This window comes from Vigna angularis, chromosome 1 (genome assembly GCF_016808095.1).
Source record: "Vigna angularis cultivar LongXiaoDou No.4 chromosome 1, ASM1680809v1, whole genome shotgun sequence".
In the NCBI taxonomy this organism is placed as follows: Eukaryota; Viridiplantae; Streptophyta; class Magnoliopsida; order Fabales; family Fabaceae; genus Vigna; species Vigna angularis.
In genome coordinates, this window is record NC_068970.1 from 23,155,202 (window position 1) to 23,299,380 (window position 144,179).

General features: G+C 32.1%; 12 protein-coding genes across 20 annotated transcripts; 3 read left to right on the forward strand and 9 right to left on the reverse strand.

Moving 5' to 3' along the window:
* Window positions 1-1,560: 1,560 nt before the first annotated feature.
* On the reverse strand, window positions 1,561-4,100 carry LOC108324289 (pentatricopeptide repeat-containing protein At3g29230). The gene has a single exon (XM_017557202.2). It carries the CDS (start codon window positions 3,853-3,855, stop codon window positions 1,999-2,001), a length of 1,857 nt encoding a protein of 618 aa, XP_017412691.1. The 5' UTR covers window positions 3,856-4,100; the 3' UTR covers window positions 1,561-1,998.
* A 3,803-nt stretch (window positions 4,101-7,903) lies between these two features.
* On the reverse strand, window positions 7,904-16,070 carry LOC108322563 (diacylglycerol O-acyltransferase 2D-like). Its single transcript, XM_052878970.1, has 9 exons — window positions 15,725-16,070; window positions 15,574-15,648; window positions 15,322-15,407; window positions 10,839-10,945; window positions 10,601-10,756; window positions 9,352-9,438; window positions 9,052-9,149; window positions 8,428-8,515; window positions 7,904-8,152 (listed from the first exon to the last, which is right to left on the reverse strand). The coding sequence occupies exons 1-9, from the start codon at window positions 15,943-15,945 to the stop codon at window positions 8,051-8,053; spliced, it is 1,020 nt and encodes a 339-aa protein (XP_052734930.1). The 5' UTR covers window positions 15,946-16,070; the 3' UTR covers window positions 7,904-8,050.
* A 5,214-nt stretch (window positions 16,071-21,284) lies between these two features.
* On the reverse strand, window positions 21,285-28,377 carry LOC108324395 (diacylglycerol O-acyltransferase 2D). Of its 2 annotated transcripts, XM_017557345.2 has the most exons (10): window positions 27,914-27,967; window positions 27,745-27,830; window positions 26,212-26,331; window positions 23,830-23,881; window positions 22,440-22,546; window positions 22,205-22,360; window positions 22,031-22,117; window positions 21,861-21,955; window positions 21,693-21,780; window positions 21,285-21,504 (listed from the first exon to the last, which is right to left on the reverse strand). In XM_017557345.2, exons 2-10 carry the CDS (start codon window positions 27,745-27,747, stop codon window positions 21,403-21,405), a joined length of 810 nt encoding a protein of 269 aa, XP_017412834.1. In that variant the 5' UTR covers window positions 27,748-27,830; window positions 27,914-27,967; the 3' UTR covers window positions 21,285-21,402. The 2 variants fall into 2 exon arrangements, with proteins under 2 accessions (XP_017412834.1, XP_017412839.1); XM_017557350.2 differs by lacking the exons at window positions 23,830-23,881; window positions 26,212-26,331 and adding an exon at window positions 28,065-28,377 and having other exon boundaries at window positions 27,914-27,988.
* Window positions 28,378-33,515: 5,138 nt separating this feature from the next.
* On the reverse strand, window positions 33,516-34,038 carry LOC108341764 (egg cell-secreted protein 1.1). The gene has a single exon (XM_017579415.2). The coding sequence runs from the start codon at window positions 34,016-34,018 to the stop codon at window positions 33,614-33,616; it is 405 nt and encodes a 134-aa protein (XP_017434904.1). The 5' UTR covers window positions 34,019-34,038; the 3' UTR covers window positions 33,516-33,613.
* A 936-nt stretch (window positions 34,039-34,974) lies between these two features.
* LOC108334564 (uncharacterized) lies at window positions 34,975-39,745 on the reverse strand. Of its 2 annotated transcripts, none has more exons than XM_017570417.2 (3): window positions 39,425-39,745; window positions 38,369-38,819; window positions 34,975-35,662 (listed from the first exon to the last, which is right to left on the reverse strand). In XM_017570417.2, exons 2-3 carry the CDS (start codon window positions 38,713-38,715, stop codon window positions 35,176-35,178), a joined length of 834 nt encoding a protein of 277 aa, XP_017425906.1. In that variant the 5' UTR covers window positions 38,716-38,819; window positions 39,425-39,745; the 3' UTR covers window positions 34,975-35,175. The 2 variants fall into 2 exon arrangements, with proteins under 2 accessions (XP_017425906.1, XP_052727999.1); XM_052872039.1 differs by lacking the exon at window positions 39,425-39,745 and adding an exon at window positions 39,217-39,380.
* Window positions 39,746-41,374: 1,629 nt separating this feature from the next.
* Window positions 41,375-43,385, forward strand: LOC108331686 (isoflavone reductase homolog). The gene is made up of 4 exons (XM_017566559.2): window positions 41,375-41,847; window positions 42,480-42,720; window positions 42,844-43,047; window positions 43,125-43,385. The coding sequence occupies exons 1-4, from the start codon at window positions 41,518-41,520 to the stop codon at window positions 43,286-43,288; spliced, it is 939 nt and encodes a 312-aa protein (XP_017422048.1). The 5' UTR covers window positions 41,375-41,517; the 3' UTR covers window positions 43,289-43,385.
* A 1,364-nt stretch (window positions 43,386-44,749) lies between these two features.
* LOC108332398 (uncharacterized) lies at window positions 44,750-49,869 on the reverse strand. Its single transcript, XM_017567652.2, has 10 exons — window positions 49,509-49,869; window positions 49,236-49,301; window positions 48,669-48,849; window positions 47,963-48,159; window positions 47,776-47,826; window positions 46,974-47,065; window positions 46,691-46,755; window positions 45,422-45,519; window positions 45,158-45,262; window positions 44,750-45,059 (listed from the first exon to the last, which is right to left on the reverse strand). Exons 1-10 carry the CDS (start codon window positions 49,785-49,787, stop codon window positions 44,922-44,924), a joined length of 1,272 nt encoding a protein of 423 aa, XP_017423141.1. The 5' UTR covers window positions 49,788-49,869; the 3' UTR covers window positions 44,750-44,921.
* Window positions 49,870-51,744: 1,875 nt separating this feature from the next.
* Window positions 51,745-66,224, reverse strand: LOC108346212 (DNA (cytosine-5)-methyltransferase CMT2). 5 transcript variants are annotated; one of them, XR_001833787.2, is made up of 24 exons: window positions 65,845-66,224; window positions 64,261-64,295; window positions 63,613-64,165; window positions 63,348-63,382; window positions 63,137-63,239; window positions 61,882-61,986; window positions 61,691-61,810; window positions 61,484-61,577; window positions 60,525-60,667; window positions 60,352-60,417; window positions 60,041-60,274; window positions 58,908-58,966; window positions 58,758-58,824; window positions 58,341-58,670; window positions 54,526-54,594; window positions 54,363-54,449; window positions 54,066-54,153; window positions 53,657-53,775; window positions 53,478-53,579; window positions 52,906-52,949; window positions 52,758-52,827; window positions 52,583-52,686; window positions 51,976-52,255; window positions 51,745-51,873 (listed from the first exon to the last, which is right to left on the reverse strand). XR_001833787.2 is itself a non-coding variant. In XM_017585228.1 (23 exons), the coding sequence occupies exons 1-23, from the start codon at window positions 66,172-66,174 to the stop codon at window positions 52,063-52,065; spliced, it is 3,150 nt and encodes a 1,049-aa protein (XP_017440717.1). In that variant the 5' UTR covers window positions 66,175-66,224; the 3' UTR covers window positions 51,880-52,062. The 5 variants fall into 5 exon arrangements, 2 of the variants coding, with proteins under 2 accessions (XP_017440717.1, XP_052728000.1); XR_008246613.1 differs by lacking the exon at window positions 64,261-64,295 and having other exon boundaries at window positions 65,845-65,980; XM_017585228.1 differs by lacking the exon at window positions 51,745-51,873 and having other exon boundaries at window positions 51,880-52,255.
* A 5,327-nt stretch (window positions 66,225-71,551) lies between these two features.
* LOC108338154 (uncharacterized) lies at window positions 71,552-75,514 on the reverse strand. Its single transcript, XM_017574890.2, has 2 exons — window positions 74,906-75,514; window positions 71,552-72,949 (listed from the first exon to the last, which is right to left on the reverse strand). Exons 1-2 carry the CDS (start codon window positions 75,217-75,219, stop codon window positions 71,716-71,718), a joined length of 1,548 nt encoding a protein of 515 aa, XP_017430379.1. The 5' UTR covers window positions 75,220-75,514; the 3' UTR covers window positions 71,552-71,715.
* A 9,397-nt stretch (window positions 75,515-84,911) lies between these two features.
* LOC108330121 (ubiquitin-conjugating enzyme E2 28) lies at window positions 84,912-87,378 on the forward strand. The gene is made up of 5 exons (XM_017564661.2): window positions 84,912-85,072; window positions 85,308-85,387; window positions 86,304-86,431; window positions 86,875-86,979; window positions 87,057-87,378. Exons 2-5 carry the CDS (start codon window positions 85,318-85,320, stop codon window positions 87,198-87,200), a joined length of 447 nt encoding a protein of 148 aa, XP_017420150.1. The 5' UTR covers window positions 84,912-85,072; window positions 85,308-85,317; the 3' UTR covers window positions 87,201-87,378.
* Window positions 87,379-105,495: 18,117 nt separating this feature from the next.
* Window positions 105,496-109,902, forward strand: LOC108331422 (phosphatidylinositol/phosphatidylcholine transfer protein SFH13). 2 transcript variants are annotated; one of them, XM_052872041.1, is made up of 14 exons: window positions 105,496-105,756; window positions 105,858-106,128; window positions 106,212-106,311; window positions 107,134-107,400; window positions 107,579-107,656; window positions 107,739-107,843; window positions 107,929-107,978; window positions 108,058-108,157; window positions 108,240-108,335; window positions 108,445-108,558; window positions 108,643-108,802; window positions 108,955-109,340; window positions 109,418-109,507; window positions 109,599-109,902. In XM_052872041.1, exons 1-14 carry the CDS (start codon window positions 105,750-105,752, stop codon window positions 109,620-109,622), a joined length of 1,848 nt encoding a protein of 615 aa, XP_052728001.1. In that variant the 5' UTR covers window positions 105,496-105,749; the 3' UTR covers window positions 109,623-109,902. The 2 variants fall into 2 exon arrangements, with proteins under 2 accessions (XP_052728001.1, XP_052728002.1); XM_052872042.1 differs by having other exon boundaries at window positions 109,418-109,492.
* A 4,607-nt stretch (window positions 109,903-114,509) lies between these two features.
* LOC108343512 (SUPPRESSOR OF ABI3-5) lies at window positions 114,510-124,031 on the reverse strand. Of its 2 annotated transcripts, XM_017581868.2 has the most exons (17): window positions 123,867-124,031; window positions 123,474-123,586; window positions 123,221-123,261; window positions 122,136-122,976; window positions 121,977-122,048; window positions 121,776-121,868; window positions 121,614-121,693; window positions 121,360-121,498; window positions 121,089-121,176; window positions 120,918-121,009; window positions 120,728-120,796; window positions 119,745-119,924; window positions 118,874-119,045; window positions 117,409-118,338; window positions 116,655-116,833; window positions 116,138-116,324; window positions 114,510-114,708 (listed from the first exon to the last, which is right to left on the reverse strand). In XM_017581868.2, exons 2-16 carry the CDS (start codon window positions 123,519-123,521, stop codon window positions 116,139-116,141), a joined length of 3,210 nt encoding a protein of 1,069 aa, XP_017437357.1. In that variant the 5' UTR covers window positions 123,522-123,586; window positions 123,867-124,031; the 3' UTR covers window positions 114,510-114,708; window position 116,138. The 2 variants fall into 2 exon arrangements, with proteins under 2 accessions (XP_017437357.1, XP_017437330.1); XM_017581841.2 differs by lacking the exon at window positions 114,510-114,708 and having other exon boundaries at window positions 116,000-116,324.
* Between the last annotated feature and the right edge of the window lie 20,148 nt (window positions 124,032-144,179).

The window sequence follows — 144,179 nt, forward strand, 5'->3', positions numbered from 1 at the left end:
CATTTCAAGCTTTCGCATTTAGATGCATTATCTTCATGGAAACAATTTTAACTTTTATGGAATGAGTTTTCATCGTTTGACACCAAAGCTTCTTCCTTCATATATGCTTCGAATTCCAATAAAAACAATTTTCATTATAAGAATAATAAGACATAATATGAAAACCATCATAAAGTATAATAACATCGTTATCCAACATATTTTGAATAAAAATAATAAAAATTGGTTTACATTAACTGTAAAAATTGAAACTGTAAAAAGTCAATTAAAAAAAAGTAATTTTAAGTACTCCAAAATAATTTAATAAAAACTTAATTGAAAGTTATCAAAACTTAAAACTTAATTATAAATATTTCAAATTATTGATTTGTATGAGAAAACTTACTAGGTGTCTTGGTATAGATCATCATTAGTATGTAGATGAAAAGGAAGTCACATCTAAAAACATGATTGTTACATATAAAATAAAATAAAAAAGCATAAAAATAATTAAAAAAATAATATTTTATTAATATATAGTTGTATATTACAGTAAAACAAATAATTAAAATAAAATTATAAAATTGGTCATTTTTTAAATTTAATCTGTTTTAAATTAAAATAACTATTTATAATAAAATTTACTTAGAAAATAAACAAAATTATCTACAATTGTAAAATTTATTTATATTTATTTTTACAACTATAATAATAATACGAATAATAATAATAATATTGATTTTATTATTATAAAAAAATACAAACACATGTATTTTCAGTAATATTAATATAAAATAAATCATCAAATCAATCAAAAATCTCACTTTGATTTTCCACCATTTTTATTTTCTTTTCTCCTCTCCAGTTTCTCAACCCTCGAATCCAAAGCTTCAAACCCATATTGATGATAATTCTTTCTGTCAAATTTTCCTGGAGTTGAATGTAAGGGGTCGCAGCCCTTACCACTCACAATGCTTTCAGCTTGTGATTTTGTTTTCTCTAGTTACTCAAATCCAAACTCAGGACAATCCAACTTTATTTTTGAAGCATAACAACGTCATAAAATAAGAAAAATATGTTGTATTAATGTTCTAACTTAGTGTAAATAAAGGACAGACTGTGGTGTTGATTGATTAATTATTGCGGAAGAAATTGATTTAGTACAAAGAACCTATTCTTAAAAGATAATTCACTGAAAATGGAATGTATAGTCGCGGAGCACTTAGTTAAGCACGGCTATAATCTATCAATTCACACCCTCATAACCTTTTCTGAACCAAATCGTATATGTAGTCTTCTATGAAAATTTGATAATTGGAAGTAAATTATTTCAACTCAAAAACAAATAACAAATTGTATGAAGTATTTTTTTTAATTAGATTACCAATCTACTAATATTTTCAATTTAAATATATTAAACGTAACATTAAATTGAAAAAAAATATGCAAATCCATAACATGAATTGAATTTGCTAAAAACATATTTAAGACTATTTTTAAAAATAATATTTGATTTTTAAAGTGCAAAATAAGTTAAATTTTGTTCATGATTTTCAAAGAAGTTATTGTCATAATCTCAATTCAACTTTTATAATTCAATTTTTATATCTTACACCGAATTTTATACTACATAATTGAAATATGATCCTCACCCATACAACACAGTGAACTTTTTTCTTTTCAATAATATTTTACTACCTAAACAATGTAGACTCTTCCAAAAATAGCAAGGTCTTCGCTTGTCAAGGTTCGGGTGAAGCCAGATGGAGGTTGTCACCACATACAGAAGTGACCATTGCCAAATTGCTCATAAATACCAAGAATTTGATAGTAACTGAGTTTAACAACAAGCAGCAGCAGGATGAAAGATTATGTGATTTTTCCACGTGACTCTTCCACTGTTTCAAAACAGACCCAAAATTTGAAGAATTGATGTTGGTCTGTAGAACTGATTGGGTCTTTCAGATGTTGAGCCAGTTCATGAAGATTTGGGTATCAGCAAGATACCTCCCTACTCGTTCAGTTTCCATGAGCAACATCCACAAGATTTGGGACGTATCCATTCAATCTTAACAGAGTCGTCAATCCCTTCAATGTCCGATATATACTCTCTGTCTCTGGATGTCTCTCATCCAAGGAATAGAATTCCACCACACTATCATTGCACCCAATAACACTACATCCCGGTAATTTCTTGAACCCGGTATCTCTCATTGCAATCTTCAACCGGGCAACATCCTCCCATCTTCCAAGATCCTTGTATATGTTCGAAAGCATGACAAAGTTTGCAGGGTTGTTGGGTTCAAGTTCAATGAGTTGCTCAAGTGCCACTTCTGCTATTTCCACATTCTTGTACATCCGACAAGCCCCAAGCAGTGCTGCCCATATAACCGCATCCGGTTTCATTGGCATCTTCCTCACGAAATCCATAGCCTGATCCATAAGACCAGCTCTTCCCAACAAATCCACCATACAACCATAATGCTCAATCTGAGGCACAATTGAGTAATTATCAACCATCGATTGGAAATGCAGAAACCCATCTCTCACTAACCCCATATGCGTACATGCAGACAAAATCCCAACAAACGTAACACCATCTGGCTTCTCTCCCGCGCTCTTCATCTGCTCAAACAAACTTAAAGCATCAGCTGCATGACCGTGGATGGCAAGGCCATTAATTATGGTGTTCCAAGTTATTATATCCTTCACATCCAACCAATTAAACACATCAAGTGCTTTCTCTATAACCCCACATTTTGCATACATGTCAATCAAAGCATTTCCAACAAACAAGTTGCCCTTATACCCAATACTTTCTGCATAAACATGAACCCACTTACCCATCTCAAGGCCTCCCAATCTGGAACATGCGGACAGCACTGCCACAACTGTGTAATCATTGGGAATGACCACAACATCACCACCTTCCCCTTCTTGTTTTGGTAACATCAACATCCGTTTAAAAGACTCCAAAGCTTCGTTAAAGAGCCCATTCCGAACGTACCCTCCAATTAACCCGTTCCAAGAATAAACATTCCTCTCAGGCATTTCATCAAACAGCTTCTCAAACGATTTCACCTCACCGTTACAGGCGTAACCGTTCAAGATGGTGTTCCACGACATCACATCGCGGTTCGGCATTTTATCAAACAGCGCTCTCGCAGCTACCATGTCCCCCGATTCGATGTACCCAGAAACGACGACGTTCCACAGCACCACGTCGCGCTCCGGCGCCAGGTCAAAAAGACGCCTTGCGGAAGCCATGTCACGGCACGCCACATGAGCAGCGATGATCGCAGTCCAAGCGAAGACATTCTTCTCGCGCATTTCGCCAAACACCTTGTAAGCATCCCCGATGGACACCTCCCCTCTCGCGGAGTACATGTGAATCAACGCGGTTCCCACAAAAGCGTTCGACTTAAGACCGCGTTTCACCACCACGCAGTGAACCTGCTCTCCTTCTCTAACCGCGTTCGCCTGAGCACACGACTTCATCACCATTGGGAAAGTGAAGCAGTTCGGCGAAGCTCCGGTGCGATGCATTTGCGCGAACAAAACGACGACTTCAAAGGGACACTCCCATAGGGCAAAACTTCGGAACATGGCGTTCCACGTGGCGCCGTTTGGTTGCACCGTTGTGTTGAACACTCTTCCGGCGTGACCCATTCTACCGAGACGCGCGCACGCCGTGATGAAACTAGGGGTGACGTAATCATTGCCCTGGAGTCCATGGGTGACTATTTGAGCTTGAATCTGGTGCAGCTGCGTGCACCTTTCGCATGACCTTAACAGGGATATCAGCTTCTCCTCCACAACTCTTTGTAGTCTCTTCGGAGAATCGTTCATCACTAACTTCCCTATTTTTCTTTGCATTTATAGCCGTGGATTGAAAACACATATCAACGGCTTGTGTATGATGTTGGTATGGGTAGAACCCGAACAGTGTTTCACTTGGATCCACCCGACCCGAAAGTCCGATATCTGAATGTCGTGTCAGAAGAGTACCATTTTACGGAGCACGAAACGTTTGTATCTTGAGGGACAAACTAATACTGTTTTCTGCAACATGAATGGATTAGAGATCAAAGCTATGGTTGCGTGATCAAATTTGTGTCTGTCCCTTTTTTTCTTGCATTATTATTGTCGGTAACGAATGTACCTGTCTAAGTACTCTTTAACAAAGAATAGGTTTAATACATCATTTGGTCCCTATTTTTGGGGGTTTTGTTCAAAATGGTCCCGTCTTTTGAAAAAGTTCAGTAAGGTCCTATATTTTGATTTAAAATGTTCAATTCGGTCCTTTTCGTGGACGGCGTTAGAAACTTAACAGTAGTGGTGCCACTGTGGCGAAATTTGAGTGAGCTGTTATGTTTTGATGGTTACGTGGCACTATAAATTGGGGAAATATCCTAAATTGGGGACCCTAAAGTGGAAATTAGAATCAGAAGCCCTAAATTGGGGAAAAATCCCCAATATTCTCCTGCTTCTTCTTCATTTCTACTCCCTGCAACCTCATCCAGACTAGACACACCTTCTTCACATTCCGAATCAACACTACAGCAACTACGGTAAACACTCTTCTTCTACTTCTTTTTCTCCTTTGCTAGACGATTGATTTCAGCTTTTGCTTGGTTCAGCAGCCACTCCACGGTATTGCTAGCTTTGTCAAAGCCCAACATATCTTGCAAACCAAAAAACCTCCTTGCAACATTAAGAGAAAGTCTCATTCTCCTATCCCTTAGTCCCTTGCGGTGCTGTTGGAGGGAAATATGAGAAAGACTAACCGGTTGAGGGTCGGGGTTTTGATATTGGGGATTTTTCCCTAATTTAGGGTTTCTGATTCTAATTTAGGGTTTAGGGTTATTAAAACTTTAGGGTTTTCTCCAATTTAGGATATTTCCCCAATTTACAGTGCCACGTAACCATCAAAACATGACAGCTCACTCAAATTTTGCCACAGTAGCACCACCACTGTTAAGTTTCTAACGTCGTCCACGAAAAGGACCGAATTGAACATTTTAAACCAAAATATGGGACTTTACTGAATTTTTTCAAAAGGTGGGACCATTTTGAACAAAACCACCAAAAATAGGGACCAAATGATGTATTAAACCCAAATAATACTATAAACATGTGATGATTTTCGACAGTCATATTCAAAGAACTCTAGTGCATTGGTATCCTCTATTTAATAGTTAATATTTATAAGGATAAGTCTAGATTAATCTTATAACATCTATAATAAAATATATTTAATTAGTTTAGGTGATGTAGGCCCCGCTCCCACACAAAACATTTCTCTTTTTAAGAAATTTGTCTATGTTATTTTTTTAATTATTCTTTTCTATATTTTACCATTTCAAAATCTGATCATTCATTGTTATAGCTAAGGACTTAAATAACAATTCTAACTAATCAATTTTTTAATCAGAATAAGTTTTTATTTATTTTTAAAAAAAGTGTTCTCTTTTTTTTCATGAACTTTTATCATCCACTTATTATTATAAAAAAAGTATAACTTTAATTTAGTGAGTATAGTGAATAGACTATATATAGGTAGACTTTATATATTCTATCTATAGAATTGGGAAGTTTTAGGCATAAGTTAATCCAAATTCATAACTGAAATGACTAGATTTCATGGTGTATCCCTCCAACATAGACAAGGATCTTTGTTCACTTTTAGTTTTGGCAGACACTTCTAGTAATCTTGCATCCATCTTGGGATCAGTTATGCATAACATTTACTAGTTAAAAGAAGATCAAAGAGAATTACGAACTTAAATTTTGTGAGAATTAGTGTAGGATGATTGATGTGATAGATTAAGAAAAATTTAATTACAAATCCATTTTCACTTATCTCTAAATCTACTCAAATAAACAACAAAAAGTTTACCTTCAAATCCTCTCAAATTCATTCAATCACTCTCCCTTAAATCCATTTAAGTGAACAAAATGTTAAAGAATTTATCCAGGACTTATATATTGAATCATTTAGATAGTTAAGATGAAACTCCACCTTTGATAGAATTCATCTATAATAAAATGTTGCCAAATTGGTTTTAGGATAATGAAAATGTTGATTAGACTTGAGTTAATACAACATACAATGATTAAAAAAATTAAAAACATTTAAATAGGTCGAAATCTTATACAAACCAAAAAAATAAAATAAAAGCATTTAAATAAACTGAAATCTTAGCTCCAAAGTTCATAAGACCTTATCACAACCTTAGAAGAATATGTTTGTTACATATAAATTTGTCTTACCTCCTTCTTTAATCAACAATTACAATATCTTTTAAAATCATTAACCACTCAATAAAATTCAAAACAAATGAAGGTGACATGGTTGTTAATTTTTTTTTATTTCTATGGAGGGATTGTGATAAGTTGAAAACATGTTTGAATGTTTGAACTTGAATAAAGTTTATTTAAATAGAGTTTTGAATATATAAATCTATATAACTTTTTAAGAATAGTTATGAATTTGATAGGAGAAAAACATGTATATGCGTTAAAGGAATAATAAGGTTGAAAGAAATTTGAAAGAAAAAATAGAATTTAAAACTAAGAAATTGATGAACTTATAAATATTAACGTTTGATTTTCTTTTTAATAATTCGATTTATTAGATCTTTTATTGTTTATAATTGTTATTGATCATTAATAAATAATACTTTTTTAATGCTTAATATTTGTTAAGAAAGATTTTTTTTCAACTATTTTTCCAATGACTTTGTCTTCCAATTACATCGCACTTAAATGAGTTGTGGTAGGAAAATTATTTACTTTTTGTGATAACAGTTCTTAAAAATTATATTTGAGTTGGATCTTAAGATGTTGAAACTACAATTATTCAAATTAAATCCATTGTCTTTTAAATATTCAATGAAAATTTATTTTAGTTTTTATAACGGTTTTATTATGTCAATTTATTCGCCAGAATTCCTATTACGTATATAGAAATGGTAGTGTGCAATAAATTTATTACTTTTCGTAATATTTTTAAAAAATAATAACAATAACTCTGATTTATTTGTCATGAACAAAATTTTTACACCGAGATATTATAAAAAGGCTTTATACATGCTTTACATGACTTGCAATATATTTTAAAAAATAAACAACATATGTAAAGACTTTTCACAACGACATTCATTAAAACTTGTGGTAAATTTGTGCAAACATAAGAAGAAGAGGATTGAAAATAAAAAATATTGAAAAGTTTAATATAGTCTTACTAATAAAATGAAAATGGAAAATACAACAAAAAGAAAATAAAAATTGTGAAAAAAAGTATTAGAATTAAAATATGAATTTTGATACAGAATATTTGAGAGAATAAATGAATAAATGAAATATTACAGTATCATCTTATCATTGATATAATGATGATTGAGTTTTGCAATAAAGTAGTATAAGGTGATGTATAATCTATTTTTCAAAAATAATTTAAATACAATAACAAAAAATATAATTATATTATTTAATGGTTGATTATTCTTCGCTACTGAGTTAATTGTTTGAGATACTTGTAGTGATTAGAGAATTAGAAATGATTCCTTAAAAATAAGACTTCTTGAAGTAATTCCCTTCATAATTGGGGGTTAGGATATGCCATAGGTATTGCATAAATTGCAACCTCAAATGATGTCATGTAATTGCAACTACTGATATAGTTAACTAGAATAATATTCAAGCGAGATGCAAGCATCTCCATTCTACAAGAGGATTTTGTAAAATTAAATCAAATTTATTTCCAAAGGTTTTAAATTAATCTTTTATTATAAATATATCTGATATAAATTTTATTATAAATATATCTGATATAAATTGTTCTGACTTATAATTGGGAATTAAATTTATGATTTACAATATGACTTGTAACCACTGACTTTGAAACAGCAGAGACAACCGCTTCTAAAAAACAAGAGTATTTTTTTTACCTCATTCCATTAATTATGAACCTCTCACCCCACTCCATCTTCAAAACTCCCAAATACAGGCTATCCTAAGAGATAAGTGTAATTACCCCATGAAAATAGAGGTCCAAATTACAACCTTATCAAACAATTCTCAACTCAAGGTCTGGATATCCAGCTCGAGCTTTGTGTCGTTCAAATAGACCTTGAAGTGCTTCAACAAACTGGCTATGTATTTTGGCAACCTAAAACAAAGTGAAAGCAATATAAGAGACCAAAAGTTTAGTTATGGGTAACTTTAAATTTCTAAATATCTTGCATAACCCATTGTTTACTAGAGCCTTTTTTAAAAATAGTTTATCCATATCACGCAAATCTCGGGGATTGCAACCTTTCAAAGTTAAAACCAGATGGACTTTTATTATTCCAATATTACTTTACTGTATTGGACGCTTATTAGCAAGATCAAAACGCAGACTTGTATAACAAGAAATAGAAGCTACTGGATGCCAGAATATACCTCCTCAGGAGTTGGCTCGGGATTTTTCTCGAGTTCAATTGGTCTACCCACCACCACATGCAGTGGATGTTTAAAGGGTATCGGAGATCTGAAGATGAGAAAATATAACCCGTGTAAAACATTAGTGCCAAATATCAACTTCTCCGATGTAATTTAAGCTTCATACTGGTAGACCAGTCAAATGATTGCTGTCCAAAAGACAATGATGCCATTCTACATAAAAAGTGCTAAAAGCTAACTGTAAAATGCATGCATCCTGCGATCGAGTCCACCTTTTTCCAGTCACATTCTCAGAAAATATTTTAAGCTGAACCAGACAAAACTGACCTTCCATACCAAACTGATTCTCAAATTGGTTTGACATTTTAGAAACGGTTCTTTTCTATTGTTCCATCTTGTCGAATTTAATTCATTGAACAACCTCAAGCTTGAATTAAGAAAATTAGCTTCATTCATCATGCAAAACCCCCCTTGACTAGTGAAACTGTTTGAACAACTTCAAGTTTGAATTAAGAAAATTAGTTTTATTCATCATGCAAAATCCCTTTCACTAGTGAAACTGAAAAATAGATGTAAAGGAGATCACTTCCAGGTGGCAAGTTGACATTTAAACGAAAAACATACCCGAAAATTCCCCAAAAATATATTGGGGTGAACTTGACAGCCCTCGAAAAATTCAGAAATAGCTTCCCACCTGGTTTCCACCACTTATAGGCATTTGACTATAGCAAAATTACACCAAAAGGGAAGGGATAGTTTATTTGAATGAACAGAAAAATCAGAAACATAAAGTAGCAACATTAGCAGACAAGGAAATAATACACAGCGACATTTTAGTTTTAACAGTTTTGTGCAGTTAATGTGAGAGTCAGCAAAAGCTGAAAGATTTTTCCTTGAGAATAGACATGGGCAAGAAATAAATACCTGCCCAAAGCAGAAAACTGGAACCAGGGGTTTGCCCTTCTCCATTGCTATGCGCACAAATCCTCTCCTTGCTTTAAGAAAGACAATCTAGAAAGCAAATGATTCTTAGTATTGTTAACTTGCTTGAATACAAATTATATAAAGGAGTTTCATATTGCAAACCCATTTTATTTGAAACCTTTCTCGGACTATCTTTATAACTAGTAGAAACATCCTTTATTTAAAAAACAATCAGACAATATATAGCACCAAATTATTAAACAAATATGATCTGCTGAGTATATTCTTTGCATATATTTTTAGGCATTTTGTGATTGTACAATGATTCAATTACAAAAGCAACCATACAAAATGACAAGGTGTTTAATTGGTAGATTGGAATCAGAGGGCCCATTGCTATAATCAAATTGAAATGACTTCACAGCCAATGTCAGAATTCAAACAAACAGGACTATGATTGCACCAGTTTCATGAGGCATATTAAATAAAAGATTTATTTATTTTACATTCTTTATTACGACCATCGCAGTGTGCAAACGGGTATGACTTTGCTGCTACTGATAACAGTATCTTGGCTCATTATTGTACATTTATAAAATAGCCTAATGGCATTGTGCTCAATAATTCTAACTACTATTTTTTTGTTGGTCATTGTATTTCTATACAAGTCTAGTGCTTCACATGAAAAGCTTTATCAACCTTGTTCCTTAGCGTAGGGAGAATATGCATAATCCACAATTATATAATCTCTCATATTTTACATTACTCAAATCTCAAGAATCAGGTACACCTTAAGAGTGTTATTGGCAAATCATATTGCCATAGCTGAAACATTTCAGGTTAGTGATCTCAAAATTAGATCTATAACATATATAAAATGAATCAAGAGAATGTAATTTTCCCACCTCTCCATCAAAATTAGACATGAAATATCAGACGGGGAAGAAACTAAAGTGCTAGTTAAGACTATCAAACATGCACCATTCAAATCGCAATGCAGCCCAAGTGCTTGCATAGCAAGAGAAAATGCCTGTACCAACATACTACTCCAATTTGACGTCAGTTATAATATTATAACTAAAAGAATAAACATTTTCATTTACCAAAAAAGGATAAAAATATAAAATATATATATATATATATATATATATATATATATATATATATATATATATATATATATATATATATATATATATATATATATATATATATATACACTAAAGAGGAAGAGAGAAAAACAATGTACCTCAGAACCATGCTCCATGAGAAATGTTTCTTGAACTCCACCAGGTATTAAGATACAACTGTAGCCAGCATCCAACAGAGCGGCAAACCTTTTCCTTGTCGCTGGAGCCAGACCCAACCAAGTCCATATGTGTCTCAAGAAAGGTGTGTAAAAAACCTATTTATCAAGTGTGATAAGAAAATTTTTAAATTATATCCTCAATAACCTTCTTACAAAACAGGGTCTACAAAAATCTTACCGCATTGCTAGCAAGAACTTTTATCTTGGGAAGAGGCATAAAACCTGTGTTGTCAGCTAATGCAACAACTCCAATTGGAAAAACTGAATGTGGTTCATAGCCAAAAACTGCATGAAGAGGCATGTTGTTGTAAATATTGATGAACTACTAATAATAAAACACAGATAAACTAGAAATCATCACCATAGAGAGATATGCTAGGTTAAAACTTGCAATCAAGTTTCAGATCTAGATAAATCGGTTCATTCAGGACACTTCGTCTTATTTATGCAACGTTCATTCTCTAAATGAATAATTATTTCATTTAGAAATGAATACTTGCATAAATCTGTTTAGAACAATAACAGCAATATCACGTGGCCTATACACACCTCAAACTAGCTAGTTCATTTTCTTGGTACAAAGGGAAAGAAAAAAGACAAAGAACAGAAAGCAACAAAGCTAGCTATAAGAAGCTTGATCCCCTAAGCAAGAATCAAAAGCTTTCAGGTGGTGGAATAAAAAACTCAGCCATCTTCTGATGAGCTCTCATACCAGCAAGGGTATCGGCGACACTGAAAGTAGATACTTCTAATTGCAATTTCTAAATTAAAACATATTATTTATGTCAAACCTTAATTAATCATATTCATATTTGTCTACACATTGAGTTTGCAAATTAGGATACTCAAACACTAACACGATAACTAGTTGTGAAGATAACATTGATTGAGTATATGCAACTATAAAGTTTTAATTGAAAAAACAAATATTAGAGTCCCAAAAGTAAAAAATACAAAACACTTCAATACATGTTGTTTTGAGCAATTAGAAACGTTTAGTAAGATGTATTGAGTATCAATAATAAGTTTTTATTTAATTTAACACTGCGTAACAGCCTGTTGCCAGAACCCTTCAAGAAATTAAAACGCAAAAACAGTTAGCGAGCACTTAAGACTTCCAATACTACCACCCTATCTAGAACGGTCTCCTACAACCATTTTAGGTTATAAGTTACCCTTTTCCGGCAATGGTCGCCTACCATTATGAATGAAGCAACCAAGCAAAGGGTAAGCCAATCTCCTGTCTCAACGTTCCTAAATCAATCCTTCACTTTTCCAATCACCCTTTTTCATTGTATAAAAACCACAGAACAAACTTACCCAAAAAAAAGAATCTGTTTCAAATATCTAACCAATTTTAGACAAAAAAAAAAAGAAGCTATACATAAATATGTGTGTGTCTGCATATATAAGTCAAAAGGTTGTTCCCTGTTGGAGTACAAAGTCCCACATTGAGTGAAATAAGGACTGGTCAAGGGTTTATATACACATAGATATCTCCAATGATAAGAGGCCTTTTGGAGTGGTACCAAAAGCAAATCCGTGAGGGCTTGGCCCAAAGCGGACAATATCTTATCATATGTGGAGTTCTATGTGTGTGTCGAACCTCCCCCCAACAGTGGTATCAGAGCCCATGGTTCGGGTCTGGTGACCGGGCTCAGACGAGTACGCCCCCCATGATCAGGTGATCCTGTGGTCTTTCCTCCCCCGCTGCGGAAGTCTTTTTTCATCCTTGAGTACACCATGGTCAACACGGAGCATTTCTCTTTTGCCCTCTTTCAAGATCCATGGTCACAACATGAGCATTTCTCTTGCTCTCCCCGCCTCTCAAGATTCATCCGGTGATCCGTCACTGGCCTCCTGCCTGGCTCACCTGATCATGGGGGGGCGTACTCGTCTGAGCCCGGTCACCAGACCCGAACCATGGGCTCTGATACCACTGTTAGGGGGAGGTTCGACACACACATAGAACTCCACACATGATAAGATATTGTCCGCTTTGGGCCAAGCCCTCACGGATTTGCTTTTGGTACCACTCCAAAAGGCCTCTTATCATTGGAGATATCTATGTGTATATAAACCCTTGACCAGTCCTTATTTCACTCAATGTGGGACTTTGTTTGCACTCCAACATCCTCCCTCAAACAAAGGACTGTGGTCTTTCCTCCCCCGCTGCGGAAGTCTTTTTTCATCCTTGAGTACACCATGGTCAAGGTCAACACAGAGCATTGTAAAACACAAAGGTGAAATTGCAGGCATTGAGAAGACAGTTTGAGATTTTAGTCATGGATGAGAGTGAAACTGTGGCTGACTATTTTGATAAGGTACAAGAATTGGTGAACAAGATGAGGGCCTGTAAAGATGGGATTTCAGATGAATACATAGTTGACAAAATCTTGAGGACTCTATCATCCAGATTTGACAATGTAGTAGTTGCAATTGAAGAGACTCAAAGGAAAGAAACTATGGAAATAGAAGAGCTATTGAACTCATTAGAGGCACATGAATTTCGCATCAATGAGCGAAAACAGTGTTATGAACAAGCATTACAAGCCAGATCACAGTTGAAAGGCTGGAAAGGGCTCAAGAAAGGAGGAAAAGGGTTCAAGAAAGGGAAAGACTCACAAGACCAGCAAGGAGTAGAGTCTAGTGGGTCAGGAAAAATGAAAAACTCAAAGAATTCTGATGCTGAGTGGAAATTTGACAAGAAGAAGGTAAAATGTTACAATTGTCAGAAGCTGGGTCACTATGCTAAAGAATGCTGGAAAGGAGAAGGGGCGAAAAATAAACCCAAGAAACTGGCAAACTTGGCACAAGAGGAAGATTCAGATTCTGAACCAGTGATATTAATGGCTCAAGAAGATGAAAAACAACCAGAAAATACTGTATGGTACTTAGACTCTGGATGCTCCACTCATATGACCGGAAGAAGGGACTGGTTTGTGAAAATGAAGGGGGTAGAACATGGAAAAATCAGATTTGCTGATAACAGCAGTTTGGAGGCTGAGGGGTCTGGCAGAGTTGTGCTCAGAGGTGAAGATGGCAGAGAAGTTATCATAGAAGAGGTACTGTTTGTACCAGGTTTGAAGACCAATCTGTTAAGTCTGGGACAACTTTTACAGAAAGGTTACATGATGAAAATGGAGGATAATTGCCTTAGTATTTTCAATCAGAATGGGAGAGTGGTTGTGCAGGCTAAACTGTCGCAGAATAGGACGTTTAAGGTTGTAATGGAAGCAGTAGATCACAACTGTTTTACTGCTACAGAGAGTAAGGATGAATGGATGTGGCACCTCAGATTTGGACATTTGAATTTCCAAGATCTGTTTCAGCTAAGCCAAAAGAAGATGGTGATGGGTTTACCTAAGATTGATATACCAGAAACAGTTTGCAAAGAATGTGTACAATGCAAACAGACAAGGGGAAGTTTTAAAAGCATCTTACCCCAGAAATCAGCAGAAAAACTTGGGGTAGTGTACTCAAATGTATGTGGGCCTATGCAAATAGAAACACCTGGGGGCAGCAGGTATTTTCTATTATTCATAGATGACTGGACCAGGAAGTGTTGGGTTTACCTATTGAAAAGAAAAGGTGAAGTACTGCAACAGTTTCAAAAATTTAAGAGTATGGCTGAAAGGCAAAGTGAAAAGAAGTTAAAAATTCTGAGAACAGATGGAGGAGGAGAGTATACCTCCACTGAATTCAGAAACTACTGTGAAAGAGAGGGAATAGTTCATGAAGTGACTCCTCCTTACACACCTCAACACAATGGGGCTGCAGAGAGGAAGAACAGAACTATTTTAAACATGGTGAGATGCATGTTGAAGAGCAAGGAGTTGCCTAATTTTCTATGGGGTGAGGCAATAATGACAGCCACCTATATCCTGAATTTATCTCCAACAAAGAGATTAAATGAGGTTATACCAGAGGAGGCCTGGACAGGAGTTAAACCAGATGTAAAGCATCTGAAAATTTTTGGTTCCCTATGTTATAAACATGTGCCAGAACAACTGAGAAAGAAACTGGATGATAGAGGAGTTCCCTTGATACTGGTGGGATATCATGTTACAGGAGGATATAAGCTGTATAACCCTACAACAGGGACAGGTTCTATCAGCAGAGATGTGGTAATTGATGAGACTGGTACATGGCAGTGGGAGTCAAAAGAAGATGGAGGAAAGACCACAGTCCTTTGTTTGAGGGAGGATGTTGGAGTGCAAACAAAGTCCCACATTGAGTGAAATAAGGACTGGTCAAGGGTTTATATACACATAGATATCTCCAATGATAAGAGGCCTTTTGGAGTGGTACCAAAAGCAAATCCGTGAGGGCTTGGCCCAAAGCGGACAATATCTTATCATGTGTGGAGTTCTATGTGTGTGTCGAACCTCCCCCACCAGTGGTATCTGAGCCCATTCCCCACTTATAATAGAACACTATGAGTGATATGATTACAGAACTAGGACGTAACTCAATCTCAAAAGTTGGCTCGTGAGGTGAAGTTTGTCCACTACATATACTATTTTGGTAGTGTCAGTATCACTGTCACTGGTAAACAATCTTCATTAGAAGGCAACAAAATTGCAAGTGAGAACAAAGATGCACTTTCATCTAAGAAAAATATTCAGAAGTCAAACTTGAGAGAAGAGTAAGGGGCAAACCATAAGCACGATTGGGATGAAAGGCCTTCATATCTTCCACATGAAGAATGACGGGAAAGTAACTGCAAACGTGCTTGCATATGTACCTGAAACGCACCCAATTTTTTTTCTAAAAAAAGATACATTTTATTCGACCAGAAAAGCAAGGGATCAAACCCAGTGTCACAAGAAGAAAAGAAAATACAAAAGTTTATACTAAATTAATCACCGCTTTTGATATCAAATTTTCATGCTATAAACAGAAACAAGCACCTGGATAATTTTCGACCGAATTTGCTATTTTCATCAATGGGAATCAGCATCAACACGAGAAGCAAACCTATAAGCCTGAGATAGCATAACATGAGAGGGACCTCTTTCTTAACCTCATTCAAGGGAAGAGTAATAGGGGAGAGAAACGAACAAGAGTGCTTGGCTGAGAGAGAGGACGAGAAGCGTGAGGAGAATCAACCCTGCGTTGAGATGAAAGGTTCCGAGCCACAGCGCCAGGGCAAAAATCGTCTTCAAATAGTTCGATGAGGCGTAACTGAACTCCTCATCCCCCCTGAAGACCTTCTCTCCATCCGCCGCCGCTGGGCCGGAGCTCCGCCGTGGTTGGTCATTGACCGCCGTCGCGCGCTGCATGGTCTGATAGGCAATGAGGGAAGGAGGAAGCGCATTCTTATGAAGGGAGGGAGGGACTTGGTGTAAATTGGGGAAAGTGTAAGGGGTAAAAATGTCATGTGGGTTGGTCTCGGAGTTTCCATCGACTTCTTGTCTCGTTCGTGCATAATTTGTTGTTATTTTAGTTTTTCAGTTTCGTGAGATAAAGCTGTAGAAAACATACGCTCATTGATGGTACATGGAAAGGGGTTTCTTGTTCTTCTTTTTTTTCTTTATTTTATTATTATTATGTTTATCTGTGATTGGACAAAGCCATTTTTGTGTGAAACTGACTTTTCTTATGGCACGAAGATTAATACTGAAAATACACTTCAGTTGTTTTTTTTTTTAAAAGAAATTATTCAAGATAGAAGAGAACAAAAACACAACGACAGAATATAATTAAAATATAAATGGATCTAAATTTGAAATTCAATCTACCTATAAGATTTGGATAGGATTTTTAAAAACTGAATCTACTTGAAAATATTATTTCTGCAACAGTGGTAGATAGAAACAAAACAACAACTGCAGAACAATCATGTTAAGCCTATTTATCTTAGCAAGACATGTACCTGAAAGTTTAATTATTAATTATAATAAAAGTAATTCGATATCAAATGTAATAATATTTTTAATTTATATAATTTATGGATATTAATGCACCAATTAAAGATTTAAAAAATATCTACAGAATTTAATTAAAAAATATACATAGGTTTTTTATTCCGTAGATACTAGGAATATTTTCTTTACTAGTTTCAATTAATATGAAAAGGTAATTAGAAAATATTTAATATTTCTCTTAATTATTCCACTGTTTTAATTATTTGCTTGTTAATTTTGTATTTATTTTTGTGTAATTCAAATTAAAAGAAAATGGTTAACATTAAATAATATTTAATTACATGATATTACGTAAAAATAGAAAATAATAAAAATAGTAAATGCATTAAAAAAATTATATATTTGCTGTACTTTTTATCATTAAATACAAATCTTATTGTCTCAACCAAACAAAAGTAAGAAAAAAACGTAAGGCTTAAAAAGTAGTTAGAAAAAGTGATAACTTTTCTTTATTTTATTTTTTCTTTCCCCTTTTTATCATCTTTCATTCCAATAAAACAAGAAGTAAAGCAATTAGAAATTAGAAATCAAAATGCATACAAGTTTAATATTAATATATTATTTCATGGTGTCAAAGGATATATGTGGGTTAACAGCTTCTGTAATTTTTTCAAAGTTCTAAAAAAATAATTGCACTTTATTAATTAATTATTAAGAGTCTATAACTGTCACGGAAGTATGATATTCATGGGGGCCATGGTTGTAACGTGCTCGATTCAGCATGTGACATGCATCCATATCAATTAAGTCCACTTTTCCTTCTAAAGTAATTTATTTATACCTACTTTCTTTGTTTCAATTGCTGCTTCACATCAACTATATCACTCATACCGATTTAGGGTTACATTGATTGTATAATTTCAATATTTTTATTTTTATTTTTTTAACCTTTTAAAGTTAATTATCATAATTTTCTTGATAAAATAGAATTAATAATTCTTTTTCATTGGTCAAGAAAATTTTCATCTTCTTTCAATTTTTTATTCTCATTTTCTTATTTTGGTTGTTGACGGAAGTTTTTCTTCCTCCATGTAAGATCAAAGCAAAAAATAATTAATCTTTATTTAATTAGGTATAAGTAATGTGTTTGTTTTGTGAATTAAGAATTATTTTATGTTTCTTAAGTAATTCCTTATAATAAAAAAAGTAATATAAAGTTGTATTTAATTTTTACTTTAAGTATAGATATCACTTTAATATAATAAGTAACTGCTTTTAGGTCTTAATAATAATTACTTTTACATCTAACTGTTTTCGAAAGAGTAATAATATTATGAATTTTCAACATTTTCATAAGACATATTTTTCACGGAATCCAAATCCTAAAGTCAGGAAAGAAAAAAATCAAAGGTCCATCTTTTTACCATTGACAACAACTACCTGAACTAAAGAACCACTTTTTTATCAAGAGGCACACCAAAGATAACACAAATAAACATGTCAGTTGGGACATGAACGTCGATACGAATGAGACCAGAGCAAATAATTGAATCCCATTGATGTTGGAGTACGACAATGTTTGAAATCAGTATGAGCGGGTTATGGAGTGCGATGTGGATATTGCCATTAAAGAGAAAAAATGAAGCACAATGTAAAAAGAAGAAAGAAAGAAGGGGTGATGGTTGAGTGATCTCGTAGAGAGAAAATGAAACTCAATTTGGGAATAAAAAAACATAAGGTTTAATGCTCACGTTTAATGTTGAGGTAGATCCCTATTTTCATTCAAAATCTCAAATAGATTTCTTTCTTTTTTGGCGTTTTAATTTGGTCTTTTGTTTTTGTAAGATTGAAGTAATTAGAAGTTAGGTAGATCCCTATTTTCATTGAGAATCTCAAATAGGTTTCTTTCTTTTTCAACGTCTCAATTGGATACTTACTTTATTTTTGTAAGATTGAAGTAATTAGAAGTTTGCCTTCAAAAACAACTGTTTAAGTTTGGGTTACATGACATTGATTAATCAGACATGACATTAAAAATGAGTTTGAATTGATTTTTTTACTAAAAAATGGATTGCACAAAAGTTAAATTAGATGTACTCAAGGGCTAGGCAAAATAAAAAAATTTAAGTGCAGCAGTTGAGAAATCCAAATCAGATTGAGGAAAAAAAAATTGGAGCTCCGAATTAGGGTTCGTGGGAGAGAAAGATTGGAGCTCCAAAGCAGAAGAATTCCAACTCAAGTTTTGAATTTAGAAGAACCAAGGATTTCCCACATTAGTTTGAAACGAAAACTCTATCGAAATAGAACCCAACTCGAAAGTCGGAAGAAAAGGAGGAGAAGAAAGCTTCCTCCTTACGTTGCAAATCAAAACGGAGAGAAGGAACCTCCGCTGCTGTCACCCGCACCACACTGCGAGAAGGGCATTCGCACCTCATCTGCACAAATCCCCCATCATAATCGTGAAGGAGAAGAGGAAAAGAAAACGCTCCTGAATGAGAAAAGAGGGAAAGGAGAAAGAAGAAGAACGTCCAACGCGCCGCCACAAACCACCACGAACGCCACTTGGTCGCGCCATCTCCACACCGTCGTCGCGCCATCACCGCCGGAGTTGTCTCTCGTTCCTGCCATACCCGGTCATACCCCGAAGAAAGAGAAAGGAAGAAATCTCTCCATGTTGCGGCTAAAGCAAAGGAATAGAAAAAGAAAGTGCTTCCAACACTGAAATTCTTGATTCAAGCAAAAGAAACAAACATTTCATACCCTTGTTTAGGATTCTCGGGAGAAAAAGCCCACCGTTTATAATTTAAAATCAGAATAAGAGAAAATAATTTACTTAAACTTCGAGAAGTCTGATATGATAAGAATGTCGAAGAAGAACAAGAATGTGAATTATGCATTCCATTATCCATCACGCTTCCAATCGAAGAAGACACTTTTGTTTTCTCCTAGGAACCCTAAAACTCACCTTCTCCCAAATTTGATTTCGATTTCACAATTACAGACGAGAATAGGGCTTTCAGCACTTAATTTAATTTGATTTCCCAACTTTGCCCTTACTTAAATTATATTTCTACTCTGTACACTTAATTTCTTAATTCAAAAATTAAAAAAATACAATTGACACACGTTTTTAATCCCACGTAAATTAAAACTACATTATAAGCATGCCACGTAACACGGTGTTTCATCAATTTGACGATAAACTTTTATTTAATTCAATTTTACAAAAATAAAGACCTAATTGACACGCCGAATAAGTCGGAGTTCTATTTAAGATTTTTGACAAAAATAAGAACATAAAGAAACATTAAACCAAAACATAACTATTATATTAGTTTTTTATATGGAATCTAATAAGGATTCTTAATTTTGTTTTTAAATTAAGATATTAGATTGACTAATTATATGATCGATATAATCAATCTAATATGCAGATATTAAATCTGATTCTTCTATAACTAATATAATATTTTTTTCAATATTTACGTTTTTAGTAACATCGTTTTTTATATAAATAATCTTATTGTAATATCCTTGTTTTGAACTAATAATTATAATGTGTTCAATGTATTTTCTAAATTCGAAAAAAGATATTAGAATTTACCTACCAAATCTAAACTATGATAGTACTTAGAATACTTTCCTAATTAAATTCACTCAACGAATTGCCTCTGTTTCATAATATTATATTTAATTAAGATGTATGTATTAAATTTCTTATTTTTATGATTAATTATATTCACAAACGTGTGATTTGAATAATTATGAATTGTATTAAATGAATATAATAATTTTATATTAAATCAATCCAAGTTAAGTATTTGAAATAAAATGCTGACAAACTTGTGATTTGTATGTATTAAGTAATTAAACATTACCTTTATGATGATTATAATATTAAGGGTGTTAAAAAATCCCATTAATTGTAGATTGTTGTGAGCAACAATTTAACTTATTTAAATTAGACTGTTTAATTTAATAATTTAACTTATCTAAACTCATTATTAAGTACCAAATTTAATAATTGGGCTAATTTTGCGTTTTCTTGATAAACCAGCCCAATGACACATGAGGTAAAACAAAATGGAGACGACTACTTCTTGTACTCTTTTTTTCTTGCATCCTTAACTTTTTAAATTTCCATTATACCCTTTTGAGTTAATAATATAGGTTGACTTCATTCTCTTACCCTTCTTTCCTAATTTGAAATTCCTATTTCCATCAATAGTGTTGGGAATTTGCCTTTGGTTTGTACAATACATAATAGGATTAGGACTATTGAAAAGCATTTCAATTCAACTAGGCCGATTCTTTCAACGCTGTAGAAATTGTAATTATTATATTTTGAAAACATTACACTAAATTGTTATATTAATTTAATTTTTAAAACTGAATTGCTCCTAAATAATTTTTTAACTAAACTATATTATAATTTATGACTTTGGAAAATATATGTCCACTGGTAATAGTTAAAATGATTTATATAATTCAAATAATTTAGAATTAATCTAGTTTACTCCAACTAAAATGCAATTTTCAATTTATTTAAATTATCATATGATTCAGTATTTTTACATCACTTCTAAAATTTAATTCAACTTTATAATATTTCAATTTATAATAATTTAATTTAATTCATACATTTTGGTGGCCTCTAAACATTGATATACTCGGTGTCCATGCCATGCATTAGAACAAATATCAACAAAATTTACTATACTAGTTTTTTCATTAGAAATTAATGATGTCTCTATGCTAAATAAATTTAATGTTTTACTTCTAAGGTTGTAGTTTACATATATAAATCAATCCGAATGATTAGAAGATTCAAATGAGAAACATAGTCACTTAGGCCAAAAGAGGTTGGTCTAGTCATAGAATTTTCAATTGAAGATCTGTATATCTAGCTTTAGCTTTATGTCGTGCAAAGAGATCTTTAAGTGCTTCCACGAATTGACTGTGTACTCTGTCAACCTAAAACCAAACATAAATGATGTCAAAGTTCATGTTTGAGTTGTCATTCAAAAGTGTTGCAAACATAATTTTGAAAATGTCTACTGAAACATAGCAAAAAAAATTGCTCATAATCGGTAGTGTTAACTTTGGAAAACAAGGTCAGACAATGTTAATGAATGAATGAAGTGTGTTAATTAATGTTTTACCTGCTCCATTGTCGGTTCTGGATTTTTCTCTATCTCAATCGGTCTACCCACCACGATGTACAATGGATTTTTGAATGGTATGGGAGATCTGAGAAGACAAGAGTGATGAATGTAATAACTAGTTTAAAAATCAGTATTCAATATGAAAAGAGAGAGAGAGAGACGCACCCATAAATTCCCCAATAAAATAATGGCATAATCTTGATAAACCTAGCAAGTTTTTGAATTAACCCTGGAACTTTCCACCACTTGTAGGAGTTTGTCTGCATAGATTGCACCAGAGATTTCAGCATCTGAATAAATAGCTTGGATTCAAAATTGATGTAGTTATGAAATACCTGACCAAAGCAGAAAACTGGAACAAGGGGTACTCCCATTTCCATTGCTACCCGAACAAATCCTCTTCTCTCCTTTAGAAACACGATCTACAAATATAACTAACCAACCTTGAGATTCATCAGACAAATAATGAAAAGAGTAGTATAGGGTGGAGAAAAGAAAGACAAGTGTACCTCAGAATGGGGCTCCAAAAAAAGTGCTTCTCGAATTCCACCAGGCACTAAAATGCAACTGTAGCCAGCTTCCAAGGAGGAAATGAAATTTTTCTTTGTGACTGCAGTTAATCCCATCCATGTCCATACGTGTCTCAAAAATGGCATATAGAAAACCTGTTCATAGAAGAAGTTAGCATTGATTCTTGTTAACTTTTTTCACTCGAGAGTCTTAAAAGTAGAAAGAAACCCTTACGGCGCTGCTAGCTAGAAATGTTGTTTTTGCAAGGGGCATGAGACCTGCGTTTTCAGCAAGTGCAACCATGCCAAGTGGAAAAGCTGAGTGTGGTTCATAACCAAACACTGCACACATCAGGCCATGCTGTTGTTAGCAATTACTATCAATCGTTTCATCACAAAAAGAAGTTTTTCTAAGTCACTATACTTAATTAAATTACGTCAATCACAATTTATTCCAAAAACAGAACTAAGCCAAATCAATGTTTTGTCATCAATCTTAGGAATTTCGATAATTAATGTAGGAAAATGAATTGTTGTTGTAAGTTGAAGTGCACACATTCATCATTGTATGCTTTTATGGATTTATAGAAAGCAAATTAAATGTCCATGAAGAATAGCGTATGGAGTGCATTAACTTTCTGACGTGCGTTTCAAAATCAAGTTAAAAATTTGAAAACAAAAATATTCAATCTGAATTGAAACTATGTCTCATACGTTGAAAATAAATATTGTGAAATATTCTAATATGCTAAATAAATAAACATTAACAAATACTTTTAACATTAGTTTTCTTGTAATATAAACTTGTCACATCCTATGTAATGACGTTTTTCTTGTGCAAGTTGCACTATTTTATTTATTGTTTTTATTTTGATATTTCAGTAATTAAAAAATACTTTATTAATAATGTAATAGTATTTATTTGCAAGTAACTAAGAAAATTGTATAATATATTACACTTATAATCCATTATTTGAAATATTCTTCTTAATTTAATACTAAAATAATATGTACTACATAAATTAAAAAGGTTATCTTAGTAAATGAGATAAATCATTATTGTTAATTTTCAATATAATGTCAAAGAAGCTGTTTTAATTTTAGTTATGATATAATAAATTATCAAGATCACTAGTGGAAAAATGACATTTTATAACGTACAAAAATGACTTTTTATAACGTAGTTTCTGGGGACATAGTTCTGGGCGATATAGTAAGTTTACGCATTTTATGACGTAAATTTTTTGTACGTTATAATATGTGATCTATTATTACATATATATTTTTATACGTTATAATATGTGATCAACATATCGTAATGTAAATTATTTAGTACGTTATAATATATGTTTTTTTTTAAAAAAAATTGATTATTACATTTGACATCCAATGAAATTATAATAATATTCTTATATTATTATCTCATCCCATCAATTTATAATTAATATAACTTTAAATAAATTTAATGAAACTAACAAAATAAAATTCATTTCAAACTTTAAATAGTCTAATAATATTTCGTTTATACATGAAACTATATATTAAATCCAAATATTACATTAATGTACATACACTATTGAATTGTAGTCAAGTTTCTACTAACACTTAAAATAAAAGAAACTCACTTCTAATGTCTTCAATGTCTGCAGCTTTTATGGGAGATGAATCGTTAAAGATCTACAAATAAAATAATAGAGTTAAAACAATATTGTAATGAATAATTGGATAAGTATTTAGTTATAGTATTTTAATATTTTATTCCATGATTCAGTAATGTTTGTACAAATAATGGTATGATGTGTTTCATTACATAATACCCACTGCCCAATTGACGTCAACACTGCAAATTAAATACAAATAAGACTTATTCAAACCAAGGATACAAAATATCATATTATACTCTAGCTAGCCTTTGCACCATGTAGCTTTGTATATTTTGCTAAACGAAATTTCACAAAACCAACAAGACGGCCAATTCCTTACAAAAATAGAAATCACAAAAACACGTGTATTTTTCTAATGTTTTTAACCACTTCATTTGTATTTATAAGATAATCTCATTACCATTTTAGAGAAAAGTATAGTTATACATATTTAATGGTTTATACTAATGAGTAATTAACTGTTGCAAATATCTTATCTATATAATTTTTGTATAATTTAAAGGGAAAAGACATATCACATCATGCTTTAAAAGCAGCATGCAGATTGCTTTACAAAGGTACATTTGTCATAATTAAAATCTGAGATTCATAGGTAAAGTCCAACTAATTAAGGATATGTGCTAATAATTTTATAACAATCAATTTAACATCAATTTAAGGAGAATGAAATAAAAATGATTTAGTTAACGTCTAAGTCTATAATTCTCAAAAGTAACTAATTATCAATATGTATTGATAAATTGGTCTCAAGAAGCTGCAGCAAAAAACAAAAGCTTGACCATGAGCATGAACGCCTGGGTCAAGAAGGAAAAAAACTAAATAGAGGTTAAACAGGTTCCGAAAAACATATTAGGACAGTTGAAAATTGTTTTGGCCTACTAGAGAACGAGAGGATTTCCCAGAAAATGCATCAATTTCAAGAGAGGGATAGTGGAAAGGAACAGAGCAGCAAAATACACTCTTCAAAGGAGAGAGACATGGGGAGACATGGATAAGTACTCTGCCATGGATCAACAAAACCATTGGGCTCCATCAACGACCAATATTTTCTCCATCCCACCTCTACCTAATTTAATAACACTGTAATCTATCTGCCAGAATTCTTTATTTGACACTAAAGATAAATATATGAACACAAACTCAAAAGGAATCACAGTCAGACTTAGAAGGTCAATCAAAATATAATAAAAATTAAGATTCCTTCAGATAAACAGATTAACAACTTCCTCTTGTTAAGGATTTGATATTTTCAATGAGTGTATATACGTAACATTAACAAAAGATTATTTCTCCAAAAAACAAAATATTTCTAGATAATAAATTGCCTGATGAAATATGTCCAAAACAAGCCAGCGACTTTTTTTAAAAAAGTAAAAACTTCATACCAGTTATGTGGTCTTTTATATCAGGTCCAAACTAATTTAATGTGTTTAAATGGAAAAAATATAGCAATAAGAACAACAAAATCCTCAAAACCAACATAATATGAGTGTAACCGTAAATTGAAACGAAAGGGAAAGAAGTGCTTTGACTAACTGACTGAAACAATGGAGTGAAGAATTTATTCAAGTAACAGGTATGATCCATGTCGCATTAAGAGGTGAAGTGCAGCTAACTGGGTGAAAAGTAGACAACTAAAATTTCAGAAAAGAAAGTAGCCGAACAGGGACGTGTTGGTCATGCTCAGCATATTGGACAATAGTAAGGAAGAGAAATTCCAACAACCTAGGCACAGAGTTTACTATAAATGAAAGTAAAGTTATGTGATAATCAGGATTAAGATTTATTAAAAAGAAGCATTTGAACTTCGAAATTATATCCAGGCCATTTTACATTTTATGTTAGAAAGAAACAACTAACCAAGTAACATGACATTATAGTAGAATGCTAAATATAATAGAATGCCAGAAAAGCAAGCCGTCTGATCAGCAAGAGCCATGGGACAAAAAAACACAACACCACGCAAGCAGCATTTTCTCACTTCATAAATAATTCAACTTCACAGAAATAAGACTTCAAAACCCTAGTTCTTATAAGAAAATAGGACGAAACAATAAAAGCATAAACAAGAGCAAATCCAGAGCTAGAAACAACACCAACAGAGCCATCCAAAACATCCAACAGTACCAATCAAATTAACACAATTAGAGGGAAGAGTTACCGTTCCGACGAACAGCAACTTCTCAAATTCGCTGGGAAAATCCGACGAATAACAATTTCACCACCAATCCAAACACAATCCCCACCAATCTAGGAGAAATTAGTGAAATTAATAGAAGAAAAACATAACAAATTTTGGAAAAAACAAAGAGTAGAATGTGAACTATGAATCATAAAACCTACTTGGTCACACTTTGGAGATTTCGACGAAGAGGCAGTGGAGGCAGTCTCAGAAGCAGCGGAGGGAGGAGTGTCTGACGAGTCGAGAAAACCACAAGCGCGGAGGAGTGTTATCGGAGTGTTCTTGGAGGAGTGCCGAAAAATGTAAGGGTTTAGAGAAGCGGAAGAGAAGAACGAGAGTGAGAGGGAACATTATGAAATTAGGATGCGAGAGAGAAATGTGAAAAATTAAAGAGAAAAGAAATATTATAACTCATTTCTAAAACTCATTAAGAACAAGAGATATTATAATTGATTTTTAAAATTTCGTTATAATATATTTTTGAACTTATTTACAATTTTGCCACCGCAATTCATATTATAACTAATATACAAAACTACGTTATAATATGTCTTAAACTTATTTACAGGTTTGTCACCGCGTTTCATATTATAACTGATTTACAAAAGTACGTTATAATATATTTTACTTTTATTACAACTTTGTCACCAATCAACCTATTATGATGGATAATTTTAATACGTCATAATATAAGTAGTTATAAAAAAACATTTTTCCACTAGTGGATATTATAGATAGGTTACTTTTTTTTTCTTTAATCACATAAGAAATTTAAACCGGTATTAACATCTCATCTAAGAAACTAAATTATTATCAAAAGAAAAAAAATCAAATAATATATAAAATATAATTATTTGACAGGATGATATTACAATTATGATTGGATAATATTACAAGTATTTCCTGTACATTCATCTTTAAATTTTATATTATATAAGGCGACAAGTTGCTCCAAATTAATTTTAAAATAGTTAGATTTCTCTCTTTTAAGTTTCCTTCATAAATAGACAGTGACGCATCCCCAACCAAACATCTTTATGGGAAAAAAATTATTTATCACCTAACAAATAAAAAAGCACCATAGCACCTACCTAAAAGAAAGAAGAAAGAATATAATTTGTTTATGATCTAAAAAAGAGTACATTGAATGAATGAAATATTTAGTAGTGTTTTTGGTGTAAGTGTTGGAAATCTCACGTTAACTAGATATAAAGCCAAATTATAATATATAAGTGAGGTGCAAACCTCATCTTACAAGCCGGTTTTGTAGAGTTGAATTAGGTTTAAATCCACTTTCTAATTTTGTGAAATTGAATTAGGCTTAAAAACGTACTTTGAAATGGTAAGTGTGTGTAAGGATCCTTTATAAATGTTTGAAAAAAATTAATTCTTCTATAAATTAAATTTAAATTATCTTATGTATAAATTAATAAGTAAATATTCTTTCATAACTTCTTCAGATTCTTATTTTCAATTTATAAATAAATTAATTTCATTTATAAAAAATATCGTAATCTTTTTTAAATGTTTATAAAAAAATTAGTTTAAAACGTGGATTCTTATTTAACTCAAACCCTAATGATGAAGGTACTTTTATGAAGTTGACAAGGATTAAGTATTGTAAGTTAGAATGACAACAGAGTAGGTAAAACATAAAAAAATGTGAAAAATTTAGTGGATGGATAGATACAAACCATGAGCACGATTATGACGAAAGGCCTTTGGATCTTCTAGGTGAAGCTTTACGGGAAAATAGGAGCAAATGTGCTTGCAAATGTATCTGAAATTTAGCCAAAAGAAAAGTTCCCAGATTAGTTTTAAAGTAAAACTGAAAAAAGAAAGAGAGAAAGACAAAGATTATACTTTGACAATTTTCGACCAAACATGCTGTTTTTGTCGACAGGAATCACGACGAACAGGAAGAGGAAACCGAACACCCTATTATGAAAATTGTGAAAGGCATTATGTAAGATGATGAAGAAATTGAAGGCAAATAAGAAAATAGAAGACTAACAAGAGTGCTTTTGAAAGAGAAAGGAAGAAGGTGGCGAAGAGGATGAAGATGAAGTTGAAGTGAATGAATCCAAGGTACAGCGCCAGTGCTGGAACAGTCTTCAACATGTCGCATGATTCAGAGGACTTTTCGATTCCATTCCACACTTTCTCCATGCTTTGTTCTTTCCGCTGTTGTAAATGATGAGCATTACACAACACTATAATATGAATATAAACAACCACACTCAAAAGGATAATGGGAAATGACTTTCATGCCCCTTTTCCTCTCTCTCTTTCACCCACAATCTTTCGTGTATCGTTTTCTCATCTGACCTCAAAGTACAAATTGAGCAAAGTGTGAAACTTAGGTAATGATGTCGTCTTTCTTTCTCCGTTTTAAACTAAATCAAACTGTTTATCAAGACAATTTATATATATCTACCTGCGACAGTTTTATAATCAATTATAAGATTTTGGATTTGAATTATAAGATGAGATGACATGCCAGTATTGGATTTGAATTTTGGTTTTAGAACGAGCCAAATAAAAAAATGAAATATTTAACCATCGTATACAATATGTCATTAATCATATAGTATGTCGTTAATCATTTAGTATATAGTATGCCATTAATTATTTAGACGATGTAACATCCGGATTATATAGAAGTATATAATATATTAAGTTCACATTTTAATATAAGAGAACATTGAGAAGTAGATTGTAAGTAAAGTATTAAAATTACAGTCATCACAAAATAAATCCTAATTTAAAACTTAAACATAATAGAGTATTTCAAAATGATAAGGAACCACTAAGAGTCCTAACTAGACTAAACTGCAACATTGTCTCCCTCCAAAGCCTGCTCCAGAGGCACCTTATCTATCTCTGCTCACATCCAAGTGGATGATCATTGCAAAAGAAAAGCATACCCAAGCAAAACACAAACACAGAAGCAAAGGTGAGCTAGATATACAAAAATCATGTTATAACAGTCATAGACAACATGCAAGTAAGGACAAATATACTACACTACACAAACATGACTTGTTGCACTTTAAACTTGACTTGTCCGGACTTAGAATGTTTGCCGAGCTATGGCGGGTCATGCACTTGTGGTGACCTCTACTGTTTTGCAAAGCCATTGTCAATGGGTTTTACCCTACCACACTCATGAGGTTAGTCCGTTATCACTCACCTTGGGCCATACTAGAAGCACCCAAGACTAGGACCTCCTACTACTACTCACGACATGATTCAATCTTCTCTACATGAGAATGATTTACCATTGTAGTTTCAGGATAATCCCCAAGACTAAGCTACCATGCAAATCATTTTAAACACTAAGGGCACCACCACGAATTTTCTCCTTGAAGATAATGGAATTACGTCCAATAATATAGGGCACCACCATGTAACCTCCCTTTGAGATCCATGGAATTACGTCCAATAACATAAGGCACCACCATGTAACCTCTTTTGAGGTCCATGAAATTACGTCCATCAACCATACTTTTAAAACCACATACTTTCAATTACCAAACATGTTTCATACACTCACATACTTTTAATATAATCACATTACCACCATCATATTATGCATTCCAAACATTCTACACACTTAATTCAACCAAAAAGAGAACAAAAGAGAAGACTGGACTCAAAGGATTCGCACAACGCACCCTCACTCGCAAGACGAATTAACTCGCTGAGGTGTTGTACCTCATGTCCCACGCACAACGCACCCACTTAATTCGCTATGCGAATTAACTTGCTGAGGCTACAAGCCTCTGATCTCTCGCATAGCGCACCAAGATCGCTATGCGAAAGCTCAGATAGAGAGCACACCCCCAAACCCTCTCGCTTTGCGCCCATCTTGTTCTTCGAATTAAAAGGGTAGTGGTTCCAAACCACCATCAGTCGCATAGCAACATGATTTGCTTGGTGAATCCACAAACAGAGAGAAGCACCCTCTGGTAATTTGCACAGCGCAACTCGCACAACGAATGACCCAGACAGTGAGCACTCTCTACAGGGACTCGCTATGCGAGACAGCTCGCATAGCGACTCTTCATCATATGCAGAACGCAAATTCTGCAGAATCATACACTCACACCAGCCCTTACCATTTCTAGGCCTCTTATCCAATTTCTAACACCCCTAATTCCTGTATTACACCTAATTAAACTTGTATAGATGATTATAAACATTCCTACTACCATTCTAAAGTGATTAAGACTCAATTCCTACTCTAGAACACCAAAATCAACAACTTAGAGACCCAAATCCAAATTTATCACTTTTCACTCGTTTTAGACCATTTTGAGGTTCCTAACAAGTCAGAATTGACCTATCTGAGCTACCCAAACAACACAAGAACACACAAGACCTCCAATGTCCAAAATCACTACCTCTCAAATGACCTAAAATCCTAATAGTTCACTCAACACAATGTATACTCCCTTACCTTCCCTCTGAATCCTCATTTAGCAGAACCCATACCTTAAACATATCAAATTTCAAACATCACCTCAGCCCAACCAAATCCACAGTCACAAATTTCCAGCATATAGTTCAGTTCATACAGAAAATCTCAAAAATATAATTTCAACCCAAACAGCATGGTCACACAAAGATCAACACATTTACACATTTCATAACAATAATTTTTAAGAAAACCTAACTCCCCTTACCTTAGAGTAACTTGACTGAACAACTCACAAGAACCCTTCAACCGAACCTTGAGTTGTGAGAACTCAACAAAACACCACATTGGTGACAGAAACAACTCTTAGAGCTAGAATGGAGTGGAAAAATTGAAGAAGATGAAAGCACAAGACACATGCAACTAACAGAGATTTCATGTGCTAGTTCAAGGACAAAGAAGAGGTTGCATGGAGAGACTTACCAGCTTAAAACCCGAAATGAATCAATTAGTTGTGAAGCCCTTTACGTCGCGGACGTTTGAGCGACACCTAATCAGGAATCCACTGGCTCAGTGAAAAGAGATTGAAGAGAAAAGGTAGAGATGTGGTAGAGAGAAGGTAGAGAAAAAAAAACTGAGTTTTTAGAGAGAGACAAAATGCTTAAGCTAATGGGCCATAACTTTTTAAAGTTTGATCCTATTAACTTAAGACACCTTTTTTGCTCTATTTTTAACTCTATTTTTCAGGTCTCAGACAATATAATGAAAAAAAAAATTAAATTAAATATTATGAAACTAAAATCAACGTTTTTCAAAATAAAAACTATTTTGAATCAAGCTAATGATATATAAAACAAAAGAGTATTTAAACTTTAATAAAATATTAATAAAAGTGAGAATCTTATAAGATTTATAGAAATTCTAAGGTAACAATGTCATAATAATGATAAAATATTCTTCGAAACAAATATTTTTCCCACCGTTAAATAAAATATTAACAAAAATTGAGAACTCGTAAAACTTTTGTATTAAAATAAAAATTGTGAAAAGAAAATACACACATAGGATTTATATAGAATGTCTTTGGTCATTAAAAATATTTAAATATTTTTATAAAAGAAGTCAAAGTGACGATGGTGATCCGCATAGAGAATAGTTTTTAATTTTATTCTAAAACAGTGTAATTGCCCATAAAGTACAAAGTAAAGGTAATTTGTATTTAATGAAACAACAAACAAAAGGAGTTTGGTGACGAATTCCCTCATTCTGTCTATTATACAAAATATTTGAAACACATGTAGCATTCTTCAATTCTTTTTAAACAATTCAAAAAAATATTATTTAAACCATAATAACATTTTTATCCTCTACATTAAAATTTAAAATAATATTAATATTTTCTTAACATAAATTAAGATTTTCTTTATAAGTAACATTCAATTTAGAATAGTTTTTTTCAATTAGGAATTATGTATTTTTAATTTTTGGAGTCAAAATTAAAATTTTGAAATTAAATTTCAATATCAATTACACGTCTTGTATGCTTTACACTTTTGTATATTTATTTAGTTTGTAATTTATCTTTATATTTAAATTCTTACTTAGTTTTGTGAGTATATTTTGTATTCAGTTTACCTTGATGTATTATTTATATATAGGCTCAAATACTCTTCAAATGTTTAATGTGGTTTTTATTTTAATAAATAATGTTCAATTTGATTTTTTTATAATGTCATTTAAAGTGTTCATGGAAGATGTAAAATTCGTGTCATGTGTGAATTTGTGAATTTTAACTTTTATATTTTTTATTAAATTTTTTAAAATTAGAAAAAAAATTCTTCACTATTTTTAAAATTAGAAGAAAAATTCTTATTTTTTCTAAAATTAGAAGAAAAATTCTTCATTAAAAAATTATTTTTAAAATTAAAAGGAAATTTTTTTAAAAAAATATATAAGAAAAATTCTTTATTATTTTTAAAATTAAAAGAAAAATTCTTCATTTTTTTTAAATTAGAAGGAAACTTCTTTAATATTTTTAAAATTTTAAGAAAAACTCTTCATTATTTCTAAAATTAGAAGAAAAATTCTAATTTATTTATAAAATGTGAAGAAAAATTATAATTTATTTTTAAAATTAGAAGGAAATGTCTATATTATTTTTAAAATTAGAAAAGAAAATACATCTTTAGTTTTATGGCAATTCTAACCCTATCTTTTATATGTAGAAGAAATCAAATATAAATATAATAATTATATTCTAATAATATAGATAGTGTTGATTTAAAAATAATTAAAGAAAAGTTTAATAAAATATAAATTTTTATAAAAATTAAATTTAGTCTCAATTTAGAAAAAATAAAATTGGAACTGAATTAAAAAAATTAACAAAAAATATCACTAATAATAATTAACATTAAAAATATTAAGTTTAAGAACACAAATATAAATTAACATTAAATTTTATTTTTAATCGTGTTTAATAGAAAATATCACTAATAATAATTTATACAAAAAATAATAAAATTTAAAATAAAGGAAATTTTAATTTTGCATTTAAATAATTAAGTAATTTAAAAAACTAATATTGGAGAAATAAAGTTTAATTTATTGAAAAGTTTTTTAATTTATTTATATAACATAGTGAGTACTATATATAGTTGTAATTAATTCCCATATATTAATTTAACTTAATAATTATTTTTAAAATTTAGTTTGAATAAAAACTGTTGTTAACAGCAATTCACTTAAAAGTTAATATAAGATAATCTTTTTAAATAATAAAAAAAATTCAAAATATTAAATTTTAATTTACTGTATTATAAAACAAACATAGAACTCTCCAATCGTGCTGCACCGAGAGGGGGCCGGAGAGTCGGTAACCTGAGATCGGCTAAGATCGAATTGAACTTATAAATGAAGATTGATAATATAATTAACCTGCTACTTATCTTATTGCAGTTAACCTTTTCAGTATGAAAAACACAACCTGTATGTAATATTATATATATCATTGACTGAATTCAGAAAACATAACATGTAATCGTGATTTCCACCCAGTACAAGGATGCGTGGCAACATAAAGCTGAAAATGAAACAAAACAAAGCTCTTATTTGTTATTCATGGTAAGTCACAAACTCCAAAGTTAATTCCTTTGTGGAAGAAGCATAGATTTTGGTGGTGGTGGAGGTGAACGAAGAACAGCCTCCTCACAGTAACCCTCCAATACATCAGTCTCTTCATCGGTGAACCCCAGAGAGGCAACAATGTTTGGCCAGCAATCATGTCCAATCACCTTTATTGCTTCGCAGCAACCATGTCCGAGGTAGGTCTCACCATTCAGAAAAAATGTGACAATTTCGCCACTGCATGCTTGGAGTTGCCACAGTGAGTCCCAGCAGTTGGAAGGTTCACCCTCAAGCTTCAACCGAACCAAAAGGCTTGAAGAGGGGTTGGACATTGATCTTGACTCAACCATTGATGCTGAGAAGACCAATGCAGCTACTGTCACAGAAGAGAAAAGGACAAAGAGGGTGTGAGTGGAAGCCATTTTAGTCTAAGCAGATGATGAAAATGTGTTGGAGAGGATGATTCTTAACAAACCTTGGTTGGGATTTATATACAACATGGATTTAGTAACAACTGCTGTGAGGATATGAAGAGTGTCAAAATAATTAACTTATTTCATAGTGGTTACATAAGGGATAATTTGTTCAATAACTTTCTTTATGATTTTTTATGGACATTTCTTTATGATTAACCAATTCGTAATTAGTCCTTTGAGTTCTTTGGTCATTAAGATGGCATAAGCAAGGGAATTATAAATACACTTGAAAACCAAGAGTCTGCAAATTTACACATTTGTTAGACAATAAAATCCACTATAATTGGAATATGTTATTTTTTAAATTTGATTTTCGTTTAATCTATTGTTATAATTTTATTAAAATTTCATTTTCCTTACTTATATCTTAGTTAACTCTTTACTATTTTTTTTATTGCAAAATTACTATGCATATTTTTCCTTAAGTGTCAGTAATATAAAAAAAGAAGATTAAGCTTTACTTGCTGTTCACCACAAAAAGGAAAATGTAAGAAAATGTTTGTATAATTTTAAATAAACTAAAAAAGTAATCTTTTATTCCCTTTTCAAAATGTGAATATTGTATTAGACAATGATACTTTGACAACATTTTTTTGATATTTTAACATCATCTACGTGTCATTCTGTGATTAGTTCAAAATTATTATACAATCAATAATAATAATCATAAATACCAACATGGACAAATCATAAAATGACACGTAAATGGTATTAAAATATTGTAAAAAAAATGTTGTCATGGAGTACAAACACGGAAACTCACTCCATAAATTTACACAGTAAGTTTCCATATAAAAAAGACATTTTTCCTGTTTATTTTACATTTGATTCCAAAAATTTCATTTCCTTCACTCTTTTACTTCAATATGCACACTTTTTACAAGAAACAACGCTGTCAATATACTGCAAAACCAACTGCATTCCTCATCTTCTTCTTTTCTTTTACTAAGATATTCCCAGCACAGAGTCAATCACTATGAAAGTAATGAGATTTGTTTAAGAGATTGATACTTTTCAACTTATATTAACTTGAGGAACAAATCTCTGACAACAAATTTAAAGAAAAAAATCATGTGTCAACCATGCTGCATTGAGTTGGTACTTCATTCCTTGTCTAACTCAACTTGAATTGCTTGCAAGTTTTTCACAGTTGGCATATATCTTGAAGCTGCAAAGCCATAGGATGCTACAGTTCCTACAAGAACAGTGAGGACTGCAACAAAGAGTTGAACATTAGCAAGCAGTTCAGCCCGAACCTCACTCTCTTTTGCATGGCATGTGATATGACTATCCTTGAGCCTACAACCAGAGGGTAGCATGGGACCATAAAGAACAAATGCAGTCTGATAGAACCAGATTCCTTGCAGCGTTATGGCAATGCCATTACATAAATCTACTGGGAAGCTGGTAGACAGAAGGGCCCCTGCAATTGAAGATATAATGCAAAGGCCAATGAGGAAAGCAAGGAGGACATGGTAATATCCCTCAAGGCCTTTGTGTGTTGTTGAGTGAAAGTAGAATAGAAGATACTCTGCACAGAATGCTGTGGCAGCAATCAAACAAAGAGCACTCACCGGCAAGGGAAGATATCTACACAAGAGAATCAAGAAAATGAGAATGGAAAAGAGCCAATAGGTTATAAAGCAGCAGTTAACAAATAAATTAAGATTTAGGCAAACATAGACATTTGGAAATTGAACAAACTGGCAAGTATCAGACTTTCCAGAACCAATTTCCAAAATGCACTCCTCAAGCACATACATGCACACACGGGCAACATGTAGATAATACTTCTTATACATATTTCAATTCAGGGATTAACATATTGAAAGAATTAACATTTCCTAGATGAATTTAAGTAACACAAATTCTGCCAAATAGCATCACAAATATCTTTGTGATCTCCTTCCAACAGCATATGTACAATTGTACTAGTTATAGGTTTAATTAAGAACAATTGAGTGAAGAAGATATGGCAGTTAGCACTAAACTATAGGAGAGAAAACAGTCATGCAATAAAAGTCCGATGATATCCAGACTCGTTACTAAGAAAGTGAACTAATTGTCCGTTAGAATCTTCAGAAGCATACAACAAAGTTATCTGAAGTCAGTTCAAAACACTACATGAATAAAATAACCAGTAGCTCTCAAGCAGGCAGGAAACTGTTTTTCAGTTTTGTTTAAAGGCAACATATTTTATCACAAGAATGAAAGGGTGCATCGTTAGGGACTGATTAACAGAAGCATAAACTTTCGTGCTATAACGCAGCAGATAACTCTAGGTGGCCAAGAACTAATTATATAATAGAAAATCAGAAGAAAGAGAACCGGTACGTTCCTAAAAATTCTAAGGGACATTTTCACCTTCAGAGTTAAATAGCTCATACTGTGGATTTAGTGAAGCTTTTACCATGGGACATTTGGGTTTTCACTCTCAATTTATTTACCTATTCAATCAGAATGACTTTTCTAAAATGAAATCGGATACTATCATTTCCATTTGTCAGTGCATGGTGAATAAAAAATGTTACCATCATGAGGTTCAGAAAAATGTTGGATGAATTGGTACCTTCATGTCTACTAAAATGTGTTTGAGAAGTTAAGAATTGGATAATACAGAAAGAATTACACTACACAGAAGAAAAAACATCCTAGTGTGTCATGCCATCCTATCACTCATTCACCATCAACATCTTCAGGTCCTATAATAATTGACGAGGACATGGATAGGAACGAAACATCTCAAAGAGGGAAACTACAAGGGCCGTGGTTAAGGCTAAGGAGAGGGAATCAAGAATCGAACAAATTGAAGAAGCTTCTAGAGGAAGATTAACCAGAAGTACAGTTAGGGAGCTTGAGGAGGAGCTCGTACAGGGTGGCCAACTTTTAAGAAAGATGAAAATAGTATTTTTAGTAAAAATCTTAGTTTGTACTCTTCTTTTATGTTTTGTGGGATTAGCCCCCTTGTTTGGACAATAGAATAACCTTTAGGATGTTTGACTATGCCTTTAGTAGCTGTGTTTGGACACAAGTGTAGAGAACGGGGTTTGTTTGGCCACATCCCACACGCCAAGCCCTATAAGCTCAAGTGTATTTTGAACATACCTTGGATGAATGATTTGAGAGCATTTTTCTAAGAGATTGAAAGAATGAGAGGTATGAACTTCTATCTTATGTAGGTTCTTATCTGAGTTCTAGGAATCAAGTGGTGAACACCCTCCTTATCTTGTTTGTAAGAGGTGCAAGTTCTCTGCTTCCTTCTTTTCCTCAAGTTACTCTTCTCCTTTAACTCTTTCCTTTCTTTGAGTTTTCATCTCTTTCTTTCTTTGGTTCACTTTCTTTGCCTAACCTTTGTCATCCAAACAAACACCATCAAAAACCTCCTTCTCCAAACTCACCACACCCTTGTGACAAAACACCAGCAAAGATTTTATCAAAACATCATTTAACCAAAAGTTCTTGGATCGAACTTGACAAGCAAGCTTTGATTCCAAAGACCGGCACCTTATCCTCAAGAAACTGAAAGAACTTGATCCAAACCAATCAAACAATCCAAAAACCATCCAAAATCCTAGCCAAACTCAATTCCAATCGAATTAATAGCATTAGAGTGATGCGCAAGCAAAACCATCCAAGAAACTTGAGTTTCCAAGGTAGAAGTTGGAAGTGGACTGCTCTCTCTTCAAAGCAACACAGAGAATGATATCAACACCCTGCTTTATCTTCTGTTTAGTTTCCAAAGTAAATCAGATGGAATAAATTATTAGAACCTTTTTAACCGTGACTAGAGACACATTCAAGCAGAGCTGCAGCATTCATTGTTTTTTAGATTAGAATAACTTATTCTTAACTGATGGCTACCAACAATTTAACATTCCATTAGCAACATATTCGTTTTCTTATCAGGCTCTAGAGATTGTTAACCCATTTTGCAAAAGAAAATGCCAGAAACATAATAAGAAGAAGAGAAACAACTTAGCTAACTTATCCCTTCCGATAGCAGAGTAACAGTATTATAGATTAAAAACATTAGAATCAACCGGCATTCAATTTTTCAGACCAGAAAAAAAGGAAGAAAAACAGAAAAAGAAAGATTTGTATCGAATAAGGCATTGATCTGCCTTGACTAAAAGATATGGGAAATATCTATTCTTAACCAATGGATACCAATACTTTAAAATTGAATTATACAACATAGGTGTTCAATATTACATGTATTGAAGAATGGATATTGGTAATGAATTTTAACAAGAAATGACCCACACAATAACAATAAGAACAAGAGCAAAAACTAACCGTGTCTTTTCCGAGAAGAGGGCAACAACACCATAGATAAGAAACATTAGAAGCATTCCAGAGTGCTCAAAGTTGTTGAAGTAAGTGGTGTTCAAGGATCCATCTACAAAAAACCTAAGGTGGGTTGCTAACAAAAGCTCCACACACAAGTCAATGAAAGCACCAATTGAAATGACATAGAGCTCCAAGTGCTTGAGTCTCCCATTAAACCCTGGTACTGGATTCCAAACATGGACTCTGAATGTCTTAGGATTTGATACATACCTCACCACAGATCCCCATATATGCCATACCCCAACTAGAAGAAACAAGGTCCCTGGTAATATATGACCTATGAAAGATCCCATCTTCCTAGTTCTCACTCAACTGGATCTTTGAATGATTCTTTAGCAGTTCAAAGCAAATCGTTGACCACTATAAAATCTCCTCCTTCCACACCCACCAACCAATCCTGTTATGGATAAAAACACAGTCATAATTCCAAATTTCCAATTGCAACTCCTTGGATCAAAGATTCAGTATAATGTTTATCAGTCATAATAGCTAGAAGTTTGCTAATCAAGCAACCCTAACCCAATTCTTCTGCTAAGATTCCCTTGTAGAAAGACTGATATCAAGTGTCAACTTCAATTGTTCATTTTCAGGGAAAACACAATTCAAGTTCCACGGAGTAAACTAGCTAAGCTAAAAGTAATCTATAACAATTAATGGTCAGAAAATACACTAAACAAAAGAAAACCTGCCACCAAACCCAAAAGCCAAAAACTGTATACTGGGAGAAAGAAGATAAGAAGATCCATCTATAAGCCAGAAAATTTGTCATATTCAGAAACCCAAATAAATCTAACCAATTATCTTGTGCTCCTGAGTAAATCTAAAGTAGATTTCTTTCGCTTCTCTTGCATAACAGAGACAAATTGTGTATTTGTGCAAGCAAGTGAAATTTTAATTATAAACTAAACCCAATTGTATAAATAATTAGGTACTCTACATGGAGCTTAAGAAGTCCTAAAGGAAGAGAATAATGATGAAGAAAAAAGGGTTTGCTATACTTACTGTAATGATATGGCATATCATAAGCAAAGATTGATTGGCTTGGATGAAAAAAAAAAAGAGAAGAGAGAGCCCAATGATTAAGCGATTATAAATTATTATGGCTCTCCAATATACAACACTAATATCAATGATTTCATTGATTTCAATGAGCAGCAGCAGAGAGTGAAAAGAGGGTGGTGATAGGTGTGAAAATTAGAAGGTAGAAAGGATGTTATGATGAGTAAGGTGGAGATGTGACATCAGTGATAATAAAAGTCTGTGTCTTGGTGTCAGGGTCTGAGAGAGAACACCAACGAGGCCAATAGCAGAGGTTTCTTTTAGCGAAATACTATAAAAGGAAGAAAACGTGGAGAGATACACATTATTTGAATCAAACTACCATGTGTTCTTTCGATAAATCTATGACTGAATGTTATCATAATTATACAATCAGTTTATGTTAATTTTGTTTAACTCAAATCAAACCCATTCAATTATGATTTTTTACAAACAATTTAATTATAAACAAGCTTGTTTAAGTTCGACCAATCAGAGTTAAATATTTAAACTTATTCAAATTTAGATTAGTCAAACACAGTGAAATCACTTTAGAACTTCTTATTTTGATGATGATGTGATCTTTTCATCCTCTAAAATGTTTTATATCTTATATTTAACAAAATGAAGGATTATTTTTCAATTGTTATTTTAATTTGGTATATATATATATATATATATGTATACCTCCATGGATCCGGAGTGAGATCGACTGTCCGAAAAAAGTATGACGACCGTTCCATCATACGAATCTAAAGTATAATTATTAATGAAGATTAAACTTATAGGTAAGTATTACTTATTAAACATTGGATTGTGATTACAATGTCACTGGACATAAATCCATTTCAAAACTTATAATATATGGTAAAAAGGTAATTGACTACACGGTGAATTTAAGATCAATCGACTAAAATATTAACTTGAGTATTAAAGTTAATTTGAAGATCAAAGTGTATTTTGGCGTTTAGATATCAATGACATAAGATACTCAATATAATTTTAAGTGACTAAAATTCAGCTTTAAATGGATTGAATTGATTAAAATTAAATTTGTAACTATCTCATTGTCATGAATATACCTTCCTTTAAAATCAAGTTCTCACTTTCATTTTTTCCCACGTTTAAATGTTGGGTTTTCTAGATTGTACATCTTCTTATTAGGAAATTCTTTTGAGAGAAAAGGTATTCGTTTTTTTTATCAACCACTTTCAAAGCTTTTAGAATATTCACAGATCTTACCTATATCTATTTATTTGCCTTTCATGTTTTTACTGTCACCAACGAGGACAAAGTTTTCTAGGAATGGTTTTTTAACTATTAATTAAATATGTAACTCAGAGTAAAAACTATTATTACAGTAGTATTACAGTGTAAACACAAGAAAATATTTTCACAAGCTGAATCAATAAACTCTGTAAAAGAAATAAAACCAAAAAAAAAATATATTTTGAGTTAAATATGATTTTAATATAAGAATTTAAAGTGAAATTAGAATTTATTTCTATTTTAAACTTTGATATATTTTAATTTTAAATTTTAAAAATAAAATAATATAATTATTTTTAACTAAAAATTATTAATTTTTGTTTATTTATTAAATAGTGTTTTAACTTAACATTTAAATTAAAATTTGTTAAAATAGTGCAAACAACTCAAAACAATTCTAAAAATACTATGAGATGTTAAAATAATTTAATATAATTAGTTTACAAGATTATATTAATTACTTTTAAATTATATAAAAATTTGAGATAAAAATGAATTTTGTGTGAAATAAAGCATATTAATCCTAAACGAAACATTTCTTAATATTAATTAAATAAGTATCATGATTATCTGTACATTCCAACAAGAAACTCACTAAACTATGTCAAAAAGGTCCCCTTTTTTTGTTCAAAATTGGCTAGCTCATTCAGTAAACAGAGTCAACCTGAGATGGATGTCCACCTACCCAGCTACCCACCTCCCTCATTTCTTATATATATTGTTAGCAGTAGCAGGAGCAGAGCAAAGGGAATAATCAATTATTGAAAAGCACTTTTTGAAGTGAAGGAATGGGGAAAAGCAAGGTTCTTGTGGTGGGAGGAACAGGCTACATAGGGAGAAGGATAGTGAGGGCATGTTTGGCTGAAGGGCATGAAACCTATGTTGTTCAACGCCCTGAGTTGGGTCTTCAAATTGAAAAGCTGCAGATGCTGCTCTCCTTCAAGAAACAGGGTGCTCATCTTGTTCAAGCCTCTTTTTCTGATCACAAAAGCCTTGTGGATGCGGTCAAGAAGGTCGATGTTGTCATCAGTGCCATCTCTGGTGTTCACTTCAGGACCCACTGCATCACTTTGCAGTCCAAACTCGTCGATGCCATCAAAGAAGCTGGGAATGTTAAGGTCAACCCTTCTTTTTCTTTTTTTCTTTTAAAACCTTTTTTTATTAAAACCTTCAATTTATCAGTTTCAAATGTTTTCTTATCTCATCTTGTACTGCCTTTCATATCATTTTAAGAGTTTGACAGTAATGTTATATTTGTTTATTACCTCAGATTTTGGTTTAATTGAGCATTTGCATGTGGAATGATTCCCTTACCTACTGCACAAGGCAAATACACTTGATACAGTAACATTTTTCACTCTTCATCATGCATAAAATAATAGAGAAATTAGATACTTTTGTTAAAGCACTGTTTTTTTAGCATGATCGTCATTCATATGATATAATGTTGTGTCCCACTTGTACTAGCTGTATTTACCCTTCGTAAAAGGGTTATTTATTTTACTTTGTTATGATGAAAATCAGAACAATTAGTTCAACTATGCTGGATTAAGTACATAGCTTTACACTTTTAAACATGTACTGTTTCTTTATTATCTCTTGTTTATTACACCATTTGCATTACTGGAATCACATTCTTAGTAGCTCCATTAGTAATATCTGTTTCCACTCTCTGGTAATGATACATGTACATGGACACTACACTGATACTAAACAATATCATAATACATTGTTTGTGTTTTCCTTGCAGCGTTTCTTGCCTTCAGAATTTGGATTAGACCCAGCAAGGATGGGAGATGCATTAGAACCAGGAAGAGTAACATTTGTAGATAAAATGTCTGTGAGGAAAGCAATAGAGGAAGCCAACATCCCTTTCACTTACATATCTGCAAACCTTTTTGCTGGATACTTTGCTGGCAGCCTCTCTCAGATGGGGTCTTTTGTTCCTCCAAGGGACAAGGTGCATCTCTTTGGGGATGGCACTCTCAAAGGTCAATACCAAAGTTTCAACAAATGATTTTGTTTGAGTCACACCACATTAAGGTTTTTGAGTATCTCTAACATCACAGTAAAATGGTTTGTCATTAATTGTGACATTTCTATGATGACTGCAGCTGTTTTTCTGGATGAAGATGATGTTGCAACATACACAGTCAAGGCAATAGATGATCCACGAACCCTTAATAAAACATTGTACCTAAGGCCACCAGAAAATATTCTCTCCCAAGCAGAGCTTATTGGAATTTGGGAGAAACTCATCGGAAAGGAACTGGAGAAGACATACATACCTCCAGAAGGCTTTCTTACAACACTGAAAGGTAACACATTTGGAAAGTAACTTTATTTTCTTAGACCATTCGTTTTGATTTCTAATTTATGTGAATTTGATTTGCAGGGTTGGATTATAAACTTCAAGTAGGGATTGGACACTTTTATCATATATTCTATGAGGGTTGCTTAACAAATTTTGAAATTGGAGAAGAGGGTGCAGAAGCTTCCAAGCTTTACCCTGAAGTGAACTACACACGCATGGATGAGTACCTAAAAGTTTATGTGTAAAATGAACTCGTTCTGTCTGAGTTCTGTGATTCAAACATGAACAAAGCTTTTAGCTAAAATAACCTTAATTTAAGGTGATGTTTTTGTGATGGGGAAAGTGGCTTTTTCTGATCTTGAAATGTCAACCAGTTTAATTGCTCTATCATTAAATAAGCTCTATTCTTTTTGAAAGGTCACAAAGTTACTTAGAATTTGAATCAAAATCTACAAAGTATGTAACCTTCACTTGAGAAAAAAGAAAATTTCTCCAAATATTTCATTCTGGTTTATGCATTCAGACAAATCTCTAGAGGTCAAACTTTTATACCTACGAAGTGAAACAAAACACATCAAAACTATTGAATTGGAACAACATTCAAGTTTTGGAACTCTTTGCTAACTGATAAGGTCGAAAACATTAAAACAAACCCAAAAGAACATGATGTAAGATTTCTTGTACAGTTCAGTACAAGAATTCAGTAACCAATTTTTGTTACAAGTACGGTTAGATTTTTTGTAATTCTTGGGATATGTTAATTGAGAAGAACATTTCAATATTTAGATCCTTTTGCTTTCATTATAAAGTTATATGAATGTTACAAAGTATACTGTTTTGTTTGTGTCATGATATTTATCCATTTCTCCAAAAAAAAAAAAATAGATACTTCTGACATATTTTTAACTGAATCTTTTTTCCTTCTCTAATAGGACCTAACCCTTACTTGACCAAAGTATATTTACAATGATTGACTTATTTATTTCAACTATAATGTCTTCCCTACCATTACAAAAGAAAAATTATGGTAAAATATACACTTTGGTTGTTACAAAATATTTACAAAATTTGTCGATTGCGATTTTTTTGTTTAAAAACTTAAGTCTAACACCACTCTCACCAACAACTAATTGATTAATATTTATTATGTATGTATTTTCTTATCATGCTATGAATAAAAAATAAGAAAAACATACAAATTGATCATTATAGAAAAATCAAATATTGACCAAAGAAATATTTAGTTATTAAAAAATTAAGAAACACTTGTATCTTATACTATTATAAGATAAGAATAGATAATAGTTAGAAATAATATTTTTTTATCAAAACCTCGTAAATTGAACAAAAACAACTCAATTGATCAATTTAGTTCACATCAGGTAAAAATACATTAAAAGAATAATCTTAAATATTAAAAAAGTTCCATAATTTATTAAATTATCATATACTTTAAAAGAATAATCTTAAATATTCATATATATAATTGTATAACATGCAACACTACTCAATCCATCTCTCATTGAACAATAGCTAATAGTTATGACCGCCTGTTAAACTATTTAATTGATCTTTTTATCTTCAGTAAAAATTGTTTTGTTTTAAACGATAATAGATGAATAATTATGATAATAAAAAACTAAATTAACTCTTAAACGAGATTATTAAAACCTATGTTTTTCAGCAAGTCATGTTACTCTTCTTACTTTTTATACTTGTAAAAATTTGTTCGTTTTGATAATACATTAAAATCAACTTTGACCCCGAGTGAGCAATGCTATGATATAATTATTCATACTACAAAATGAGTCTGTAAATCCATCCAGATTCCAAAATCAAGGCTGCTGCTGCTTCAGAACCTGAAATAATTTTGTAATGCTATACTATACAACCTCTAAAGCCTTTTCTAAGGGCGGTTTCATCCAAATTCCTTCCAATGAAAACGAGCTTGTTTGTCCTCTTCTCGTTAGGTTCCCATGTTTTTCCTGGACAGCCATCCAACATGGAATGCACCCCCTGATAGTATTAGGGAAAATGGTGTAAGGGGACCTATGCACATGGGAATGTTTTGGTAATTGAGTTTTGAATTGAGTATTGATAGCATGTGAGAGAACCTGAAACACATATCTCTGATCAGAACCATCCACTGACAAGACACCTTTCATTCTGTAGAGGTCCTCTCCTTTTTCTTCAATCACTCTCTCAAGCCAATCGTCAACCTAGACCGTCATATGAAAGGAAAGTGAGGATAAGATCAACCATTAACAAAAGCACCGAAGATGTAAAGGTTGAAGCATAAAATGCCAAATGCACACGAAGCAATTCAGTGATTTTAGACTATTTTGTGAAGGGTTAAAAACAAAAGGAGCAACAATTACCTCATCAAGATCCAGAGTTCCCTCTGCAACTATGCTGACACTGGAGACAGCAGAATCATGCACATGGTCATGATGGTGATGGTGATGCCCTTCGTGTTCTGTGGATATATTGGAAAGATCAAGTCATGCAGCATCGCAACAGAACAAATGCTTAAAAATACTCTGGAAACCTATTTTATCAATCAAGTTGTGCAGCCTTTGTTGTTGTTGTTCTTGTCATATTGTATGAATTACACCTAGGATTGGACAGGGCGTAGGGGAGTCTAGTGTCAACATAAGCATAACATATCCTTGGTTTGAGTAGTAATTAATAAATTTAGGGATGCGGTGCATTTTTAGCTCAGCGTCTATATTATGCTAAACAGGTGTCTTTACTTTCAACCTCCTCTTATTCAAACAGTAGCATACTAGAGCTCTAAGTCCTTTTCCAACATATTTTAGCTAATTCAAGGACCAGTGCATATTAATTTGATTTGCCTGGTGATATGATGACTATCAGTCTTGTTTTCAATGGAAACTAGGACCTTTTCAAAAGAATAGTTAAGTCTTCATTATTACCCACCCTCTACAGGCTTCACGTCTTCTGAATGACTATACAAGACCTAGAAGATTATTTTCATTTGCTGGACATTTTCCCCAGTATATATTTCAGTCATTTTGAATCTCCAGAAAGCCCTTCAGAGGGAACAATGTTGATTGTGTTACCACTTCTGTTATTTAGGGCTTTTAATTTCATAAATAGGGTTTACAATTTTGGTTTATTTATTGCTATGTTTTTTAAGGGTTTTAATTTATTTTGGACTAACTTATTTCATGTTGGAACAGGCAATTAGGAATAACTTACAACGGTATTTGGCTATGTTGGCTTTATGGTCCTTTGTTAGAGATGCTTTGATAATTATATGATCGATATTTCCTTCGTTCAGATGATTACATGATTGATATGAAGGGACACTCTATCATAGAGAAGTTCTCTGGGTTGCTGTTTTCCTAAATAAAATGCGCCGAAGATAAATGCTTGACTTTCTAATTGGAAAACATCCACTTCACTATTCAGTAATTCTATATTAGTATTTCGGAAAGAGAAGGATCCAGCAGAAGTGCAATTGTAGTGTTAGTACCTTGGTAAATGGTATTCAATAAATTCAACATGGTCCAGCAACACCCTCTGTTTTCCATTTAGATATTACTGACCTTTTTTACAGCTTGCGCTAACAACATAGTTGAAAACATAACGAAAAAAGTGGCAAAAGAGTTTAGAAAAATTACCATGTCCATAATCATCCCGATGGCTTGAAGCAGATGGACATTCTCCATGTACCTCAGATTCAATTCTGCAGTGACAACACATTCGATTGAAAAATAGATAATTTCATAGAAAATACACCACATATATAAACATGCATCGTGATTTATCATACTCAGCCATATTAATTAGGAATGAAAAGGAGAGCATGGCAAGAAGGGATGCATCAAGTACTATAGTGGGACCTAAAATATAAAACAAAGGTAGCAATATGTTAGAAGATACAACAAGTTGAACACCTATTACCTCTCAAGATCATATCCTCCCACACCAAGAACAAAGTCCATGTCAACAGATCCAAATTTAGCTTGCATAATTTGTGCCATCCCATTGATGTGCTAGCAACAATTCACAAAAATGAACTACTTCCATAAGCACTTTTGCTTGGGGAGCCATGAAAACACAATGCAATAGAAGCTGATGCAAAAACATATGAACAAAAATCAAAGAACAACAATCTGATTCATTTATCCAAAACAATTTGATCTATCAAAAAAATATAAAAGAAAATCAACAGGCATCAATCTGATCCTTTTTATGAAAAATAATTGAATTTCTCTCCTAATGTCTTTCTCAAACAAATACACAGTCATAGTTATAACATAATAGCATTTATATATATATAGTAAAAGGTATCACATATGACAGTTTCCCTAGAACAAGGATTCAGTTTAACACAAAATGACAGATCCATTCCATCCATATTGGAAAATCAACACAACGGAAGAACTAGTATCAAATATCAATCAACACAAAAAAATGGTTTAGGTACAACCCCTATAGCACATTCTATATTTAATCCAATCTAACTACCAATCCTCATCATACGCCACTTAAAAATAGAAATATAATCATAAAATATGTCGTCACCAAGGGCAAGTTGTGCTCTGTATGAAATTTGTATAAGTCATGTAGATAAATTCATTTCATGATCCTAGTTTAACGCAAATACACATCACCTTTCTTACTTGCTAAAAAGAACTCAGCTACCATCCTAGTTCCATTAAGGAATAAAATGTGTAGAGGATCCACAAGTAACACAACGCACCTTAATTTTCTTAGTCAATAAATTTAACTCGGACTCAGTAACCAAATCTATCTGCAAAAGCAATTAAAGATAATCAGAAACTAGAAACATGGCAACAAATATCTTAGAAGTCAATATTGGAACAAAAGGAAGTAGAAAAAGAACAAAAAAAAAATACTACCATAGAATCTTAAAGGCAGAAGCTTACCTTATTCAAAATAATACGATCAGCATATGCAACTTGTTCTACTGCCTCGTTAACCACAAATCTTGGTTTCACTTCATTTAAATGTTTCATGGCATGCTTGCAGTCAACCAAAGTCACAACTCCATCCAGTTTCACATGCTGTGAGACCAGTTCATCACTGCAAAATGTTTCAATAACAGGAGCAGGCTTTGCAAGACCTGAAAAAAAGTTTAAACTTTAAGCACTAAAAACTTTCTATTGAAATTTTTCATAGACCAAACGGATAAGCTAACAACAGAACATACATTTTATCACCACACCCTTGAGCTTCCAAACAAATTTTGAGAACTATGAAGGAAATTCCATAAAAGAATTCTAAGTTCCAGATGACCACAAGTAAAATTGCTGCAATAGGATAAGGAAATAATGAGAACTCATTATGGTTCCCCAAAATTGAAGCATTAAGATAAGAGAAGAACTCATTGGGGTTCTACAAACTGTTCTTTATAATATCCCTTTCATTAAAATACAAATATATTTTCAGTTTCTCTTCACATAAGATCCAAAAATCCCAAAACAACGTGAACTTCATACTGCCACAAGGAGAATGCTACTTGACAATTAGGACATTTTAGTTTCAACTTGCAAGCAAAGCCAACCTCCAACACCTCAATTCCACTGCATAAATTCCTTTAATTTAATTACATGAGCAGAGCAATTTACAAACCTGTTGTTTCAATAACAATATGATCAAACTTGTCTCGTTTTTTCCTAACCAATTCCAACAGCATTTTGACAAGATCTCCTCGTACAGTGCAGCAGAGGCAACCATTGTTAACCATGATAATCTCTTCACTCGCAGAAGAATGACTAGCAACCAGTGATCCATCAATATCAACCTCCCCAAACTGCATTTACGCCAACGAGTCAAATTCATAAATAACAGTAAGCTCAAAACATTACAAGGGCAAATCCTCTAAAACACTCCAAGCACTCAGATTCTTCGCTTACTTCACAATTGCTCCAACTCCAAATAAATAAGACGCCAAATAATCTTTTCAACAAGCCAACTGCTAGTGACTAATTTAGCTCTAGTCATTATCATTACAAAAAAGCTACCTAGGCGATGCCATGACTTATAAATGGTCCAAAACATCTATCATAGTTAGCAAAAAGACTACTAATTTAAAATAAGTGGAATTACAGAAATCAAGTATTTTCAATTAAACTTGACGAGGCCATCATCAAATTACACAGAAGTTGGTACAAAGATAGGTAAGGTAGAATTCAATACCTCATTTTCAATTACCGCTATCCGTTTACCATGTCGAGATGTGAGAATATGATTAAGGAGAGTAGTCTGCATTACCCAAAACTCAGTTATTAACTGTTCATTTGGTTAAAACCCAAAATGAAAAAAAAAAAAAAAACAGAACACATAGCAGTGCATTATATGTGGTGATTAAATGAAGTCCTCTGAAGCTATTTTTGTTAATTTTATGGTTTTCTCTTTGCAAACCGTTATCTTTGTTCTACAGAGGAATATAATATGAGGGGAAAGCGACACCTTTCCAGAGCCAAGAAAACCAGTTATGACGGTAGCCGGTACGCGATTATCGAGGGCGAGCGAAGGAGCTTCGGGAAGATTAGGGTTTGGAGCGGAGACCATGCCTCGGAAGGTTCCAGAATAAGGGTTAGAAAATTTAGTAGTGTTAAAGTGCCGGGCAACGAGGGAATGGAGGGTTCTGATTAACGGAAATGCAGCGAGAGAATGTTGAAGAGGAGACTGATGGTGTTGGAAAAGGGTTCTTCCGGAGGTTCTGAGAATGGCGTACCTTGCCGCCATTTTTGCCGTGATGTGCTTAAACCCTAACCAGGGTTTGGGTCTTCGTAATTCTGCTTCTCAAATAAAAGTGAAAGCAAATGTGTCTATGCCACTTATTAATCTATTCTATATGATACATAAATTCTTTCACTAAATTCAAATAAAATTACTTTTTATCATAATTCTCTTTTTTTTTTCACTCTTCCATTTTTTATCACTTAGACCTTGTTCTTTTGAGTGGATTTGAGGGGATTTGAAGATAATTTTTTTTTTCGTTTATTTGACTGAATTTAAAAGTAAATGAGAGTGAATTTGAAAATAAAATTTGTGAGAATTACTATAGAATTGTATTGACGTGACAAATTAAAAAAATTTATTTCCAAATTCACTTTCATTTACCTCCAAATTCACTCAAATAAACGACAAAAAAATTTATGTTCAAATCCCCTCAAATCCTCTCAAATCCCCTCAAATCCACTAAAAAGAACAAGACCTTAATTGAGACAAAGGATTAGAATAAACGATATAGTATCTTGCATGTGAATGAAGTCAAACAAGCTTGTTACCATATTAATTCTTATCAACAAATGTAATACGAAGACTTATTTGTTCTCTTTTAAATCCATTTGATGTTTCATCAACAATTTAATTACCAATCTTTTATATGTTTTCATTTTACATCTTACAAGAAAATTCCTCAAATTTTATTTTGAATAGATGGTGAAGAGTATTTTACGTTTTGAGAAGCATTTCCCCTACAAAATTATACCTCTTCATTATAAGACGCCAAAAACTTTATTGTTCAAGAAAATTTCTTCAATTTTTAGATTTCAAACATTCATATAGGACATTTTAAACACGCAAGTTTAAAATGTCTAAAATGTAGGACATTTTTCCACAAGATAAAAATGCATAATTTTTTCATTATTTACTTTTCCTTTTGGTTTCTAAATCCATTTTAAAGTAAAAGGAGATTGACATTTAGAAAATAAATAACAAGTAACGAAAAAATATCTTTCATATATTACTCTAACAAAGGGAAATTGTTAAGCTATTGACACTCGTGATTATTTAGGTTTATTAACATCTTTGTGATTCCTCGTCGTGAGTGTGTGAAAGAAAGGTGTAACAGAGAAGGAAGTTAGAAGTTCAACCTAAAGAATTCTATGACCAAAGATAAACGTGATAAATTTGGTGAATATTTTATACTATCAGGAATATTCTACACTCTCTCAATCTAGATTGGTTTTTCACTTGCGAAGTGACAATGTTAGTAAACACAACACATACATGATTTTATGAAGTGCTTATTATAACTCTTTAATCCCTTGCAAAACATTATAACTTTTGTCACCACCAAAACTTATGTCCTCTCTTAAGCCTTTATAGTGATTCTTTTCTCATTATAATGTTGATTAAGAAGTTCATGTTTAAAAACTAGTTTCAAACACTTACTTTTAACAAGAAAAATACACTTATCCTTTGACCGAATGATGGAAAGTGAGAAAATGAAAATGAAAAAGAAAAAAATGATTTACACTAAAAATAAAAGAATAGGAATGAGTGAAAAGTAAAATATTTTTATTTATCATTATTTTAATATTATTATTTTATAATAATAAGAAATATAAATATCGATGATGTAGTCCATTATATCTTTAACATAGATATACATATATAATAAAATATTTATGATATAATTAATTGTGTCGTAAATATTAATGACAATCACTATCTTGAAATGCAGTGAGTTGTAAATTTTATTATATTTAAGCATAAACACTATTATTTTCCATAATTTGTGTTTCATTAAATTTGTTATTACTCTTTTTTCATGTTTTCCTTTTATAACGAACAAGGCGTTACGTACATATATACCTATATAAACACGCTCTGTAGTGTACCTTCCCTTACCAACACATCCATGCGAAAAAGACAATTAAGAGTTCACTTACTTGACTAGACAGAAAAATGAAAATGATGTTAAATCTCACACCACCTTGTCTACACGAAAGATATCAAGTACTTGAATAGTTTGTGTTAAAATACTCGTGAAACTTTAAACCAAACATGCTCCAACGAATGAGAGAAGTTTTCAAGATGATCTCTGAAATTAAATGTTGAACATAATTTATTGTTAGCTAAAGCTAAAGAGAAATACAAATAGAAGAAATTGTGAATTCAAGTGGAGTAGTTGAGGAGTGTTTACAGGGTATTCGAAGGAGAGTTCCTCAGCAACAACTTCAACTAAAAACGCTGGCTATGATGAAATGAAAGGGAAATAATAGGATGAATGCTAGTCAGTGTTGTCAGTGTCGTCAGTGTTGCCTGGCTGATTGTTAGATAACTGAAGATAATGAGAGTGAGAAAACTTAGGAGGGAGAGCTACAAGTGGCTCATTTCCACTGAGCTTTCTGCAAGCTAGTCCTAAGGTGTAACCTAAAGCCCGTGAAACAGGGATGGCAACTGCATTTCCAATTTGACGGTACCTACAAATTAGAGTATCATAAGAAAATAATACACACAATTAAGTCAAACTACAGACATACCATTGCTTCATGCAAATAAAGTAACCGATTCTAAAATGCATCCTTCGGTACGTTTCTAAATATGCTAAATGCTTTTTAAAAACACCACTACTATCATAAACTACTTTTCATGTGAAAACCTATGATAATCCTCGCTTTTAAAAGAAAAATCAGGGATACAAACCAAAATCCAATTTTTGGAGGGATTAAAATGAAACCTTTTGTATATTTTTAGGCATTATAACATTTAAATTTATTTTAATTTTTCACTGAACAATGGTTTTGTACCTCCCTTTCACAGTCCCATGGAATCTATAATAATCAGGAAATCCTTGTAGTCTGGCATATTCTCGTATAGTGAGCACTCGATCCTGCTCCGGGTGTAGTACAACCTACAGGATTTCAGATATATAAGAAATCGATTTGCGTGATTTCTTTAGCAAATCAAAGACCGGTGTAAGACCTGGTTATGACAGCTTGGGAAGGTTAGTGCAGTTGGAAGATTCTCATCCCACCATAACCGTGCATATGGCCTGCATATATGTGAAAATACAGATTAGAAGTCATTCAAATGTAGCAAAGCAAGATTACTACTTTATTGAAAAAATCACCTCTTAGACTTCCCTCCCTCAAAAGTGAAGCAAAAATCTGGGATCTGAGACCACACAGAATAGCCAGGTAAGATTAATTTGACATCACGCTATTCTAGGTATGAATTAAGAAAGCTAAACAGATAACGTGCCATTCAAAACCCCGTTTAACTTCAACTGCTTGAAGAAACCAGAACCATCCAACAATATTCTTTTTCTTAACAAATGTTCATACAGATTGGCATGATATCACGAAATCTTGGATGCTATAAATCTCTTCATACATTCTCTCAAACTTCCTTACAAAAGCCTTAAATTTAAAACGGGTATAGCGAATATTGAAGTTCAAATACAGTTATGCACTCTCTCTGGTCCTTCTCACAAGAACCACAATAGAGATTTGCCTGATCGTTTACATAAGAATCAATCTTGAATATCTCACGTTCTTATTATTATTGTTACTTTTTACAAAATTCCCTTAATCATGAGTTGCTCTCGAAGTTCAATCAATGATCACAGAGCAACAGATACATGCATAAAAATAAATGAAAATGGATATAAACCTCTTTCCAGTGACAAACATAAAGACTCACCAATGGTTTTCCAGATGCCAGCATCGGATTATCTGTCGGATGTCGTCTTACCACATTGTCAGCTCCTACAACAACACCAGGCAGATCACGGAAATTTGCACCCTACAGTAGTATTAAATGTAAGGGTGAACAAGGAATGGATCAAAGGTGTAACACATGAACTTAATCTAGACAACAACCTTGCGTTTTGGAATTTGGCAAACACGTTCGTAGCTATCTTCAGACAAAGTGTGGGGACGGTGATCATACAGCAAGGGCCTTTCCTTTGTTGTTTCATTTGATTTTGACCCAGTCATCTCTACTCAATGAACAAGAAGGAAACAAGAAGGAAACAGAAGAAAAGCTGATGTTTGGTCCAAAGATCTAATGCCAAAATACATAAGAGAAGAATTCAAAAGGAAAAAAATATACAATGACAACAAATAAATGATAGTAATCTAGTGCTTGTGATGAACTCAAATCAACTAACTTAATAACTTGAATCTCGAAGAAATAAAATTCAAACTATTTTTTATATTTTAATATTATAGATGAATAAAGAGTAAAAATAAAAAAAGAAACGTAGCGGTTAAAGGAAAGCGCTATTACCATATTTAGTTGACCGTATATATCTTTGAAATTCCGTTTCTGGAGGACTCTGATATGGCATTTGTTCACGAGTTTCCGAGTTCATGACCTATCACATTGAACTATTTTAGTCACGCGGAACACTAGTAAACATAAAGAAATGCTAATCTAAAGTGTTAAAGTGAGAAAAGGGTGTATCCTCCTTGCAATCTTAGTGAGTTAACATCACCAAACACTTAAAATAAATGAAGGGTACTCTTTATTTTTACAGTTAAGAAACAAAAATAAAAAGAGAAGCAAATAAATGAAGAACAGTACAGCTGGAAGATCAGAGATGGCATCTTGGATAACGGTAGCTTTCTCTAATTCACGAGGTTGGTTTTCATCATAAGCAACAACATTGCGCTGCATGTAAATCCAAAACTAGTGAAAAATATACAAGACAATATAGAATTATACAATTACGCATGAGGATCAATACCTCAAACTCTGGCGGAGGCCAGTATCTAACGATGACATCATGCGTTGGCAGTGGAAATTGGGGTAAAACCTGCAAAAGATTAACAATTAACAAATCATAAAATAATATGACATTTTCTCCATTTTGTTGTAAGCTATAAAATTCCTTCAAACCTCTTAAACATGAGAACTATACTTTTCGTACAAAATTTGAATAGTTTTTTGAGCACCTAGTGGTTTGGTCTATAGTGGACCGATTATTTAACTGGTTAGTTACACACGATGACTACCGATTCATTTTATTGGGAAATTACAGTCTCATCTTTCCATTCCTCCTCCGATCTTTCTGCAGCTTTCTTTCTTCTCTGTCACCGCTCTACATCGTTTGAGTTGTCAATTTCCTACGGCATTACCATCCTTCTTTATTTTTGTCTTTTCCACTTTTCTCCATAACCAATGATCTACCAGTTACACTATCATTTCCATCCTCTAAGAATGATTCACCAATCCCACCGTTAGAAACAACGCCACACTCAACTCTCCACCAAACTTGACCTACTCCACAACAACGACTTCAATGAATCCCCATACAAACCAATGCTAGTGGTATTATCGAAATGTAAAAGTCCCCCTTTCTTCGTTTCCAAGGAGAAAGAAAACGTGGTTCTATTTATAAATGTGTGCATTTTTTATCTTTCAGGCATGGATTGAATGTTCAAATGTCATTAAGATAAAGACGAAGCTACAGATGATGCAGCAGATTGATAAGGTGTAAAGAAGGGGTGGAAAGGAAGAGACAAAGAGCGAATGAGAAGCAGACGTTGCGGATGCGCCATGACAGCCACAACTGGAGAAGGCTAGTGAGAGAAGTATAAACATGAACAGAAAAGGAAGGGTGGTCATGCTCAAGTAGGAGCTCAGACAAGAGACTAAACAAAGAGGCAGAGGGAGGATAAGAGACAGAACAATGTTATAAGGGGAAAAACAAGCAACAGGTAAACCAATCTTAATTGTTGAAAATTAATAAAGAAAGGTTGCAAGTAATTCATATACATTCGATACTTTATTAATAATTCTACAGCACAAAGTTATTTCTCCATCATAAACCACATGACTTACTAGACCACATTAGTCGTCATTCAGGATTTGATGATGAATTTAAGGGATCATATTATATCTTACGGAATATAGTAATTTTGTTATTAAAAAGTTTCCTTAATTGAATTCATTCCTAACTGGCTTTAGTGGTGGCCTCTTTGTGAACTGCCTTAAATGTAGCTTGAAGAGAGTGATTTTGTCTCCCATCAATTAGAGATATGGCTTAAAGAAAAGATTTAAAGTTAATGTAGTCCTCATATAACAAGTCAATTTTTCAGGATGAAGTACGAGTGGAAATGTTGGAAAGTTGCTTTTGTTGTAGACATCCCTAACCTGTCAGTCACACACTCATTGGGAATTACCTTAATTGTAGCTTCAATGGAAGTGGTTTAGTCTCAATTCAACTAGAAATATGATGAACTTATAAAGCTTAGGCAATCCTCTCCTTACAATGTAGTTTTATGTAGTTGTGTTGTATGTCCAAATTCAAAGGAGAACCCATCCAAATTTCATGTTTGGGCTTCAGTTTAATCACATGGTTGGTTTATTGCTACATGTCTTTATTTGCAATCCAGTCACTCTGAGATAGCATACTCTTTGGGTAGTATTATTTTTTCTGCACTCCTACTCCCTAATGAATAATTATGTTGCACCATAGTTGAGTTCATCTTCATGATCTTTTTTCCTATATGTTAGAGCTCTGACTAATGTACATTGTTGCATAGCCAGTCCTGAGCCTATATTAAAGTGTATAGTTTGTGCTAGGTAATCGACAACCAACATATAACATTGTTGAATCTGTATGAAAAGGTAAATAGTGTGGATGTTTAATGGAGAGGTTGCTGCTGATCAAAAAATAAAATAAAACTGAGAGGTTGCTACGCATAAGTGTGCCCTAATGCATGTCTTGAATGTTGTTAGATATTTAGGAATATTTTATCTTGGGCATTTTCTCGTAGGTTTATTCTAGGATCTAAAAATTAAAATAATCAAGTAATTCATTAGCTAAAAAATAAGGCCAGAATACTCCCACCACATGAGCAGTCCTCCTCCTTTGGACAAGCTTTTAGAAGCTAATTAACCCCAATGTGTTTCGATTATCATATCAAAGTCTATACAGCTTGTTGTTGGGCAACAATATCTAGTTTGACAAACTCACTCCATATCTTGTCCAAGGGAAAAAGGTATGATTAGAATACTTTAGCCATTGTATAACATGGGTAATCCTCATTTCTTGAGCTAGCGTCAGTCCATCTCCATTAAGGATTAAGAAAAGACTCACCTAACTTTTAGATAACCAATATGATTTTACACTAGGCAGGTCAACCAAGGAGGGAAATCTAAATTTTGAGGTTTATGCAAAGGTATTGGAGGAAACAAACAAAGATCGTAGTATGTTTTTCATTGACCTCGACAATACATGTGATGGATTGAGAAGATTTAAATTTGATCCTAGGGCTTAACTCAACCCCCACAATACCAACTAATGAGATTAGGGTTATCCCACTTACATACAACTTTATTTTAGCTATATATGTAGTTGATGAGACTTGGGTTTTCCCAATTCACTCCATCACGTCACGCTGAACATTATGGGGTTGTATGCATGGATAATAGGTGGTTCAATAATGGATGTAGGGCAAGTTTTGATATCATTTTAAATAACTCAATCGAACAAAAACAGTATGTAAGATGAAGATTGTCCAAACTTTATAAACTCTATTTAGGTCAACATCTCTATAGTCAATGTGTGACTAAATCAACACCCTAAAAGTTATAGTTATGGAAAGTCCCAAAGAAGTCGCAACTAAAGCATGCTAGGGATAACAACAATAAAATGACTTTATAACATTCAACTGCATCACTAGAGCTAATCGCTTTGAGTGTGGCATGTTGGCCCAACAAAGGATCTAAGGATAGACTTAGATGCCCTTTTGGATTGTGGGTTTAAGTTTAACTCATCCTAATAAATCTAACTTATAAGGTGAGATCTGCATAAACTTTCTAAGTTTTAATTAAGTCATATCTCTAGTTGATAAAGCACCAAACCACAACCTTTGAGGCTGTAATTAAGAAAACAGTCAAGGAGACTACAGCGCAGGCAAGCTAATGATAACCACAATTTCCAACAAGTAATGTGGAATGTGCTAGAGAAAGGAATTTACAATGCTAACATTCAGGTTACTAAGCCCAATAATAGAGAGAGGAAGACCAAAACAACGTCGATGTGGGACTTCCAACACATCCCCTCACGCCGAGGTATATATATCTCGAGTGTGAGACTAGACATTAATGGATGGTTCGATAACAGGCTCTAACCAGACTCTGATACCAATGCCATGTTAAGAAGTGGACTACTTTAATCCTAACTCAACCCTACAAAATCGGCTTGTAAGGTGAGGTTTGCACCTACTTATATATATATTATAAATTGACCTTATCTCTAGTCGATGTGGGACTCCAACAGTCATTATGGTTTAATAATGGATGTTACACACACACACACACACACACACACACACATATATATATATATATATATGTGTGTGTGTGTGTGTGTGTGTGACAATAATTATTGCAAGTTGTTGAAGACATTGATGGAGAGAGACACACTTTTAGGTAAATTTGGGTGGATTAACATAAACATGTTCTTTGAAATAGACATTAAGATAGAGGGAGAGATGTTGTATTCAGTTGTACATTTGTCAACTTTTTCTATCACCAAACTTTAAAACTAACCTCACTAGGATGAGAACCCCACAAGAAAACACGCAACCGAAATTGTGGAAGACCGTAACACCCAGCAGCAATGATTCCAAGTCTTGCTTGGTATTTCATATGCACCAAACGACTTAATGCATATCTTCCAAGTGAGCCCTTGTCAAATCTCAATATGTCAACCACATTCTCCATTAAAACATACCTAGGCTTCAAAAATTTCACCATGTCCATGAAAATCACAATCTGACGATTCCTTTCATCATCCAATGGTGACTCAGAGTTTCTAAAGCGATTATATCCACTAATTCCTTGACAAGGAGGACCCCCACAAATAACATCAACTTCTCCCTGAAATAATTTTAAGCAACAACTCGATTTAAAATGCATAATCCATCGAGATTTTACCCTATCTATTGTATAAATAGTACAACTTACAGGAAGAGGCAAGATTTTTGATTTCATCCCTTTTCTCACAAAATCCTGTATGCTTTCCTTACACTTACTACAATTATAATAAGTAAGTACCAATGCTCCCAGATTGTTTAATATCATCAACCACATTGAAAAGAATAAAGAAATACATACCTTAAGCTTTTAATTGGTTCCCAAGTGTCTTCACTTGTACTGCAACCCTTCCAATGCACCTATGAAACAACCAAGAGAAAGCAAAGATCATCAATTTATGAGCCAAAACATTTTTAGCCTATGTTTGAATGATCGTAGGAATCCTCCCAAATACTTTTAACTCAAAACGGTTTTACCCAAATATGCTATTAGAGATTCATAGGGTAAAATAAGGTAAAAGATAACATAGTAAAGGAACAATTTTTCCCTGTCATCTCATAAAGTTGGTAGTACTAAAATTAAAAAATCTTTAAAGAGAAAAATCCACAAATGAAGCCTTCCTGGTCTGTCATGACAGCTAGAGGTCTCCAAATCCACAAAAGCAAAAAGATCTAAGATTTGTAAAAAAAACTGGTTTTATACATTCTATTTCACTTCTGTTAACAGAAAAACTCTCAGTAATGTAATGAAAACCCATGCTATAATTTTCACTAACATTTATACAACTTTCACTAATATTAAGAATGCATTCCAAATACATTAGGTTTATAAAATGTATACATACATATGCATTCAAGTTAACACTTAGAAGTTGGCTTAACACTTATGCAAAAGATCTTGTAATCATATACGGCTTAACACTTAGAAGTTTCAAGCTTGAACTATGTTAGGATCCATTTACAAGTTAGGATACTTGAGTCCCACATCATAAATATGGAATTCTAGTGGGGGTCTAGTGGGGGTTTTATAAAGCTTGAAATATGGTTTTAGTGGTATGGTTCATTCGTGTAAAACTCCATGTAGAGGCTATGTGCGATCTGAGTGCTTACTATATAATTTAGAAACAGCTTGGCTAAGCTCATTTAAACACACAATCCACGGACAATGAAGAAAATTTTTCAATGTACAGTAAATAGTCTCCACAAGCTTGCGTGCCCTTCTAGAATCCACAATAATCATCTCTTTCAATTAGAGAATTATGTAATTAGCTCATAACATTTGAATTTGACAAAATTGCAAGTACTAGTTTGAGGGTCACATGACTATCACTATCTAACAGCAAGTAAACAAATATATATAAACATGATTTCATGAAAAATAAGGTTTAATGAGACAAAAACTGAATATCGGAAAGTTGACATTGGATTGATTACCTTGAAATATAGACCACGATTACCAGTTTCTTTGGGATCACCAAAGCAAATATCAATTAACTTAGAAACTTCAAATTCATGATCAGAAACATCATGAACTTCTTGTTTCGTTGTTTCTGGATATTTGGATCGACATGAAAGTTTTCTTTCTGCAACAGTGGCATTATACCGTTTGCATAGTTTTTCCCACTCCTTTAATAATTCCAGAAAGTCCTCAGCAGATTCATTTCGCACCTATACAATGAAGGAATATAACTATGAACTGTTACTATCAAATATCTTTGTGGTAGCTGAAGATTGTCAGGACTCACATGTGTGTCCGGATGGTTTAGTTTCAAGCTTTCACTGGCTGACATATCACTATCAACAGCCCATCTCTGAGCAAAACAGCAACCAAAACAAGATAAGTTTATCATGGATGATATTTGATAAAATCCATAAATAGGAAGAATCTCATCACAGAGAAACATTTCATTTATAATACCGTGACAAGGTTAACTGATGCAGTTTTGGCACCTAAGCACAATCCAGTTGACATGCCACCACACCCAGCATAGAGATCTAGTAATGATAATTCGTTCTTGCACAGGTCAGAAGAGGGTAGATTCTCTGTCACTGCAGAGGCGTCTGTTGAGAGACTCTCACAAAGAGGTGATGATAACTCATTAGTCTTAACGGATGATCAAAGGCAAATATATAAACTCTTAATATCGGAAAACAACAGAACATATATTTGAAGACTTAAGATAGCAGTTAATTTTAATGTTGATCACAAAAGAACAAATGAAACTTAGAAGCAAAGTATTAATATGACATAGGTGTAGAAATATCTCTACATGTTAACACTGTCAACATTAATTGATATCTCTAGACTTCATTGCAGGCCTCCATCCACTGTCCAGCCTCTGTTGTGGACACATTCGTAAAATGTGTAAAACCCAATTCACTAAAGTAATACACACCAATGCAGAACTACTAATCACCTTATACACATTTGGCTGAACCGATATTATATTTTAAAAGGGCTTTTATATATATAGGAAGCTTTAGTTACTTTGAAGGCAAGTGTTTGAATTGAAAGATCTCATAATATCAATATTATATCTCAAAATAATTTATAGTATAGAAGAAATTATCTCTTGGGATTTAAAGAGAGAATGGTATAGTTTTTTATCTCGTAATATTAATTTTATGCCCATTGACTAGTAAAACTAATTTTGTGCCTATTAATATGAAAGTAAAACTTATGTTTTTATCCATTAAGATCTTATTTTTCTTATCTTCTGTTTGTAATTCTAGTAAATGATAGTTTATGGATGAAAGTGTGAAAATAGATGTCTGCAGACAGAAGTTGTCACCCTACAGCCAAAAGATAAATAGGGTTCCCCTTCCCCAGAAAAAACTCTGATAACCGATTGCATCTAGTGCTCCTTAATGACACACCTGTTGGTATGTTGCGGAATGTAGAGTAATCCACGCAATACTCCATGTCATAATACAAGTCAGATGGTGAAATTGAAGCCAACTTCAGACCAACCTGCAAATCAAACACATAAGTATTGGTTAGGATATATACATATATACACACACATACACACACACATATGTAGAAACCGATTAAGAAAGAGTCTGACCAAGATTTGGGCATACCCTGGGTGTTATTTGTGTTACATTAGCTTTTCCTATTATGCAATCTATCAAGTTATCATTCATTATTGATGAATAAAATACACGCCTCTTGTCATGGAAACCACCTTCATCTTGAACAACCTGAAAATCATTGGAAGTTACAATGACATATCCTGACATTATTAGATAAACATGACATAGTCAGTACTCACTGTATCTTGAATTCGGTAGAACCATTGGACTCGGAAATAGTTTTGTCCCTCAGTTGTTTGGAAAAATTCAATAATCCTGCCAACGTGTTTCTCCTCTCCTTCACCCTGAAAGATTACACAAGGTGTGAGCATAAATTGCTCTCATTATGTTGACATGAGATCATAAAGTTCATTGACGTCACTAACATGCACCTATTATGTTACTCACATACTCTACAATGGACATTAGAAAGGTTGATGAATTTGAACATATAGCAGTAGTCACTGATGGTGATGATCTCAATAGCAAATTTTAAATCTTCCATTTAATACTTTATAGAGAGGAGGATAATTTTTCATGGCAAATATCTTACGTAAAGAGAAATAGGAACAGAATGGGAATGATGATGTGGCAAGGGGTAAAACAAAAATGCCAATAGTATAAGGGGAAATTGGGTACAAAGGGAATGAGTAGTCTATAAAGGTAGAGAATAATCTTAGTTTATTATGGACAGTGAGCATTCGCTCTCAGAAGGAACATTCCTGTGACAGTGAGAACTTTCTCTGCCAAATTTTCCTTTAATCATCAATAGTACAAGTCTTTCTATTGGTTTTTCTAATCTATTAGTCTATTAGGGTTCCTGACAAACGATATGCTAAAAAGTGTTACCCACTATTATTCCATGAAGGAGTGTACAAGAATATATGTGTGTACGCTTACATTCTACACTCCTATTCCTAGAATATATAACTGTATGTATACAAAAACATAAACAGGCATTTATACATTTTCCTCTATGAAATTCATAAATAGAGAGAACTGAGAACCTAGACAAGAACAAAAAGAAAATATGGAAACTTATAGATATAGATGTATTGATACCAAAGCTTTCAACCAGAATTATCTCCCAGCTAAACCTAAGTGGCTTAGGTAGCCCTTTAGTTTCCGCTTGAATTACTAACTTAAATACTTGTGATTAAATCTAAGAAATTAAATTTCAGGATTGAGAAATATTATCTCCAACAAAAGACTAAAAAAAAGAAAAGTAGTAAATACTAATGTGGATAAGATACATAAAGAAAAATTGCGGAAGAAATAAAGGACAAGAATTAGGCCACATATATAACCTTGATTAAATTGTCAGTGAAACGGTGAACATGGAATGTAGTGGAAAATATGAAAAGGCAATAGGAGTATTGATAACAAGGTTTCCAAACTTCTGGATAGGGGAAAGGTGAACATAAGAAAAATATGTTTTTTTTAAACTAAACTTACTTCTACAAATGCACAATCCCCAAGACTAAAAATGCAATTCCCAACTTCAGCTTGTGCATAATGGCATTTGACATTTGCAATAATCTCGTCTTCTTCACCCTCACTATGAAACCAACAGAATCAAAATATAAGGATAAGAAATTGGAAATCGCATCAACTGAGAACAAGCATGCAATAGACTATATAAGATTATGAATTGATTAATACTTACTTTATCTTTAGCTGTTGGTCTTTACATTTTTTGTCCTGCAAGCTTCAGCAGAAAAATCAGATAAACAATATAGAGGAATACAATCTGTTTGGATTTGATGGAAACAAACAAAACTTGTTCCGTTTCTTCAAAAAGTAAATATGATGCAAACGAGACTATCATTATAAGTGACACAAAAAAGGTTAATATTTTCTCTCTTATCAGAGCACAACATACATACAGAAGTTCTTTATAGCATTTATGCCAAAAAAATCAGGCCAACAACCTTTAATTCATATCGCCATCCCCATCTTTTCTGAGCTTCATCCTCAGGTATTGGATCACCAATGAAGGCAGCAATGCTTTCTGAATCCATACCTTCCTTAGTTGAAGAAGTTGATGTTCTATATTTCTTTCTTGGTGGATCATCATCTAACTCAGACAAGGGAAAGGAATTAGAAATTGTTCTGCCATTTTGATATGGGGATGTGATTGCCTCTGAAGACCAAGTTAAGGATTTGGTATCGTCAATTCCACAGGTAGAGCTTCTAGACATAATTTTAACTTCAGAATGCTGCTCAACTGTTGAACTAGACAATTCAATGGAAGTAGAAACCGCTTTTATATTTTTTTTCGTTTGGTGAACTGCTTTTGATTTTCTCTTTCTTTGTAAAACATTAATTTCCATGTTTTCATTCCCATTTGAAGAGGAAAATCGTGGGGATCTCCTAAGCTCCAATGTACCGTACAGTTTCACATCAAGCTTTTCTGATGGATTTAATCCTGGGCATCGCCTCAAGTGCTCCCCACCATTGAACTTTCCATGAAAATTTTGGACACTGTAAAACGAAAAAGCGTTAGGCCTTGAATTGAAATAATGAAAATTGAAGCAATACAGGAAAGCGAAGATATGTCAACTTCCATGTTCACTCACTTCAGCGGTAATTCCGGATCCCTAGACCCATGCCACTGCACAACTCAAGAATCAACAGACAGGATTTTAAGCCATGAAATTCAAATAAAGTCAAAGATACACATCACCATTAGTGCAGATTGTTTCAAGTGTTGCCAATATTATACTAGAAAAGAAAAAGATACATGGACAAAAAATGAGACTGAATAACAGAAGAAACAATTATGGTTGAGGGCATGGAAATGAAAGAAACAAAGCTTAGAGAATCAAGTACAGTTTGAAAATAATTAATATTATGTCGTAGTCCAAAAATAGATATAAAAAATCCTGAGGTAATTGGTGCATTGCTCTACATCCCATGGATAAACCTTGTCATACTTATTCAACATGACAGTCGGGTTGCAAAATGATAGCACAACTTTTCACACAAAGTAAAAATCATGGTTGGAATTTGATCACCATGTTGTATTCTGATGTAAATGTTTATTGAAATATAAATAAATGTCAACTATTAGATTATACATGCATGAACGTCCAATATATATAAATTTCGCAAGCAGTATTTATGATTACCAGGCCACAAAAAAAAATCAATTATTCCCTGTTTTCTTTTTTGTTACATATTGATCTCTTCAAACAGTTATTAATCACGTGAATTAAATAACTATTGTTAAAAAATTATATTTTCAATCTCCTACAGTTTAATTATTTAACTTTCATCTACTAGCTTTTAATTTTCAGTTACTTACAAACGCATATATTAAATAGTTTCTATGGTTTTGATATGATAATATTTTCTTTTTGAGTGAGTATATTTTTACGAAAAAAAATTATTTGTTCAAAGTCTATATTATAATTTATTTTAGTATATATATATATATATATTTATATTACCTATAGTTTTAAGTATGAGGTTTATTAAATCATATAACCTTTTAAAATATATTAAATTTTAGTTGACAAAAATATTTTATTCATAAAAAATATATTTTAAACATAAAGTATTTTAATAATTTTTATTTTTAATTTAAAATAAAAATATATATATATAATTTTGTATTTTTAATTTAAAGTAAAAAAAGTAAAAAAATCAAAAATTATTTAAATATCCTCATCCTTAAAATTTAAAATTCATAATATACTTGTCAATTAAAAACTTAAAATTTATAATATACAAATATTTTTGTCAATTAAAAACTTAATATACAAATATTTTTGTCAACTACAAACTTAATATACAGATATTTTTCTCAACTAAAATTATCTAAAATTTGGACGTTAGTTAGCAAACTCATTTAGGTATATTCTGTCCTAACTCATTTTTGGTAAGTTTTATATAATTGAAATAAAGAAAAGTAATCTTTTCTACACACAACTGACCTTCCAAATAAAATCATAATGTGCAAATGTAGATTTGAGCACAACCAAAAATATCATGAAATTGAGCTTATTCTCTAAAAATATTTAATTCGATGACCCAAATATAGTGAAAGAGATTAAATGTAATTTTTACCGACTCCTGACCTAAAATATCGGATTTTACCCAAAAAAGTAAAAGCCGTAAAGAAAAGGACAGCATGCAAAGCAAAAAGTACAGTGAGACACCTTAACAAGATGACGCGACCCTGATCCAGATCCCGCTGAGAATCTCGGCGAGCGTCTCAGAGAATTCCCCTCCTTCTCCGCCGACAGCTTTCGCTTTCTGAATCCTGCATTTGCGTCTTCTACGATTGTGGGCTCGGGTTGTTGGCTGGTAGAGTAGCGGAGACTCTCTGCATGCGGCGGCAGAGGCGTTTCAACGGCGTCGCTCGTGGGCGGAGAAGGGAGGAACTGAGTTGGGGGAAGAAATGGTTCGCAATCGGGTGCGTTTGGTGACAGTGTGGGGCTTAGGGAATTGGATTGGGGATCCGATTGAGAGTCGACGGCTGATGTCATGACTGTGGTGATTTGAAGATGAAGATTTGACTCTCTGAAATAAAGGAGTGGGAGCGGACACTATATATACTGAGATTTTACAATTTTTACTAAATTTAAATAATACAAAGAGTTGTTAGTATTGATTTTTTTTATTACATTTAGCTGGAATGATTAATTCTTTACATCATTAAATTTGAAGTTTTTATAATTTTAATATCTTAATTCTGAATTTAATCAAGTATTTATTTAACTTGTTATTTTTTTTTCTCCTTATCATAAAATTTTATTAAAAGAAATTAATTCAATAAACCCTTTAAATATATTCTAATTTTCCATAAACTCTTGTAAACGTCATTTTAATTATGCTTTCAGTTACTTAATTTTTTCATTTGAGTAATTTTAGTCATTCAATTTTATTTAGAGATAACAAAATGAGGGAGTAGAGTTTCTCTCATCTGGAATTGGATTCTCTAAGTAAATATACATTAAGAAAGCAAGATGAAAAAAATATCATACATGTATTCTACCTTTAGTATCTTTCTTATTAAGCACTAAAATGTGCTACTTTCCCAAGATAAATATATGAAAAACATTTACATGTTAAAAAATTTAACATAAAATTAAAATAATTAAATCTATTTATTTTTAAAATGTGAGAACTAAAATATATTAAAGTTTCAAATAAAGTCAAATTATAATATTAAATAAAAATTCACAAATTAAAAATATATTTAATTCTTAAAGTATTTAACAACGTGATACTGTTTTCAGTCATGTGATCTTGTTTTCTAGAGTAGGTAGTAATTGAAATTAAATCCATAAGATTCGCTCTAATTTACATTTCTTTAAAATTATTTTGTTATTTGTCAATATATTTGAACATTCTGTTGTTGACTAATTTCCAACCAAAATTTGGCTAACTATCTAGTGTTTGTTAGCATTCAATTTTCTAATTCTAAAAAAAGAGTAAATTTTAGTTTAATTATTTTATGTTATTTAGTTTTAAAAAGTTATGAAGTTTGGACAAGTTTGCTGGGCTTTCTTATAGTGAAAAGATGGAAGAGTTGAAGTTGTAAACTGCAATGTTCCTCACATGCAAGCCAATGTTTTCTCATAAGATTATTAGGCAAAAACAAGGGTAGCATGTAAGAAATAAGGACTTGGTTGCTGATATAAAAGAAAAGAATTAAGTGTGAGAATGGAAGGATGCCATAGAGATAAAATTACCATGACAAAAGGATTAGCTATCAAACTTCATATCATATATAACTCATATGGTTACCATGTTCACTTGAATCAAAATTCTTCAAGTTTGACAAGTAAAATGATAAAAGGGAGGAAAATTTGTGTTTAAAGACATGATTTTTTATTCTGAATCCCAACATTCAAATACGTTGTGTGCAATCTATTCCTAATAAATTTCAGCTCATGGATGGTGTTGTTAGTGAACGTAGTCCAAATAATATGGAGGTTAAAAGGAGTATTTATCATTTACTATTGGTTCAATCATGAACATTACAAGGTAGAATAACTTCGAAACTATCTAAATTCACAATACCATAGGTATTCATGTTGCTTATTCAATTCAATAGGAAAATTCAACTTCACCATTGTGAATACGTGTTTAATTAAATTTTCGTTCTATTTTTTTGAAAATTTCAAGAAAAAAAATGAAAAGAATCTCTCAACTGAAATATTTCTTAATCACATATATCTCAATAATAACTACAAAAATATATGGTATGAGTTTATTATCGATGGTTTTTTAACCTCATTAAATTTTGTGCAGTTTTCTAAAAATCGCAGTTAAAAATATATTATTTATTTTTTAAAACAAATTTTTTACTGTTTTTGAGTAAAGTGCTGGTAAGAGTTAGAAAATTGTTTAATTTCCGTAATCCCAAAAGCAGGTTGCATTATCTTTATTTAGGGATTTCGTTAGAGCAAACTCTATCATCTTGATTTCCTTTTCTCTAGTTGAGTTTTAGTTCTTTCTATGTGGACGAGCTTCACCTCTTCTTACTTCCAACCAGATACACTTGTTATGTTTTTCTCTTGTTCTTTACTTCATGTTGCCTTTCCCAAAATCCTTAATTTCAATTTTTCATTGTCCTTCAATAGTGAATTTTCTATAGTCGGAGGCAATCTGATAACAGATTTGCCACCACATCAAAAAATGGGAATTGATGTGGAATGTGTTGTTTCTGGTGTAACAACGGTGGGACATTTTCTCTCAGGCACTACTTTCTTCAGTGTACATTTTGTGATTCTTTTTTTCTTTCTTTATTAATTTTCCCTAAATTCACAATCTTGTCCCACTTGATTTATCTTTTCTGCCCTCTAATGGTGTCATTAACCAACAAATCCTTCTTTTCTCCTAACATCGTCCAATTGAAATTTAGAATGTTTTGTTTGCAAAAAAAAAATTGGTTGGATATGTTTGACTCTATTAAATCATATACTTTCTCACATCACGACTTATACTTATCGATTATGTGTTGTAATTAGAAGAAATATCTATAGAATATTTTTAATTAGAGAAAATATCTATATAATCTTTCTAATTAGAGAAAATAGGTGTATGATCTTCTAGATTATATTTTAGAACATTATTTCCTTATTTTTCTTTTTTAGAAGATTATATTGCTACAAATAGAGGTAAGGAGAATGTAATTATCATGAATGAAAACAATAAAATCATTCTCTTTTTCAAGTTGGTATCAGAACTCTTGATCTTGGGAGATATGTTTCCGCTGCAACAATAGCCATCGTTGCCGCTGTCCAACCACCGCAGTTGTCGTAGTAGCTAATTGGGGTTGTGGATAAGGCATAAAGGTGCTCCCATCTCCAACGATCACAACACCGGAAATCACTCCGGGAAAGAAGTCGTCACCGTCGTTAACGCTTGTAGCACACACGCCTAGTTCCAACGAGACCCAATCGTCGCCACTGTCACAGAAAGGGTTTCCTGAGCCTCTTGAGTCTGTTCCACGGGTTGGTGACATTCCATTTGGTCCACATTTGAGTAGATATGAGTTTTAAGTTAAGCTCCTTCTCGAATAAGGTCACCAAAGACACTTGATTACGTTCGACATGATGTCTGAAGTAAAAATTAGTTTTTTTGGGTCCTAAGGATCTATCAAATATGGTGGGTGTTTATCGGTTGGATGGTCAGAATTTCTTACAATGGAGCCAGTACATTCGAAGGATTCTCAAGGGACGTTCAAGACTAGATCACATAAATGAAGGAGGACCAGAACCAGACAACACTCATTTTCCAATTTGAGACAATGAAGATTCACTAATTATGACTTAAATGTGGTAGTCCATGATTCCTAAGATGAGTAAAAATTATATGTTTCATTCTTATGCCAAAGAAATATGGGATGATTTACCCATTGAGAAAGGAAAGAAGATCATGTGCTAAATATCCTATTTCTCAGTATGTTTGCACTAACAATGTCTCTAATAAGCATAAAAGCTTTATTGTTGCCATTTATGCCACAGAAATTCCTACCGCAATCTAGGAGGCCATGAAACTTGAACATTGGAATACAACCATGAAAGAAGAGATGAATGAATTAGAAAGAAATTCAACTTGGGAGATTATTGATAAACCCAAGAGACAAGAAGGCAGTAGGGTGTAGATGGATATCCATAGTGAAACATAAGGCAAATGAGACAATAGAAAGATATAAAGTTAGATTGGTGGCAAAATGATATACCCAAACCTATGGGATTGAGTATGAGGAGACATTTGCCCCCAATGGCAAAGATGAATACAGTTTGAGCTGTTCTCACTTTGGCTGCACATTTTGGATGGGATTTACACCAGCTGAATGTGAGAAATGCATTTCTTCATGGAAATCTGGAAGAGGAATTGTACATGGAGATTCCCTAGGTTTCGAAGTGAAAAATGAAAGAAACGTATGTCTCCTAAAGAAAGCATTATATGGTCTTAAGGAATCCCCTAGAGCATGGTTTGGAAGATTTACAAAAGTAATGGTTTCCTTGGGATATAGACAAAGCCAAGGAGATCGTACTCTATTCATGAAGCACTCTTCTATCGATAAACTCACTCTATTGTTTGTCTATGTGGATGATATGATTATTGTAGGAGATGATGAGACAAAAGAATTGGCGTTAAAAGAAAAATTGGTAGCCCAATTTGTAATGCAAGACCTAGAAAAACTCAAATATTTTCTTGGAATAGAGGTTGCTTACTCCAAGAACGAAATTTTCATCTTCCAAAGAAAATATGTACTTGATCTCCTCAAAGAAACAAGAAAGCTCGAATGTAAAACCTCAATCGTCCCTATAGAACAAAATCATAAAATTGAAAGTGAGGAAAATGCTCTTGTAGAGAAGGCCCAATATCAGAGATTAGTAGGAAAATTAATTTATCTATCACACACAAGACCATACATTACTTATGCAATTAGTGTAGTGAGTCAACTTATACATGATCCAAGAGAGAGACATATGCAAGCAGTTGACAAAATTCTCTAAAACTTGAACTCAAGTCCAGGAAAATGGTTATTATTCAAAGGGGTGACACATTGACTATGAAAATATGTACTGATGCTGACTATGTGGGTTCTACTACTGATAGAAAATCTACTTCTGGGTATTGTGTGTTTCTTGGAGATAGTCTAGTAACGTGGAGAAGTAAAAAACAAGATAGAGTATCTCATTCTAGTGCAAAAGCTTAATTTTAAGCTCTTGCTCAAGAAAGGTGTGAAGGACTCTGGATGAAAATCATTTTGGATGACCTTAAAGTCAATATGGATAACTGTGCAGCTACAATGTGACAATAAGTCTACCCTAAGAATAACCCATAATTTAGTACAACATGACAGGACTAAACACATTGAAATTAACAAACATTTGATCAAAGATAATCTAGACAGAGATTTTGTGATTACAACTCATGTTCCTACAAAACTTCAAATAGTAGATAAATTTGGAATGATTGATATTTATTTACCAACTTGAGGGAGAGTATTGTAATTGGAGGAAATATTTATATAATATTCTTAATTAGAGAAAATACCTATAAAATCTTCCTACTTAGAAAAACAAATAAGTGTATAATATTCTAGATTACTTTTTAGTGTATTATTTTTTTTTCTTTTGTTAGAAGATTAGATTATTACAAAATAGAGGTAAGGGAAATGTAATTGTCATGAATGAAAATAATAAAATCATTCTTATTTTTATGTCTATGTTTCCCTTATATCAAGAAGTTGTGATGATGATATGTTTATGCAATACATTTCTCTCTTTTTATGTTAAGTTGTAAAATTTATGATAAAATATGGTTAAGCAAATAACTAAGAACAAAATCAGAGGATGGACAATTTGAATGGTCCAAGAACGTTTTGAAGACTTTACGAAGGGGTCCAATATCTTTAACACATTTAGAGAACCCAAAACCAACCACCAAATCAATCCTATTACCCGACCTTTTTGCATGCAATTGCAAGAGAGCAAACAAAAAGTGAAGGCAGACAAAATGTACAACGCGACAAAAACATTTGTTTATTACACAACACACTCTCAAACGCTGATAGATTCCTTGGAATCCAATGCCCTCTCACCAACCTCTTTAGCAGCACCAAAGTCGCTCACATTTCCAAAAAGCAGAACCACAATGCCGACAAGGGCACTGCAAAACGCAACCCCAAAGGAAGTTCTTACACTCCCCGGCACCACTGAACCCACTACGAAACCCCCAAACAAGCCAACACCTCTCACCCAACCATACCAAAAAGAAAAGCCACCCTCTTCACCACATGGAGCAGTTTCCAACATCAATACCCTTCCAAAAGTGTGCAACAGCCCACTTGATGTGCCCTGAATGGCCCCAAACACCAGCAAGTGCCCCCATTTCCAGTGACTCTCCCAGAAGTAGAACCCAAACCCAGAACTTATAAGCGACAAGAGTAACCCCGTGATCTTCATTTTCGCAGAATTGGCCTTGAGTAGATGCTGCAGTGGTTTGAATAGTAGTGGCAGGGAAAACAGAGGGAAGAGGAAATAGGTTAACCAAAAATAAAGCAAGTGCACTGGCACAATGCAGAGTTGGCCCACTATGAACAGCACCCCACCAGTGAAAACGCCCATTGTGGTAAACGAGGAGAGTAAAATAGAAACCAAGCATCCAATTGCATGTGGGTGTTTGAATATTGTAAAAAGTTGAAGCCTTGAGGGAAAAATATTTGGCACAGAACTGGTTCTGTTTTCTGCTGTGAAGACATGCAACATCCCCACTAGCCATAACAAGCCACAAAATATTGTCACAATCCACAGACTGATAAAGTCACGTTCAATGGGCTCCCTAAGCATGTGGTAAGTGAAGGATGAGACAATGCATGCACCTAAACAGCCAACAACAGTGGCAAAGAGAGAGATCCAACTAGAGAGTCCTTGTTTTGTGAAAAATATGGTTAGTCTCTTTAATGGTGATGGTCTTGAAACCTTAGGAGCCATGAGGGCTAAGTGGTGAGTGTGTGTTGCAGTTGAGACTGTGATTGCAACAACAATCATTGCAATGTAGAGAACGAAGATCTTAGTGGTTTTGAAAAGACCCACAGGGAGGCAAAAGAGGACTCCAATGCCTGTGGCTGCAGCTGTGATGAATGTTTGGAAGGAACCATTGATGTAGAAGAAAATTAAGGCCAGAATTGGAGCGGCTAGAGCAAGACCTCCACCCCATGCAATTGCTGTCCACTCCAAAGAGGAGAAGGTTGAACCATTCACTGTTATAGTGCGTTTTGTTAGTGTGCTGTACCTGCAGCCATTCATGCAAACATTTAGTTCTAATGAAATTCTTTCTGATTAGGTTAAACATGTACATGCATGATGCATGCATCTCGAATTATATATTTGACATTTTCAGAAAAAAAAAAAAACAAGATATGTAATATGATTTGATCAAAATATGGAAGTTGGTAAATTTTTATACCTAAAGTTCAGTATAAGTAAAGTAAAATTGGAATGGAAATGTAGACATGGTCTTTACGGTATTTTATTATAAAAAAAATATACTTTGACACAATTACACTCCTTTAAAATAGTATTTTTTATTCTTTCATCATAAAACCATGAATGTTGGTGTGTTATCACCATTGCCTTTTTATTATATATGTTAATCTCCTAAAAATTGACATGAATAAGGAGATAGAAAAAAAATTTAATCTCATAAGTTATTTTCAGCATCTTCATGTTTTGTGAGAATTTTTTGTTAAGTTTTAACAATAGTTCTATAAAATAACTAAATTATACTCACATTATTTTTGTTGTTTTATTTCCGTAAATTTTGAAATGTTATATTTTCTTTATTTACATATATATATATATATATATATATATATATATATATATATATATATATATATATATATATATATGATGACTTTAGTATTATTTAACATTTTTTTTATTTTTCAGTTTTGGACATGAGCGTCTTGGACTAAACAAAATAATGTAGTCACCAATAATAATGCGAATGGATACACTAAACACGTCAAAGTATTAATTTGTTGAAAACTTTCAACATAATTAATTATGATAAAAAGAACATCATAAATATTACCATTTCAATATTTCAAATATAAAACTCAAATTTTTAATAACAATAATATTAATAATAATAATAAATATACAGGTTATACATTTAATTAGAATTTATTCCATTTAAAATAAATAAAAATAATTATGTTATTATATAAGTTCAAAGTTCTTCTATGTAAGAACTTAAAACACATTTAAATGTTTCAATTGAAAAACTATACACAAAATGCACCACACGGACTTAATTGGGTAATAATTTTTATAATTGAATTATCCTATTTTAAAATAAAATAAACGAAATATAACAATCTAAGAGGAGTAAAACACTAAATAAATACATTTAAATATTCAAATTATGACATTATCGAAAATATATTTACTTAAACTTTTTTTTAAATATGCTGAACTTTCTTTAGTATACTTAATATTTTATTAACTTAACCTCACTACTTTAACTGATTTAAAAAAAATATTTTACATTCGATTTTTATTTTTAAAATTATTATTATTCGTCGATTTCAAATAAATACTAACAATGGATTTTGTTCACTAATATTTCTCGTGAGACTGTCCTTACTAATAATATTATATTAGTAGTATACTGACACATTTATATTTATTTAATATATAATATATAGTATAAGAATAAAATGATGATAAAGAAATAAATTTTTATATTTAAAAAAAAATAGTATCAAATAAATATAAATTTTTTATGTGTCTCAAATATCATTTGCTAACTTTTTTTTTCCTCTTCGTAGTAGGTAGAAAATTTAAGGAGCATCCGCGTATAATAATATAGGAAGAGTGTAACCTAAGTGAAGTGGAATCCTCGTAACTGTTATTGAGTAGAAAAAACGTTGAAGTGTGAAAGCAGACACCATTATTATTCATCAACATGCACCAACAACCAAAGAGGACTGTGATGAGAACCTGTGCTTTCTTCATCACCATGTCCATTTTCAAAGAAACAAAACCCTTTTTACAAAATTTCAAACTCATCATCGATAATTTTTCTACTTTCCTATCATGCCAAAATGTAAAAAGTGATTTATAAAGAGGACTCTTAACAAAAACTTCATCAAAAACAAGTCAGATTCATCATCGGGCATTGCTTCAGCGACGTAATATGATTTTGGAAGAAAACTTCAAAATTAAGAATGAGTGTACTTACAGGTTAATTTCCTTTTCTGAACAGACCACACCTTGGTGGTTCTTGAACCAGTCCTGAACAGGGTCCATTGGAAGGTGCTGTAACTGACTAATAAGGAGAGGAAAAACCACAGGGATCAGAACAGTTTGAACAAAGTAAGAGCAGAACTCATACAGATACCATCCCCAAACCTCAAACTTTGATGCCTCATCTCCTATAACTTCTTCATTGGCATAACTATAATTGGACCTAGTTTCTGTGCTGTTCCCATTTGGAGGTGCAAGAACCGATGCTTGCCCTAGGGCACCTCCACCTTCAGTGTCCGATTCCTTCATTGTTGAGTAGAAAGAGGGAATGGAAGAGGCTGTTTTAAGAATGCTCACAGTAACATAGGAACTGTAAGTGTTGGATGCAAACACAGCTGGTTAACGAAGCTTTCGAGGGTGCAGAAAAGGACCTTGTAAAGTGCAGCTGTTTTTCTCATCAAAGTTTGTTTGTTGTGGGAACTGCTGTAGACTCAGAAAAGATTTGCCGACTCTTGGTGTTCAATCATTTGGAAGATGAGTTGCGTGGAATTTCCGTTACATTAATGTTTAAACAAATAGTTGCATTCTCAAATTTTCTTGTTCCTCACATAGATTTAGGTCATGCTGCATCACTTCACAAGAAATAAAATATAAAAATATAACCACATAACAAGAGAATATGAAATATGCTTAGTTGCTAAGAACTGTTCCTTATTAGGCTTTAAACATTCTTCTACAAGTGAATGATTGGTTTTTTCAACTTATTATTATATATACTTCATTCATTTCACTCAGGCACATTTATTATTTTTCCTTTTAACCTTTACCAATTATAACTTGTAATAATTTATTCAGCATTCATAAAATTAAACTTCACAAAATCTTTCTACGAGTGAAATTATGTTCGGATAACTTAATCAAATCATGAAATCTTGTGTGCGAAAAAAGTAAACGTGATTGAGAATGGTAAATAAATAAAATGTAATTATAGTAAATAGTGGGGATACTTTATTCTAATATATAATTTACTTCAACCACTAGAATTTAAATCAGAAATATTGATGACATGTCATATCATATTAGTTATAGTGGAGTGAATAGTAGATAAAAAAAATTATTTTTGAAATTTTGGAAATTAATTGACATACATATTATCAGTGGTAATAGGAATCAATTTGGTATTAACGACACTTATATCATTCTTTTTGTAGGTTGGAAAAAATAAATCAAAATAAACTAAAATATCAAATAAGTGTATCATATTATAAAAAAACTAAACTATTTATAAAAAAATCGAATTGAACCGCTTTTAATTTTAAAAAACTGAAAATTTAACGTTGCAGTTCAATTAATCGATCAGTAAAACTACTTCGTTGTAAAACGTATAATAGTTACACAGGCACAGCACACTGGCGTACTCTCTACTCATTCAAACATTAAAAAAAATTGATCTGCTTGGATCCACCGAAATATGATCAAATTCGATTGAGTCAATCTTGATTTAAATTTGGTCGAGTAGAGTTTTGCTGAAATTTGGCCGAATCCGGTCGAGTAACCTCCATATGAAATTTGGTCAAATTCGACCAAGTTAATTTTGACCGAAATTTGACTTTTTCGTCGAGTTAGCCATAACTAAAATTCAACGAAATTTGGCCAAGTCAATATATGGCCAGAGTTTGGCGGAATTTGATTGAGTCAGCTTCAGCCAAAATTGGACCAAATTCAGACAAGAAGGCTCCAACTGAAATTTGGTCAAATTTGGTTGAGTTAATACCGACTAAAATTTGATCCATTCGACTGAGTTGGGCACGATTGAAATTCAGCCAAGTTGGCCTCAGATAAAATTCAATAAAGTATATCATGACCAAAATTTGGCCAAATTCAAGCGACTAGGTCTAGATCGAAATGTGGTTGAATTTGGTCAAGTCGAACCTATTCAAAATTTAGAAATATTTGGCCACATCAGTCACAACTGAAATTCCACCGAATTCAGTCGAGCCGACATTGGCTGAAGTTTGGCATAATTCAACTGAGTCTATCTCAGCAAAAATTCAGTCGAATTTGGTCGTGTTAGTTTTGGAAGAAATTTGGTCTAATTGAGCTGTATCGAACTCAATTGAAATTCAGTTCGATTTGACTTAATTAACCTCGACTAAAATTTGATCGAATTCAAATTGATTGAATTTGACTGAATAGGCTTTGATTGATATCTGGTTGAATTTGATAGAGTTGATTCCAACTGAAATTTGGACAATTTTGATTTACTCAACTGTAACTTAAATTTGGTCAAATTTAGTTTTTTTAAAATAAATATTTCCTATCTACTTAATTAATTATTTTTTAAAAATTACAAAAAATTCAGTTTAATTTATTAGAAAAGAATAGTTTAGTTAAATTCGTTTGAAACTAATATACAAATAAACTACATTTTATTTCAACACATTTTTTTACCGTTCAGATAAGTTAAATTAATTTTTCCCGGCCTTAACTTCATGTAATTGATTCGCTATTTATCACTTTGGTTTTAATAGAATTGATGTTGCGTGTTATAATTTTGGAATATCAACCACAAAACGGATTTTTCTTATCACTTTTAACAAAATTATTCTTTTTGGTTTTTCATTGCCATTGTAGCCACCATGATTCAAACATCATGAGACCTTCTACCATACATACACTTTCACCATTACTAGTGTAAAATGTTTTTTTTTTATATTATAATTATTTGGATTATATATTATGTCACTTGCATATTCTATGTAAATATAATGTAAAAAATATTCATTTTACATTAGTTAATTGCATGATGTAAAAAAACTATTTTATGTTAGTTGTGCTCATGGACATACTTATATAGGGTTTGTTAACGCGTGTACGCATGTTTTTCAGTTGGTATATTTTAACAATGTATACCGGGTTTTAGTAGACAAAAATACCCTTATATGTCATGAATTCTAAGTTTTAAGGTTAAGGGTATTTTAATCATTTTCATTCTAAAAAAAAAAAAGTCAAACCACTACTGAAAAAACGCGATTTACAGACGGCATATTACCGAAGGCTTTGAAGCCGTCTGTAACGTTCTCGCTAATTTAAGTCTGAGATCGGGGTTTTCGTTCCCCATTTTCATTTTCTTCACGCTTCGTCGATTTCTCCAAATTTTCCAATTTTCCTCCCCTTTGTTCTCTTCTCTTAAGCTTCCCCCTTCCCTTCCCTATTCTGCCGGTGCCCTCCAATATTGAGCGATTCTGGGACAAAGGGTTGGTTGGTTGACACTGATTTGGGGATTCTTTGGCTGGGATTGAAGATGGCGGTTTAGGGGTTCTACGCCTAGGTTCGCTGAGGCCGGTTTGGTGGTTTTGCAGTTGGGTTGGTTGACGTCGATTTGGGGGTTTTGCCGCTGGGTTCGTTGACGCAGGTTTCGGGGTTCGTGGGAGATGTTCGGAACGTGGCGGCAACGATAGTCTCATTGAAGGTTGGTAGATCTGGAGCGAATAGCATTGTGATGGTGATGGAGGTAGCAAGACGCGCTACGACTATTATTATGCTTTGTCTTTATGCCCTGATTGCAGCTATGGTTTGTTTGTTTCAGTTAACTGAGTATGGTTTACTTGTCAGGCTGTTAATCTGGGAAGATCACTACTATGAACCCTTGCCATCTCCTTTCCCTCCACGTACTGTTGGGGTGTCTAATTTTCCATACCGAGACGGGGAAGGGTGCTGGTTTTCTTCTGAGTCTCAACTGGGGATTCAGGAGGAGGACAGAGTCGGTGGATTGATTAACAAAATGATGTTGAATAATTCAGTCAGTACTGCTGGAGAAGGGTTGGTCCTCCCTATTTTGCCTTTTCATTGCTTATCATTATCAATATTTGAAGTGTTTTCCTTCTCATTCCCATCTTACTCAAGTGCCATCTTTTGTTGTTAACCAGGATGGTTGGACGGGCAACATTTACAGGAAACTATCAGTGGATTCTTATGAACAATTTCAGTGGAGATGCATATCCACCAGAGGTATTGAGTTGATTCTATTCCCCCAAGATTATGAGCTAATAGTTTATGATTAATATCTTCGTTTCCTTTTGAAGTTTGATGGTAAGGCAGATAAATTTTCTATAATCTTCCATTGCCTTGGTTCATTTTTCTAAATAAGAATTTTTTTAACTCAAGCTGTTGGTCAAATGAGTGTATAAGAAGTGAATGACGTAAGCTTCTTTTATGTGATAGAGTGTATTTATTTCAATAATGGTCAAAGGCTTGGAGTAGGTGAACATATGAACTTCTTTTTCATTTCTCTTTATTGTTGTTTTATTTTGTAGGTATATTCTAAGTTGCATTACCAATTTTCTGCTGGAATGTAGGTTTGTGATTTTTTTGTGTATCTCACAGTACCAGCTATTATCCTGAGTTGGATTTTTATTACTGTTTCTTAATTATGGACTACTTTCTTAAGACCCTTTATACTTATTTATTTTTTAATTCTCGTCATTAATTGTCATTTAGTGATCATCTCTAATTTAAATATGATTCTTTACTATATATAAAAAGTACATTTAAATTTGGTAAATGACAGGTTACTTCTTCTCAGTTGGAAAGAAAGTGGAGAGATCTAATTAGTGGGTTCATGCTTTTCACCGTCCAATTAATTCAATGAAAAAGATAATTTGCTTTCACCAACCAATACATAGAGTGTCATATCAGATGCATTACACTGCAATTATGGCAATGCTTGTTCTTGCTAAATTTCTTTACCAAAAATAAACTTGAATATTTACTTTTCTTATATATGGATGTAATTTACCACAGCAATTGATCTTTTATCTTTCTGGAAATTGATCTTATATATCCTTGTTCTTATATATTTCTGGAAATTGATCTTTTATTCTCCATCACCATAACTTTTATATCTTTTTATGTAACTATGGATCATTATTTTTATCTAGTATCTCAATAGTGTTAGATAAAATAATTCAACTAGAAATGTAAAATTTATTTGACAGAAAAAGAGCACTGAGATGCTTACTAAATAAATAAATAAGAAAAAAGCTGTAAGTACTATGCTTGCTTGGTTTGATACTTTGGTTAAGCTTATAGTAAAGGGTGAGTGTTAGAAGGAACTGAAGTTTGGTTGCTAAGTTTTTTGCCTTAGTTGATTTTTGCTTTTATATGTGCAAAGTGTGTGGCTCTTTGAACTGGTTTAGTTTTAGATCTGACCAGGTCATAGTTATTAGTTCCACATATCCAAACATTTGGTAGTTTCTTAGGCTTTGTAACTGGTGAAGATTTATGACTTGGACAAAGGGCATATAAATTATTTGTATTGTATGATAGAACTTCAGTTCAACATATTCTATTTCACAGTGCAAGCCTTAGTTTTGGTTCTCTTCAAGTTGCAGTAGTAAAATACATAATCCAGATTGAGGTTTATATCTCTTAATTTTATTGTATAATATCTCTTAATTTTCAATCATATGTTTAACACTCTAGCATCACATTCTGCAGCAGCCCAGCGCCCTGTTTTTTTTTTTTCGCCCTTCGAAAATTACCGAAGGGCGAAAGCCCTCGGTAAATGTTAGCGACAAGGGATTTACCGAGGGCTCTTTGGCCGTCGATAAGCCTTCGGTAATTACCTTTTACCGACGGTTTTGGGCTGTTTCCGAGGGCTTCTGGCCTTCGGTAATGCCCTTCTTTTTTGTAGTGAACTCTTACTCAGCTCTCTCATTCCTCTCCACCCTTTCTCTTTCATCTCTCTCACTTCAACCTTTTCTCTGTCATCCCTACCGTGACTTAATTTAAAAGGTTAGAGTGAGAGAGATGAAAGAGAAAGGGTTGAGAGGAATGAGAGAGGTGAGTAAGGGTTTGGGGGGTTTCTTTTTTTTTCTGGTTTTGAGAATGAAAATTATTAAAATACTATTAACCTTAAAACTTAGAATCCATGATATATAAGGGTATTTTTATCTACTAAAACTTGATACACATTGCTAAAATGTACCAACTGAAAAATAGGCGTACGTGCGTTAGCAAACCCCATATATATATATATACATATATATATATATATATATATATATATATATATATATATATATATATATATATATATATATATATATATATATATATAAAAGATCAATTGTTATAAAAAGCACTAAACTTAATGCGTGGAAACTTTGAAAATGTGGAGTTTTTTAACTTAAATTCTCGTATTCTTGAGGGATTATATTTGGTGAAGTAGGTGGAGTAGTAGGTGTCTCTTCCAGTTGTTGTAGTTGTTCCATGTCATCTTCTTCAACACACAGGAAGAAGGTATGGTCCTCACAGTTTGTCGTCCAATTTCATTCTCCTTCTTTACATTTCGACTGATGATTGTTTTCCTTGTATCAGGATGGTAAATCTTGTACCTGTTAGAGTTGGCTTTGTAACTAATGAAGATGTAATTTTCATTTTTATCATCAAGCTTACTTCGCTTCTCATCTGGTACATAGACATAAGTTATGCTTCCAAAGACTCTAAGATGAGAAATACATGGCTTTCCTCCACTTTATGCTTCTTGTGGTGTTTTTTCACTAACGTTTCTTGTTGGAGAGGGGTTGATTAGATAAATTGCACATGCTACCACTTTAACCTAAAACTCCTTTGGAAGTCTCCTTCTTTTAAGCATGCTCCTTGTCATTTCCAGGATTGTACTATTTCCTTTTCACTACTCAATTTTGTTGAGGGGATCTTGGCACTACCATCTGTCGTCTAATTTCATTATCTTCACAATACTTCTGAAGCTCTTTTGGTGTGAAATCCTCCACAATCAAATCTCAAAGCTTTGATCACAAGGTCACTTTCCTTCTCAACATGGGCTTTAAACTTCTTGAAGTTCTCGAATACTTATGAATTTTCTTTTAAGAAATATACCCATGTTTTTCTTGAAAAATCATCAATGAAGAGAAGGAAATAACTATTTTGTTGAGTGATCTTGGCTTGATTGGGCCGCACACATATGCATGTATAAGTTCTAAAGGCTTTTGAGCTCTTAAGTCCGACTCATTTGGAAAACTCAATCGAAATTGTTTTCCAAGTAGACATCCTTCACAAACTTAGTTGGGGTGAGTAATACAAGGCAACCTTTTCACCATTGCCTTCTTGGAGAGCAACTCTAATCCTTTAAAATTAAGATGGGCAAATCGAAGATGCCAAAGCCATGATTGGTCTTTGTAGCACATCTTTAGACATTATGGGTCATCACTTTGAATGTTGAGCACAAACATTTTATTTCTTGTCGTTGGCACCTTTGCAATGAATTTACTTTTATTATCTCTTATAGAAAGGTTATTATTCTTAAGTTGAATATCATAACCTTTCTCTGAGAGTTGTCATAAGCTCAAGATGTTGCTCTTCATGCTTGGCACATAATACACATGGGAAACAAATTTATGTTCTCCATTCTTTAGTCGGATAAGGACGTTACATTTTCCTTTCACTGCCACCTTTGATTCATCTCCAAAAGTCATGTTTCCCTTTACTGATTCATCAAGCTCCACAAACATACTTCTTTTTCCACCCATATGGTTACTTGCTCCACTATCAAGATACCATTGATTATCCTTGCCTTTATCTTGGCCCTTGTAAGCTAGTAGCAAGGTATTCTTGACACCTTTCTTCAACATAGTTGAATTTCTCTTCAACTTTATTTTTGTTAAGGGTTCTACATTTAGAAGCATAATGTCCAAATTTGTCATACCTTGAATTTAGATTTCTTCTCCACGACCTTTGTTAGAGCTTTCTCCTCTTTGGTTATTGTTGTTAGGCTTTCGTCCTTGTCCATGTCCATATGCACGCCCTTGTCCTTGTTCTTGACTATAACTTCGTCTTGATTGATTGTGTATGTTTTCTCCTTTTCTTGAAGCAACATGAGCCTTAAGGACTTGCTTCACGATCTCTTCCTTCTTCTTTTTCTTTTCTTCATAAGCTTGCAATGAACCAAGAAGTTGCTCTATTGACATGACCTTAAAGTCTTTGGTTTCTTCAGTAATGGTGACAATATGTTCAAACTTTGAATCTAATGATCTAAGAATTTTCTCCATAATTCTTACATCATGTAACTTCTCACCATTTCTTTTCAGTTGATTAATAACCCTTAAAACTCTTGAAAAGTAATCAAAGACTAGTTCACCTCCCTTCATATGCAAAGCTTCAAACTCTCCTCTCAAAGTTTGAAGACATACCTTTTTTACTTTATTTGCTCCCTTGTAAGAGATCTTAAGCTTCTCACATGCTTCTTTGGCTGATTTGGCTTTGAAAATCTTTTCAAAAGTATCTTCGTCTAATCCTTGATAGATTAGACAAAGAGCTTTCTTATCTCTCTTCCTTGAGTCTCTCAAACTCTTTTTTTGAGCTTGAGAAAAATTGTCTACATTCTTTGGCTCGGTGTGGCCCTTCTCGACTACCTCCCATACATCATGTGCACCAAAGAGAGTTATCATCCTTAAGCTCCAATTTTTGTAGTTGTTCTTGGTGAGCATCAGGACTTGAAAGGGAAATCTGGTATTTTCCATTTCTATGATGATCTTATGGCTCTTGATACCACTTTGTTGAAAGGAAATTTTAGAGGCTTGAAGGAAGTGTTTAAAATTTGGGAGAGGTTGAAAGATTTTGAGAAAAGGAAAAGCTTGTTATATTGAATGTTTCTAATTTCTTTTTCCTTTTTACAAAGTATACAATCATCCCCTCTTTATATTAGTGGCACATCTTCAATCAATGGTTAAGATCTTGGTACCATAACATTAATCTAAGAACTATAATTCATTTTCTAAAAATTTCTAAAATATTTCTATAATTTAAACTTATCTAGAAACGTGTTATAAATAAAAATCTCTAAATATTTTTGTAGTTCATTCTATAATGTTTTAAACATAATTTTCTAAAATTCAATTTGGAACTTTTTTTTTATTAATTTTGAGATTTTATATTATAGGTCCAAAATATAAAATCAATTAATACAGCAGTGATATCGTTGGGTTGGTAGTCTATGGGAAGATTGTGGAAGTTGACACATGGAATTAGTTTTAGAATATTTGCTAGAATGAAGTCTGGAAATAGACATGGTGCAGCGGTAAGTTTGGTTAGAATATTTTGTGGTTTAAGGCTTGTGTGTGCAGAGTTTTAAAGTGCTGTTTTGAGTATGGAATTTGGCTTGTTCCGGTTATTAACAAGAGCATTGCTATATAAGTTTTAATTAAGCATGAAAAGGGATAAGGGGCTGTAATGTGATGCGAGAATCAGTTTGGTTTAAGCGTGAATTTGGTGCAAGGTCTGCTGGGATGCAGCTGGAACATCGTTTCTGAAGTGTTTGGTTCATTAAAAATGCTGCTGGAAGCTAGTCCAGAATCTGTTTTGGGTGCTGTTTTTTTGAAGGCATTGTGGTGCGTCAGAAGCTGTTTTGGAAGGTTGCTTTTGGAAGCTGGAGTATGAATAAAAGGGGGCTTGGAGTCTTCAACATGGTGCAGTGACCAAATGGGCTGGATCAGTTAACATTTTGGTCCGTTAAATTGACATACTCAAGAGAAAGAATCAAAATACATTTACAATGGCCCAACACATTTTACTACTTCCTCAGCATGCTTCAATTAATGTTATGGATTAAATGTGCACTATCGAGTGATACTAAATCAAAGCATGAAAAACCTTACCGTTTCATCATTTGAAAATTGTCTGTTTCAATTCTCTGAATTAAAACAGAATAGTTTTAAAATTTTAAAAACACATTTTTTATTCTTCTCTAACTTAAAATATTTGGTTATGCATTCAATAAAATAAATTATCTTAAAAATAATTTCACAAAATTATCAAAATAAAAATCATTTTAATTATAATCAGTTACGCATAAATCAGTGAATAAAATAATTTTAGTTTGATGTTTATTTTAAAGTTATATTAAGTACTAAAGGTATAAAGATTAAATAATATTTTGTTTTATAGTGAAAAAAAAAGGAATGAAGTTGTGCATTGGTATTGGGGGAGTGCCAGGTAACCCAGTGCGTGGCAAGAAAAGAAGGCCACAGAGCTCGGTTTTTCAGCTCTAAATTTCTACCCTTTCAAATTCTCTCTTGTTTTATTTTCTTCCTTTATTTCCAATTCCACAACACTCAAACCCCAAACCCTAGCACAACTCAAGGTCTGTCAAATTTTCTCTTTTTCATTTCCATCTCTCACTTCTCTCCTTCCATATTTTGCTTTTTATTCAAAATTACTCACATCCCATCATCAGTTTCTATTTTAATATTTCATTCTCATCGGATTTTTTCCTCCTAATGTGTTGTCTAACTGTGATAAATAATAGTGAAGATATTCCAAGTGAATGCATATGTGTGTGCTTATGTATAAATAAATGCAATTTTTAATTGTGACAGCGTTGATCAGATGGCCACCAAACGAATCAACAAGGAATTGAAGGACCTGCAGAAAGATCCCCCTGCATCCTGCAGTGCTGGTATGTTTCTCTGCTCTTTTCCGCTACTTAGTTTCGTTGAAAAAATATGATTTTGGCCAAGTGTATAGACTAAGGTTTTCTAAGTTATGGTTGTAGTTGTTGTTTCAGTTTTGATTAGCAATTTTCGGTGGTTTCAAAATTTTTTAAATTGGGATAGAAATTACATTTTTTGCGGACTGCTTTTTGGTAGTATGGTATAGACTGTTACTATGGAATGGGTGCACCATTTTAAAAAAGGTCCGTGGCTGCAATTTCAGTCGCAAAGTTAAGGTTTTTGGTGTCTGCCACAGTAATTGTGGCTGCATTTCCGACAGTGATGTCTATAACAATCCACAATTTGTCTATACTAATTTTCAATGTGATGGTTGATTATTCGTGTTAGATATTTTGGGTGTCAGCCCACAATTGTGACCAAATTGGCCATATATGTCTGCTACTTCCGTGAATATCCAAGAGCATGAAAAAACTATCCTTGTGACATCAATTTAAAACCTTGAACAATTGTTGGTCGATATTGCTCTTTGATGAACTTTGTTACGTTCTTTATTTATTTTTATAGTATTGCTTGACGGCTTTTTTTATGATTACTCTATTTTGTACATGCCTGAGACTATGCACTTTTAGGGGTTTTGTTTTTTTGTGTTGCTAGTTAACACAATCATTCATCAAAGTCTATAGAATATAGCCGACAGTGTGACTCTTCTGCTAATTCTGCTAGTAAAATAGAAAATTTTGAAGACTTCATCCCTGGTTATGCATCAATTGTTTTTGTGGGTAAAGAAATAAAATAATGCCATGGTATGGTAGTAAGGAACTAAGATAGGACCCCAATTATTCTCGTTTGCTTAAAACCTGTCAGAACTTTTGGACTGTTCTTTGTCCGTCAATGTCTGAATAATTGAACTTTTATATTCAGGTCCAGTAGCTGATGACATGTTCCATTGGCAAGCTACAATTATGGGCCCTGCAGATAGCCCATTTGCTGGAGGTGTATTTATTGTGACAATTCACTTCCCTCCTGATTATCCTTTCAAACCACCCAAGGTAAATCAAATTTCTACTACTCTATTCACAATTCTGTTATGTATATGTTTATATCTATGGATGCACTGAGACTGCTTTTTCTTGTGCTAACTATGAATTTTTTTTGTATCAAGAGTTTTAATCTCATTAGATTTTTTCATTGAAGTGTTGTAAATTACTGAATTTCAATTTAAGTTTAGGGTAATGCATTTTCAATTGTAGTGGATTGAAACTATTTGTTGTGGACTTTCAGTGTGATAATGTATCTGATTTGCGGATAAAGAAAATGTATCTGATTTATTCATCAGATCATTGGTTGTGGACTCTTGTTTAATTTTTTTATATTTTTAAATCATTATCAGTTAAAGAAATGGCTAGTGGTGAGTAGAGAAATTCAAGGATTTTAGACATAATCACTTGCAAATGCAAGTTTTTTAATACGTATTCATTATCTGTTGGTTAAGGTTTCATTCCGAACAAAGGTTTTCCATCCTAATATCAACAGTAATGGTAGTATCTGCCTAGACATTCTCAAAGAGCAATGGAGCCCTGCCCTCACAATATCCAAGGTAATCTATCTGAGAATTTCTTTTTATTTATTAATTTTGTTGCCAGTGATATACTAAAAAATGTTAAAATTTTGTAGGTCCTTTTGTCCATATGCTCTCTGCTGACAGATCCCAACCCAGATGATCCTCTGGTGCCCGAGATTGCTCATATGTACAAAACTGATAGATCCAAGTATGAGGCCACTGCCCGGTCATGGACTCAAAAATATGCCATGGGCTAAGTCATTGGTTCATCTGCTACTTCATATTTTCTTTGTTCTCTTCGGTAGTTATTTACCTCACTTTCTACACTAGTAAATAAATAGTGTTGAATTGATTTTAATCAAGTATGATATGTATGTACTCTGTTCTATGCGAGTCCTTTGAACTTTAAAATTGAAAAATTAAGTTCCAGATGCAGCATAATTTTCATTTAAATTTAATATTTTAAAAAACAAATCAATATCCTTGTGAATCATGTTAGTTTTCTTCAATTGTTGGAGAAAATGTAATATGATAATCCAACCCATGTCTCTCTCTTTTTCTTTCATCATGTGATTTGAATTAATGTAGAAATGTATGGATTATTATCAAGAAGTACATAGGACTGATTTTACGTTAGACGAAAGGGGGAAATAATAGGACCAAATGAGGTATGTATTATTTGGTTTAGACAGAAATTCATAATTAATTTTCTTAGAAATAATCGATATAGAAGAAAAAGAATGTGAGCTACACAATGAAAAAGGTAATGCAATCAATATTATAAGAAATGACAATATTCATACTTGTTATAATTAAATTTAAAATGAAGTCCTTGTCCTTCTAACATCTGTTAGGTTCCTTGTATTTGTCTCTCCCATTTTACTATAGATTTTATGTATAGGATTGAATTTAAGTTCTTCCTTTACCTGTCTTTATAATGACAATTTTATGTATAGGATTGAATTTAAGTTCTTCCTCGTAGGGAAAATGGAGGTTTTTTTATGAACTTGTTTAAATTATATTTTTAATTTATAAATGTTTGACATTATTCATTTCATACACGAATAACTAAGATTGATATAATTGCATTAGTCATTTTGAAGCAATTTTGAAAAGTACCTTTCAGAATCGTGGAATAAAATGCTATTTCAAAATTTTCATGTGCTTTTTAATTCAACCTAACAACAGATACCTGCATTTTTTGTTTGGATAGATACAGAATACAACATTAAAATAAGGCGTCCGAAATGATAAATGTTTCGACAAAAAAGACAAGAAATAAAATTGTTGCTAACAAATTATTTTTGTTATCAATACATGACCATGAAAATAAAGCAATAAATAATATGTTAATTATTATTTTTAACATTATAACAATCAGGTCAATTTATTACTATGCCACCTATAAATAAAATATTTATTATAATATAATTGTTATCTGTTATTTAATAAGATAGAGTTGCGAGGTAGTGCAAGTAGAAGAGGTACAAAATAGGATAGAGAGGGAAGAAGGAGAATAGGGAGAAAAGTATTTGAAGTAGAGAAAGAAAAGGGTATATATGTAAGTTGAGGAGTGTATATAGCAAAAACCAGTAAATTTTTGGAGGGTAAGGAGACAAGTTTTTCTGAAAGGGTCCAAAAAGATGGGCCCTGAGTGATTTGAATTTATTTACACGGGCATGTCTCCAAAACCCCCTAACCGACGTTGACATGGTTGAGACACAAACTTCAGAACAACCTACCAAAACAAAATACAAAATCAATTCATAGATCAAAACAAAACAAATACCAATCTGTTCACATGACTATCTAAGATTTTCTTTCTATACCTTATTTTAAAAAGAAATTAAATTATAGAATATTTAAGTTTTCAAAAATTACCCGTTAGTTTATGATAGTTTTTAATTCTTAAAGTCATTTTCTAAATTTTTACTATATATAGCTTGCATCGTTTACTTCTGTCAGTAACTTTTAAAAAATATATCTATTTCAACGTACTTTTTTTACACTGATAATAATAAAAATTATGATAGTAATAAAAGAAAGTCATTATCAAAGGTAATAAAAATACTTTTTAGATAAAAAAAAATTTACGAATTTTTTTATACAAAATATAATTATAAAAGTGTTTAAAAGATAAAAAACACAACCTCAGAAATCTCGTGATCCTGTATCTCTCTCTTCATGAGTGTCAGACTTACCTTAGCATTATATATGTAACACGCGGCTCTCTGTTCAGAGCTATATATTTACTTTTTATACCTACCCTTAATTTAATAAATAATAATATTTTAACAACATTTTTTTTATAATATTTTAATATCATTATCATTTTGTGATTGATCTATATTGATGTTTATGATTATTATTATTGATTGTGAAATAATTTTGAATCAATCACAGAACGACATGTAGATGATGTTTATATGTTATCAAAAAAATATTATTAAAGTATCATTATCCTAATTTAATGTAGTATAATGAATTATTAAAATAAGTTGAATGTATTTTTAGTTTTCATGAAATAAACGAGTTTTTATCTTTAAAAAATTATCATTTTTTTTAATTCGGAATAATTATTGTAACTCTCTAATATTTATTATAAGATAAAAAATTTGAAAATTAAACAAACTCTGGAGACATCACTTGTTAACATTTTGTCATCTGTAATTATCACATTTGTTTGTTTAATACATAAATAATCAATGAATGATTAACAGCTATCACATAAGTAGTATATAAAAATTAATTATTTTCAAATAAGAACAAAAAATATAAGCATTTATTGTTATTTCATACAAGTTAAAAATATATTTTAGTTTAATAAATTGTATGGACTTATGTTGAGTTTTGATTCACAATCTGATCAATTATATTTTATATTTTGTACCAAAATGTTTATATTAAATACTTAAAAATGTTCTAAATAGAAGTATTTACAAGGAGGAAACATTTTATTATTCTTTCATTTTATGATAATTAATGTTAAAAATATATTTTAAATATTATCTTTTAAGCTAACAATACAAATGTTTTGTATCAATAATCATTGAAATTAAATCCAAATATCTATGCTATCATTTTATTAATTTTATTAAGAAGCCTTAGCGGTATAAGAATTTTTCTTTTCGTATAATCATAATTTAATTTTTTGAAATGATATAAAATGCTATTGGTTGCAGAATTTGATTGTTACGTGAGATAGAATTGATTTTGGTATAGTTTAAGCTAGTAAGTTGGTTTGAAGTTGTCAATTTGAGTTAAAGGAACGTTTTCTCAGTATTCATCAGACTCTAGGGATCAATAAAAGTTGTGGAGAAAGAGTCCAAAGTCGTACTAATTAATTAAGCAATAGTTTCTATTTTAATTGATTATGGCTATAATCTAATCGATTAAAACTAACACTTTAGCTTAATCGATTATGAAATTTAATTGATTAAAACAAACACTTTAGTCTAATCGATTATGTCACTAATATAATCGATTAAAACAAACAGTTTTGTCCTGTTTTGTTTTATGTGAATTTTGGCTTGCCTTAATAAATTAGATTATAATATAATCTATTATTACTACCAGTATGTGAAATTTTGACTAATCTAAACCAAATTCACTTGTACATATATAATCTATGTTTTTCATTGTTCTTTTATGATCCTAAACAATTTTATTATTAATTTCATATGTTGGATGTAAAGTATTATGAGATTATCAAAGTGTGAATGAAAGTGGTGGAAAAGAGTTCCAAGGAGAAACTTCTTATGGATGGTTGTCATGTGTTGTAAATATGAATATAGAAAGCTCAGTCTTGGAGTTTATCCTGACATTCTAATGGTTACCCATTCTTAAGTAGAGATGGGTGAGGCATGTCGTGAGAACAGTAGTAGGGTCCTAGTTTAGGGGTTTTACCTTGGCCCAAGGTGAGTGATAACGGACTAACCTTGTGTGGTGGCTTGGGGTGGGCCAACTATTTGACCACAACAAGTACACGAAGTGTCATAGCTCGATATTCATACTAATCCGAATAGTGAAGTCAAAGTATTGTCATGCATAAAATGTTTGGTTGATTTGGTGTGATATGTGTATCATGAGTGAAATGTTTAGAATGTTTAAATATATTATGAAATAGTTGTTTTGCTAGCTTACCCTTTTTTGTTTGTGATTTGCTTGTATGTTCTCGTGCGTTATTCTTGGTTATGATCATTTATGGATGTGAGTAGAGGGTGATGAGTTGACCGTGGAGTAGCCCTCGGAAGGAGATCAACATAATTGTAGTCTTCTTAGACTTTAGATATGTATATAGTTTTGTTATGTTGTAATGTATATAAAGTTGACTTTATGATTATGTTAGATGACTGTAAATAATTTTATAATTTTTGTCTTGTTAACTATTCTTGTTTTCTTGAATGTGTAATATGTTTTATACTATATTTTTAGTATGTTATATTATTTTTTTATTAATCTGAGTGAATTAGATTTGAAACTTACAAATTTGAGTTTTTTATATAAAAAAAATACCTAAAGAAGTCAAATCGTTCACACAATTTTGTTGTAAAAAAGTAGTTAGGTTTATGAATGACTTTTGACCATTGAAGTTATAAAAGTACATTATTTATAAAATAAAATTCTATTTAATTTGATTAATATTAATTACATTTAATAATATTAAAATCTTCCTCTTCTGTGACTCTTTTATGACAACTATAGTATTATCGTTACAATTGTCAACTTTTATGATAACTTAAATTAAAATTGATTTTGAACTCAAATCGTATGAAATTTAGTTATGCACTGAAATGTTTTTTTTTTCTCACGACTTTTCTCTATTTTTATATTAATTATTTTATATTTATATTTTATTTTAAATTATAGAAGTCGCAATGATATCATTCGACTTTATTCTTTTATATTTTATCATTCTTTTCTTTTTTATGGTTATTAACTTTTATATATTTTTTTATTATATATAAACTTATTTTTGAATATATTTTTCATATTTTTTATGTTTTCTTAAATTTTATAAAATCATATATATTTTATTTTTTATTTTAAAATACTTTTTATTTTGAAATATTTGTTAATAATTTAATTAATAAATTAAAAAATAATATTTTTTATTTGTTTTAGTTTTAAATTTTTTATGCTTTTTTTTTTAATTTTATAAAAACGTTTAGTTTTAAGTTTAAAATAAGTATATGTATTTTTAATTTTAATTTATTAATCAAATGATTAAAAATATTATTATATAACTATGATAATATAAATTTTAATTTCAGACTTTTAATAGTCCGATGAATACTTTTACATATTATTAAAATTATGTAATAATATTTTATTGATAATTTGGTCAATAAATTAAAATGAAGTATAATTTTAATAATCAAATTATCTAAATATTTCAAAATAAAAACTATTTTCATATATATTTTAAAAAAAATCATGACAAATTTTAAGGATTGAAAAAAAAATAATAAAAAATTTAATTCAGTAATGAAATTATTAACAAATATCCCAAAATAAAAAATAAATAAAAATTATATGATTGTATAAGAATTTAAGAAAAGATAAACATTTAAAAAAAACATTAACTATTTTATTGAAAAATTGTATAATATTAAAAGATATGCTTACATAAAAATTTAAAAAATAAAATAAAAACAATAAACTTTCCAATATATAAGTAATAAAGAATAAAAGAGAGAAACCGTATATTAGAAATACGACTTCTATACGTTATCATAAAAAAAATATACCGAAGTCGCATTTTATGTTAACGTCTTCTATTTACAGTTTTATATTGTTTTTATTTTAACCTATAAAAGTCGTATTTCTAATATACCGTTTTTTTAATACTTTATTACTTATATACTTAAAGTTTATAGTTTTTATGTGTTTTAAAATTTTTATATAAACATATATTTTAATTTTGTATTGTTTCTCACTAATATAGCTAATGGTTTTTCTAAATTTGTTTATCATTCTCAAACTTTTATACAATCATATACTTTAAATAATTCCCAACGATCCAGAATTCTAGAAATGAGTCATTTGAGATTGAAACCACGTTGACAAGATCAGAGAGTTGATCACAAATCTTATTCCAAACCCCTTTCCCAGTTGGTCCAAACTCAGGCTTGAGGTACTAATGTACATATAACTGTCCAGACAACGAGACGATCAACTATTAATTAGACAAAAACATTTTAGCTACATGTTATCGAGTAGTCATGAAGTTAGACCAAACAGTCTAGTGTTAGAGGAATTATTCCTAATGTTAAACAACTTAAGATAAAATGTGATTATTTTCAATTGGACGTAATTAAGTTGTTAGTAATTAAGGACTCATACAAAAATCTATAAATATAAGTAATAAATAGATAATTTTGTATTTATTATGCTATTTTACTACATCGAGTACTTTTATAACATCCAAGAATAATGGACGAACTGCAAATACGGTAGCCTGAAGACGAATATTCAAATCTTTTATACCTTATAAGATATTCAACTGTTGACTTCGACCCCGCACCTGTTACAGTTTTATATTATTTTTACTTTAACCTATAAAAGTCGTATTTATAATACATCATATTTTTTTATTCTTTATTACTTATACACTTTAAAGTGTTTTTAAATTTTTATATAAACATATATTTTAATTTTATAGTGTTTCTCAATAATATAGCCGATTGTTTTTCTAAATTTGTTTATCTTTTCTTAAACTTTTATACCATCATATACTTATTATATATTTTTTTATTTTTTTGATATTTGTTAATAATTTCATTAATGAACTAAAATTTTGTTTTTATTTCTTTTAATCTTTAAAAAAAAATTATGTTCTCTTTTTAAAAACATTTGTATGAAAATAGTTTTTATTTTGAAATATTTAGATAGTTTTATTATTAAAATTATATTTACAAAATTTATTTCCTGAATAAATAAATATGAATATTTTTAATTTTAATTTTGTAACATCCCAAAATTTACACAATATAAATACTATATAGAAGAACTATCAAATTTTAATAAAATATAATAGTTAACAAGATCAAGAAGATAAAGTTTCATTATAGTTATACAAAAATATAACTACAAATTTTACTTTCTATACAAACCAACTGAAAATCAAAACCATACACTAATAAACTAATCTAAGGAGTACTAAATATATGTTGATTCTCCATCCAAAACTTGCATTATAGAAACATCATCACTTTTTGTTCACATCACCAAATGATCATTGCCAAAAAGAAAAACTATATAAACGAACAAACAACACAAAACACATAAGAAGAGTAAGCTAATGATATAACAACTCAATATAGAATAATAAAATTTCATCATATATCACACTGCACACATAGTATAACAAACATCCTAATCATATCATAGACTTAGACTTGGCCATTAGGATATAGTATAAATGTCGAGTCATGACTAGTTCTGCACTTGTGTGATGGAACAACTAACTCACTCAAAGTTACTACACACGGTTAATCCGTTTAAACACTCTTTGCCAACTAGAGAAAAACCACTTGTGTTTTTAGTAATGAGATAAGTTTAAGAAATTCTATTTATATTATTGAATTATTTTAGCTTTAAAACACTTGGTCTGATTATTTTAAAACATCTATCAACTGTAATACTCTATTTTCTAGGTTCTTACAAATTCACTAACAAATTTTTTGAGAAAATATTATTATATAATTTTACTACTATATAAAATTATTCATCGAACTATTAAAATTCTGAAATTAAAATTTATATTATCATAGTTATATAATATTATTTTTTAATGATTTGATTAATAAATTAAAATTAAAAATTCTTATACTTATTTGTTAAAAAATATTTTTTTTAAATATAACTTTTTAAAATAAAATTGTCTAAAATTTCAAAATAAAAAGGAGTTTTTTTATAAAATTAAAAGAAAAACATAACAAATTTTAAAAACTAAAAGAAATAAAAAAATTTATTTTTATTAATTAATTAAATTATTAAAAAATATTTCAAAATAAAGAATTTATAAAATATATGTGATTATGTAAAAATTTCAGAAAGCAAAAGAAATTTGAATATTGTTTTAAAAATAAGTTTGTATAAAAATTAGAAAAACATAAAAGTTATAAACATGATAACATAATTGTAAAATATGAAAGAATGAAGTCATATGATATCGACTTCTATAATTTGAAATAAATAAAAAATATATTAATATAAAAGTATGAATTTGGAAGAAGTGATTGCAAGTACGATTTTAATTCAAAATCAATTTTAATGAAAGTTATCATAAGAGATACTGATTTGATTTCAATGTTAATACCAAAATCGTTATTTTCAGTATGATTGATGTTAATAAAATTAAGTAGAATTTGACCTTAAACAGAAATTTTGACATGTTTCTACGATTTTATTTCGATAACTAAAAATCACTTATGATAAAATCGCTTATTTCGATAATTTATTTAAAAATAAACCAGCTACGTAATTTTGAAATGAAATTCACCTGTTTGATACAACAAAAAAAAAGTTGGAAAGGTAAATCCAAAGAAAAAGTGTAAGTGTGATTTGTTGTGTGCAATAAATGATGTCAGTTAAGCCAAATTGAGAGTGACTACTAACTGCCACTTTCTCGGGTTTCGGGGGCAGACATTGCCATCCACAATGCAACCCACTCGACTTGTCCCTCTCTTTCACCATTTCACTTCCACCAAACATTTTATCAAATCCATCATCATCATCATCGTCATCATGCTTATCACTAAATCTCTATCATTAACCATAAAACAGTTTTCAGTTTAATAATGTTCCAACAGACAGATTCCATCTTCAAAACCAAACATCATGCATGTCAGTCTCATATTTCTCGGATGAAACCTGATGCAGCATGCACATGCAGCTATCTTATCTCACATTACCAAAAGCCATGGAAAACGAAAAGACAGAGTTGTGTTGGAAAGAATGGTTTGATTTAAAATTGCAATGTTCTGGTTGGCATTTTATGCATCTAGAATGTATGCAGTAAATTTGCGCCAGTTTGATGTCTACATTATTCTTGCGGCATTAAAGATGGTAATTGACACTGCGCTATCATGCGTGGGGACTCCCAACTTTCACTTTCTGCAATTCACCTTTTATACTGTCTCATATCAGGAATGCCACACCAAGACAAATCATCGTTTTTTTTTCTCTTCCTACAAAAAATTCAACCACCTAAAAAAAACACACCTGTCTTTGTTGTTTAGTCCAATGGAATATGTTCTGGTTTTTCGAGAACCAAACAGCCAGAAAATATACTTCATATAAAACTTTTGGGTATTGTTTTTAACTCGGATTCTCGTCTTAAATTGAAAAAAAAGGTTGTGTGGAAGAAATTGTCGTTCCCTTTGGAGAGAGGGTGTCACGTTGTGTGGCGAAAAGTGATAGCGATACCTTGTATTACCTGACTAGCATTAATGGTGCTTTTCGCAGCATGCAAGTGAAGAGGTCAAATTCCGTTTTCATAAATGTCTCATCAATGCCTCAGAAACCATGCAGTATTCAAGTGTTTACCATAATGGAAGAAGACTTCAATTTCAAGAACATGTGATCTACTTATGTCTTCTGTTCGCTTCGGAACAGTCAAACCTTTCAAATTGTGTTACAAAATATTTTTAATAAAGATTGCGTTTTTCCTAAGAGAATCAGTGATAAACCTTCATTTTATGGTGATGAATTTGAAAAATAAATGATATTTTGACACATAATTTTTTTTATATTTATTTAATATTTTTTTAAAAAAAATACAAAATTTTATTTTTGTATAACTATTTAATCTTTATTTTATATTGTATGTTAAAGAAATGTAAAAGTATATTACCATATTCTTATTTCATTACTCGAATGAATTTAGGTAGAAAGAGAAATAAAAATAGCAATAAAAGTTAATTGATATGTAATGATAATGTAGTAGAAAAATGTTAAAGTAATGGTAATTATAATTTTTTTAACCAACTAAGACGTAGGATTGTCAATTTTTTATCCCTTCTCAGACGAAGAAAAGTCAAAATGGCAGAAACCTTTATTTTCTTACAGGTCTTGTTTGCTTCATAACTTTCATAGGGCATTGTGTGTTCAACTTGTTTTGCTTCACGAGAATGTTATCAGAAGATCCTTTTCCCTACAAGTAATTAATATTATTGATACTCAAGAACTAAATTTTGAAAATATTGAAATTTATTTAAAAAATTCACATCTTGCAATAAATATTTTTCGAGTATGGAAATCAGATATTATTACTACCAACATTTAGTTTAATACTTGTTTCCGTTGAACATAGAAGCCAGAATATTTTGCTCCACAATTAATGTTTTTAGTGTTTATAAAAATATGTGTTAAAAAGTGAAAAATTGGAAAATCATCATATTTCCAAAAGTAGATATTAAAAAATGAAGGAGAAAATTTTGAAAAATATCAGAATTTAGGAACTCTAAATAGAAAAAAAAAAGGTGAAAGAAAAGAAAAATGAAAAGATAGGAAAAAACATTGGAGGTGTGGGAAAGTGGTGACATATAAGGGCAAAGGAAGAGAAGACATGACACGAGGCTTGAAAGTTGTAACATCACATAACCATTATTTCAGTAACTATTACCCATTGAATTTTCCATCTAACTTTTCTTCTGCTGTAACTTAGTAATCTTCTTCCCCAACCTCCCGACTAGATGGCTTTTTGACTAATTTAATGAACAACAACTTAGTAAAATCTACTACAGAACTATTTCTTAATTAAATAGATTGTTTATAAAACAATTGGATGCAAGGTCAAACTTGTAGGTTTTTTTGGGAAGAACATATGTGTTGAGGTTTGGTCTATTTGAATTGAATAATGAAAAGGAAGAGAGTAAAATAGAGTAAAACAAATAGAAATAAGATAGTTTTGAATTAGATGAAGATATAAATGAGTAAAAAGTGAGATAAATTTATTTATTATTTGTCTCGATAGATATTTTGCGGGACCGAGAGACTAACCTGCTGACGCGTCTGGGTCGCTTGCTCGCTTCCAAACTCCTACCGTTGGCCGATCGGTGTTGGCGCAAGCCGATCGGTCTCCTTCTTGACGAGGGTGGATGTACCTGCAAAAGATACTCCAACGCTCAAGTTAGGCGTGTGATTTGAAGAGCCTCGGCTCTTATTTCAATATTTAGTGAATGATGATGACTATTGAGTGTTTGAGAGTAGCCTAGAGTGAATAATGCGTAAGTGGAACGTACCTGACTTTCGGCCCTGACTTTGTATTTATAATTTACCTCATGGATCCTAAGCTGATATAACTCCAATAAAATATAAACAGAATAAGATATAAACAGATTACCTGAATATCCGGTTGGTTGTTTGTAATCACTCGGTTAATATTTTATACTGTACACTATTAATACATATATTTTATTTATTATTTTAATATGATATTACTATTTATAATATCAATATTTTTATAATTAATTCATAATATAATTTTATCACTTGTATTGAAAACAAAATTGATTATGTTAATTTACACATATTTTCTTTTCTATTTTGTTAAGAAAGTTGCGGCTTTTCAATTTTGTAAACCTTGCATTTCCGTAAATTATTTAAAGTAAACGCAACTTTACACTATATTTTCTTTTAATTGCTCTTTTATTCTTCTAGAAAATAGAGCTTGAAAATGGAATTATAAAGACGCGTTTGTTCTTCTAGAATTGCAAAATTGAGGAGAAAAGTGTGGATTAATGGCTTTTTTTTTAAGGTTTTCTAATAAATAACTATAAGTTAATTTAAATAATTATTAAAAATGAATTTATGAATAAATTACTATTGATTAAGTAAGTATTAATTAAAATAAATAAGTTAATATTGACTTAATAAATATAAATTAAAATAAATATTAAAAACAAGTTAGTCTTGATTTATTTAATGTTAATTAAAATAAATGTTATAAATAAATAAAGTGGTTTGCTAACTTATGTAACCTTACCAAATTTTAGTTGATAAAAATATCATTATATATTATGAATTCTAAGTTTTAGTGTTAATGATATTTGAATATTTTTTTGATTTTTTTTGATTTTTTTAAAATATCCTATATTTAAAATATATCTTTCTTTATAAATAGGAATTTTTTTGTCAACTAAAATTTGATACATTAAGAGATTACATAAATTAGCAAACTCATAAATTATCATAATTTAAATAAACATTAAAAATAAATGAGTTAGTATTGATGTAGTATATGTTAACTTTATATCAAAAACTAAATAAAGCTGACCTGAAATGATTGAATACTAACTAACATAAATATTAAAAATAAATAAAATTAACATTTTTATTTATTTTACTTAGTATATATTAAAAATAAATAAAATTAACATTTTTATTTATATTAATTTTACTTAGTATATATTAAACCGACTTTTAATAATATATGATCAAATTATGCGTGTTGATGAAAATGAATATAAATTATATATTATATTTAATTTAATGATTTGGATTTAAAGACGACATTCTCTTCATTCACAATTTTATTGTTTTACTATGTAAATTCCATTAAACTCATATTTTTATTCACATTTATAAATTTCCTTGCACTCAAAGTTTCATTCACACTTATCTCTTTTCATTCCAAAAAATTTATTATAATTACTAATTAAATTTTACTAGTAAAACTAAATTAGAGTGTAATTTAAATTTATTAACAAATTTTATTGACAAATTTTAAAATTTTAATTATCGAAGAATTTTAATATCGACAAATTTTTTCATGATAAAATATGACGATAATTACATGTCTTAAAATCCATTGATAAAATCCTCTCGTAATTTAAAATTGTTATTAACAATAGATTTATTCGTCGGTAACAAAAAAGACAAATTTATCAGCCAAATCTGATTAGAAATTATCCCTAACATCAATACTTTCTTCATCTTTACTTTTCCCTTTTCTTCTTTTACCCAACACACATAACTTTATGTTTTGTCAGTAAAATTTATTGACGAAGATTTTACCAACGAATATTTGTTGTCAGTGGATCGTCGGTAATATCAATTTTTCTTATAGTGTTCACCTATTTTAATCTCCTTTATTCACAATCATCCTTTTCATCCATACACATATTTTACATTTTTTCTCATCGTCTTCATCCATATTTTTCTCCTTATTTTTGATAAGTGTTCAATTTATGCATTCTTTGCATGTCATTTTTACACTTATTTTGCATGAATTTGATAGAAAATTAATTGAATTAACTCTCTTTAGATTAGAACTACATAATGGAGCAATGAAATTTAGAAAAACTTGAAACTAATGATTTCTTGGTGATTTACAACAATTTTTACAAGAATCTAAGGATGTGTAACTTAAGTCCTAAGAACGGTGCTAAGTGCTAAAAAGGCGGTAAAAGAACCCTCGTGAAGAGGAAACCTAAAACACCCACTCGAGGAAAGGCAATTAAAGCTACAACGGCTCAAGCTTCATAACTGATGTTGAGTGCTCAAAAGGTCGTTAAAAGGAAACCTTTGTAGTTGAATACCAAAGCTGGAGTTGAGCGCAATTGAAAAAAATCTATAAATACAAATCCCATGTTTTCATTTTAGGCATTGAGTGAGGAAGCAACTGAATAATGGTATAAATTTGTATTATGCTCCATGAATTGTTGATTTCTCTATGGTGATAATGGCACGATAACTTCCTTTTTTCTTTTTGTTTGTGCAATTAATCCCTTAAATGTTTATACTTTCCATTGATTTCGTAATGTTTGTCTTAGGGTATACCTTAGAGTATAATCTAGTTGTTGAAAGTTGTCAAGAATGCGGTTTCAATAACTGAACTAACTAAATCAAACCAAAGAAAACTAGTTGCCAAGGATAAAACTGGGCATTTGGCCCCATAATTCTAAATCTTATGCAAATATTGAACAAAACTTATGCCAAGGAATTACGTAAGTTGTTCAAGACTTAAATAGACACAACAAGAGGAACTAGAGAACAAGGAAAGTAATATCTAACCCCAAGATTATCTTCAAACGTTGGGATATATCTAGTTAAGTTAAACAAAGATCTATAACCATGGAGCAAGTCTCTGGGATTGAACCTCCATAAGGTTGCTAAGTAATCTTGTTGCAAGAGGAATTTGTGTACAATTATTTAGAACTTTATCTTAGAATAATTAATTTTTCATACCTAAATTTGAAGTAGTTGAATGTTGTTGTATTCATTTTTATCAAATTTTCACCTAGATCTAGTCTCCAATCCACCCAATCTATATATTATCTATTATTATCCAAATTTCCTGAAAAAATCCCAAAATCAACTATCAATATATACTTATTGCTTTCGTATGGATACAATAACCCTTATTTGACTATACCACAATTAACTTGGTTCACTTGCCAATTGGTCACATGACTGTTACTTTTTTAAAACTTAATGTGAAGGTGGAGTTTGATCACTAATGAATAAATCAAAAAATACTTTTGTGATTTACTCCTCCCTGCCAATTAATCTTCTTCATCCACATTCTTCTCTCTATCTCATCCATTCATACTAATTATTCCATTCATGTTCATATCATTCATACACATTCATTTACATTCATCTACTTCATTTATTATAACATTTCCCTTTTCATTTATATTTATTGAATATGGAGGTATTGCATGAGAGTTTTTTTAGGTTACTATTATAAGCATTGGCCAAACCGATCAAAATTAAACTAATATTAAAAATAGATTTAATATAATGTTGGCTAAGCTGACTCTAAATTAAATAAATTTTAAAATAAAAAACACATTAGTGTCAGTTAGACCGATGCTAAACTACTTTAATTAAAAAAGCAATTTAAAAATTAGTGATAAATTACCGTCGACTAAGTCGATCCTACTTATAGTTGACCTTTAAGAGTTGACACTGACGAATTAACATCCATAATTTTAAATTTGCATGCGTGTGTGATGTAAGTCTCACACTAGTAACTATTTAGCTAGGTTTCTACTTGTTAGCATTAGCTTTTGGCTGATGCTAAATCCATGTCGAATGTGCCTTTGTTATCACCATTGGCTTTAACCTCTTCCTCTTTTATCCTTCTTCTCTTCTTCTTCCCTTTAATATATAAAAAATCTAATTAGACTTAGGGGGAATTTGGTGCTCAATGTACCAATGGATTTACCAGCGAAAATATTTGTTGGTAATTGAAATTATAATTAACTGACATAATTTATCGATAAAAGTGATCTTCAAATATGTTACTAACGAAAATATCCATCGATAATACAAATTATAATTTATTAATGGACCTTGTCAATAAATGTTACCAACGAATTCATTATTGATATAAATATTCGTTGATAGTTCAAGTTTTAAATTTTTTTGGTAAAAATCATTGGTAAGTGTAAGTTTACTGATAATTACAAAAATTCTTGTAGTGCTTGCTTCTTTTCAATGCTTGATTGTTTTAAGTGGTAACTTGTGTCAATGAAGCCACTCTTATTTCCTCCTTGTGTAAATTGTGAAGCCAACCTTGATTATTAACTATACAGTTGGAAAATGTCCTTTTGACTAGCTAAACTTCTAAAACTCCCATTATTAATGTATTAGGTGACCTTGTGACCACAATCTAGCCTTTGGGTGTCACACCTTGGTTAGTCATTTTGTATGTAGTAATAATGATTTGTTTTTAGAAGGTCATAATAGAAGAAGATTCCCTTAAAAGTAAAGAGTAATTAGTGACAAAAAGTAAGGTTTTTGCTTACTTAAATGGTGATAGTTCTTTTGTATTGGTTGTTGTATAGTTAAAAAAATAATATTGCTAGCATTATACATAGTTGTATTTTCTTCCACCAAAACTTGTATTCATTTTTAAAGTATAACTTGTATTCGTTTTGAAAGTATATGGTTGTGACATTATAAATGAACCCATAATTGATTATTTAGGATTTGTTTACTTTAAATGATGGATTTGAGGGAGAATGAGTGAATGAATTTGGGAGAATTTGACGGTAAAGTTTGTGTTGGTTATTTTAAGGGATTTGAAGGTGAAAGTGAAGAGATTTGAAGGTAAAGTTTGTGAATAATTTGACGGATGAAAAAAATGTTTTAAAAGATTAAAATGAAAAATTACAATTTTGCTCTTATAGTTAAAATTAATATATTATTATTGTTATTATTATTATTATTATTGTTTTTTTTATTATTATTATTATTACTACTACTACTACTATTACTATTATTACTATTACTATGGGTTGTTTCTTCTTCTTTCATCGGTTGTTGCTTCATCTTCTTCAACCCGTCAATCACAAAATCTCTCATGTGAGTAATTATTCCATTCGTGAAACTCTAGTCGTGAACCTAAACAATATTGTTGAGGGTGTTACAATCCTTTAAGATGATAGTTGAGCCCAAAACACTGATGGATTTCAAAATAAATCAGAAGGTTTCAACAGTGAAATCACCGATGAGCACACACATAAAAAACTAGTGTGACGGGGCAGAGGGACGATAATAAGTTCCCATCGAGGTGAAAATCAATTCCTCACACCGTTTTCTCCTACGATAATTGATTCTTTTGCTAGTTAACCTCACAAAGAACCAGTTCCCATATGTCAGAATCAATTCTCTTCATCCGGTAGCCTCTCATAGAAACTACATGTCTCCATCCCATGGATTCTTTTCATCCCGAGAATGACTACTTACCTCACGAAGATACTATGCAGTTATATTACAAGATGAAGAACACGACAAACTTCACACAACTTCACAACACATTAGAGCACTCTTCAAATACCCCACTATTTGTAGGCTAGCAATGCACAATGAAGTAGATATACTTGGAATATCAAGGAAAAGAAAATGTTAATTGGATAAATGTAACATATTTTCCTTATAATCCTCTTAATCCAACAATAAAGAAAAATTTGATCTCTCCCACAAATTCGTCGTGTTAACGAACTATCATCAACAAAAAGAAATATGATTCACATTCACTCGTCCTTGCACGTTATAATACATCAGTGAATAGAAACTTAAAAGAAACATATTCAATTATAACAGGAAACTCATACAATTAATTATGGATATTGTCATAATGAACATCAATATTTCGAATAATAAATTATATTTCTTAATGATGACTAACTATTTCACGTCTTTAGATAAAAATATTTATCATCGCTACTTATATGATTTATCATATATTGTTTGATTTACTTTATATTATTTATATTATTTGATTTAAATAAATATAGTGAAAAGAAATCTTATGTTACTAAAGAAAGAAAGAAGAAACGAACTTATATAATAGATTTTGAATATTTGTTACTTACTTTAATTTTTCTTCTATTATTATTAGTGTTATTGTTATCTATATTTATATTTATATTTATATTTATATTTATATTTATATTTATATTTATATGTATATATAAAATGGACTCCTTTTTTTAACCACATTATTTTCTTTTCAATTTTTTCTTTTCAATAATTTTTTCCATTAAATAAAAGTGTTTTAAATTAAAATAGTTATTTTATCAATTTTACCTTTTATGTGATTGCTTTTTTAAATTTTAATTTTCTTTTATTTGATAGTTTTTTAAAATCAATGTTTAATTAGAAATATCCCTACAAAATAAATAAAATTTATTTTATAATAAAATTATAAAAATATTTATGTTATAATCATTAAAAAATGTGAACACGTGTAGTGCATGTATTCTTATTAGTTATTATAATAATAATTAAGAATAATATTTATGTCTGAAAATATTAATAAATAGAGTAAATAATATTTATTTCCAACAAATTTTACCTCTTTCGTTTCTTTCTTTCTTTTTTTTCTTCAATTCTATTTTTTTAACACAGATTATTAGTGATAGTTTTTTACGTTAAATGATTGATCTCTTTCCTAAACGTTTTAATCCAAAAATAATTAATTCCAAAAGACATTATTAATTGTGACTCATAAAACCAAATAAATAATACTGGATTTAATGTAAAACTTCCAACATAGAAAATATATTGTAAATTTAATATATGTATAAATATATATTGGATATTTATTTATGACAGATGAAAATGGTGTTCGTTATGAAAATAAATTTAATTTTGATGTTATTATAAGAAAATTATTAAATAATAATTAATTTTTAAAATATAAAATAATTAATTAGTATTGTGACTAATTTAAATATTAATTTATTATTAAAAGTTATTAATATTTAAAACTGTTTTTGTTATAAAAAATCCATAATTTAATTCTGAATTAGATGGAAAAATCATAATTTAAAGACATTTACTGTTATTTGTAATACCCATAAAAATGTTAATTTTTTTATTTATGTAGATGGGAGTTTATTTCGTAAAAATTGATTTCTTTTATTTTTCTTAGGAGGTACTGTGAATTGTTTTAAGAAGTTTAAAGTGTGAAACTTGAAAGATTGGATTTTTACTATTGCATGCTTGTTTTCCACACGTGTCAACTTATAGATGTGCAGTGCCTATACTGTGCTATGCGCAGCAGCGTGCTGGTCTACACATCCATCCATCACATTATTTTTTTTTCTCTTTCTCTTTCTCTTTCTTTCTCCCAACAACAAAAATAAACTCATATATTCTTCCGGTGAGATCCACAACCTCAACACACACATTGTCGTTTGCCATTAAATGTTGTCCTTTTAATTGCTCCTATGTATGCATGAACCTGCCAACATTTATACAAACACCACTCTCATTATTAACTTTCTCTTCTCTTTTCTCATAACTCTATTTCCTTCCTTTTCCATCTTCAACACTACCAGATGTCAGGTATGCAAATGCAACTCAACTCAACTTCAATTTTATACCTTTTTTTATATTTTTTATTTCGTAAGTTACGATTTTTTTATGTGGGTTGTTGTTGTTGAAAGGGGTGGAAGAAGGGGGTGGTGTTGAAGCTGAGAATTGGGAAGAAGAGAGAAGAAGGTCCAGAATTGGAAGCTTGAAGAAGAAAGCCATAAACGCGTCTTCAAGATTCACGCACTCGCTTAAGAAACGAGGGAAGAGGAAGATAGACTTCAGGGTTCCCATTGAGGACGTGAGAGACGCTAAAGAGGAATCTGCGGTGCAGGAATTGCGTCAGAGACTGCTGCAGAAGGGATTCATGCCTCCCACCCATGATGATTATCATGCATTGTTAAGGTCTTTTTTCTTTTCTTTTCTTTTTGATTCTTTTTGATTACTTTCTCTCACTTCTTCTGAATGGGCATTTTGGTCGGTGGTAGGTTTCTTAAAGCAAGAGACTTTAACATTGAGAAGACAATGCAGATGTGGGAAGAAATGCTAATTTGGAGAAAAGAATTTGGAACTGACGCCATCCTCCAGGTAATTTATTAAGGGTTTGACTATTATTCTAGATAAGGAATTTTAATACAGTACTTAAAATCAATAAATGATTTATAGTTCAACGTTCAGGGTTGGTAGGAAGTTGTTTCAACCTTCAACATAGTTCATGGTTTAGACTTTTGTGCTAGTGTAAATATTATATTTAGAAGAAAAAGTTGTGTTTTACAAAAAATATTTAAAACAAACCTATTTGGGTGGACCAACCTCAGTTCGTTCTTTCTATTTTTTATCTTATGATTTCTTGGTAAGGACTATGATTAGCGAAGTGGGATTCATGAATCAGCGACTTTGAGAAGATTAATGTGGAGATTAATTGTGCGGCGGATTGTTCGGTGGTTTTGTTTTTTTCGCTTGTGGGTGTCGGTTAACTATTTATTGGCTACCAGTTATGTATAGGTCCACACTTCTATTGTCAGAATCAACCATTAATAGTTATTTCACTCTAAAATTGAAGAAATAATTAGGTTTCTCTGCATTTTCTGAAATAGCTTTAATAAAAATTTTGACACAGGTAAAAATATTGGTAGATATTTATGATATTAATTTTGATTACTCAAATTATAGCCTGTTCACATTACAGACTGGCACATTATCCAATGAGTTTGACTTCTCAGGTTTGGATAATGCAAGGAGATTTAAGTTGTATCTTTAAATAAAATTAGTTTTAATTTTTCTTAAAGCAGATTCGTACAATTGTGTGGTGTTTGTATATTTCAGAACAAGCATGTGTTCTGTATCAGGATAATATAGTATTGAAATATGCTTAGTTGGTTGAGTCTAATGGTGTTCTGAAATTTGAAGGATTTTGAATTTGAAGAGTTGGAAGAAGTGTTGCAGCATTACCCTCAGGGGTATCATGGAGTTGATAAGGAAGGTAGACCAGTTTACATTGAAAGGCTTGGGAAAGCTCATCCAAGTAGGTTGATGCGTATCACCACAATAGATAGATATTTGAAATATCATGTCCAAGAGTTCGAGAAGGCTCTGCAAGAAAAATTTCCAGCATGTTCCATTGCAGCCAAAAGAAGGATTTCATCAACCACAACAATATTGGATGTACAGGGCTTGGTAAGTTGTATTGTGTCACTCAAGTTTTTCTCAAATTATGTGCCTCATCAATGAAACATGGTTAAGGTGTTTGTATGCCTTATAGTTTGTTGTACTTAATCAGGAATTCTCAATTTCAGTATCTTCCTCGTTTTCAGTACATTTTTCAATTTTTAACTTGATGATGTTTGTAATACAGGGAATAAAAAATTTCTCTCCTACTGCTGCAAGTCTATTAGCTGCCATAACAAAAATAGATAACAGTTACTATCCTGAGGTTTTCATCCTTCCCTTTCCCAAAGCAATTTGTTTTCCACTCATCTTCCTGTGTGCATTAAAATCATCAACATTCATTGCAGACATTACACCGAATGTATATCATCAATGCTGGTCTGGGCTTTAAGAGGATGCTTTGGCCTGCTGCACAGAAGTTTCTTGATGCGAAAACCATTGCAAAGATACAGGTGAAGGGTATAGCTTTTAGCTGGTGACATTTCATATTCTTCATGAAATCATACTGATATTATATGTTCCAACCTAAATTTGCAGGTTCTTGAACCTAAGTCTACATGTAAATTACTGGATATCATTGACTCTAGGTATGAACTTCTCATACTGCCTTATAATATTTAATCAAATTGTTGTCTAATAATCTATGGTTTGTAAATATGTACACAGCCAGTTGCCAGAATTTTTAGGTGGGTCGTGTACATGTCCTGGAGAAGGTGGATGTCTTAGATCTAGTAAAGGGCCATGGAATGATGCTGATATCATGAAGGTAATGCTGCTTTGCTATCTCTTGTTTTTCTGTATTTTATGGGACTAGCATTTGGACGCTAATTTAGGTGTTCTGATTTTAGGTGGTTCATAATGTGGAGGGAACGTTTGTGAGAGAAAACACCCAAATGTCCAATGAACATCAGAATTCAGACTCTTTCTGGATACGCTCCCAGAAGGCAAGTCTCAATCTTCCTGACTTGGATGGTTAGGATTCCACATATAGTTCCTGTATGTATTATTTACAGCTAAAATTATAAGTTTTTGACTTCCTTTTCTCACTTCCAGGGACAGTGCAGCGATACATCAACAGCAGATTCCGGGTCAGATCTTGATGATTCTTTTTCCTCCATCAGTCAAAGCAGATTCACTTTTCCTCGTTTAGCCCCAGTTCATGAAGAAGTTAGTTCTCTAACCTAGTCTAATTCATTTTTCTAACCCTTGTTCTTGAGCCTTTATTCATTCAGAACACTATCTCGTCTGTAGGTTAGAGTAGCAGATAACTTCCACAGTTGTTGTGATGATAGTAGAGCTTCTGCTTCTGAGAAAGTGCTCGAAAGTGATGAATTTCACATTACTCGGGACCCATCACTGCAAAATGATGATACAGCGAATATTGCTTGTATAGAAAATGCAGAAAATGCAGGTATTTTAGTGTGATATTATTGGAGCATTTGTTTATTTTTATATATATTATGTGGAAACCAAGTTAGAAACATTTGTGCATGTCTATTTCACTAGTAAGTATATATCAGTGTTTTCCTTAACTGGTTTACCCAAAGTTCATACTTTTTACAGGTACTTCAGTCAGAAGTTGGTTCAGCTTTGTTAAGGAAAAAGTGGAGCAAACAAATATCTTAAATATGTCGAGGGTGCTTGTGTATTTTTTGGAAAGATTGGTGATGTTCTTCCGCAGTTTAAGATTAGAATTTTGGAGAACACAGAACAATATTTACCCATCTGTTGCCACGGAGCATGAAAACAAAAACCTTACAGCAGCTGGTGAAACACTTTCTGAACAGAATCTTATTCTTCAATGTACTCAACGTCTTGAGATATTGGAAAAAACATTTGGGGAACTTAGCCACAAGCCTGCTGGCATACCTTTGGAGAAGGAGCAAATGCTTATGAGTTCCTTGGATAGAATTAAATGTGTTGAGTTTGACCTTGAAAAGACTAAGAGGGTATTTCTTCATGCTTTCATCAGTTTTCTGTTAACTGTTCTGATTTATAGTATTTATAATTTGTGCCATTAATGCAGGTGCTTCATGCTACAGTGATGAAGCAGTTTGAGATTGCAGAGCTGGTGGAGAATTTGAGAGCATCAAACAGTCAAGTAAATTGCTTTTCGGTAATATTTTACATTCCAACGTTTTATATGTTCCGATATTTTATAACAACTTTTCAGACAAATGATTTGATTATGTTGTTTTTAATGATAGGTCCATATAAGAAAAACACAATGATGCTGTTAACTGAATATTACGAAGCTTCTGGAAAAAATTGTTCATCTCAAATCATCAAGCAATTTTGAGGCATCAGCATCAATAAACTTTGTAATTAGATTTAAGATTAATGGGTAGTGGTTTCAAGACTTTTCTGTTCTAGTCTTTATCAAGACATCTACATCATTAGATAGAGAGTAAGCATGAACAGAATTTTGTTGGTGATTTGGTATTTCCTGCCAAAATTTTCCTTTCAAATCTGTTCTATTTATATATAAAAGAATCATTAAAATTTATTTGATACCATTTATCATTTACTAATTTTATATTTGCAATTTTTGTACCCAACTAAGCCCATTCCCCAAAATATAAGTAAATTTTGAATATTTAATTGGGTGTTAAATCCTCGGTTGTTTGGATGTTAAAGATATATTGGACATAACATCTTCATGTGGGAGAAACAACAAAATAGTAAATATTTTCATTATTCATTAATAGATAATATTAATGAAATAAAAAATTTCAATTACTGATTATTAATTACTATTAATAGTAATAATAACTATTATTGTTCATGAAAATGTGATATTATAATAATTAATCATTGTTAATGTTAATAACTTAAAGGTTATGTGAATATAAATTATTAAGTTTAAACTTAGAAAATATAAAATATTAATAATATTTTAATATAAATAAATATTAAATGTTGTTCTTAAAATTTGATTTGATTAAAAATTGTTTTTATTAGCAATGATTTTTATAAAACAGATAAGTGATAATAACTATAATGAATTGTTGACTTAAAATATTTTAGTAACTTTATCTTTTTTTATAAAATTTTTTGTATAAATTCTTATTAATAAAATAGTTTTACAATTGTTAAAAGAAGTAAATATAATAATTCATTATTCTAAGAATACAAAGAAAACTAAAAGAGCTTTTCATTAATAATTAAAATATATATGTAAGGTAAATAAAGTTAAAAAACAATAATAAAATATAAACACAAATCGAAACACACAAAGAAAGTGAAATGATAACCATGAAATAAAAAATCTTGAATGACTTTTCTTACAAAAGATTTTTTATCTCATTCATCGTATTAGCAAGAATAGTTTAAGTCATAAATTTTCACTCCACTCATTCATATGAATACAGTTTAACAATCTCATTATTTTTATACATTTTTCTTAATCATATTGCTAAAATAACAACATCATTATCATTAACTTTTTTGGTTAAGTTATTTGTGAATAATGTATTTTCATAGTTGAATGTATTCTACAAAGTTTTTTTTACTGAGCTTTTACTATCTAGTATTTGTCTTTCAAACTTATTTTGTCTTCTACCGAATGGTGGGGTGTGGACAGAAGATTATCCGACACTCAAGTTAGTACTTTAGATTAGATATTTTAATCAAAGTTGGATTAATGCAAAAGTGTTAAGTCAAATGTGATTAAAATAGTATTTATAAAAGTGTTTTGCTGATCACGGACCCTCACTTGAATGGGTCTCAATTATGGAGCCATTGACCCATAAGTCTAATGGTCAGGTTACTTGTGACAACCTACGATCATTTTGGCTAAGTTACACGTATATGAATGTCTTCGGTAAGCAGGAATAAATATTGGCAGACGAAACCCTACTCTAGTGAGGAGCCCACTTATCAAAGGATGACATATATCTTTCGGTTTGGGAAACATAGTACTTGGTAATCGGCCATCAATACCCGCTACGTAACATTGAACTCACTTCTTCAAAGGTATAGTCATCAGTATCTGGTAGATAGCTCATCTGTTACGAAGTACTTGATTGTTATGGTGTGAGTTTTAATGATTATGAGGGACATGGTACCAGGTATCTGGTAATCGGTACTCGGTAGGCGATATCTTATTGATGTTTAGTTAGTTAATCATTTTAATTGTATTTGATAAAGTTGAAAGATCTTCTACCACATGCAATACAAATAAATTTGCAATTATAAACTAGAATGGGACGTAAATATTATCTTTTGTGACTTCTTTCTATTCTTCGTAATTTGTGTTTTCTTATGTCACCTTTTGGAATAATTTCGATAAGATGTAAATTACATTTTTGTCATTCTAACCATTAGAAACCTTGAATATGATTGTACCCTTTATACTTATTGTGGTGGAAGTGTTATAGTTTATATAATATGATAATGTGAATGTTTTGGTATAATAACTAATTAATAATTTGTATATAAATAAAATGATACCACTTATTTTGTTTACTAGTGTAATCTTATTTCTACTAAATGCTTTAATCAAAATAATTTGAATTAAATGTAGGAAAAAAAATTCAAATTGTCAAATGTAATTCATATTACTTTAATTTTATTTAAATAAATTTATCTCAAATTTAAATATGTATTTTTAGATTTTAAATCAAAGTTCACCAAACTTGACCTAAATTCAAGTTGAATCAAGTTTGTCCTAATCCAGGTTTGAGTTAAATTAAATCAAGTCTAGCTTGAGTTGAGTTAACTTGGGTTTAGATCAAGCCAATTTAGTTTATACTCAGGTCGAATCAAGTTGGGGCAAGTCCACATTAAGTAGAGTTAGGATAGGTAGTTCATCCGATTTAAGGTCAACCTATGTTTAATCGAGTTAGGCTATAGCTAGCTTATGCTTCGCCCCTTCAACATCAGACCAGGCCTCATCAAATCAAGTCTGGGTTAAACTAGATCCAAGTTGAACCCAATCAACATAAGCCTAGAGTCCAAGATCTAAGTTAAGGCAAATTAGTCTCTACCTCGACCAAGCTGAGTTGGTTTGGCTTTATATCAACCCGAGTCGATTTGGTCCTATATCAAGCCTTGTTACCTTGACCCTTGGTCGAGCCAAGTTGACTCTGTCCTTGGTCAACTCGAGAGTTGACTTGAGCTTGGTCTAGCTATGTTTGCTTAAGGCCTAGTAAAATCGAGTAAGCTTAACACCAAAATGAGCCAAGTTAGCCTAAACCCAAATCTATGCGAGGCAACCCAGACCTAGGTATATATGAGTCAACCCGTACCCTAGTGAAATATAATAAGATTATATCTAAGTTGAGTTAAGGCAGAACGAGACAAGTCAACTTGAACCTAGTTTATGCAAGTTAGATTGAATAGGTTTTCCAAGCTCAAATTAAACTCAGTTAGCCAAAATCTAGGATCAAGACGAGTTGACCCAGGTCCAAATTGAAACGAATGGATTCAAACTCAAGTCGAGTTGTACTAGTTCAAACATAAGTCGAGGCAGAATAACATTATTCATTCAAGTTGAAAAATGTTCATATTTATTTTTGTCTAGATCAACACACATTCAACCAACTTCAAATAGAATTAAGAAAGATTATGTTTTTTGAATCCAAGTAAAGTGAAGTTTATATTCATTCAATACATAGACTTACATTAGTTCAAAATCATGTCAAGTTGTATTAGATTATTCTTACATTAAGTTAATTCCACATCAAATTTAAATGTAACTGAAAGAATTGATTTAATTTAAATTTAATCTAATTTAAATTAAATTAGAAAAATATAGATTAATATAATATAATTCAAATGAATCCAAAATTTAGATCCAAACTAAATTTTGAGAGAGCTGATCTATAATCACCGCTAAGTTAAATTTGCGCTTTTATGGTATAAAGAAGGATTTGTATAAAAAACTTAATACATATTACACAAAATGATGAAGACTATTACTTTATATTGTTATAAAGATTGTTACACCACAACACGAGGTCTCACGTGTTATTAATATTTTCACGGAAATCAGTACATTAATAGTGAATAACAATGTGGACTATGCATGACAGAATTTATGAGATGTAAACAGTTTTTTATATTATAGTTTAAATTGCGTAATTGCGTCAATACTTGAAAGATTCGTTAGATGAAACCAATTTAAAATACAAAATTGCCCGCATAAATTAAGAACACCATTTTGATAAAGAATTTTATCGAAATTAGACTAAACGTATCCCGTTAGACAGATGACGACTTTGTTCACCAATTAAGAATGCTCAAACTGAACTTACACCACAAATCTTCACCGAATTACATCACACATACTCTAATTATACTTGCTAATAAGTACATTTGCAATGGGATAAGAACCTTTCATCCCACTTTGTGAATATTAGTGATGACACTATTACAAGTTCCATGTCGATTAGATAAGACAAATTTAGAGAGTGAATGCAAATCTCACCTTACAACTTTTTATAAGGTTAAATTAGACTTAAAGTCCACTTCTTAAAAGACAACCACAACAACTAAATTTGAAAATTAAATATTTATTAAAAGATGCCATATTTAAGCCCTAAAAAATCCTCCAAATAGGCCATAAAATCCAACTAGTGTGTTCTAGATGTGTGCGTCAAATATCAGATATATAACTATGATTTCTTATATACGTAGACTCATTAAGAATGATTATCTGATAAAGATATTATTAGGTCTGCTTATAATTTAAATGTATTTATTTATTCAAAAATAGTATAGACATTAAGTTTATAATTGTTCTAAATCTGTCTTATTTAATAAATAGCTAAATATTTCATGTCTAACAAATATTGAGTTTAAATGTGAACATATTCAAACTATATTTCTAAATGGTTTATAAAAAATATACATCAATTGATTATATTAATTCAAATAATAGGTTGATCCGAAGGTTGTGTACTTTTACATAAAATTAGTGTTTAAAAAGAATAGGAAAGGGTAATTTGAGAAGCAAATTGTGATCCTTTACACATAAAAAGAGATCGTCTCTATTAGATCTTTAAAAGTGAAAAATTAGTATAATTGAGTTCATGTGGTTAAATTGAGTTAACAAAGTTAAATTTAAGCTGAATAGTGATTGTAAGGTGAAATCTTAATTAAGGTGATAAATATAAATAATCACAATTGTCACTACATTCTGTCACGTCATCATCTTCCATCTTTCTTCAAATCAGAAACCTATAAAAAAAATCATACACATAACCAACTAAAATCTCTTCGAATCGCGCTGCTATCACGCTTCCAAACTCAATCATATACTTGCAAAATCAATCCCCTACATCACAAGCTTCATCTTCTTCTTCAACACCAAACCTGCAAAAGAAAACAATTAAAACAAAATTGCAGGAACCCTATAATTGCTAGAGTTTGTAATTTGGAAAAGGTTGAATGATGAACCATAATTTCGAACTTTTTTTTTAATCATAGACAACTCAATTTAATTTTAACCTGTTAATCCAATTTAATACAAAAACTTAATTTTTCACTTTTTTTTAGGCCAAGTGAGAAAAAATATAAAAGAAATGACCTATTTAAGATTAAACCAATTCATATTAATCTACACTTCGAAACAAGTTTATCCTTCGTGTCACATGAAATATCGGAATGACATTCATGAATACTAACAGGAAACCAGAACAAGATTTATCATAGTTGGAATAAATTCCACTATCTTTAAAGAAAGAAATAGAACCTGTTTGATGAAAATAGAATCTTTAAAGAAAGAAATAGAACCTGTTTGATGAAAAAATAGAACCTGTTTGGTGGTGATAGGAACAGATTTATATAGTACAGAGTAGAAATCGACTGATTCCAGAAATATGAAAATCGACTGATTCCAGAAATATGAAAATCGACTCTGTTTCATATCTTTATTTATTTTAATTACTTTTTTTTTCTAAAATTGTATTTATTAAAAAAATTCTAAAATAATTATAACTCATTTAAATATAATTTTACATTATTTTGAACATTAAAAAGAATTAGAGTAATCTTCCTTTCCAATTTATTGAAACTTTTTTTAATCTTATTACATAATCAAAGTTCTTATCAACTTTCACAGATTTTACTTTCGTATCTACTTCCACATCACTTCCAAATCTCTTTAAAAAAACAAAAAAATTTACTGTTTCATCTTCCTTCAATCATTCCTTACAAAAGAACACAAGAAAATCCTGGATAATATCAAACACTGAAACACTGCCACGTGATCTCCACGCAGAGCATTTTGATATAAACAAACATTATTTTAACGTTTTTTTGTGAAAAAAAAACAGAATCGTTATCTGTTGCTTGCAGCAATAAACCCTAGGTCATACGGTGATACGTAAGGTGCGGATGTTTAAAGGGATTTTGCTTCTGTAAAGCATATTTTAAGAGAATTTTCTTTTGAGCCAAAACCCGTAATGATTATTTTTTTTAAGTCTTCCATAGCTCTGCCAATGAAAGGCTTCTATATATAAATAATAAGAAAAAAAATAAAGTTTCAGTGGCCACCACACACAGGATAGCACCACTTGTATTGAACTAAAGGCAGAAGAAAATTGAATGATATTGCAAAACCCTCGTCAGAGTTCAATCAAAGCAAAAATCAATGCTAAAATTTGGGCAGAAGTTGACATGTAGACTAAATTTCAAAAAATGAAATTCGAAATTGTGCTGACAAACTAGTGTTTACAATAAGAATATTTAAAAACAGTAATAATATAATATCGAAGCTAAATCCTACATTATGTGCTCAAACCTTAATTGTCTGACATCTCCCGAAACCTGGCTAGGGCTTTTTTATGAATAAGCATCTTGTAACTGTCCCCTGCCTGCACCTCAAGGCTAGGATCCAACTTCTTCTGTTGACTCCCAAGTCCTGCCCTATGTTCGGTGGCTTGTGCCAGGACAGGCTCTATCATTCCACTTCCATCCTTTCCTAGTCCCTGTGCATCAAATAATCCATAATACAGGAAACACCCATAATATAGAAATGTTAGAATCCTTCAGCAGAGATGTTGAGAGAACCAAATTTCCAGGGGTATCCCATCCAATTCCTGAGGTCAGTCCAAACATTCTAAGAAAAGAAGATATCTAAACTAGACGAAAATATTATCTAGGTCTAAGGATTAAAAAACTATCATATGTCCCTGAAAAGATAGAATTTGAATTCTGGAACTTATTCCAAATATAAACAAAATGACTACATCAATCTCTACCAAAACAACCTGAATAATAAAAAATAACTATGAAATGCAGAGGGAACGAAACGGTACCAATCCTTCCTGCCAGCCCATGTTGCGAAGCATCCTATTACCGACATTGTTTTCATCAATTGCTCTGTCTGCCGTAATCACCTCAAAAGTATCAACGTTGACATCTCCAACTACACGTCCACCACCAACCCCGGGAGGGAACGGCATTGGATCACCCTTCCTTGATGCAAAATCTCGGTCTTCAAGAATACATATAGTAGAAACAAATATTTTCTCAAAAAGTCAATCAACATAGTAAGCTACCAGTTTACCTATTATTGTCTTGCAAACCTACTATTACTTAATAGTTGATACTAAAAGATCAACAACTTGCTACAACAAAACTTTTTAGAAGTACGTTTTGGCCAATAGAGTAATAAAATAAAATGCATAATTCTACTATATTTTAAAAATATATAACTACATGAGAATTTACATGCACACAATTTTAATCTCCTAACCAGGAAAGTTCCTTCAATTCCTTCTATGATAAAAAAATGCCCACACCTATGATCACCCCAAACAGTAAATACAATTTCCCAAAATATAGGTAGGCACACGTCAATGCCTTTGTTCACATCTAATGAAAAACTAATTAATGCTGCCTCTACTCCCAGAGCCTTTTTCATCAGAGATACCAGGCAATGCTTTGAAATGAGTAACTAACAACTGGCAAGCAAACACTCTCCCTTCAGCTCAGCAGTTTTTTTCAATCAAAAGTACATCAACACAAAAGTAATGAAACTGAAACCCATTATAAATTAAGTAGTCTTACTTGAATCCCCAATGTCAAGGTCAGCCAAATCATTTCCAACTGAAGATGATGAGCCATACAAACTCCTCCTCTCAGCTGCACGATCCCGGTAAGTTGTCTGAGGTTGTTCCTTGTGAGTTGAAGCAGGAAGAGGCATTTCTGAAAACCTTCTTCGCCCACTTCCAACTGTAGCAGGCGGTGTATATGAACTCAGGGCAGACACATCTGTTCTAAAGGGAGTAGCAACTGTCTGTGGATCAACATTTGCTGAAGATGAACCATGCATAGATGATGCAACAGATGTAGAACCTGAATAACTATCTGATTTAGCAACCCCCCTTCCTGAGCCCCTTATGACCCCCATCACAGTCCCTCCAAGACTATTACTAACCGGTCGTGGCTGTGCCTGAGAATCAATAGCAGTAACCTGGGCAAGAGTTGTGTGAATTCCTGGATTAGAAGCATTAGTTTCCCTTACCATAATCTCACTTTTTGACTTATTCTTAGCAGAATGCCCGGCAGAATATGACCTATCATCAGCTGAAACCGAAGGCTGATTGTCTTCCAGAGCCACTCTAGTAGCCTGTCCCTCATGGCTCCTCTGCTTCCACATTGTTAATACATTGTTCATTTTTTTCTTATTTGCCAGAATGCTGCTCTTTGATGCAAGCTTTATTTCCTTTGATTTTTCCTTTTCTTTCTTCTCTGCAGCTAAAGCTGCTGTTGCTGCAGCCTGGACAGCATCTGCCAACGAAGCTGGCTTCTCAACCGATATAACAGTAGTAGCTGGTGCAGAAATGACCTTTTTACTTCCAGAACCATCAGATGTTTTAGAAGGTTCAGACTCATTATTAGGTGCTTTATTCTGATTTTGATCAGTGCAAGGTATATACTGCTGAGTTTGGTTGTCATATGAATACCAAATCCCATTATTACCATCATAGTAAAGACCTACATATGACAAGAGTGTAGAAGATAAAAAATAAAACATAAGGGAATACTACAACTTTTTACAAGTATATTAGTGTTTCCAAGTCTTGATGCTGATAAAAGAAATAGGCTAAGCCACACATGCAATCTCTATAAGCAACAATTTCCATAGCACAGTGCTAGCATATTAGTTAGTTAGTGAGTGAGTATGTGTGCAACAGAGATGGAAACATACTAGGTAAATGGGAGATAACAAAATTTTGCAGCCTAATCTTGTCTAACGGAGCTCAATTACATAATAAAAGGAGATAAGGTAAATACAGGAAAAGCAACAGCCCAAAAATTGACTAGCACTACTGCATCAATAAATGTAATCGTAGAATTCACTTCAACATGCACGTTTTAGGTAATCTCGAAACCTACTTTGGCTAATTAGAAAAAGGACCCCCATGATGGAAAAAGTCTCGAGAATTACTTATGAAGCAAACAAAAATGCTTTGAGAAACTTTAAGATAATCATAGGCTTTTCTCTGATTAACTCAACCAAGATTCATACCAGTATTTCCGTCATAGTAAAAGCCAGAAGCAGCATCATAGTAATAACCCGATGCTTCATCCCAAACAAAGCCCGATTGTGGAGCACCAACTTCTGTGCCAGGTTGCTCTTGACCAGTAGATAGTTTGTCGTCTGGGTTATACTCTTTTGGAGCCCATCCCACTGAATCATACTGAAGATTGTCGAAAAGCAAAAATACATAGATCAAATTTATAATAACTTCACAGCATATCAGAACTATAATTATGAACACAACTGCAGTAAGAAATACAAAATATTAATGTGGAATATTCAAGGAAATCAGAAATATCTCGTGAAAGAAATACCTCTCTACAGGCAAAGAAAATCAGTGACAATAGACATACAGTAACACGGGAAAAATTAATTACCTAGGAGCTGTACTGTACACCAAAATTAGGAACCAGCTTAAAAAAGAAAAAATATCAAAGCTTTAAGGAAATTATAACTCACTGTTCACGTTTTCCTAATTAGTGACGCAGACGCTTCAGACATTTTACAAAATCAACTTTTAGTCTGGCCGAACATTATTTAGAAACAAAAGATTTTTCACAACCTGTGCCATTCTTTTTTCATGATAAGGCAGAATCCCTGTTATTTTCCACCAGATTCTTTATTAATTGATATTATTATTATTATTATTATTATTATTATTATTATTATAACTTATAGCTCTTCAACAATAAAATAAGGAAGTTTGAACTAATAAATCATCCTCAAATAATACAAGCACTAACATGGCCTAACACCACAAAATGATATGAAATTGTCAATATTCGCCTTTCACAATATAGAATGTCTTCAACCGTTTATAAACCACTACACAAAATTTATACACAGAAGAATAAAACACCTGTTGGGCAAACGTTGCAGCTTCAATAGCAGCAGCTGCAAGACTGCTAGATTGGGACGTTCCTGATGTTCCTGACCCAGGGCCCAGGATACTTTTTGCATATGCCACTCTTAGAATCTGCCCATTCTTTTCAAGCATAGTTCCATTTGTTGCCTCAAGGGCTTTGGTAGCATCTTCCACCTAAACAAAAATATTGTCACATTAATATCTACCAAAACACCTATTAACAGTTAACTTCTCTTGTCGGGCTTCTTCCCTTCCTTTTCATCTAGGAAACAACAAATGACTAAAACGTGAAAATGAATGGTATCATTCCCAAAGACGAAACACAGACAGATAGCTATTACTAAACTAAATATAAACAAATATAATTGGACCAACTTGAGTGAGTAATTACTTAAGCACTTATTCAACGAGGTATTGTTACATCAGAGCTTATTTTGATAAACTTTGAGCTATAAGTTTATTCACAAACTTTTTCAATAAGCACTTACTGATAAACTTTGAACAAGTTTCTAAAAATAAGATAAAAAGAACTTGTTCTGATACGCCTTTCCAAGGAGTTTATAGAAGAGTCATAAGCCACCTCCATAAGTCCAAACAAGATCTTCTATACATCCCTTTATCTAACACTCAAAGTATTGCTTAGACAACAAAAATATTCAACGAACACTTCAAACAAATGAGTCATTTCAATCAACGAAACCAACAAAATCCAGCAAAAGAAGATGTACACTCACTCTAGACTGTTTTACATAAACACTAGATGACATTTAGGAAGAAGATATCATCAAATGATGTAAAAATGACCATTTAACTGAGTAATGACACGAGCATTCCAAATGCACTCGTCTTGAGTTCTTATTAATCATTATGTTGTGTGACAATATTAACCTTTAAACACCAGGGAGACCGTGAAAGACAGACTACTACAAAAGTATGCAACAAGAATTGCTCAATTATTAATCATGAGTAGTACCTACCGAATAAAAGTGTACAAATGCAAATCCCCTTGAGACATGAGTGAATTTATCTCTCACAAGACGCAGATCCTGTAATAGATAACAACACTCCTTAGCATACAAATGAAAAAATAAACAGCAAACCTGCCCCTCCGATGCATAAAAACAGTCACAGGTTTGATTCGCTAGCTCATGTATTTAGCAATCAAACCTTAATTGGAGCATGTTTGGAAAACTCATAGCGGAGCATTTCCTCGTCAGCATTTTCATCCAATCCTCGGACAACCAAAACATGAGTTGGACCTGATTGTAAATATACTTACCAATTACAGAGCATTAATAAAACAACAATCTCTAGAACAGGAATTATACAAAAACTTACCAGCTTCCAAACCTTTTTTTCCGGTAGCTGCTGAATTTGATAATGAAATGTCTGCTGCAGGAGCATCGTCAGTTCGAGGCTCATTACACTGCAGTAAGAAGAAAAGAGCACTGAACCAATTCAATGTCCGCACATATGCACACATACTTATACCAGAACTGAAAAATCGGTGGCTACTCTAAATTAATCATCCAAAGCATTAAGAACGCAGAAAGTCTACAATTCAAAAATAGTAACAAGATACAAAAATGATGCCCAAAGGATTATGAACCTGATAGCAGGATGTTCGGCGTGCAAAATTTATGTAGCCACATACAGTGCACATCCAATCAGATGGAACCGTAATGCTCTTATAATTATGACCTGATTTCACAGATCCATCCGGACCAGGACCTCCAGTTGGCTTGCTACTGCAACAAAATATAGCTCAAAATGGTAACATCGATTAGATTATTGTAATTAACAGTAACAAGATAAAACTGAAAAGTAAAAACAATTGGCAAAGCCCTAAAGCTGACAACATACCTATATTCAAAGAAAAGTTTTCTGCCATCGACAACAAAACCATCGTCTCCTAGTTTGTCCATCATTCCTTGTGCAGCTCCCTAATCCATAATAATTTTACTAAATATAACATTCATGAAAACATAACATATATATAAATTAGAAAATAAACATGATATATACCACAGAAGGAAAATCTATAAATGCAAATCCACGAGAGACTCCAGAATTTCTCTCCTTTATAACTCGAACGTGACGAAGGGGCCCCCATTCAGCCTAAAATTATATAAATGATGATACCAAAATTAAAAAAAAAAAAAAAGATCATCAAAATCTACCAGAGTAACTGATGAAGCTCAACAAAACAAATTAAGTACGACATACAAGGATTTGGTATAGATCTTCATCGGTTGTCTTCTGCGAAAGACCTTTCACTACAACGGTTGCAGATGGGGCCTATGAAAACAGCTTTTACTTCCAATGGTTCAAAAGTAATAAGATAATCACTGAAAATATAAAAGGAAAGAACTATTCAGCACATACCACAGAATAATGTTCGCGCTGTCGTTTATCATCGCGATCCCGACGTCTTTCACCTTTATCATATCGACTCTCAGTATAGCTACCTTCCCTATAACTTCTACCATGGCTTCGACCTCGAGGGGACCTCGATCTTGGATGGTCATCATATCCACGAGACTGAGACCGGGAATGAGAATGGGAGTGAGAATGGGATCGGGATCGAGAACGTGAGCGCGAACGAGAATGTGATCGTGAGCGTGAACGCTCATGCCTCCTACGTGGACTCAGTTCTCCTTCCCGACTATGACCTCTCTTATCACGTTCCCGATCCCTTGATTCGCGTCGCCTCCAATTACTGTCTCTTCTACTACCTCTTTCATAGTCAGAATCATAACTATGCCGACCATGATCATAATCCCTGTCATGGCTATCCTCCCTACGATGATGAGAGGAAGCCCGGGACTTGTAGTCATAATCTTCATAGGCATAATCGTCACGTTCATGTCCTGAAAATCTGGCAGGCTTATCATATCCTCGGTCACCATAGTTTTCAATGCCAGTATAGCCATCCCGAAACCTTTCATATTCTGGGTAGGTGTCAATCTCACGATCCCTGAAACCATCTATCTGATTATATGATTCATGATAGGGCCTCTGAAAACGTCTAGATTCCCTGTCAAGAGGATAATCTTCATCATAACCTCTTCGTTTGGATTGACTCCAGTGGCCAACAGGAGGTGGTCCTGGCGGCAGGTAGGCCTCCCTATCCAAAATGTCAGGGTGGAAATTATTTCTCTGGTAAACTGGATCCCTTGGATATCTTTCATCAAGAAACCTTCTCTCATCATAGGAACCACCGACCCTGCCAAAAATATGGGGTAAAATGGGAGGAAAGAAAAACTAAAGCTCGATACAGCACAACAATATAACTAGATGAACATTTTGCATAAAAAAACACGAGCATATCTCAACTATACAATCATGAGGTACATACCACAATACCAACAAATTGGAAAAAAAAAATCCTCAAAGACACAATCTTTTACCCCACAGGTTTCATATTACCGTAGTGATGATGATGATAAGCATCAAGCAGTTGCACTCACCGGAAGTTGGGCTCGTGGACGGCGCCGTATCCCTCAAGAGCCTGTGGATTCAAGAGAATAAGCTATGTCAGGAACAAATAATCAATGGGACGAGGGTTAGGCAAATGGAGTCCATATCTGACTGCCCCCACAGCTAGCTTTCTTTCACAATTCTCCGATAAAAAATCAGATTGAAACCCTAATAGTAGTTTCTTTGAATAATGATCCCCATATTCCATATAGGTGAATTATTTAAGGAGGAAACCACAATTACGCTGTTATTATCCCAGCCTTGATGCAGAGCATAGCGACCAGGATCCATATCTTGCCAAGCCCACCGTTCCTCTCTCTAGCAATATGTCTCAAAGTCAAAACCTTTCTCTCTCCCTGTAATATATGCACAAACAGATTCAGTTATCCACCATGAACCAACAACCTTTACCACCTCCTGGGCCCTCTCCTCCAATCCAACAATTACCGTCTTCCAAATCCTCGCTTTATCGACACATCAAGAAATCCATCACCTCTAAAACTATTTTCACAATTAATTAAACATTCCAATATTCGAAAACATAAAGAGTAAAAATTCATGAACCCACAATCTGAAAAAATCCTACCGATCATCCAGACAGTTGAAAACAAATAACGCTACGGTTAGGGTTTTTACCGATGGTTGTGGCGGATCTGGGGTTTTGGCGGCGCGCAGATTGCAGAACGAAAAGACGATAAATGTGAGCACTTGAATTGGATTATGGATGGAAAGAAGAGGGATGAATAGGAAGTAACGAGACTCTGAGTTACATCAATGAACGAATGAAGGTTTCATCTCAAAATCCACCACGACCAATTTATAATTTGTAATTAATAATTAATAATTAATTCTTAATTTTTTTTTATCTCACACATCTCAATATTGTAAAACCATCCATGGGATATTCTTAAACCACGTGTTTATCTCACCTCAATTGCCACTACTGCGTGTCTCGCGCATCTCACTGTTGTAAAATCTAATAGGAATGTCATCCAGTTTTGTAAATTAAGGAATTAAATTATTAGATAAAAATAAGTTTAAATATTTTTTTAATCTGTGCAACCAGTTGTTTTTTATCTTTTAAATTTAAACTTAATTCCAATTTGAACTATATTTCTATTTAAACTAAGTAGTTCTTTTTCTAAAAATCTCTCAAATCTTCCTTCTAGTAGTATTTGAGTTTAACATTGGTTGACTCAACAAATTTGTTGATTATTAAGTTAATGTTAGTATTATTTAATATATTGTTTTAGATTTATAATATTTTAAATATTTATTAACTCTTTCTATTTATTAATAAGAAAAGTTATCTCAAATTGCAATTGGTTATTAAATTTGATTTGTATATTAAATTAATGATTTATGTATTATATTAAATTATGGATGTTAATTATTATTTTAAATTAGAACTTAATAAGGTTTAATTGCTTCCTTTGTCCCCAGTTTGGTTGAATTGTGTCAAATTCATCCTCATTTTTAAAAAAGTTTCATTGTCGTCCTCACGTGGTGTAAAAGTGTCAATTGAATCCAAACATAGAAAAAATTTGTGTCAAAGTAGTCATCTCCGTTAAATACACACTAACGGTGTTAAGTGGCTGATTATTTGGATGATCCAGTGAGAAAGACATGAGACTCTCTATTCTTTCAGCTAGGAACTCCGACGAAGGATCGTCTCCCTGCGCGCATACGGCTGCCCCCACCAAACCGACCACCGCGAAGAGGCCTTCCGCCTGGTCCATGACGTCACCGGCGACCCCAAGCGCCACCAGGATCGCGGCTGGCCGCGGTGTCAGGTCCTCTCTCCTGCCCCCTTTCCGCGCGATAGAGGAGAAACTCTTTCAGTCCGACACCGGCCTCCGCTTGGGCACGTCCAGCCACCGGAGGCAGCGTTCAGGCCCTTCTCACCCTCCGATTCGGCGCGAGTTCTCTTCCTTCTCCATCGAACACCGCCAGTGCCACGAAACGCGGCCAAGGTCGCCGCCAGTTACCGAACCCCGAACACCACCTCTGAGGCAACAAGCGAAACCCTACCGTCGACGAAGCTAGTCACCATCGTTCTCGCCGGAGTTCGTTTCGTCATCGACGCCACCGATGGCGCCTCTCCCTCTCTTTTCTATCCTTTTTATTTACTGGTTGGTTTGGGATTTGGTTCTTGGAATGGTTGATGGATGATCCAGTGAGAAAAATGGGGATGAATTTGACGAATTCTAGAACGGAAAGGGTGGAAATCCGAGAGGGGCTGATCACGGGTGTTGGAGATGAAGGCCCCTGTTGGAGATGAAGGCCCATGAGGTAAGGAAGAAGATGAGGGTGATGAGCAGAGGGGTCAGTGCCACGAAGGGGTGAAGATTGATGATGGTCATTGACACCGTTAGTGTGTATTTAACGGAGATGACTACTTTGACACAAATTTTTTCTATGTTTGGATTCAATTGACACTTTTACACCACGTGAGGACGACAATGAAACTTTTTTAAAAATGAGGATGAATTTGACACAATTCAACCAAACTGGGGACAAAGGAAGCAATTAAACCAACTTAATAATGATTTAAAAAAGGTTAAAAAGAGTCTTATTGGTTATTTTGAACAAATTTGTTTCTTTAAAATATAATCCTATTTTAAATTTGCAATAATTATTAGTTTTGGAAGTGTTAATAAATAGACTTTAAATCTAACTTAAATATACAAAATTAACTTGTAAGGTAAAATTTGCACTCAGATACATACAACAAATTGATCACATTTGTAGTTGTAGAGTTTCAACATGTTTTTCCACACCGAAACATATACAACTCGAGTGTATGACTAGACATTAATGAGTGATTTGATAACGATCCAATAATGGGTGAAGTAATAGAACCAATAAACAACAAATTTCACAAGGATATGTTTTCATGGCTAAAAAGTGAATTTGGGCTCTTTCTCCTCTTTCAACTAATAAGTCAAGGCTGGTATTGAGACAACCTTCATTTTGGATTTCGTTACATTGTTCTCATAGAGGAGATGGTTCTCCAATTTCAATTGGGATCATGGCATCAATGTCGTATACTAGGTTAATGTGAGTTTCACTGGTCAAAGATTTGGGGGTGCACCTATAAGCCCCTAAAACTTCTAGCAAATCTTCTAGCCACCTATCCTTGGTCGAGTTCAGTTTCTTCTTTAATTCTACTTAGATTACTATGTCAATGGCTTCAACCTGCCCATTTGGTTGGGGATGTTCTATTGAACTTGTGAAGTGTTTGATATCGAGATTGGAATAGAACTCGACTATATCCTTTTTTATAAATTGTCTACCATTATTAGTGATTATAATATAGGCACCCCATACCGACATACTATGTACTTTCAAAACGAACATCTGCTACTATTGATCGTAATTGTTGTCAAGGGTTTTGCCTCTATTCATTTGGTAAAGTAGTCAATACTAACTAATAAGAATTTGACTTGGCCTTTGTTGGAGAGGATATGGTGTAGTTCCTCCTGTTTACTATGAATGACGTTGTCATGTTTTTGACAAGGTATACACTTCTTAACATACTTGGCACAATCCATTTTCATAATCAGCCATAATTACTCGACCCTTAACACTCTTGAAACCATGGTTCTTGCCTTAGAGTGATATACACATATTCCCTCATGCAACTCTTTTATTATGTACTAAGCTTGTTCTATAGTGACACACTTGATTAGTGGTCAATTATAACCTTTTCTAAACAGTTTGTCACCCACTAATGTGTAGCGTGCAACTTTTCTAACCTAACCTTTGTCTTCTTCGTCAATAATGTTTCCGGTCTTGAGATAGTGGATGAAAGGCATCATCTAGGTTGTTTCTCCCTTGTCCACCTATATGCATTCACCCATCTTGTCAGCGGATGGTGATGGCAACACTTGTTGTAACAATGATTTATATCATCCCTTTTTCCTTGTGCTTGCTAATTTAGAAAGTACATTCATCCTTATATTATCTCCTTTGGAAATGTGTTCGAGTTTCACCTTGGAAAATTTGTCTATCATGATCTACACTATATGGTAGTATTAAAGCAACAAGGCGCCTTTGACCTAGTATTCTCCTATCAAATGGCCTAATGTGAAGCGAGAATCAATTCAACAAATTATCTTACAGGCCTTGGGTTCTTTAGGCAATATAAGGTTGGCTATTATAGTTTCATATTCGGCCTGGTTATTAGAAGTCTTAAAGTTGAAATGCGATGATTTTCTATCAACATGTTATTTGGTCCTTCTATTACTATGTTGACTCCTACTCCCTTCCAATTGGAAGAACCATCAACATATAAGACCCACTAGTCTTCTTCCAGAACACCATCATCCTAGAGATCACTAGTAAAACCTGCTAGACATTGAGCTTTTATTGGTCTTCTCAACTTGTATAGGATATTAAATTCTGATAATTCTACAAACCATGATGACATCCTTCTACCTAAGTTCGACTTTTGCAAGATCTTTTGTATCGGGTAATCAATTTTAACCATAATAGAGTGACTATGAAAGTAAGGCCTAAGCCTTCTTACTGTTGTGACAAGAGGCAACGCCACATTCTCTACCATTTGGTATTTGGTTTTGAAATCTTTAAGAGACCTACTAACGAAGTTGACAAGATGCTGCTTGCCATCAATTTCTCATATAAGAACCACACTAATGGCGTTTGCAATAACCGCTATATAAACCAGCAAGGGTCAACTCATATTTGTTTGCATAAGATAGGTGGGATGTTAAGATACACTTGGTTTGTTCAAACTTGTCCTGACATTACTCATCCAAGCAAATTTGGTCTACTTCTTTAGCAACTTAATTATTGACCCTGTTTTATTTCTTAGCCTTTGGAGAAAATGTGAGATAACCATTAACCTCCCAATTATGCATTGCACCTCTTTCACATTCTTTGGGTTCCTCGTGTTAATTACGCTTGACATTTTTCAGGGTTTGCTTATATTTCGCTGTGCATCAACATACATATGAGGAAATGGCTCCGTCAACTCCGAATACACACTTCTCTAGATTGAGCCACAAGTTATACGTTCATGGGGCTACGTCTAATAGATTATAGGCATGCTGGAGGGGATGAACAACTTTACTATCATGCCCAAAAATAATTATTAGAGTTGGTTTAAAATAATTCCAGAAATAGTTAATAAAACGTCAATTTTAATTAAAAAATATCTATAAAAATTAAATTTAGTTTCAATTTAGAAAGGGACAAAATTGCTCCATTTTAATAAAAATGGAACTGAATTAAAAAAGAAAAACAAATATAAGAACCAAATTAAAAATAATTAAAAAATTAAGAAAAAAATAAAATAATTTAAAAAAAAAACAAAAAAAAACTATGGATTGACATGTGGCATACACTATTTCCATGTTGTTAACTATTTAAACGAATTTTCTAAAAAGGACTTAATTGATTAAAATAAACGAAAATTAAGACTTGATTGAAAAAAAATAAAACCACGTTGAAAAAATTGAAAAAAACAAGAACCAAAGTAGTATTTAAGTTTTTAAGTTATTAATTAACATTGAAAAAATATGTAATGTACATATTCACCCTCATCTTTATACCTAACTAAGAAAGTCAGGTGTTACTCATACCTATACTCATATCTATATTCACTCAATATATAAATTCCTAAAAAAATAGGGACAAGTTCAAAAAATACACATAGAAGTGATATATTTGTCACTTGATGTTTAAAATTGATGAAAAGTATTACTAACAATATTTAAAGTTTTTCAAAATCACAAAATAATGTATTATTTTTGTTAGATATTTATTTCATCACTATATTAAATAATTTAATAAAAATATATAAATATTTTTGAAGTTTTTTATGAATGGGTTATCGATCGTAATTTTTCTAACAATTGGTCCATAGCAATCATTGGAAGCCAGAAAGGGAAGACAATAAGAAAAACAACAATTTAACATGTAAGTTAGACAAATTCATACAAACAAATAATTAACATATCAACCATATGAGTATCACCACCTCAAAAAAAGTTATATATTTTATCATATTAATGTGACTAGTAGGAATGACAACAGGATAGGACGAGGATATGTTTCACTATAACATACTTATCTTTAAAGAACAAATTCATTTTCATATTGAAATCCAATGGGTATAAAATTTGTCACATTCCCGTTGGATGTTGGATAACGGATATATATGGGTATCCATACTTGTATTTGTTTTCTTACCATTTTAATATTAATTCAATTTATAAAATAAAATAAAAAAATTCTTGCAAATAAATTATAATATCAAAAGGACACATTTTCATTTCTTCAATACCAAATAATTAGAAAGAAATTGTAATTGTATATATTCCAAATTAGAGAATTAAATAAAATTTCATGAGAACTAAAACATTTACTACATTTACAAACATTGATTAAAAAAAGTTGATAAAATTTAAAAATATTTTTAAACAGTTACAAATAGAAAATAGATATTCAAATTTAAAAATATTTTAAATGTCTCTCTTTGCTCTCATTCTTTAAATTATAATGAAATCTAATTTTTTACCTATTAATAAAAATGATAATACACCACTTAAATGAAATCACATAAGGAAGAAAGGTTAAATTAATAATATTTGAAATTTAGCATACATCTTTCACCTTTTAAACTTTAATATATGATGGATGGTGATAAACAAGATTCATCACAATGACATCAAATAATTATATTATAGTCAATAAAATTTTTATATACAATTGTAGTGATACAATTACACTTATGATAATGAGTTAGAAAATAAAAATAATTATATAAAAAATATCAAAAACAATATTCTACATCGTAAAAATAAAAAACAAATAAAAATATTAAAAATAAGTAAAAATAATCAATTAAGTGTCTTAGAAATAATTTGATACGCCACTAAATGAAATCACACCAAGAAAAATAAATGTATAATTAAGGATATGATAAGATAAAAAAACAAAGTTGATAATAGAGAGAAAAAGAACAAGGAAGAAGAAAGCATAAAAGAGAATGAAGACTATTTTTGTGTGTTACTAACAGGAGAAGTCTTGTTTATAGATACAAAATGTAACCTATCATACATAAGTCATACATATCACATATATACCTCATACATAACTCAATCAAACCTCATATATAACCTATACATACCTATTAGTCATCTTACTCATTTTTAACTTTTTGTACCAATGTTGACTCCCTACAATCTATCTTATACATAATCTATACATACCTCATAGACAACTCACACATACCTTATACATAATCCATACATAACTGATGAATCATTATTTTCTTCACTTCACTTAGCTTATTGTACTAGAATTAATCGGGGAATTGTGCTTAATTGTTCAGTATTTCCCCATTTTTCTGAATTATGCTTAATTCGATCAGAAATTCTTATTTTAATTAATTTGAATTATCTGAGACTAATTATTTACATTATTGAATGTAGGGAAAATTCTGGAAAATATTTTAGAACATTTGGAAGAAAATTTATTTGTACACTGTGTTATTTACTCAAAGTTGTTCTGCAGTTATTTAATATATGTGTTAATCTAATGAAATATTTTTTCTGTAATTTGTAGAAGCAAACATTGCTTAGCATCAGTACAACACACGGCTATTGCAACCAGCCACAAAAAAAAAATGGAATTTGATTTCTTAAAAGAATGAAGCACTCACGGCACAATTGAATAGAAGTGAAGTCCAACATTTGGTGAAAGGTCACGCACATCCAATCACTACATGACAATTCATTTTTTTTTGCAAGCATATAATACATGAACAAAAGTGGAAGCAGCCACCTAGGATTTCTTTGGCTTAAGAGAATGAAAGAAGCCGTGAAACATGGAGGGGCCACTTTGAAATGATAAAGCTCACGGTTTTGTTTTATATTGAAGAAAACTATAGTGACCCATCTTTCTTTGAAGACATCAACGCATGGTGTAGTAAATAGAGGGAAGTGTCTCGGCTGGGAGCTGGACGCAGCAGCCACCACGAAGGAAGTCTCACGGCCTAGTCCAGCGTTGGAAATGGAAGAGCTCATTGGAAGCCAAGGCAGCAACCACCGTCCAGCTTAAACACCTCCAGCAGCGTCAGCCAGCTCCTCCAGCAGTGTGGTGTCCAAGCAAGAAGTCCTTCCGCATCCAGCAGTGGAGGGAAAGCTCATGTCCAGCTTGAAACCACCATTGAAGAGGAGGTGCTGCCACGGAAATGGAAAGAGCAGCTCACAGCAACAGAGGAGATGCGTCCAGAGGTGCTATCACGAGATGCATTCAAGTTGGAGCATATGGTAGCATGCTGATACAGAGAATGAACCAGTAGAAGCAGCTCAGGATCTCTACAACACAGCAGCAGCAGCTTGGAGGAGTCTCAGTCCATCATCATTCCGCAATGCTTCATCACCATTAGTAACCGAAAAGAGAAGAGAATGGTTACAGAGAAAGCTCCATGCAGCAGTTTGGATTCACGTGGACAACAGCCTTGTGTCCATCTCTTCCACTCCACACAAGCTTTTGGTTTTAGATCTTCAATTGGAATAGAGCACACGGTTGGAGGAAGCAGCTTCACTGCATTCCAGCCACCTACAAGAAAGAAGAAGAAGAGCTGCAGCGTTTTGGAAGGAAGCACCCTGCAGTTTGGAAGAAGCTTTTCGGTCCAGCAATGAAGTTAGAGAAGAGTCTCAGCGGAGGTACAGCAGAGAGCAAATGCAGTAACTGCTTGGCAGCTGCAACGTGAGGAAGCCATGGTTGAATGGAAAGGAAAAGAATGTGCAGATTACTTTTGGCCTTCCACTCCACACGGCCATTCAGCATTTTGGACGACAAACATGGGGCCACCACTAACGATATTGGTTTTGGTTTTTGAGCATTTGCCTTGACAAAAGATATGATTGAATGTGTCCAAAATCCAAATTGAAAAGCATAGGGGTGTCCGGAATATTATTCTTAAAGACTAAAAAGGGGAGAAGGGGCCACTGTCACGTTAAAACAAAGCACACATTCTGCTGGCAGGGAGAATGAAGCTACATCCAGAAGTTCACGGGGAGGAGACTATGCTACGGGAGTTGGTCAGAGAATTGGTTATAAAAGGAAGGCAGCATGCTGAGAAGAAGAAGCAGATTTTAGTAATTAGATTTTAGGAGTAGGAAACACTCTCGGTTCCTCTCTTCCAGAGGCTCTGAGTTTTCATTCTAAACAGTGCAAAAATGTAGCTTTTATTGCTGAAACGTATAGAGTGTTACAGTTTTCTCGTTTTATTGCTTATCTTTACTGTCCTGGAATTTTAATTTAAGAGTTGAATGTTTGATAAATTTCATTTTCAGTGAAGTGATTTTATTTTATTGTCTCTTTATTTTACCGTTTGCTGTTACGTTTTATGCATGTTTACAGTTCCAGCATTTTAATTTCAAACACTGTGTAATTTTCCATTTTCCATTTTAATTTTGTGTTATTTAATTTCCAGTTTATTTAATTTTACCACATCAAAACCAAAATCACAAACCCCCCATTTAGTGTAAAAAAATCTGAGACTGAACCCACACAAATTGGTCCTTGAGAGACGACCTAGGAGTCACTTCCTAGAATATACTGCATTAATTCGTGCACATCAAATTTGTATGACTGCGACAGTCGTATCAATAACTCATACATAACTTATACATAAGTCATACATAACTTATACATAAGTCATACATAACTCATACACACCTCATACCTAACTTATACCTATCTCATACAAAACACATACATAAGTCATACATACTTATACATAACACACACATACCTCATATATAACTTATACATACATACTAGTCATCTTATTCATTTTTAACTGATGATTTCGTACAATGTTGACTCCCCACAATCTACCTCATACATACCTCATATATAACTCATACATAAGTTATACAAAACTCATACATATCTCATACATACCTCACATATAACCTATACATACATCATACATAACTCATACACACCATACACATAACACATGCATACCTCATACATAATTATTTTTAAATAATTGTACTTTGTTTTTTTGATTTATTGAAAAAATAGCTTTTGAGGCAGTTAAGATTGCTTTTCAATCAAGGAATTAGCCGAGAACTTTTCATTGGAAAAGTGCTTAAGAGTAAGCAATGAATTGAAAGTTTCTTTATTTTGCACACAATAAGAATAAGGCCATATATTTTTCCTCAAAAAAATAATTCAAAAATGACTTTCGTTTTTAAAGTTTAAAGCGAAAAAGAAGGGACATATTCACCATAAGATTTCAGTGACTGAAATTGTCGTAGTATAATGATAAATATACTTTCAAAGTTCATTTTAGATCACTCTTACTTCAACTTTCTTCAAGAGTAACCGAAATCAAAGCAAATTTAGAGATAAGTGAACTAGTTTGCATTGTAATCCATTTTATAATTTTCGAAATGAGATTAAAAAAAGATATTTTTAAAAAATTATTGGCATGTTTGAAACTCATTAAAGTTGTATATGAGAGGTGAACTTGAAACAATTGGTTTTTAAACATCACTTTTGAAACCTAAAATAAAAATCAAAACAAAAATATATATTAAATTTTAGATTCTATTTCATTAAAATAATTCGTTATATGAATTACAAAATTTTAATCAATTAAAATGTTAAATTCAATTCTACTATTAGATTAAAAAGAAATTGATAAAAACTTGAACGGGATCTTGTATCCCATTTAACATAAAGAGACTTACTGAAGATAAATATGGTCAAATTGTTTTAAAAAAGACCAAAACTCTCTCTTTTTCAAAGAAAATGAAAAAAAAAAGTATTAAATTTCTCTTATCTTTCACTTCCATCTTTCTGTAACAAAGATTATGTGTGATTGTTAAATTATTAGAATTTTATAATTAGTTCAATTTATTATACAAAAAGAAATTATTTGTTTTCATTAACTTGTTGATGGAATGTTTAAATTACTATTTCTCGGAATTGACGTACACTAAAAATTACCTATAAATTAACATATAAAATTATAAGTGTTAACCATTTTAGTGTACTCTTTCAAAACCATAATTTAAATTTTAATTTGGTAAGAAGTCATCTAATTAAATTTTACCTTAAAATTCTCATTTTTATTTAGTTTTTAACATTATAAAAACCACATGAGATACATGCATAAGTTTAGTGAACTATATAAAATTATATTACCTTAACCTATGTCTCAAGTTAGTAAAATTGAGAAAATGAATATCATGAATGACAATTTTATGTACTAATTTTGTAAATATATGTCGTATAGTAACATGTATATATAAGTAATCAATTTGGTAAATTGTTTTGTTCAGTAGCTTTTTTTATTCTTTTTTAGGTACTGTGAGTAGTTCGTAGAAACATAAACGATGATATACCCTGCTATCAGTATGTTGAGCATCATAGTGCCTCCCACCACGATTCCTGCGAGTTCTCCCACCTACAATTACATCGATCATGAACTTAAATGTTGAACATTAATATAATCCACACACACACACACACACACACACACACACACACACACACACACACACACACACACACACACACACACACACACACACACACACACACACACACACACACACACACACACACACACACACACACACACACACACACACACACACACACACACACACACACACACACACACACACACACACACACACACACACACACACACACACACACACACACACACACACACACACACACACACACACACACACACACACACATATATATATATATAATCACAACTTTGAGTATGTGGCGACTGTAGTGACAACGAACATGAGATTAAAGGCAATACCTCACAAATAACTCATATATACCTCATACATAACCCATACATATCTCATACATACATCATACATACTTCATACATAACGAATACATACCTCACACATAACTCATTCGTAACTCATAGATAACTTATACACACCTCATATACACAACTCATACATTTCCCCATACATAACCTATACATATCTCATACATAACACATTCATAAGTCATATATACCTCATATATAATCTATACATATACCTATTATATAACCCACACATATTTACCTCATACATAACTCATATAAAGCTCATACATAACACATACATACATCATACATACCTCATACATACCTCACATAACTCATTCGTAACTCGTACATAACTCATTTGTGACTCATACATAACTTATACATACCTCATACATAATTCATACATAACCTATACATATCTCATACATAACACATTCATAAGTCATACATACCTCATATATAATCTATACATACCTATTAGTCATATTCATTTTGAACTGATAATTTCATAGCAATGTTGACTCCATGCAATCTACCTCATACATAATTCTTACATGCCTCATTCGTAACTCACACATACCTTATACATAATTCGTATGTAACTCATACATAACTTATACATAAGTCATACATACCTCATAGATAATTCATACAGACCTCATACATAACCTATACATACCTCATACATAATTCTTTGCATATGAATCTCTAACCTCTCTAAACAGAGGTATTGCCATTTAGGTAGATTAAAAGAGATATTTTAACACACCTTTCACTCTATGCTTTTGTGTCATAAAATTGAACACATATTCAAGATTTTATCTACTTGAACATTAATTTTTATACATTAAACACCACTCTTTTATGCCATAATACATTAAATACACCATACACTTCAATTCACATTTTATACACGAAACAAACTTTATTTTTTCTTGCTTTCTACAATATTTATATATTATCATCTGAATCCTACCATCCATTTTCTAGTGTCTAAGTTGAATCTTTAAATGGTATGATGACTGCTGACAATAGAGACAAGTCACCTTATGAAATTGATTGAAGCCTTTGCTTTGGTGTCATCATCTTCTTTGGGCAGCTTCACTACAGTGTAGGTATCAACACTAACAAAGCTCTAAGTATGGGAGCTACCATATAAACCCATATAGCTTTATAATTACTTGCGGTGATGGCAGGACCTAATGTTCTTATTGGGTTCATTAAGGCCCCTAATACTGGCCTGCAATTCAAGTTTAAGCATATTTAAATAAACTTCATTTTTTAAGAATAATTTTAATCAAATCTACTAAAAGTGACTATTTTTCAAAATTGATGTATACTAAAAGTTACTTTTAAATTAACATCTCAAATTACAAGTGTGAACCATTTTAGCTTGGTCTTTCAAAACTATAATTTAATTTTTAATTTTGTAAGAAGTCATTCGATTAAATTTTCTCATTTTTATTTAGTTTTTAACATTATAAAAGCCACATGAGATACATGCATAAGTTTAGTGAACTATATAAAATTACATTGTCTTAACCAATAGAGATGCACTAGGAGTGCATGAGGTGGCAGGTGTTGAATAAATTTCTTCGTTATTGTTCATATGTCACGCCACCAAGAGATCAAAATTATTTGTTTCTGGTGAGTGAGAAAAGAAAGATGATAACTTTGTGGTGGGTGAGAAGAGATGTTAGAATCTTATATAGGAAATGAAAAAGAGAAACTAGTGATCAACAGCTGCCAACATGTTCCCTTCTTACCTAACCTTTTACCTAATCTTTGCTTGCCAAAACGGGATGAGATGAGAGTTTTCTTAACCTTGGTTGTCTAGTTTTTTTAGTGACTAAATAGAGAGTGAAAGAGAGGAAGGGGAAGAGAAAAGGGAATGGAGGATTTTTCTCTTTCTATTTTTCTAATTTCGCTCATTTTTTTTTGTAATTATAACCGCTAAGGCAAGCATGAGTGGTTAAGTATAGCAATGTCTTCCTTCCAAAAAAACTTCTAAAAAATATGAAAATAACTTCAAAAATTATTCGCAAGTTCTCCCACCTACAATTACATTGATCACAAACTTAGATGCTGCACACTGATGGAATCCATATATATATATATATATATATATATATATATATATATATATATATATATATATATATATATATATATATATATATATATATATATATATATATATATATATATATATATATATATATATATATATATATACACTCACAACTTTGGAGTTTGTGGCGACTGTAGTGACAACAAACATGAGATTGAAGGCAATAATACTTCACAAATAACCAATATATACCTCATACGTAACTCATACATACCTCATATATAACTCATACATACCTCATACTTAACACATACATACCTCATACATAACTCATACATACCTCATACAAAATTCGTTTGTAACTTATATATACCCCATACATAACTCATACATACTCTACACATAATCCATATATACCTCATCCACAACTCACACATATCTCATACATAACCTATACAGAAGTCATACTTACCTTATACATAACTCATACATAATCTATACATAACACATTTATAAGTCATACATACCTCATATATAACCTATACATACCTATTAGTCATCTTATTCATTTCTAACTGATGATTTCGTAGAATTGTTGACTATCTGCAATGACATAATTCATACATACCTCATACATAACTCACGCATACCTTATACATAATTCAAAAGTAATTCATACATAACTTATACATAAGTCAAACATAATTCATACATAACATCTACATACTTCATACATAACACATATATACCTCATACATATCCTATACATAACTCATGCATACGTCACACATAACCCATGCATACCTCATACTCACACATACGTCATACATAACTCATACATACAACATACATAACCCATAAAAAATTTTAACTGTCCTTTTTGGCTTTTCTTCGTGCATGATTTATGTACAACATGGATATCTTTTTACACCTTTCACATAAACCAGGGGTGTTTCACCTAAATGACTTTCGGGTAAGCTAGAACCACCTTCTAAATTTTTTTTCTTTGGGTACATAGGTTCTAATCTAGTTTCATGGGCACTTGAGGGATATAAATGAAAGAAACATAACATTTACATACTTCATGCATACCACATATATACCTCATACATACCCTATACATAACTCATGCATACGTCACACATAACCCATGCATACCTCACACATACCTCATACATAACTCATGCATACAACATAAATAACCCATAAAAAACTTTAGCTTTTTTTTTGGCTTTTCTTTGTGCATGATTTATGTATAACATGGATATCTTTTTACACCTTTCACATAAAACAGGGGTGTTTCATGTAAATGACTTTCGGGTTAGCTAGAGCCACCTTCTAAATTTATTTTTTTTGGGTACATAGGTTCTAATCTAATTTCATGGGCACTTGAGGGATATAAATGAAATAAACATAACATCTACATACTTCATGCATAACACATATATACCTCATACATACCCTATACATAACTCATGCATACGTCACACATAACCCATGCATAACTCACACATACCTCATACGTAACCCATACATACCGCGTACGTAACCCATAAAAAACTTTAACTCTCCTTTTTTGCTTTTTCTTCATGCATGATTTATGTACAACATGGGTATCTTTTTACACCTTTCACATAAACCAGGGGTACTTCACGTAAATGACTTTCGGGTGAGCTAGAGTCACCTTCCAAATTTCTTTTCTTTGGGCACATAAGTTCTAATCTAGTTTCATGGGCACTTGAGGGATATAAATGAAATAAAACGGGAAGTTTTAGGGGTGATAAAAAGAGTAACTTGGGACACCATTTAGCTCTTAAAAATATTTTGATTTGTTTGGGAGATATGAGGAACGCAGAAAGGAAACAAATAATGGGTTTTAAACACTCTTTAAGATGACATTTTCGAAAGTTTTAGAGCCCAATTGTTAGGGCCGACTGTTGGGAGTTTGAGTGATTATATTTAAGTTGTTTTGGGGTAAAGGGAGAACATCTTTGCCCCTGCAAAACCTAGCAGCCGTGAGAGTGAAAGAGAGACAACCCTAGACCCTCTTGTACACCCAAAACATGAGAGTAGAAGAGAAAAAGAGGAAGGAGACTCAAAGAACCAAGGTAGTCACGTGAGAGGTAGGGAGGTGTTGTTATAAGGAACAAACCTTTTTACTAGACACCTTAGGAGCTTGAAACACTTATTGGAATTGCAAGTATGGGGGTTAACCTTAATATGGTTCAGATTTTATGGTTTGTTGGTTTTCTTTCACGCTTTTCTATTGTTATTATGAGTCTATGTTGGCATGGTTTCTTGATGAGTTTACTTCATGTTTAAGTGCTTCTTATGCTTGAGTCCATGGGATGGTTGTATGATTTTTTTCGTTTTCTATATTATATGTGTATGAGTTTGTGTTTTGGTGCATTTTTAAGGGTTTGAAGATGAGTGCTTGAGTGTAATCTGTGAGTGAAGGAAGGTTAGGTGAGTTTGGGGTGTTGGGTTTCCTTAGAAGAGAAGTTGGTGAGGGAGAGGAAGATGAGTTTCGATTTTAGGGTTCTTTATGAAGAAGGAAAGGGTGAGTGTGGTTAGTGATGAGAGAACCTTTCCTCTTTGTGTTGAAGTTGTTAAAACTTTGAGTTGTAGGGGTTGTTTGAGTGACTATAGGTTCATGTGATCAATTTGTGTTTTTAATGAAAATGAGAAGGAGGAGAACATGAGTTTGGTGGATAATAGGAAACACAACAAGTGGGGTTTATGCTGGGGTACATGAATGTGAGTTTCAAGTGAGGAAAGGAGAGAATGAAGATGTTCCAAGTGAGTGTGTGGTCTCGGGTGAGAGAAAAGAGAAAAGCTAAAGTAAGGGTGAAGATGAGAGAACCTATTAGCTTTGACATTTGCGGTGTGCGTGAAATACATGGTGCAGTGGGGTTTCACTTTGGCATTTGCTTTATATGACAATTAGAGAAAGTTATCTAGAATTGGGTGGGGCCCACGACATTGCACAAGAGAAAGTGGGGTGAGAGTTATTTGGTGAATTTGAGGTTTATGTGAATGGTGCAGAGGAGAGGACTTCCCTTTCATTTTGTTTTGCTTGTAAAGTAGAAATAAGTTGTCTTGAAATTGAGGTGGGGTTCATGGCATTAATTAGAGAGAGTGTAGCATGAAATTTTTGGTTATCATGCATGGTTTTGGTGTATTCACGTAAACACTTACGTGTGAGAGCTTCTTGTTGGGAGATGAGTAGTGACATGTGGGGTCCACTTGGGGTACATGTTAGGTTTGGACTTGGGTAATGAAAAAGAGGGGTGTACGATATACTAGAAAAAATACAAAATTGATATATCTAGGTGTATATATGAGAAAAAATACAAAGAAAATGGAACATTGATATATTTAAGTGTATGACTTATAAGACAAAAGTAATTGCTTTAGACCATATTGATAGGTCCTTCAAGGAACTGTATAAAAGGATATATGATTATGCCCACGAGCTGCTGGCCAGAAATCCAGGATAACAGTGAAAGTAAAGGTTGAAGATATTGAGGGTCAAGTCATTTTCAAGAGATTTTACACATGTCTAAAGGCATTCAAAGACAATTTTGTGTCATGTAGGCCAATAATTGGTTTAGATGGAGCTTTCTTAAGAGGGAAGTGTGATGGGGAGTTGTTAACAACTGTTGGATGAGATGCGAATGACCAAATGTTGCTTATTGCATATGTTGTGGTTGAAGTTGAGAACAATGATTCATGGACCTGGTTTTTGAAACTATTGATTGATGACCTTAGTGGGGCTGAAGTATGTTCATCATTTACCTTTATATTAGACCAACAAAAGGTAATAGTCATCTTCAATTTGTAATTTTTTTACATTGACCTTGACCTTTATTAATTACTTGTATTTTCTACCTGCACTTTATCGTGTTAGAACCGCAAGGCCTACTTCCAGCTATACAAGAACTTCTTCCTGAAGTTGACCAAAGATTTTGTATCAGGCACTTGTATGCCAACTTTAGGAAGAAATTCCCTGGCAAAAACTTTAAGCGTTTAATGTGGAGTGCAGCTACAACCACGCACCTACAAACTTGGGAGATGGAGATGAGAAACATAAAAGTGTTGAACGAAGAGGCTTTTAAGCATTTGATAGTCATTCCTTCAAGATTTGTGTTCATAACTTAACCATAATTTAGGTTTGACTTAATGTTAATATTTGTTTACGTTATCTGTTGTAGATGTTGGTCAAGATCAAGGTTCACTACAACAACTAAATGTGACACCTTGGTTAACAAAATGAGTTAGGCCTTCAATAGTGTACTAGTTCATACCAGGAGTAAACCCATCATTACCATGTTGGAAGAGATACAGGTTTACATCATGCAAAGATTGACAAGGAACAAGTCAAGCATAACATCCTTTTCAGGATCCATTTGTCCCAAAATCCAAACCAAATTTCAAAAGGAATCTCAGTTAAGCAAACATTGGATTCTTAGGTAAACTCCATTCATGACTTCAGAGTTATGTTAATTTATTTATTTGGTTCATAATTATTGTTCTTTTTTGTTGACAACTAGTCAGCGAACAAACATTTTGAAGTTCGACACGTGCCACACAGTGGATATAAGTTTGTAGTCAACATAGACGAATGGTCATGCACATGTAGGAGATATAGCATCACTGAGTTCCCTGTTGTCGTCCCTGGCTGCAATGAAGTTTCTGAATATGGATGAAGAACAGTTCATTCCTTGTTGCTATATGAAGTCAACATACAAAGAGACATATGCATCAATTATACATCCCATCAATGGTAAAAACATGTGGGACATTACTCCATATCTTGATGTCTTCCCTCCACAGAAAAGAATATTGTCGGGAAGACCTAAGAAGAAAAGAAGACTAGAATAATAGGAGACGAGGAAGGATGATTCACGAATGACCAAAGTTGGGTTACGCAAAAGATGTGGCCTATGTAGGGAATAAGGCCACAACAGAAGTCGTTGTCCGATAACAACCCAACCAGGTCCTGTGCATTGTGAGGAAGCACACTAACAAACTGCATCATGTGAACCAGTTATGCCATCAACTCAATTTTCTGAAATATCACATCAGGCTGAACCTAAAGCCTAGTAGGGTGTAGGAATTTGAAAACCATGAAGCTTAGGAATGTCATTATGTAATAGTTGAAGGCTACAGACATTATGTAATACTACATGTACAGAAGTTATTTCTTGCTTTAAGATGTCTCGTTAAGAACAAAAGTTAATGAAAGATTCTAATTTTGTTTTTCATAATTGTTAACTGTGATGTGGTTTAAGATTTAGTTTGTTTTGTTCTAAATATTTGCCCAATCATTGTTCTTGCTACTATGAGGGTTGTTTGACTGTAATAAGTAGCTTCAAAAAGCGGCTCCCAGTGCTCCTCTGCACCAATGGCATTATAGTATGCATCATGACAAAACTCTTTATGTTATGCTGCTTCTAATTGCATTTTTAACAATTGTACGTTCTTTTGAGCATTACGAAAGAGCCTACCTTGTTAATTGTAAAAGACTAAATCCTATTGGTTAAAGATTCTATTTTTGCTTGTGTTTTATTTTGTTTCATTTACAATTTAAGAAATTCAAGTAACCAAGTTATATATTGAGACTAAGTCAGTTCTTTCAAATTGGGAACATTTAGTTGCATAGTCATGACTTAATTTCTGTTATATATTGCATCAGGTTTTGATACATACATTGGTATATAACTAAGTTTCATTCATTTATGTTTCAATATTTACATAAGTTTCATTCATTACGATACAATTGTCAAAATTTATAACTAAAGTTCACAAGGTATAAATTTACATAACAGATTATGATATCATCAAGTCAAAATTTACAAGTGAACTTGACAAAGTATAAATTTACATAATAGATTATGATACAGTTATGTGAATTGTTTTCCCTTCTTAGATATAAACCAAAAGTAACAAACAATAAAAACTTTTCAAGTCAAAATAACTTTCATTCATTATAATGAATAACAACGTTAATTATATAACACTGAGTTGAATGTATTTCTCATACATATTGCATCCTAAGTACATTGGATCCTAAGTACAATGAAAAACACTACTAAAAGACATCATGGATTGGTCATCCATATTGTAACTGCAATTATGTTCATCAGACAAACAACACTAACTACTCCTATCAACACCTTAATCCCTTTTTTCAATATCTTAATCGATTTCTCCAAATCACTTATAATCTTCCATCCACCTTCCATTTCTTCTCTGTTGACGAAAGAGTCAGCCTTTCCTTCACACTTCATACTCCTATCCCATTCCTCGATTCCATCATCAATAGACCATCTGAAGTAACTGCAGTCACCATCTTCATTACCATTCTGTGACAAAAAAACACCAATTACATCCAACAATGGCTTGCTTTAAACAACAATAACGAAAATACCATACCTTGTACTTAGAGCAGCCCCAAAATTGCTCCCCTCTATTTTTAGCAGTTCTCGCAGTTCTTAAAACACATTTCTCTCCACATAGGAAAACGGGTGATACACCAACAATCGTAGATCCTCCACCACCACCACAAACAACATTAGGGTTTTTCTACATGAGAAAGACGAACATGAATGGGCCATCTTCAAACCTCTCTTACTTCAAGAACAACAAACACTCTCAAAGAAGAAGCACAATAGAGTTTTTCCCTTTTATTATGGATTGAAGCAATTAGGGATTCATAAAAAATAGAAGTTTTTCAAACTTTTTTATTTGAAAACAACTAAAATCCACATAAAGCCCAACATATGTCAGTCACGTCATTTAAAAACCATGTCACGTCAACCTAACTATAACGTCGTTGGGCCCAATTTAACGACAAAGATCTAATTAAAACAGTTTTCACAAAATAAATACACAATTGAGACGTAAAAAACGAAAAAAGACCAATTTAAAATTCGAAACCCGATGATTAAACCAATAAATTTAATTACTTGTGCTACTACTCAAAACTAAATTTCACTTAGCTTCCATAAAATTAATAAGCTAACTAGTA

What these genes read in the sequence shown, in the direction of transcription:
- LOC108331422 (XM_052872041.1), top strand. An exon ending in TCTGGATACGCTCCCAGAAG is followed by an intron (nt 108,336 to 108,444) that starts GCAAGTCTCAAT and finishes TCTCACTTCCAG; the next exon opens with GGACAGTGCAGCGATACATC. An exon ending in AGAAAATGCAGAAAATGCAG is followed by an intron (nt 108,803 to 108,954) that starts GTATTTTAGTGT and finishes TACTTTTTACAG; the next exon opens with GTACTTCAGTCAGAAGTTGG.
- LOC108346212 (XM_017585228.1), bottom strand. Translation starts at nt 66,174, where the DNA reads ATGACATCAGCCGTCGACTCTCAATCGGATCCCCAATCCAATTCCCTA. An exon ending in GGTCGCGTCATCTTGTTAAG is followed by an intron (nt 64,296 to 65,844) that starts GTGTCTCACTGT and finishes TGAGTTGTGCAG; the next exon opens with TGGCATGGGTCTAGGGATCC. An exon ending in CAAAAATCTTGCCTCTTCCT is followed by an intron (nt 58,671 to 58,757) that starts GTAAGTTGTACT and finishes AAATTATTTCAG; the next exon opens with GGAGAAGTTGATGTTATTTG.
- LOC108324289 (XM_017557202.2), bottom strand. Translation starts at nt 3,855, where the DNA reads ATGCAAAGAAAAATAGGGAAGTTAGTGATGAACGATTCTCCGAAGAGA.
- LOC108324395 (XM_017557350.2), bottom strand. Translation starts at nt 28,219, where the DNA reads ATGGAGAAAGTGTGGAATGGAATCGAAAAGTCCTCTGAATCATGCGAC. An exon ending in TCTCTTTCAAAAGCACTCTT is followed by an intron (nt 27,989 to 28,064) that starts GTTAGTCTTCTA and finishes TTTTCATAATAG; the next exon opens with GGTGTTCGGTTTCCTCTTCC. An exon ending in CATTTCTAGCTAGCAGCGCC is followed by an intron (nt 22,361 to 22,439) that starts GTAAGGGTTTCT and finishes TTCTATGAACAG; the next exon opens with GTTTTCTATATGCCATTTTT.
- LOC108322563 (XM_052878970.1), bottom strand. Translation starts at nt 15,945, where the DNA reads ATGCAGCGCGCGACGGCGGTCAATGACCAACCACGGCGGAGCTCCGGC. An exon ending in TCTCTCAGCCAAGCACTCTT is followed by an intron (nt 15,649 to 15,724) that starts GTTCGTTTCTCT and finishes ATGCTATCTCAG; the next exon opens with GCTTATAGGTTTGCTTCTCG. An exon ending in TCATGGAGCATGGTTCTGAG is followed by an intron (nt 9,439 to 10,600) that starts GTACATTGTTTT and finishes TTTGCTTTCTAG; the next exon opens with ATTGTCTTTCTTAAAGCAAG.
- LOC108343512 (XM_017581868.2), bottom strand. Translation starts at nt 123,521, where the DNA reads ATGGATCCTGGTCGCTATGCTCTGCATCAAGGCTGGGATAATAACAGC. An exon ending in AAAAAAAGGTTTGGAAGCTG is followed by an intron (nt 121,010 to 121,088) that starts GTAAGTTTTTGT and finishes ATTTACAATCAG; the next exon opens with GTCCAACTCATGTTTTGGTT. An exon ending in CATTTGTACACTTTTATTCG is followed by an intron (nt 119,925 to 120,727) that starts GTAGGTACTACT and finishes ATTTTTGTTTAG; the next exon opens with GTGGAAGATGCTACCAAAGC.
- LOC108338154 (XM_017574890.2), bottom strand. Translation starts at nt 75,219, where the DNA reads ATGAAGGAATCGGACACTGAAGGTGGAGGTGCCCTAGGGCAAGCATCG. An exon ending in TCAGAAAAGGAAATTAACCT is followed by an intron (nt 72,950 to 74,905) that starts GTAAGTACACTC and finishes GAATGGCTGCAG; the next exon opens with GTACAGCACACTAACAAAAC.
- LOC108330121 (XM_017564661.2), top strand. Translation starts at nt 85,318, where the DNA reads ATGGCCACCAAACGAATCAACAAGGAATTGAAGGACCTGCAGAAAGAT. An exon ending in CCCTGCATCCTGCAGTGCTG is followed by an intron (nt 85,388 to 86,303) that starts GTATGTTTCTCT and finishes TTTTATATTCAG; the next exon opens with GTCCAGTAGCTGATGACATG. An exon ending in CTGCCCTCACAATATCCAAG is followed by an intron (nt 86,980 to 87,056) that starts GTAATCTATCTG and finishes AAAATTTTGTAG; the next exon opens with GTCCTTTTGTCCATATGCTC.
- LOC108341764 (XM_017579415.2), bottom strand. Translation starts at nt 34,018, where the DNA reads ATGGCTTCCACTCACACCCTCTTTGTCCTTTTCTCTTCTGTGACAGTA.
- LOC108331686 (XM_017566559.2), top strand. Translation starts at nt 41,518, where the DNA reads ATGGGGAAAAGCAAGGTTCTTGTGGTGGGAGGAACAGGCTACATAGGG. An exon ending in AAGAAGCTGGGAATGTTAAG is followed by an intron (nt 41,848 to 42,479) that starts GTCAACCCTTCT and finishes TTTTCCTTGCAG; the next exon opens with CGTTTCTTGCCTTCAGAATT. An exon ending in CTTTCTTACAACACTGAAAG is followed by an intron (nt 43,048 to 43,124) that starts GTAACACATTTG and finishes TTTGATTTGCAG; the next exon opens with GGTTGGATTATAAACTTCAA.
- LOC108334564 (XM_017570417.2), bottom strand. Translation starts at nt 38,715, where the DNA reads ATGGGATCTTTCATAGGTCATATATTACCAGGGACCTTGTTTCTTCTA. An exon ending in CTCTTCTCGGAAAAGACACG is followed by an intron (nt 35,663 to 38,368) that starts GTTAGTTTTTGC and finishes TCTCTTGTGTAG; the next exon opens with ATATCTTCCCTTGCCGGTGA.
- LOC108332398 (XM_017567652.2), bottom strand. Translation starts at nt 49,787, where the DNA reads ATGGCGGCAAGGTACGCCATTCTCAGAACCTCCGGAAGAACCCTTTTC. An exon ending in TATTGTTATTGAAACAACAG is followed by an intron (nt 48,160 to 48,668) that starts GTTTGTAAATTG and finishes ACTTTTTTTCAG; the next exon opens with GTCTTGCAAAGCCTGCTCCT. An exon ending in TATTGACTAAGAAAATTAAG is followed by an intron (nt 47,066 to 47,775) that starts GTGCGTTGTGTT and finishes AATTGTTGCTAG; the next exon opens with CACATCAATGGGATGGCACA.